The following is a 121,896-nucleotide window of genomic DNA, read 5'->3' as shown; positions in this document are numbered from 1 at the left end:
CGAAGCCTTTGCGAGATCCGTTGAGTTTCTGATAGAACTTCCGTGTGTCGTGAAACCGGTACAGCTGTTCGAGTTCTTCGCACTCCTTCTCCTCTTGGTGGCGCTTCTTTTCCTTGAAGAGTCGTGTTTGCTGCCTCCGCTTCTGTTTGTATCGCTCCACATTCTGACGGGTGGCTCTACGCCGCATTTGTACCCGCGCTGCGTTCTTCTCTTCCAATATCCGCTGGCATTCCTCGTCAAACCATTCGTTACGTCGATTCGGTGCCACACTGCCTAGGACGTTCTCCGCTACGCTGTTAATGGCTGTTTTCACGGCATTCCAACAGTCTTCAAGAGGGGCTTCATCCAGCTCTCCCTCTTCCGGCAGCGCGGTTTCGAGAGATAACGCGTAGTTTTCGGCGACCTCTGGTTGCTTCAGTCGCGCTAGATTATACCGTGGCGGGCGGCGGTATCGTATGTTGTTCACAACATAGTTTTTGACGTATCCTTACCATCACTAGGTAGTGATCCGAATCAATGTTAGCGCCCGGATAGGTTCTGACGTCGATAATGTCTGAAAAGTGCCGACCATCTATCAGAACGTGGTCGATTTGTGATTCTGTCTGGTTGGGTGATCTCCAGGTGTACCGATGGTAGAGGTTATGCTGGAAGAAGGTACTACGTATGGCCATGTTCTTGGAGGCGGCGAAGTCGACAAGCCTTAGGCCGTTTTCGTTCGTTTGCGGGTGAGCGCTGAACCGTCCAATCACCGGTTTGAATTCCTCCTCCTGACCAACCTGAGCATTACAGTCCCCGATGATAATTTTGACATCATGTCTTGGGCAGCGGTCGTATTCACGCTCCAACTGCGCGTAGAATTCGTCTTTGTCATCATTGGTACTTCCGAGGTGAGGGCTGTGCACGTTAATTATGCTTATATTGAAGAATCGGCCCTTGATTCTTAATCTGCACATTCGGGGGTTGATCGGCCACCACCCGATCACCCGCTTCTGTATCTCGCCCATTACTATAAAAGCTGTGCCCAGCTCGTGTGTATTGCCGCAGCTCTGGTAGATGGTATGACCATCTCTATACGTACGTACCATCGTACCATCCTGCAGCGCTACGATGTCGAACTTGCGGCTCTTCACTTCTTTAGAAAGCACGTGGGTACTTCCGAGGAAATTTAGAGACCGACAGTTCCATGTTCCTAATTTCCAATCGTTAGTCCGTTTTCGTCGTCTGGGTCTTTGCCGATTGTTCCGATTAGAGTTATTATTATTACTTACGGAGTCCATTGCTTTGGTTTTTTTAGTGGTTCAGGCTTGCAAAGCCCGCAACCAACCCCACAGTATCGCCGGAGGGCCAACGTAGCTCGAAGGAGTCCTCCTCCCCTGTCAGCATACGACCTTTGTTTCCACCGGGGTTGGTTACCTGATCTCCACCCGAGGTTGCTCGTATCCCGGCTGGTACCACGAGGAGGTTGGGGTAGGAGTTGCTAGGTAAGAGGCTGTGAAGCACTGTGGGGTCTATTTTATGCCCAGTGCACAAGGCACCGATGGTACGCATTACCAAGCCATTTACCAGCCAAATTGCTCCACCAGCAAAATTGTCCAACGTTGTAGATAAATACATTGTTGAAAATGTGCTTATCGTGATTAACATGATCGTTTTATTTTGCAATAAACACCGCGGGAGATGATGGGGCGAATCACTTTAAATTTATTAAATATATTTATGTATATTTACATACTTTTACACGGGTGGTAAATATATTTACCGGTATTAAATATTTTTCAATACGATCTTAAGCTGTCAAGTCCCATAACAGCCATAACAGTAAGTGGTAAGAGTTGTTATGATGAAGTGAACACTATTTAAAATAGTAAAAATTTTAAATAAATTATTATCACATATTGAATATTTATGCAGGGAGTGATTTACTCCTGTGTGGGACCTATTCTCACATAGGCCCCGTACAGAGTAAACGCGACAGCGACGCGACACGACTTCGCTCTCATGTTGCTAAATGCACAGTCCTGCTTCGGGCGAAAAAGGGCTGCGCGTATAACTACACTCTTAAATGATTCTACCTGTAAATTGGTCGGATTTAGTTAAAGTTAGGTTGAAACTACTCAAAATGCCCTTAAAGTGTACAAACTCAGATTTTGAGTAGTTTTTCAACTAAAAAATTGGTAGTAGGAACTTAAAATTGCGTTATTTGTCATAGAGAATAATTCAATTATCGGTAGCAAGTAGCCAAAATTGGTTGAAATTTTTACCCAAAGTTTGAGTTTGTACACTTTAAGGGCATTTTGAGTAGTTTCAACCTAGCTTTAACTAAATCCGACCTATTTACAGGTAGAATCATTTAAGAGTGTACAGCAAGAAATGTCGCGTCGCGTCGCATGTCGCTTGCACTCTGGCGGTACCCATAGTCAACTCATCAACATTTTTCGGGTGAAAGCACTGGGTGCTGAGGTGAGGATGAAAGTAAGAATAAGGCCCGGCCGTGAGAGAAGTGTGCTGACTGAGAATAGGGTCAAATGTGTTTTCGTCTAGGCTGTTCTATAAAGGCATTGTTATTCGGGTATACTCTCAATATGTGCCACTCAAAATATTCTGCACATAATTAATAGCAAATTTCCATAAGAAATTGCCTATGATTTTGTTGTGCCACATATAAATAAAATCCGTCCAGAACACATGAAAATTATAGTTGAAAATCTATTATAGGCACATAAACTTCCTTTATCCGGCGGGCCGATGGCAAAAATCTATGTGTATAACACATAGAAACTATCCGAAAATTATTCTCAGTGGGGGTTGCTGTCAGTTGCAGTAAAAGAACGAATAGGGTTGTCAGTGTCCTGCTTATACCACCCGTACCACCCATAATAATCAATCACGCTTAACATCCAGATTTACTTCAGCCTTTCGTTATACTAAACGTACAACGTACTAAATTAATCAAACAAAATTGAAGTCACTTAAATAACACTATTAAATATAATAAAACAATACAAAAGTAGTAAAAAATTCGCTGAATCTGCATTTGGCATCGAAAGATAAATGTTTCTTTAGAATATTATTCGTCTCAGAATATATAAAATTGTGTGTAATGGCCGAAGAAGCAATATTCGAATATCTACATTCCGAGATTGTAAACTATATCTTGTCTAAGGAGAGCAGCAAGGTAATTTTCTGCACAGGCATTCCCAAAATATTCTAGCATTTCACTGTTGTAGGAAAATGATCTTTCTGCCTTGGAGTACATAGGCTATTCCACGGGCTATCGGATCATCGAGCGACTAACCCGCGAGTGGCCTCGTTTTAAGGATGAACTAGATACGATGAAGTTTATCTGTACAGATTTCTGGAGTTCAATTTATCGGAAGCAGATCGACAATCTGCGCACCAACCACCAGGGTGTGTACGTGCTGCAGGATAATGCGTTTCGCTTCCTGACCCGATTGTCGGCTAGTTCGCAATATCTGGAGCATGCTCCAAAGGTAAGCTCGTTCGACAATTTTCGTTTTATTGAATTGTGACTATTTTTTATTATTATGTCCGCGTTTAAAATTTAGTTTGTAGCTTTCACCTGCGGTCTAGTTCGAGGCAGTTTAGCTAATCTGGGCATTACTAGTACCGTCACAGCGGAAGTACAAACTATGCCCTCTTGCAAATTTCATATTCAGGTAAATCGAACATAGTTTGTGTATTATTATGGCAACAATAAAATTAACAAACTGTCAGGGGTTATTTGACGTTTTCTTTTTCGCTGTTTTGTTTTATGAGAAAGAACTGTCATGACAAAAGGTTAGTTTGTAAAATATAGTAAATAATCCTATCACATGGAAAGCGTTTGAAAAACTAATGATGTCCTCTCAATGGAAAAAGTATGTTTTGTGGTTTGCTCAAGAGCACGTCGATTTTCGGCAAGCTGTAAGTATATTGTTAGCTTTAATGTGAAATAGAATAAAAATTGAATGAAAAAATCGTTTTATATAGGAAATCGCTTCGCTGCTTCGGTTATGGAATCTACCGATGAAAACCGCTGCTGATCATAAGCCCGAAGCCCCGTTTTGGATTGTGGAACTGGAAAATGATGAATCCGCCAAGAAGCTAGCTTCTCGATCGATGTCGTTGCGGTGCATTTTCGAGTTGTGGTCTCACTCGAAATCAGTTTGTGCTTCCCACGAACAGCTGAGCGGTTTTATTCGAAACAACATGTCCACCTTAAGTCCGTTATTTGATAAAAATCGCAGCTTTAAGGTGACTGTTGAGACATACAATAAGCATTTTACTCAAGCGGAAAAAGTAGCGAAAATGGAAACGATGCATTATTTACCAGCTGAGGGCCCAGTTAATTTAAAACAGCCCGATGTTCATTATTGGTATTTGGAATTCTGGGGATTAGATCCGATGGATGTCCCCGAGCAGCCGCTCGATATCGTGTTCGGTAAATGGGTTGCTGATGGGAGTCGGGAAACCATTAATGAATTATCGCTGAAAAAGCGAAAGTTCATCGGCAATACATCGATGGATCCACAGTTGTCACTGCTGATGGCTAACCAAGCGCTTGCAAAGCGGGGAGATATAGTGTTTGATCCATTCGTTGGATCGGGTTCACTACTGGTCGCAGCAGCTAAGTTTGGTGCCTATGTTATCGGTTCAGATATAGATTATATGACGGTTCATGGAAAGTCGAAGCCAACCAGGGCGAATCAAAAGGTACGTGCGTGCGACGAAAGCATCTATGCTAACTTGCTGCAATACGGTTGCGAGGCGCTCTATCTGGATATTTTAATCTCGGACTTCAGCAGGAGTATTTGGAATAAGTGCCTTCAGCTCGATAGTATAATTACTGATCGTAAGTGAGTAAATCGTATGAAAATGCAATGTTGTTAATATCAAGTATATTTTAAGCTCCGTATGGTATTCGAGAAGCTACAGAACGGATTGAATTTAAGGTGCAAAGACGGGCCACTTGTCTGAATGAAGGAGTTGTGCACTATCCATCGACGTCACCGTATCAGTTCGACCAGTTGTATCGTGATTTGCTCAATTTTTCTGCTCATCATCTTAAAATGGGAGGCCGATTGGTTTGCTGGTTTCCGCTTTTGAGGTAAGCCACTTTTATGCTGGATTAGCACAAATTGTTAAATAAACTTTTTTGTGCAACAGAAAAGATTTCACACCGGAAATGGTGCCGCGACATAAGTGCCTTCAGTTGATAGCCAATTCAGAGCAACCACTGACGGTTTACAGTGCGCGCCGCTTATTGACTTATGAGAAGGTATCGGATCGACAGGAAGATATGCTTGCATACGAGCTGTCTCAAGTAACAGTGGATAGTTTTCGGCAACGTTTCATGAGTACCGTGTTGCAAACCAGTGGTACGCGAAAGGAACGTCGACTAGCACTACGGCAAGTGGGCGTCCAAGAGGCCATCAAGCGGGGGAAAAAACTTGCTGCAGACGGAAAGTGGAAATATGAATCACAACAGAATGGCAACAATAAGGAAAAAGACGGATAAGTAAAAGGACAGTTTATTTCGTTAAAAGAAATTCCGACACTTTTATTTTAAATTTACGTGGAATCGTTGCGATCAGGGAAATAGAATGTGCATAAGGTTCGCTTTTGGATTTTACATGCGAGCTACGGTGATTTTTTGCCGGGGAACCCTGAAATTTGAATTTTACTGGTAATCATATTCGTTATTTTTACAGTGTTGCCCTCGAACCTTATATGGATGACACGTCGTCGATCACTGGGATGAATAAGATCTAGCTTTTGACTCCACTCGTATTCTTTCCAATCTTCCTTTCGCTTTTTCCGATCGAAGTATGATATTATGCAGCTAACTGGGATCCAGAATAAGGCTGTCAACATAACGACTGCCACTAAAACAGAAAGTGATTTGATAATTGTTTAGTGTTAGTAATAATTGAAATTAGTACTGCATGCAAAGCCATAACTTACTGACTATATTGTCACGCAAGAAGCGTAACACTTTGTTAATGTTGATCTCCTCAATTATATCCCAGAATCGTTCTACCACATCCTGTATTGTTTTCTCGCACATACCCTTGTTGCAGAAACCCTGAATGCAGGGAGTTCCGTCCGGAAGGACATCGGGAGGCTCCACAGGAAAGCAAGTTTCGTTTATGCTCTGCCGGCAGCACCGCTTGCAGGCGTCCGCCATGGTATCACACATACAGCTTTGCAGCCCTTGCGTTTCGCAGTACGGCACGCACTTTCCATTACGACATTGACCTCTCTCCTGGCACATGGTTCCGTCACCCATCGGGGGACTCTTTGGACAGTCGGCGTGATTGCCGGTGCAGCGTGCTTCCTGTTCGCACGTCGCATATTGCGCCTCTCGGCATTTTACTCCGGCCATCATGTATTGACAATTTTGACAACAGGGCGAATTTTTGTCGCTGCAAACCGCTCCTTGATTCCTACGAAGTTTGCAGTTCTTGTCGCAGCAAGCATCATTATCTTCCGTGCCCAGTAAACCAGCATCGCATTGTTCATCACCCTCTACACGTAAGTTCCCACAGAATGATTCTTCTGGTTCGGAAAAACACCGGCCCGACTTGGCCTGTAATACCTTGCGGATCGAGCGTAACGAACAGGGCGAGAACTTTTTGTTATTTACATCGTATCCGCTAACCGAATAAGTATACATTAGAAAACTACCGCCCTGCGAAGCACTTGGTGAGCATTCCGGAATGTCTGGATCGTGCTCCGATCCCCAATTATGACCAAATTCATGAGCTGTCACTAGATCCGCTTCACGAGTGATAACACGCTGTCCATAGTGATTGCGCGAACTGCTCAGACCAGAGTTTAGATACAGCGTATAGCCATTTTTGAAGTATTCTAGGCAAATTAGATAAATATAAACAAAAGGTTAGTAACTGAAAGTCACTTTAGAATTGGGCGAGAAATGGACAGATAAAACACCTGGTGTGCAGATGCCACCAACGGAGTTCCGTCGAGGCGAACCAACATACGCTAGTCCTAAAATACCACCCTCGAATTTGAGATCAGTAAAAAGATGAGCCAGACAAAAATCTTTATGGCTGTATTCGCGAGAAAATACCTTAGATTTTGAAGCACCAAAATATCCCCGCAGCGTGTTAGAATAATACATATATGGATAAGATTGTTATGCTGGAGCAATATTTCTGGGGCGAAAAAATAACAGAACTAAAAACTTACCTCCAGAAGATTGCGAACATCCCACTTTTCTCTAACCATGTTGTAGTGCGCTTCGCCTCCGCGAACCCTTGTCGGTTCCGAATGAACCACTATCTTCTTAATAACAAAACCCATACCCTTGAAACCCTCCTGATCCGAGCGATCTTGCCAAATCGTATCGTTATAAATTTTGTGAACACGATCTATTAAGCTGATCTAAAATTAAAATCAATTTTTTTCTATTTGAGTCGACTTAGAACATAGAAGAACTTACCAAATAATTGATGGTAGTCTTTGTGTTGCTTCCTCCCATTTCCTGGAAAAACCGATAGTCCGCCACCAGTAGTAACGGGCAACGCGTTTTAGTAGGAGTGTATTCATACTGATCCGCCTGACGTTTTGTTCTTGTCGACCGCTCTTCGGTGTCTGTCGGTTTTGGCATTATCCAAACTGATGGCGTTTCTCCAATTTCTACCAGGTCAGGTTTCACCGAGCTAGTACTTTCCTCTGCACTTCCCTCGTCATCCCATTCAAGTTCCAATCCTTCCTTTACGTAACCACATGTTCTCGGAACGCCACCCATATCGCCGACCCCAACGGCTTCTACGTCATCCCAGCTAAACTTTATATCGGATGACTTGTACGCTATCATATGCTTGGCATCCAGATGGTCAAGGTGTCTCCATGATGGCTCAATATGGTAAGTTTCATCAGGCAGGATGACTGACGCTGTCAAAATCCCGTTCTCTATGTGCGCGTTAACGTGCGAATTTGTTTCCCCGAAAACTCGGCCCTTGAAAAAACTGTCACGATCCAAATGGACAACCGATTCCGTTCCGCTGCCGTCAACCGAATAAGCTCTAAAATTGCTATGCAGCACCTCCCGGTGGGGGTGAAGTATCAGACGAAAGTCGCGCCCCAGCACTCGAAACTCCACTTCTTTGATGGTGTTAAATGGATGACTACTGTGCGTGGCTCCTCGTTTAGTAATCCGATGCCGCAGCTCGTCGACATGCAACGTTTCGTAGTGCTTCAAATTTTTGTGCAGCTGAGCTGAAATTATATCCGTAAATGTATAGTGCTTGCAGTTTCTTCCTGCATTCGGGGACTACAAATTTTTTTTACCTTCTGTGACCGGCACCCAGCAAAATGTTAAAAGCAACATGCCGAATATCATAAAATTTCTTGCTAAAATACGATTGCAACAATTTTCATTCATCTTGAAGAGATTACACCCACTAAATTCAACGAATTAGTTGCTTGTTGATGAAAATTTTTCACTAATCCGCCATCTTTACTCTTTTTCTAATGCTTTTCGCAGAAAAAAAATTGTAGAACTGTCAAGAGAACCGAGAGATTTCAATCAGCTGTTTTGGGCGTTTTGGGCTGATTGTGACGTTTGTGATTGTCAGAATCAGCTGTTGGTTGCCGCTGTTGCTGTTTTACTTTTGGCTGTTTTATTTTGATCGTATATTCGTGGCTGATGGCTGACCGCTGTAAAGAAATTAGACATTATTTATAACGGAATATTTTGACGTAGGAGTACGTCTTGTGACAGTAATATAGGCAATGATTTTGTTTTAAAACTATTGTTATTTGTGCAACTTTTTACAAGCTAAAAATGTTATAACAAAAACATAAGTTACAAAAAATCGCTTGATATCGATATTATAAAACTTATGAAATGCAAATATAACTTTTATAACAATAACACAGGTTAACCGACGTACTTTGGACCCCATCACTGATGTACACATGTACCTATACATAATGTATGTATTTATAATTTAGAGACACTTACAGCAAAATCAAAAGAAGGTGTCCATATTATGTACAGCTGCTGATGAGGTCCGAAATACGTTGGTTACCCTATTCGTCGTAAGACGGGTAAGACAGTAACATGTAGTAAATAACGATTTAAGCAAGATGATTCTCTATTTGCTGATTGCTGATATTTGTTTGGTTTTTGTGTGAGAAAAATAAAGAAGGAAGTATTTTTGCTTTTGTTTTCACGCAAGTTTTGACAATTCGGCTTGGGATTTCTTGCGAACAGACATAAAAATATCTTTTAGTTTCGTAGTCGTGAATAAAATTTATTTAATAACAGCTTTATATACGTAGTCCTACGTTGAAAGTGCGGCAACATCTCTGATGCAACGGATGCAACCTTCCACTTTTTTGTTTTGCCTTCTACTGTCAGGCAGCAGGCTTGGCTGAGGGTGCTGAGGCCGATGATTCCGACTACTGCACGTCTCTCCAACATAATATTTATTACAGACGTATGAGATTTTCTGACCAGGTTTTGCGCGGAGCGCGTAGTGTTCGATATGGTGCAGAATTTAATCCAGTTGAGAAGATATTGTCTTAAATCTAAGCCGTTTTCTTTTGTGACCACGCCAATTTTTTACGTTAATGCTGGTAAAGAGCCTGCGGACTGCGTGTGTTTTATATATGTTTTAATTTGCCGATGCACATGGCTATGTGACTATACGTTATCTTCTGGATCATGTTAAAAATTCAAAATTGATAATTCTGATATGTTTCAGCTCCTCACATCGGTCACCTATACTCGGCAGTAATCACAGACGCTATCCATCGATTTACCAATCTCGTAAATGGTTCCACAATACAACGTAATGCTATTTTCAGTACCGGTACCGACGAGCATGGAACGAAGATACAGCAAGCTGCCTTGAAGCATTCAATTCCGGTGAAGAGCTACTGCCATCAGATTTCCGACCAATATCGAGAATTATTCCGCAACTTTAACATCGATTATACTCGATTCATTCGGACTACTGACACCGATCATGCGGAGGCGGTGCGTAGTTTTTGGAATGCACTGCAAGTAAGCGGAAGCATTTATTCAGCACAATACTCCGGGTGGTATTGTGTACCGGATGAAACATTTCTGACGGATAGTCAATTGAAAGAAAACGATCAAGGAGTAAAAGTGTCAGCTGAATCGGGGCATCCAGTCGAATGGACCGAAGAAACTAATTACATGTTCCGACTAAACCGTTACCAGAAGGATGTTCTGTATTGGGTCAAAACCATTGAAGATCGAGTAGTACCTGTAAAGTTTAGGAAAATATTATTGGATTTTTTAGAAGAACCTCTCCCAGATATATCTATTTCTCGTCCAAAATTACGTGTACCATGGGGAATTGAGGTTCCAAATGATCCTACTCAATCTGTGTATGTTTGGTTGGATGCATTGGTAAATTATTTAACCGTAGCAGGTTATCCTGATCAGTTTGATCAAGCTTGGCCTCCGACGGTACAGGTGCTGGGAAAAGATATTCTCAAATTCCACGGAATTTATTGGCCTGCATTTTTGCTAGCTGTTGGTCTCGAACCTCCACGACAGCTGTTGGTACATTCTCATTGGACAGTGGACAACCAGAAAATGTCCAAGAGTAAGTTTAACGTAATCGATCCTAACGAGAGGGCCAAATTGTATACTCACGAAGGTATCCGGTATTTTCTGTTAAGGGAAGGTGTGGCACACAGCGACGGAAGTAAGAGTTTCGATGAGTTAACATTTGGAAAATGGACTACAATTTGTTGGCTTATTTTCAGATTATAGTGATACAAAGATCATGCGAATTCTGAATGCTGAATTGGCAGATTCATTCGGTAATCTTCTGTCACGGTGCTGCGGTAAAGCTCTTAATCCTGACGCCATTAATCCTGTTGTTGATCCCAATATATTGGATGCCTTGTCCTCAACTGAGAGTACAATGAAAATGCTAAATATGTTGCACGAGTTGCCGGGTTAGTTATTTTCGAGGTAATGAAGAATTGTTAATTAATTTAGTTTTTTTTTGTAGACAAATGTCTGGCTCATTATCAACAGTACAACTTTTATCTAGTGGTAGATTGTGTAGTGCAGCTTCTTCATGCGACGAATAGCTTCTTTGAGACTAGTGCACCCTGGAAGCTGAAAGATCGACAACAGCGACCACAGTTGCATACCATTTTGGGGCTAACGATGGAGGTGTTGCGCCAGGTTGGTATTATCCTGCAACCGATTGTTCCGAACTTGAGCCGGAGAGTGTTAGATAAGCTTAATGTAAAAAATGATCAAAGACTGTGGAAAGATTTGCATGTACAGTTTAACCGGGTCGAGCGACCGTTAGCAATGAAGGAAGATACAATTCTTTTTCGTCGGATAGTACATCCTAAAACGGTAGTGTCTGGAGAGGAAACAAAGGCCAACAGAGCAAAAAAGAGAAATTGAAGAAATAAATTTCTTTTTCTTTTCGAAGACCATGAGAGGAAAGTTTTTATACCTGTTAGTATATAGGAAAACGACGAATCTAGGTTTATGCGTTGCGGTATGTGCAGGAAAAGTCGTGGTCTGAGTGAAATAATATCAGTGTCTAGTAGGAGCGTATATTTTCAAAAACTGCTTTTACTGTATTTTCGGGGAGTCGATTTCGCTAATTAATATTTAGTTTTCCGATGAACACAGCTTGGGCATCGAATCTTCTTCGTTCCAGTGTTTGCATACCCAAAAGTTCAACTCCGCCTGCAAATGACGGATCTTGATAGAAGCATGTTCAGTAAACCTGAAAATACCGAGAACCTGAGCAGTGGGTCCAAAGGAGGATGATTTTAATAGCTGTTAGCCATGGCTAAAGTAAAAAAGTGAATGGATAAACCCCCAATCCAAGGTGTCATGCGACCCGTACTGAAGGATGAATGGTGAGGGGAGTGGGGGGTGGGGTATATAAATACTCAGCCTCAAACGGAGCCTGTGGAGTACTAGAGCGCCCTCCATAGTAATCAGCCTTTACCGCATCATGAGAGGCTCTGATGCGGCGGACTCTTCTTTCCCCTCAACTCGTGGGATTCTATATGAATAATCTATATCTATAAAAATGGATTTCTGTCTGTCTGTCCGTATGTTCCTTGTAGAATCGAAAACTACTGATTTTTTCTATAGTGAATTGAGACTCTTAATCTCTTTAGGAAGGGAATTATGACTCCTTCCTCTTTTAAGACGGGGGGCTTCTAAACAAATAAAATACAAATTTCCTCATAATTCGAGAACTAATCTATCAAATAGAACCAAATTTGGCATGTGGGGGTTTTTAGAGGCATGAATTTATTTTATGTTGGTTTGAGACCCCTCACCCCAGTGGTAGTAAAGACGGACTCTCATACAAATGAAACAGAAATTTTTGCGTAACTTAAAAACTAATCGAGCTCGAGAAATTTTAGACTCTTCCATAAAACATTAGTCAATAACAAGACCACCAAAAACTATCAATAGTAACACTAGATGATTCAGGGCGAGAAGGCCTCAGGCCGCGAGTGTTGCCGGCGACCCGCCGTCGGAAGCACCGGCCACTGCGGGGGCTAGCCCCCAGGATTTATGTATAGCACAGTTTAGTTTCATTTTTGGCAATACGAAGTTTGCCGGGTCAGCTAGTAATAAAATAAACTTAACTTTAGTGAGCGTGGACGGATTAGATAATCCCTTCGCAAGAGGTGGTATCCAGAGATCTCCGTCGATGGATACGAGTATAAGCGCCAGCTTAAGCCAAAAGGGAAGCGGCACATCTGTCGCTACAACTGCATCTACGCCGAACGCAGCGATGAACGGCCCGTCGCTAAAAAAATCAGTGTAAGGAAAGGGAGATATGCTACCAAGAGTGGCAGCGGCGTCTCAGCTCAATGACATTATCGAGTTCGTGGCAGGTCGCAGCCGTCGCAGCACATTAGCGAAGAACCCAAAACAAAGTCTGCTCATGCTTCGGAGCACCATGCGTGCTGCGACGAAGGAGCACAGTGAACTCGAAGCGCGAATGAAAGTGGCAGAGAAAAAGATCAAGAAGGCGTTTGAATCGAGGTCTGCACAATCCGATGCCTGCCCGTCAACGACTGACCACACTGTGGCCCTTGCGACTACGGAGCAGTCCAATGACAACAATGTATTCACCAAACGTGCAAGGTGGTCCCCAAGAAAAGAAACCTCCACGGGCACGAAGGATTGCTTGATCGCAAAGGGTCGCAAGCCAACTGAAGAACCCACCGAGGATAACAGACGAAACCTGAAAACCTGGACGAGATCACTGAAGCGGTCGAACTAGCATGAGCTCTCAAGGAGCAGTGTAACGTGGTGGTGACTACCGAAGCAGTTCGTCTGCGCAAGGGACCGTCGAGAACCCAGGTAGCTACTATAAGACTTTCACTGGTAGACAGAAATGCAGCCCTGACAGTGGTTAAGCTGAAGGTGGGATAGTCCGTATGCCCATTGAGCATGTTCTAGCAGCGGAGGCCTGCTTCCGGTGTTTTCAGCGAGGGCACAAGTCCTGGAGCTGTAAGGGGCCTGACAGAAGCCACCTGTGTAGGAGATGTGGTGGTGCGGGTCATATAGCGAAGGACTGTACCGCGCCGCCCAAGTGCCTGATATGTACCGGCCAACGGGACGCTAAGCACACAACAGCTGACCCAAAGTGCCCGGGAGGCGCGCCGGCGACTAAAACACGGGCGTAGTGCAGGTAACGCAACTAAACTTGAATCACTGCTACGCGGCCCAGCAGCTATTGCACTAGGCAGTTACTGAGTCGTTGACAGACATTGCCATCATCTCAGACCCATACCGCATCCCTGCTGGAAACGGTAACTGGATATCGGATAAATCCGGGACGGCGGCTATATGGACGGCAAGCAGGTTCCCGCTTCAAGACGTTGTGTCAACCGCATACGAGGAATTTGCGGTTGCCAAAGTGGGTGGAGTGTTCTACTGCAGTTGTTATGCTCCGCCGAGTTTGTCTATCGAGCAGTTTACGCGGATGGTAGACCGAGTATCAGTTATGCTGACTGGTATAAGGCCGGTGGTTGTGGCTGGCGCCTTTACCGCTTGGGTAGTTGAGTGGGGAAGTCGTCGCACGAATCATAGGAGTCGGATTCTGCTTGGGGTGAGCAAGGCACCGGGGCCAGACTAGAGGCTCCCGAATTATTCGGGGCAGTAATGAGTAGATCTTATCTTATCTTATTATCTTATTAATACCAACACCGCCTCAATGAAGGATTCCTGGAAATAATTTTATTTATTTCTAATCATAGAAATATTTCAAATTATTTTCTTGTCTGTATTAACATTTGCAAAATATCAGAGATATATTGCAAATGTTTAATCGGCCAGGCCAACTGTGAAGTATTGCCGCAAAGACGATTGTAAGACATAAATCTTGTGTGAATAAGTTATTCATACATAGATGCATTTCAAAATCAACAGGGGAAGAAGAAACGGGGACGTCTCGTACCAACCGTTTCAGATTAACTGTAAATTTGTTTCGTTGGAAGTATCTTTGCTAATAAAGGTTAAGTGATACTCCGGACCCTCGGGGATGAACTTATGGTATTTAGACCACAAGCCCGGCTGCTATTGACCAAGGTTATAGCGCCTTTTTTCGCTCACTGAAAATATATAAAATACACCAGCAACCCAAAAGTAGATAATTAAGTATTTTGGAATATATAAAAAATTAATGTAACAATAACTGTGGGCATAACTTGATGTTACTGCACAAAATCGCCGTCACCGTCACATAAAAATTGTCGTAGAATAACTGGTTCAAGAATCTTCGAAACAAGATGTCCGAAGAATTGAAAACTCTCCACTCCGGGAAAATAGAAGACTCCAAACTTGCCATGCATTACCGTTTGATTGCACAGTAGAGTATATAAAGAATAAATAAATATAAGGAACGTCCTCACCCGATTTCAAATCTGGTACTCAGGTTATATTGCCAATCGATGTCAGTTGAATCGGTCATGTCCCTAAATATTTCCGGAATACTATGGATAATACGACGAATCTCGATTCAGTGGGTAATATTGACCGGTATTCAATTCTTCTGGAAGTTCACGACGGCACATTCTTTGAGAAATATCGGGAACAGATCCTCAAAATGTTAGTTCCAGATAGCTACTTCGAGTATGGAGAAGGTGTTTCACTATAATTTTCACTTCTGTCCGGTTTCGCATAAGCCGCTGAATATTCGAAAGTTTTACAGCATAGACATTCACATCGTAATTCACTTGAATTTAATATTTCTTAAGCACAACCCTATTCAAAAAAATTCAGCCGCAAATTTTTTTTCGAAAATCTGAAAAACGCCACAGTAAATTTTTTCGCTTTCATCCGTACGCGTAGTTTGCTACGATCTCTCTCAGGGCAGTAATGAGTAGATGCTTGGAAAATGGCCACTTTCCGGACAGATGGAAGCGACAGGACCTGGTCCTATTGCCGAAGCCGGGAAAAGCTCCGGGTGTCCCCTCGTCATATAGGCCGATTTGTCTGCTCGAAACTGCCGGTAAGGTGCTGGAGAGGGTTATCTTTAACAGATTTGTACAGTACACTTTGGGTACAAACGGTCTGTCATGGAACCAATCGGCTTCTGAAAAGGCAAATCTACGCTGGATGCCATCTTGTAATGGTCGACGACAAGCTCAAGTTCGGGAGTCACAAGAAGAAAGAAGGCTTCCACAGCTATTTCGGCATTGTCAAGCGAAGGCTATAAGCCAACGTGGTCCAGTCATTGGCGGAACTAGCGCTCATTTCTAGGGGGGCTATAGCTCCGGCATTTTTATCGACCATTTTATTGGTCGGGCAAGTTAGTTTTTCTAGGGGCCTAAATCTCTCCTAGGGGGGGCTAAATCCCTCCCAGGGCGCGAGGCGATGCACGCGGGCAGCTGCTAGTAATAAATATACTGAAGTCACGTTTCACGCACTTTGTTTTGAAGGCGAATTTTGGAATTCACGAGGATTTTTACGCGAATTTCGAAATTTACGCGAAACGTATCCTTTACGTAAAAAGCGACTTGAGTGTAGTCATCTAATGTTTGGAGGGTTCCAGGGGAATGGGAAAAGTTCAGCTCTGTCATTTCTTCTAACTCATCACTTCCCTCTTTCATCCATTATCATTAACTCCTTCTATCAAGTTTCGACAGACTTGGCTCTAACTGCCCTACCTCGACCTGCAAACAAAAACGGAAACGGTTTGAGATTGCATGCTGACCTGTTTGCCATTTTCGGATATAATGATTAATGCGTAGAATGTATTCATTAGATTTTATTTTTTATAAGTACACTGACACTTATTAGAGTACAGTCAGACAAAACTTTTCTATTCTAATTTAGACATGTTTGTATGTTGCATACCTGTACGTTTGGCTGTCAGTAATACATAATAAATAGTATAGTATTTTCGATTCTGTTCCTGTTGATTTGTGCCCTGTCGTATGCTTATGGTTTCCTTTAGGCAAGACAATAACGTCTAAAAAAATCTCAAAATGTTTCTAAAAAAAAGATTCATGTCTTTGAACAATGCAAATAATACCCCTAACCTTAGATTATTAAAGGAAGTAGATACGCCAGTCTTTGATTTCCTCATACTTGAGTAAAAAGTATGTCATCACCACTATCTACTGGCGGTAGGGTGAACTAGACTGTAATAGTCTTTGTATCACCTTCTCAGTTTACACAAGTGCTAGTGACAGATGATATAGTCAAACGTGTAGCTATGAAAACGCTCTATGAACACTATGGCAGGTTAGTACACCCTGTTGCCGTCAGGAGCCACTTTACTGACGATTGAATCTGCGAAGAGTGGCGTATCTACTTCCTTTAATAATCGAAGCTCTAACACATATAAATGCTACTGGTCTCCACGGAAAATTCGATCCTAAAAATAATTGGGATCAAAAAATGAAACCTCAAGCGCGCTGTCTATGGACCGTGTTTCGGTTTCAATGATGCACGTTTTTCTCGTCCACAATGCTAGTTTGCATATCAGACATTTCCCGATCGTTTTTCCGATCGTGATGACAATCGACAAAGGCTGCATTGAAGAGGATCTGACAGCCCCGTTCGATCATTGCCATCAGAGAATTTCGCGATCTTTTATTTTTACTGTTCCATACGACGCAAACGTAGTAAACTGGCACTCCGGAAAGGGTAATTCCGAGACCGATGATCAGGTTCAATGGTTCGGAAAACGACGGCAACAGAACCAGCACTAGACAGCAGGTCAGGAAAATAATCGGTAATGCCAGGTTTACGCGAATCGGGCGGGGCATGTTGGGTCTGTAAAAAAGAGTATTTTCATTATTAATGATGTGTTATTAACCAGTTAACTTACTTAGTAACTCGTAGCCACAGTAGTCCAGCTACACATGCTGCCACCGAGAGCCAAAGAATCTGGCTGAAGTAGTTGATTAAGGCAACTACATCTGCGCAAAACAGTGTAAGTATCGATGTAGCACACTAGAGAAACAAATTCGATGAAAAGAAAAATCATTGAAGAGAAATTTTGTCTTACCGTGAAAATCAGTGCCGGAATAGGCGTTTGACGCCGTACGTGTACTAGTGAAAACCAGGCCGGCAGATGTCCTTCCTGAGCACCGGTTGAAAATAGCCTAGCGGAAGTAAACAAAATACCATTGACGCCACCGAAGCAACTCAGTGCTACAAAGATTGGCACTAGCCAAGCTACAACACCAAACATCCGGTTGCCGAAGTTTACCGCAACGGCAATTGATGCAAGCATGTCGTGCCTTGGAACAACGGCAAAATAGGCCATGTTGACGAACACATAGATTCCAGTAACCATTGGCATGGCGATCCAAATAGCGCGAGGAAGGTTTCTTAAATAAAAACAAACACGAATTAAATTGCACTATGTAGTGCAAGCACACGATGATAGTGGTCTTGATATGTATGAATCTTCATACTAAAAACTATCACTGTGAATTTTTTAGATTAGAACTACTTACTTGTACGGGTTCTCCAGCTCTTCGGTGACAAAGTTTAAGTAGTTCCATCCACCGAACGCAAATAGTCCAGAGTAGAAGGCATAGGCCAGACTGGAAAGTGCGTAATCCCCTTCCCATGCATTTTCAAAGTTCTCCGATTCTTCGGTTGCTATGAAAACGATACCGGCGAGGATGATGGATACTAGTGCCGTCAATTTAGCCAATGTGAATACGTTTTGCACCTTCATGGCCCATTTGGTTGAGATGCAATTGATGGCGGTCAGAAAGCACAGACAGACCGCAGCTAGCAACCGGACCGCGTTGTCTGGAGGTTCGCACTCCGGGAAGAAGGGTTTTACGGCATACTGAGCGAAGGTCAATGCTACGATGGCCTGAAAGTAACGAATAAAGCGTGAACACGAGTAACGTCTACCATTGATGAAAATATGTTTATTTAGTAGAACCAATCATGCGTCAATATAAATAACCGAGGGCCTGTTCGCCAACTGTTAATAAATTAATAAATTGCTATTAATTGATGCCGTACTCATCGGTCACACGGCATGGCATGGAGGCTTGGCATGAAAACTGCGTTTGCTGTGGGCGGTATTATAGTTGTCTGTCTACTTTTCTATACCCACATATTATAGTTTCCTTGAAGTTCACGGGTTACACTGGTCGCTTCGACTAGGATAAATTGATTATTTATTTGCATTCTGCGAGTGGTTTTGCAGGCAGGTTTTTTGTAACGTGACAACAACAAGTTTCACGTTGGTAGTTCAACGCCGGGGGAATGCGATACTCGTATCAATAGTTGCTTATTCATAATATAAGACCTGCAGATTGAATTCAATTTCAATAGCAAATTTGATTTGCTAGCTGTTACTAGCGGGATCAAAATAAACGCTGAGCTGACTGTAAATTTGTCCGTCAACAGCATCTGACTGCTGATATACAATACCAAAGTACAAAGATGTGAAAGTTGATCAAATACGATGTAATATGTTTTATATTAAAAACGTAAAAAACGCTACCGTGAAATTAACATCACGAACAGACAAGCAATTAACGAGCAAGAAGAAAAAATAAGTTTTCTAAAGTCACGTTAAGTTTTGTCTATGGATAACCTTTCCAAATTATTTGTTTTGGATTGCTGAAGAAATTAGTTTGTTTTGATTTGAGACCCCGAGCCTCCCAGTTGGCCTCGATGTATAATGCTGGCCTAATACGCCAGTCGTCGTATGTTCGAATCTCGACTAGGAGAGGCTGTTAGAGTCAATAGGATCGTAGCAACTGGCCCTGCAATTGTCCTGTACTCAAACATCTGACTGGGAAGTCTGTCGTATAACACATAAGGTCAAGCTTCAATAACGGAATGTAGCACCTAGGCTTTGCTTTGGTTTTAGGAGACCCCGAATTCTTAAATTACCTAAAATAATCTACAAAATTTTATAAATTTTTGGGACCTTTCGATCTAATTTGTACGATAATTTTGAGAAATAGCTAAATGCTTGTTGATCAACGATCGGCATGCTATCTGACTCAAAAAATTTCCTTTTATTCGCTGAAAAATAACCTGTAAAACCAGAAAAACCCATACTTACCGTTGTTAGAACCTGTAAAACCAGAATAAATTATACTTACCATTGTTAAAACCTATGAACCTGTAAAGAATATTATACTTACCATAGTTTAAAAACTTACTCGTAGATTTGCCTTACGTTTGTCCGTGGCTGACCGTGAATTGTTCGGATGGTTCAGAACTACGGGAAAAGACTAAAAGTAAGTTAAGCGATTTTCAAAACATATAGAGGCTAAAATTGTAAATAAATATTTCTAGCTTTGAGCATCAGTAAAAAGTGCTACAGAGAATCTGTGTACCAAATCAAACTGTCCGAACACTGAGAATAATCTCAGGAATATTAGGTAGTTAAATGTTGCTGGAGCTATTATGCAAAAAAAAACTTTTGTGGATAAGGTGTGCAATTTTTGACATTGAGGCAGAAGTCTGAAAACGTAACTAGCCGGGGCAAAATGCACCCATGCATGTTTTGGATCAATTTATGGAAATGTATTTAATAAATTCAATATTGTGCTTTACAGCAATTTTATGAGTCTTTCACAAATTCATATATTAATAATAGTTATCCTGTACTTAACAAATACATTGAAAATATGCTTGTCAAGCGAGGAGTTATGCAATGGGGAGGCAATTACAAAAAACTAATGATTCAAATTGCTAAATTGGAAGCATGTATGGGACACGCAGAAAATAATCACGCTAGCTGACAATGTCGTTTCTGGTTTTCACCATATGCTGTGATTACACTTTCTCAGCGAGGAAGATGAATTATTGGAGGTGGGTTTTGTTTGATATTTCGTGTACCCATATAACATAATTTTTTAAACACAGTATTTAACCAGTGTATTTAATCCAGTGCTGACTGCATTTGTTTAACAGTACCTGAAAACACGTTCGAAATTCGGACGTAATTACATATCATTTTTGAACAGAAGCAAGGTGAATAAAGCATATTTGCTGAGGATGCATTAACCGCCCAGTTAGCTTCGAGGTACGATATTGGTTTAATAAGCCGATTGCCGTATGTTCGAATCTCGGCTAGGCGGTGTTGCTAGATAGAGTCAGTAGGATTTTTGCACTAGCCCCGTAACTATCCTGTACTCTAATTTTTTTTACATAAAAGCGCTGCCGGTCAGCGGGCGATGGATTGTATCACACACACACACACACACACACACACACACACACACACACACACACACACACACACACACACACACACACACACACACACACACACACACACACACACACACACACACACACACACACACACACACACACACACACACACACGCACACACACGCACGCACGCACGCACACACACACACACACACACACACACACACACACACACACACACACCGCCCCGTAACTGTTCTGTACTCTAACAGCCAGCTGTGGAGGGCTCCGTAGCCGCAAGGTTATCGAGTCTGCTTTGACAATACCAACTGCTTTGACAATGCTAACTGCTGAATGTTCGCATACTAGGTCAATGTTGAATTTGCGCATACCAGGTAGATCTCTTCGGAATACGACGTTATTACAACCAATTTTCCATCGAACGGTGTTTGGATACCACGAACCAGTCGCAGCATGCATCCGTGCATTTAAGACCGTTGAAGAGCATTTCGAATTTGACGAACCGACTGAGCGTTTCAAAAGTAGAATTAAGTCATTGTTAGTTTAGAGTAGTTTTATTCGTTAAGACGCCATCATTGTCAGATGAATTCATTTCAAATAATTTCAAACAAGCGAGTGGTCGTGGGTTCGTGTCCCCTCCGTTTACCCTTTCTTTATGCTGAATTCTATATTTACCCTCTGAAGCCTCATGACAGTGCAAATATTCCTTCTATAGTTTTAGTGTACTGGTCAGAGATACGAATGAGTCCTCACCAGGGACGACTATAATATAGGAAGGTACTGGTAGCGAGGAATAAGTGGGTAAAGTAGATCAAGCTTTGAAGGAAGGGTAAACCCCAATACACACAAGCACGCATCAAATATAATAAGCATATCGCTCATTTAATAGCGATTATAGCGAAAAGAAATGCAGTGCAGGTCATACAGCAAACACCCGGGCGATATCACAATAGATCAACTATACTGGTCGCAGTGACGAGTCCACACATGAAAAAAAAAACAGCCAACTGTGAAGCCAAAAATTTCCTGGTTAGAATAAAATTATTAAATATTAAAACTTGTGATGTTTTAACAGGATTGAGTAGCTCGAACCATAATTAATCGAATTGTAACATTTACCAGCGCAGCGATTAATAGCAGTTAAAAAGTTACAGGTGATTCACAGAAAACGTATTTTTGTTATTATTCATGTTTCCTTGTTTAGATAGAACTACCAAACTGACACAGTAGCCAAAGCAAACATCGATTTAACTGCCAGAATTACTTTTTTGTTTTTAAAATGTGTTTTAGCTTAGAAATGAAAGGGCTGCGTTTTGCCACGAAGGTGCTTTATTACCACAGATACCCCTTCCACCTCGTCGCACTAATTACACATCCACGGTGCTTTCGGCGGTCTTCCGTGGGTTTTTAATCAAGTACTCAGAAGATTCGCTTGCTTTTTTCTGGCGCGGTAAACCGCAAAAGATATGCATTTATCTTAAAATTTGTTTGTACACGTTTGTAGCATTTCACTTATTTGACTGTTTATGTGAGGCAAAATTGAGCTTTTTGATTTATGAACAATAATAATTTCAAAAGAAAGTATGTAAAGAATTCTGTTGCTAGTCTTTGAATGCATCTACCCGGAAAATTGCTGCATCACCTCACAGGCATATTTACACGTTTTCATAGAAGACCTCAGTTTCGAATAAGTTCTTACAGTTAATCGCTATAATATCGCTATAAGTTGAAAGAAGGGGATGGTTGCGCTTTTTCTAAACGCTTAATTTTAGGACATCAACTTGCTCTAGGTTTTATCGAAATAAATAATTCATGACCTGTTGGGATGGAAAGGACAGACTCAGTAGGATTGTTGCACTAGCCCCGTAATTGTCCTGTACTCTAATAGCCGGCTGTGAAGTCTGTCGACAAAGAAAAGTCAAGTCTTAGAAAGACGTTTAAGCCCAAGGCTTTGCTTTTCTTGGGACGGTAAGATTCGGTTACTTTTTTCTAGAACGGAAGGAAACGAAATTGCAGATGTGTATAGAATTGTCGTACCGGGTCTGGGAAGCAAAAGCGTGCTTACATGTGATTGACTGATAGCAAAGCAAAGCCTAGGTTCGAACATACGACGACTGCCTTATTAGGTCAGCGTCATACCTCGAAGCCAATCAACTGATTGACTGATATTTATGCTTATTTCAATAGTCAATCAGTGCTTGATATTTATACTTATTTCAATAGTGACTCGATAAATTTTTAGCATATTCTCTATATCAATCAGGGCATAGAAAATTTTTGATCGATTGATGCAAAAATCTCTAAAATCCATTGAAAAATGTTAATTTTTCGGGTTCTGTTATCTTGTGAGCAGATAAAAATGACTTTACGTTATTTCGTAGGCTATAGGCGCAATTTATTGTGATTTATAGATAAGTCAGCACAGCTTTATTGAGCGAAAAGTGGATTCTTTTCTACATGTTAAGTTCAATGCAATGAACAATTCAGCCAGCTTACTAATGTAAATGAACTCCCTAGTCTAGCAGACGTATCGAAAGGCTAATGTAATTGTAACAAGTTTCTCGCAAGGCAATAAAATCGCCTGACTCTAGTTATTGGCAAAACGGCATGGATTGCTGTATGTAAGTATCTAGTTTCATGTTTACACTTCTAGCTTGTAATATCTTCTCGATGAAACGCTATTTTCAGATTTACCCTTCGGAAATGGCGATGGGCGGAGCGTGGGTGGTCTGCGCTGGTCAGTGCAATCACTAACTGTAAGCACAGTAGCAACAAACGAACGATTGAGGTATGATACGACCCACGATCTTTTGTCTATTCGAAAACCACCTCAGTATCAAGCTTATTGATTTGTTTGTTGTCATTGTCTCTGATACCCCGGCAAGATTTACACGATTTTGCTATGTAGAAAGTGAACTGTATGTGGCAAGAATGACGGAATGAATTAAGCTGAATTAAGAATGAATCAACATTTCCCACGCCAATCAAGGTTTATTCTGTTCTCTAAAGCCTAAGTCAAGTGTTTTAATGGGCAGCGGCAGATGTCCGCTGGGCACCCCGCCTACAGCAACATAGTTTCATTCTATCGTCATGCATACACAAAGCAGCTTTCAGATTGTTTGTCTTTCTTGTATTGTTTCATTACAGTTTCCACACCCTCGTAACCTACCGAAACCATGCCGTCCGCAATTTTCTTCTGAAATGGCGCAGGAAAAAATAGATACGTGCAACAAACGAAGAGACGCCCATCAAAGCATTGTCGTAACTTGTCAATCACTGATTGAATATGTAGTGGAAAGGGGGCTCCTCTGTTTGTCGTAGACTATGCTGCTCCATCATTGGTGTCTACTGGCACTGACGTCGTCGTTCCATTATATCTGTAATGGTTGTTGGCCAAAGCGAACCGCACCCAAGTAGTATTCAATATCTCAGGCAAGGTAGCAAGCAGCGCACACCCAATTTTATTTACGTACTACAGTCTTGATTTGGTACTTATTTTCAAAAGTTTTGCGTAGAAGATCTGAAAATAGATATTCCATACAGGCATGCAAGGTTGAAACAAATCATTCACCACGACGTAAGTTTGTTGGTTAAAATGTACCGTAAATGCGAGCGAATTTTCATAGGCGGGTGAAATTGGTCAGTAATGAAGAAGTTAAACTGTACTTTATGTTATAAATTTTATAAAACAATTATCGTTCGGTATGTCGTCCTTTGTCCTTTATCAAATTTCAGTTCTGTGTTTACCAGCATTCTCAGTTTGATTCAAAAAATGAACTAACCGCATGAATCAATACACATTTTGAATTCATATGCAAAACAACTGTTACAGCACAGGCTAACCTATACCTATAAAAATGGATTTCTGTCTGTCTGTCCGTATGTTCCTTATAGAATCGAAAACTACTGAACCGATCGGAGTGAAAATTTGCATGTAGGGGTTCTTGGGACAGAACTAATCAAGCAAATGGAACAAAATTTGGCATGTGGGCGCTTTAGGAGACAAGAATTTTTTCTATAGTGAATTTGAACCCCTTCCCTTTTTAGGAGGGGGGGCTCGCATACAAATGAATTACAAATTTTTTCATAGCTCCAGAACTTATCAAGCAAATGGAACCAAATTCGGCATGTGGGTGTTTTTGGTGACAATTTTTTTTTCTATGGTGAATTAAGACCCCTCCCCTCTTTAGGAGAGGATGAATTAGGACCCCTCCCTCCTAAAGGAGGGGGCTCCCATACAAATGAAATACAAACTTCCACATAACTAGAGAACTAATCAAGCAAATGGAACAAAATTTGGCATGTGGGTGTTTTAGGAGACAAGAATTTTTTCTATGGTGAATTTAGACCAGGATTTAGGCAGGAAATTTTTTTATGTTGGTTTCCGACCCCTCACCCTTGTGGTAGGGGGTTAAGGACTCTCATACAAATAAAACAGAAATTTTTGCATAACTTAAAAACTAATCGTACTCGAAAAATTTTAGACCCTTCCATAAAACATTAGTCAATAACAAGACCACCAAGATCCCTTAATTAGTAACATAAGGGCGTCGCGAGACAAGTCGGCGAGTAAACTATGCGGCGATGCAAAATACATGTTCGATATTTAATATTCTATTTATTAGTTTGATTTTCTTACTAGTCTCTTGCGATGCAAGTAGAGCAAAGCTTTGGGTATAACCGTCTTTAAGACAATCCCCTTCTTTAACGACAGACTTCGCAGCCGGTTATTAGAGTACAGGACAATTACAGGGCGGGTGTAATGATCCTATTAAACTCTAGCAGTACCGTACAGCCGAGATTAGCACACACGATGACTGGCTTGCTACATTAGCATTATGTACGAAATATGGCTAATTTTTACCTAAATCGTTCATTAACTCGCTCTGTATAGAAGATACGTGTTCACGTTCTTCTGCAAAAGTGTGTGATAATAGATGCAAATGTTTGCAGAACATTATTTTTCCCTAAATCAAAATCATATAGTCATGAAAGACGCCTAATATCTCAAAAACTGTGATACTTAGAGAAATAATGTTTTCAGCAAAAAGCTTCATAATAAGATTATCCAAAACTTTTTAGAACATACTATAGCTTTATATCATCAAATTAGAAAGTTAATTTTTGCAGCGACACCTGTGTTTGAGTTCCGAACTAATACTAACCACCAGTCGTTGCGTCTATTGATATACAGAAATTCTTCCGAATATTGAAAAAAACACTATGAAAAGAATTAGTAAAAAAGTTCACGATTCCAGAGCAATCTGTGGGAGAGGCCCCCCGCAGAGATTACCTCTATCTAGATTTATTTATTTTTCTAGGTCTACTGACCTCTGTCACTTTCCTTAAGGAGAGGATAATCCCTGCGAAATGGTACTTTCCACGAAAGCATTTTCCGTGAATGGTACATCCCGCGTAAGGTTTTTCGCGAAATGGTATTTCGCGAAACTCTATATTCCGCGTTATGGTCAACCGAGAAGTGGTGTTCCGCAAAAATGGTATTCGGCGAAATGTTATATAATCATGGCTATATTTTAATGCATTCGTATTTTACTACGTTGCGGCAATTTGACAGTTTTTCCATGGGTTTTTCGTCAAATTTACGCAACGTAGTAAAATCCGTATGCATTGTGTCTGGCCCTTAACGGAGGCTACAACGAAGAAGAGGCTGGACAGAGCAAAACTGATATTTTCGCGGCACGCTGGTCAGGTGTTCTTGTTTTGTGATGAGAAACTTTTCATCTTGCAACAGCTGCACAATGTCCAAAATGATCGGCTGTGGGCGCCGACGTTGACCAGCATCCCCCCGTCCCTCATAAACATCCCGCGGTTCCAGAGCGCCCCATCGGTAATGGTTTGGGGGCCGTATCCAAGCGTGAGAAGCTTCCACTTGTGTTTATCGAGAAAAACGTGAAAATCAACGCCGCGTACTATAAGACCGAGGTTCTGGAGAAGGTTGTGGGCCCGGCACTTCGTGACCTCTACGGGAAAGATCATTACGTCTTTCAACAGGCGTGACTTTGGATACTTCGCTCACATTTAAGCCACACCGTAACGAAATAATTGCTAAGGCGAATTGACAGCTTGGATTTATATTCAAAATTGCTGAAGAATTTCGTGACCCCAGGTGCCTTCGATCACTTTACTAGCGCTGCCAACTTCTTGAAATGCAGACTTTAGAGCGAAGGCGGTTCGAAGCTCAAGCTGTCTTTGTGGGAAAAGTTTTGGCTGGCGAGATCGATGCTCCTGTTATTCTACAGCAGCTTAATATGTATGCACCCGAAAGGACTCTAAGGCCCAGAGATCTGTTGTACTTATCTCAGCGAAATGCAACGTACGGGCAACATGACCCTATCTGCTTCATGTCGACAAGCTTCAATGCTGTATAGCTGATTTGTTTGATTTTAATATTACCGCAACAACATTTAAACAACGGCTTCGAAGATGAATATGTTTTTTGTGTATATCTATACTGCTTGTTTTGTGCTGCTTATTAATCATTAAGACTACTATTGTCAGATGATGTATTTTATAACAAATAACTAAATAAACAGGACGGCGCCACCGGCCCACACGGCGAATATCGTCCAAGCGTGGTGTCGGGAGAATTTGACGGATTTTCTCGATAAGACTTTGTGGCCTCCCAGCTCTCCGGATCTTAATCCCCTGGACTTTTATGTATGGTCGTACAGGCTGGCCAAGCAGAGCAAACATAAAGTGAGCATTATGGATCAATTTAAGAAGCTCATTTCTAAGATCTGGGACGAGATGCCAATGGACGATGGACCAGGTGCGTGCCGAGTGTGATTCTTTTGAGAAACGTCTCAAGCTCGTCATAAAGCACAAAGGGAGGGGGGGGGGTGCTTCCACCAAATGTGTCGTAAAGGTTCTCAATAAACACTGCTTCAATAAAAATTGACTCACACCCCTATTCTGTATTTCGAACGAATCTTTATTTCGTTCGACTTGTTTCGAACGAGATGTTTTGCCCATTTGATTTTGCTGGCAGAATTTTCTTTCGAAATAACTTTCGTTCGAAATACCAATCCGTTCGAAATATAGAATAGCGGTGTAGGAAAAGAATATCTTGTATTTTCAAATCTTAAACACATTTTTAAAGTGTATTCGAACTTATTGAACACCCTGTAGATGGGCCTCATCAAGTTTGGTTAAATCCCCCCTAGATCGGCCTTCCGTCCAGTACCTACTCAAAATATAAGATGTATTTTAGGGGCAATGTAGTACTCAGCGTGAAGGAAGGGTATTTGAAAAGTGAAAAGTACAGCTAACACCTTCGATAGTACGCAACTAAGATAATTGTAGATGCAGACGCGAAGCTTCACTACAGTTATCTTTTTAATAATATCACAGTGGGAGATAGAAAAAATAAACCACTAATGCAGTTGTCTTTAGTAGTATGACCTAAACATATGTCTAATGGTATCCGAGTTCATATCAGTGGTTATAACATGCTGAAGTGCATTAAAGGTTTTCATAACACGGGAAGTTGGTTAATACTGTGAACAATCTCTGGAACGAAACGGTGGGTCGAAGGTCTTACCAGCGATGTCAGATATACTGATTTTTGTGCATGCTTAAATTTGGGACCCACTTTTTTACTCGAGATCAGAGAAACTATCCAGTCTGAACATGTACATAATATGAAGATTATATGAAGTATTCTTTGTTTGAAGCCTGCTGCTCTATTCTAAATTCACAGAAATTGAGAAAATTGAAGGGTCCCAAATTTAAGCATCCACAAAATTCGTAGATCTGACATCGCTGAGTCCTACATCGTCGAAGCCATGGCCAATCTCCTGACAAGCGTAAAAAGTTTCAAGAATCAAGCTATCGCTAATCACGTTGTCAATATAAACCAAGCAAAGAGACCTATCGAGTGTTACTTCTAGGTCACATTCCGCGCGGTACGATACTATCCCGGTGAATGGACTCAAAGATTACAGGGCTAACTTTCCTAGTAAATTCATCCCTGAACACTTATTCGTATTAACTTTTAATCCACAGTTTTTACAGAACCCTCCAAAATTCTCTAAATCGAGTTGCAACTTTAGGCAATCATGCCTGGTCTTAGTGGGAGAAAAGATTTTCACGTCGTCATCAATTGTTTCGACAGACTACCGTGCGTGTTGTAATTGCGATGAGCTGTTGCATCATTTTTTGCATTCAGCCTTCTTCAATTGAAACAATTGACTCGAGGGGGGAAATTAAGTTACAAGGACTCTCTATAAATAACATTGTTGATGAAAGCTTAACGATAGAACTAGATGGCATATTACTGCCATTCATAACAGCAATCTCTAAAGAGAAATCCACGGTGGCGTTAGTAACAACAATGACACTAGGGTTAGAGCTGAAGCAGTTTGTGTAGGGCTGAGGGAGAAGTAAAGAATGGAAGAAAGGATGCAGGATGAAGGTGTTTGGTGTTTGATATTCTTTGGTATTATTCCTACTGCAAACTACCGCTTCGGCGCTGCCACCCTGTTATGCCAAAATTTTTCGTCGTGTATGTGGTGTGGTTCACACCATTCTCATTAAATTAAAAGATTAAAAGGTTATTAACTTTTACCACCCCTGATGATAAATTCTATTGGTGATAGCGTCTGTTTCGATAAATATTGTTAATCTTGGTCTTGATCTCTGAAAATAACGTAGGGTATGTTGCTGCTTCGTCGTAATTGCCTATTCCCGTCCTATCCAACACAAATTATTAAAAATATCAGCATTTTCATGACACACAATGCAAAACTAGTTATTCCCTAATATTTTAGTTTGCTGCCTATCATACGCGATCAATCAAAGTGAGCTGAGATCTATTTAAATGCTTGTTATCAAGAAAAAAGTCCTACCAGCCAAATTTCCGACGTTTCTTCGTGCGACGAAGAAGAAAATGTCGACTAATCGTTTTAATTTCCGTCATTCATAAATGAAAATAACTCACGCAAGGCATTGTCGTTATTCTACAGCCAGGAAAACTTGCCTGACCTGCAGAAATTTTGCAGAATAACATTTGTCATGCCGTCCTACACAAATGCATGCGCGTTAGCTTCCTAAACATTGTTGTTATTTTTAGTTCGGACGATGAACAATTTTGATGGACGGATTTTAAAACGGTACGACGAATTTAAGAAATAAAGTCAGTTGCGTAATTTCAATAATATGCTTTAATAATCGCTTTTCAGTAATTTCAAAGTTTACGGATCGGAAGGTAAGTGTGTTTCAGTCAAATCAGCACAAGAACTTTTGGAGTATTCATTAAATCCATCCAACAAATGATGAAAATTAGAATGGCTTTACTTACTACGACGGGAATTAGAAAGAAACCCTACATTAACGTTATAAGGATTGCTGATGTGAGAGTGTTGTTGGTGGTTTGTAACCGCCACGCATTTTTAGTGACTAACTAGTCTTGAACTAGAGATCTGCACAGCTTCCAGTGCTTTGCATAAGTAGTCAACATTCAAAAAATAACATAGGGATACGTGTTCATTAACGAACAACATACGCGCGCGCTACTGGTTAATGAAGTTAACAAAAAAAACCTACCTAACTAAACGTTGTTATTCTATAACTTAAACGAAATTTGTATGTTTTTAGAGCACATATACAAACTAACTTCTCTTTCTACCTTTTAACAAAGCAAATAACAAACGTTCTTAGGTGAACCCGCTGTTTTTCTGATCGTTATAACCGAACACTAGCTGTAGTGCCCTTGTTCAACACAGATATCCAATTCGCCTAGGTTTAATCGCCACGCTGTAAAGAATTTCTGGCACACGGACATCAAATTGGTCTAGGTTTGGGGCGAGGAGACTTTGTCTTTCATTCTGGCGTACTTCCCAAGCAAAGACATCAAATTGGTCTACGTTTAATCACGGTGTTAAGAAATCTTGTTGAGACGAGAAGACTTTGCCATTTATTCTGGCTTACTTCCCAAGCACAGACAGTTTTTGACAGTTGTCGACTTAACGAAGAGTGCTGTTTCAGAAAATTTAATAACGGCCGCCTGACAGACAAATCGGCTGCCAACAGTGTCAAGTGAAACGTATGCAGTACTTGCTGTCAGTGGCGACTCGTCCGCATGTTCAACCTGTTCATAGGACAGGCAACAAAATTCAACCCGACAAAATTTTTTTTCATCACTAGTTCATGATTTCGTTTGAACCGACGCATATGCAATACGAATAATTCGGTAAATTATTAGTTTAGTTTACGAAGCTGCTGAGCAAACCGTTCAACACGACGTTTGAACGTTGCTTTGATCTCAATGCACAAGCATATACCAACACATTATTCCTGGTGTTGATTCTGGGTACGAAGGAGATAAAAAGAGAATGTGAAACAGCTTTTACTCGAAAGCGCGGGCGCATTATTGTTTCATTACTCGTTCATCTTCAGCATTGAACAACTTACTACCACATATCCCTATGGCCTGCGCTTTGATTCCAATTTATCTAGTCACGAAGCTAATAAGCAAAACGTTCAATACGACGCTTGAACGTTGCTTTAGAGATTAGCACCAGGAACAATGTATTGGTACGAAGGAGATGGCATGCATTATTCGCAAAATTTTCTCATTAACTCGTTCATCTTTAGCATTGAACAACTTACGCATATTGCTTGTGGTGCGTGTGGTGGTTATTCTTGAATTTGGTTCAATAGGTAAATTGAACGGAAAGTCTTAGGTTCGTAGTTAAAATTCAGAGACGAGTTTGCTGGTAAAGTAAACCGCCGTATTCCGTTGTTATTTAAATAATAGGGGTATTCACGTAGCGCTTGTTATGTTGCGTATGCGGAGTATTGCGTATTTATGCTGCCGCTACTCTGCCGCTTCCATAGAAACCGGAACTGCTATGCGAATTGCGGCAGCATATACACGAAGTACACCGTTTACGCAACATAGCAAGCGCTATGTAAATACCCCTAATGTTTGTGTTATGAATAAAATATAGAATTTCGATAATAAAAAAAACTGCGTATTAATTTGTATTTTTCGCTGGTTGAACAGGTAAGCTAAATCACCACGAGTCGCCACTGCTTGCTGTTTCTTTTTCGGAAGTGCTAAGATGCCGGCGACATAAACATATCGTTTACGCTAACACTAACATGTTGGCATCGACAACGTGGCTGTCTGCCAGCTACTTGGACCTAATTTGCCAAGTAAGTTGCAATATGCCGGATTTCTGATGCTCGGTTCGCTCTCGAGTTGCTTTAACAGTCTATTGTTTCAGCTGACAAATCCTGATACGATATCAGCGTGGTCCGTTTTCTTTCGTTCTTTTAGTAGTTTTTATTTTAGAAAGGGATAATTAAAAGAGTGTGTGCTTTTTATGTTCAATAGTAGTGAACGCGTGAATGAAATCATTTGTTTGATCTTCGAGTGATATGTTATCTAACACATATAGTGTCGCTTGGCTTGTTGAATTAATCTACGCATTGGAAAGGAAAATATATTCTGAGAATGTTTGCTTGAGTGACAACTACAAACTCGATAACGTGAGTTGTTTTTCTTTTTATTAGATTTTTTCAATATTGAATCAGTCTGACACACTGGAAGTACATTTGAGCCGTATTACTGATTCCTTCGCTTCCCAAGATACGATTAAAGTGTTGAGAAAGATAACAGCTAATCATATTAGGAAATGCAGTGCGCGTTTCGCCCATACCCGGAAATTAACTCTATAGGAGAGATAATGCGAAGAGCATATTATTGACAGGTCTTAAGCATGAAAATTATTGAGGAGGAGAGGAATGTATAGTGGCATTTCTGGAGGTATTTCATATTGAGATTGTGGTTATTCAAAACAACGCTTTGATTCGATTTGGAGGGTTTTTGTGATGAATCTTGCTGTGCGTTTTATCATCAAAGCGGAATTTTTGCCAATAGGCGGTTTTGGACACCTACGTAAAACTTTTTTTTCAATGGTACCAGCCATTAAAACAGAAAATTTTCTGTTTTCTTGGTAAACGTTTCAAGAACACTTTTATCATTTTTGAGCTTTATAAACAAAACACTGTGATATCCTGCGATTCACCATCTCTACGACTATAACTCCCGACTTCCTTTACGTCAACTTCCCCTGTCAACCGACTCCCACACTTTCTCACTTTGTCAGTTGTACACCACCGGCAAATACTCAAATAGAGTGTAAACAACACATTACACATTCCAGGTAAACTCTCTAGTATGTTTAGCTGCTATCAATATACGTGCGGTCTTTCGGAGATGAAAAGATGTGCACCGGTTGAATTGCAAGCAGCGATGCCAAATTTCCAGACATTAGTGCATGCATAAATTTGGGACCCTACCGTTTTCTTGGCAGTATTTTATTTTCTCAGTCTAATTTTTGTATAACAAAAATAGTTAGTGGAGTACTTTAAGCTTAAGCAACATTAGTAAAACCAGAATTCACAGGAACTGAAATAATTGGTGGGTCCCAAATTTATGCATGCTCAAATGTCTGGAAGGTTGACATCGCTGATTGCAAGCTAAGACTACAGATTTTATTCTATTCAACATCGATATAATTAATTTTGTCGAGTATGTAATAACAATAGGTTATAGAAATAATAGACTTTGGATTGGTATACTATAACAATAGATTTGATTTCGTGTGTAGTTTCGATATATCAATTTTTGTTGATATCGGGCTTAGGGTTGTCCCACCAGCCGATGTTGCGTTAATAGCGAAGATGAGGATGCTGCTACATATGGTATAAAGACTAGGATGCCACATCCTCCCCTTGCGTAGAATGAACAAGTCAATATACGATATTATTCCTGGTCAATTATAGATTATTTTCATTATTAGTGAAGTCGTCAAAATATTCTTCATATTAAAATTCATTAACTTTCATACTTGGCCTGTAGAGAAATCGCTGTCCGTTTTGTGATGTGTCAAAATGCTACATGTCCGATAATATTTAATTCGTCTTCGGGCATATACTATATCTTGCCTTTGGCATTGTACGTTTACGAACCTTGCTGCAGTGGATTTCCATAGTCTTCTTCCGATTGAAAGTCTTGCGTGTCTATTTCCGACTCATTCGTTTTAAGCGTAACCGCCCAGTTAGCTTCTATGTACGCTGCTGATCTAACAAGCCGGTCGTCATATGTTCGAATCTCGGTTGGGTGGTGCTGCTAGAGGTAGTAGGATCGTTGCACTAGTCTCGTAATTGTCCTGTACTCGAATAACCGGCTGCGAAGTCTGTCGATAAAAAAGGGTCAAGTCTTAAAGTCGTTTGTAACTCAAGGTTTTGCTTTGCTTTTTTCTTTTCAAGCGTCGTAGGACCTTTCGACATTTGAATATCGCACTCCTGTTGCTGCAAATTTGACATTTTTTGTTTATCCATAAGCAAAACTTGGCGCAACATATCTTATTTAGATGAACATGAGCTCAACTCGAAGCATCCGTTTCTGATGGTCATCGGTCGCAAGTCTGTCATTTGCTTGGTTTTGGCTCAACCTTGCGCAAGTATTCTCGTTTGGTTTGGGGGCTTAGCCCTGCTCAAGCTTTCTCGCTTGGCTTGGTCTTAACTTGGCTTTGTATGTACTGCCATACGCTTGGACAGTTCTTCATTAAAATTGGTTGTTGCGTTTCCAGATCCACTGGATTGGGTACAGGCTTGCTCTAAAGCAGTGGTGCCCAGACATAGGCGTGGTGCGGGCCAAATCAGATCGCCCTATGAGTCCGCGGGCCGCAATGACCTCTGGCGATTTCTGCGCATAATAAAATGTAACATAGGCGGCAGCAAAAGCCGATTTTTAGGAATCACCACAAGATTTTAACTGGAAAGCAATCAGATCTACAATATGCACGAGGTATTACGACTGATCTGAGTGACCTCTGTGTCACCAAAAAAATTATTCATAAGTTCGCCATCCCTCAAACCAGTCCGCGGGCCGCACGAATCATCACGAAGGGCCGCATGCGGCCCGCGGGCCGCAGTTTGGCCATCACTGCTCTAAAGATTGGTTTACAATTGAACGATGCTGTTTAAAGAGTACCTATAATACAGAGTTAGAGTGACAATAATATACATGCGTCTACGTTTGGTCTCAGTCTAGAGCCTTGTCGTTCGCAGTATTCTGTAGTGGATGACGTTGATAAAACATCTAATTATGTTAGTCACAGCTGCTGCTCAACCAACATGTCAGAATACATTTTGTTTATCGTTACGTGCACCACAATACCCAGCATAATTAAATTTGGTTAAACTTTTTCGTTTTAGACAGACTAATTCGGTGAAAGTAACCATCGGATTGAATTCAAGTTGAATTCGGAATCTATCGCAAATAGAACTCTTGATATAGAAAAGGAAACTTTTTCTGCTTCTCGTCCTCCGTCTACCGCTCTTCAAACTAAATCCAATTAATATCAGCCTACGAAAATCTCTCTCGACAAAATGGGGGTAGCCCATTCCAATCGACTGATAGGAGCAACAAGTTATTCTTCAGCATCGTGTGAATGACTTTTCCACGCTAATGCTGGTGGCAAGATAACGAAGGAAGCTTTTAGTCCGTCGTCAGATTTCATTCCGCAGATGAACTTCGAGCTGTTAGTTCAGAGCTAAATTATCAACTCTACAGATGAAACTCGCTTTCATAATTTACTGCCAAAGCCGCTCGTTCATTGCAAATGTGCTGACATGATGTAATTTGCGATGTTTTGCGCTGGATTAACAAGAAAGAAAAATATTCCAGAGTGAAAAGCAGGACGCAAAACAGAAACAGATACCGTAACGAATGGAAAAACGGAAGCTGTTCTGCGCATATGCCATGGGTCCGACGAACTGGGGATTCTATCAAGCATTTAAAAGTGGGGTAACTGAGGTGGCGCATGGGTTTCCGTCTTGTCTATGACCAAGGAACAAAGCAGAAATTTTATCTTGTACGGCTTTTTGCAGAGTGAAACTACATTATCGTGGGAGTCAAAGCTGGATTCAGACGATAACAACACGAATGAAGGCTTTGATTGCCGCAGTGGGGGCGTATCACTCTTGAAGTGATTCTTAAGGATGGAATAAACTTTTTTTTATTGATTCCATCGCAGAATGGAATGCTATGAGCGAATACGAAAAGGATGCGATGATAAGCGAAAGTGCTAGAGTGGTTCGATTTTTGTTCCAGTGGAATATTAAATGAGTTACTAGTTCTTGACTAGATTGGATTCTAACTAAACACAGTTTAGCATTTCCCTGAAACTCCGAATCGATGCATTAATAGGACATAATGTTCTAAAAGCTCTAACCACCCTAAAGCACAACAGTAAGAAAGGAAGAAAGCTACGAACCTGGGTGGTGGGTCGGATGATGAGCAGTGCCATCCAGAGCCGCAGGAATCCAACAAGTGGTCCGAATGCAACAAGTAGGTAAGCATAGTCGCCCCCGGACCGTGTGATGCAGGTACCAAGCTCGGCATAGCACAACGCTCCTAGCGTCGACAGGATACCGCTCAGTGTCCAAATGACCAACGATGAACCGACGGACCTGTGCAAGGTAAAAGGAAATAATTTTAGTTTAGGACTTAACATCATGAAATCCTCCCTGTGCTGCATCGATACAGGTTCTAGGAATAAAAATGCATGCACAAACCCGTCAGACCAGTTTCAAATATATAAGATCTGTGATGCGTAAGCCACACATTGATTGTTCCGGAGAGTGTGGAGGGAATAAGTTGAAGGGATAAATTTGAATTATTCATTTTTGGTCGTGTTTCGTATGCTCATCCGTTGCCGTTGCCAAGCAACGGTCGACTGGCAAGTCGCGTTAAACGAAGATTTTCAGTTAAAATATGTACTTGAAGAAAATAAATGAATTTCAAACCGTAGAAATTTTAGATAGAAGGAAAGAATTCTAGGTCGGTATCAGTGAAGTCGAATCGAGTGACATTCAAGAGATTTTCAAAATACTTTTGTCTTCTTTGCTGATTTGTAATCTTTCTGTGGTGAAAATTTCACGATAGTATTAATTTGCTCCTCTGTTATATCGATCGCTAGTTTCTTGACCATAACATAAAACTCTACTCTACGATGGTTGGTTTATGAGACGTGAATTTTTGGAGTTGGTAAATCATTAGAAAAACTTGCGTTTTCTGGCCATAACCACAAAAATCTCTGGAACGTGAAATTTTTATCACCAAAAGTTTAGGAATCAACAAATAAAAGCAAAAAACAACATTTTGTAAATTTTCCACTATTTAAACAGAACTTTTTTCGGATTTTGTTCGAAGTTTTCTACTGCTGTGGAAAATTTCATGGAAAACATTTTCCAGCTAATATTGTTCCAAGATTAGGTAGTCAAAAAATTTGCTTAAATTTTAATCCAAAAATATTTGTTATGTGATACATTGGTTCAAGAACTTTAAATGTTTGAACTAAGCAGTATCTAAGAAAATTGTTTTTTTTTTGTTTTTCGAGAAAATGGAAGACTGAATTTTTTAAATACTGTTTTCGTTTATAAGTGCATTAATTATGAATGTGTACACAATTTCATAGAATTCTGGAACCATTCGACACAAACCTTTACGACAATTGAACAATAATAGTTTTTTAACCAACAAGCTTTGTAAATGTTTTGAATAATGAGGTTGTAATCCAGAGGGACCTGGATATTATAAACGTAATACTTCGGCATCGGCGGCATGTGTATTTTAGACTATAGAATATTGATGCAAATGACCGACCGTAAAAGATGGGTGCGAACTTTTTCGAACATATTTTACTGTACATCAAATTGGTTTAGGTTGAAATGGAAATACATAAAATCGTAGCTCTTTATATAGCTGCCGTCACTGGCCTGAAAAGCAAAAGCGTACCGATATGAGATTAGCTGATAAATCAATTATGACAATGCTTGACGTTTATGTTACTTTAATTAGTGAATTTCCAAATATAAATTAATATGTTCTTTAATTTGCAAAAAAAAATTGTTTAATCGACTGATATAAATATCTTTTGAATTGGCTGAGAAATGAACGAGTCGTGTTATAAACGTTCTAAACCTGATAGATTTTTACAGCTATATCTTCTCGTAAAACAAAACACAGCAGAGCATTCTAATCATGGACCGGTTATTATATACCAAGTCACTTCGTAGAACTCTTTGGTTTATTTGTTTTATCCTTAGTTTTTTAGGGCTGTGCTAGATTTATCCACAACAATCATAAACTTGCAAAATATATGGTTGTCTACGCTTATAGATCTTAAAGTTTCCGGAAGCGTATAGTACAGTGCAACTTTTCTATTTCGTCAATTGATCCGAAGTTTTGCAGAGTTATTGTAGAAGTCCAAAAAATTGGGCCAGTCAATAGAAATAGTTCAAAGCTTTTACTTAATAGTGGAAAGTGACACATTTGATCATTTGATTAAAAAGTCGTCAAATACACTGGATGCGGTAAGGTAAGGCGGCAAGGCGAAAGGCTATACAAACAATTATTGTAAAAGCCACTGGTGAAGTCTGGGTGGGGTCACCATAACTTTGAGCGCAGAAGCGCAATACTCGCTACAAAACGTCAGTCACGTTAAATGTGACGAAATAAAGCAAAATTAATACGATAAAAACCTGGGTTATCGCTGTTTTTTCATTGTAGTAGTACATGTAATAGTACAGTAGTACAGTACAGTGTAGTACAGTAGTACTACATGTACAGTACATGTAGTTGTACAAAATGCGATTATAGTCATATTATAGTAATATGTATTGACGTCAAAATTTCACAAAAATGTAGTTGAAAAAAAGATAGTTTAAATCATATGGGCTGTTTTTTACTGAATTAATTTTTTCATGTCTATATAAAGAATTTTAATACATATGTTTACGATTTTCAACGGCGGCCGAACCCTTACGATATAGCTCGACTTTAACAACTTTTTTTTTGACTTAACGTATATGCCTATGACTTTGAGTCTTTCCAGAAATATATCTTATTCTTAGGCCTTTGCAACAATACCTATACATTTAAATGCCTTTAGAAACGCAAGTCATTGGCGAATGCCTAAAGGTGGTCAGCCATGGCGATATTCCGCTATATGTCTTCGAAATAATGCGGTACCTATTTCCTTACAAGTTCAGTATCTAAAAAAATTATATTAGACTTCTTTGACTTGTAATGATTATTTTATTAACGTAGAAAAAGGTTTTGTTTTCTATATTGGGGTGCATTTTAGAAGTACCAGAAATGAACATGTAACGAAAAGGGAATACATTTTGCACGTTTATAACTCAGCCATTTTTCAATAGATTTTAGAGATATTTGCATCAATCAATTGAAAAATTTTCTAACCATTGATTGATATAGCAAATATAATAGAAATTTGTGAAATCACTATTGAAATAAGCATAAATATCAATCACTGTCAAGAATCACGAATCAACCAAAAAGATGCAAACGTGATTTTGCTTCCCAAGCCCGCAACGGCAAGTTTATACATTTGCGAATTCAACTCCTTCGACATTAGAAAAAGAGTGACAATGTCTTCCAGTACAACAGTTAAAACATTATTTGTTTTGATTAAGGAGGGATCCTACTAAAATCGGAAAAATCGAATTTTATTTTTTGCATTGTCAAGAGGCTTATACCTACCTTCAGAAATGGCATGCTATAATAAGGATTTTTTGATATCTGACCTCGTTGAAACGCTACAGCAAAAACTGTGGTCACCTCAAGGGAAGGGCATCGATCGCTATACAAAACTTGAAACACGTTTTTCTCGAAACTAAGTATTTATTTACAGCTAGCGGTACGTGATCTAAGCATCTAGTAGTCCGATTTGGCTGAAAATTTTTTCAGCATGTGAAAATGAATTATCTAAATTGCTACGTTTTATGAGTTCTCAATTGACGATGTTTCTTACGAAAAAATACTTATCTTTTGGATTGTTTGGATTAAATTGTCGCTATTTTGGTAATATTTCAAATTTTAACCCTTGAAATCCGTGCTCCTATGCTTAATTGGTTTCTGGCACGTACCGCCAGCAAGGGATTGTTTTCTAACCGCCCATGGTTTCATAGTGGACGTAACGACCAATCCCATCCCATGATTATTGTTGAGAAAATATATTTTGATCGTGAAATACATTCAAAGCCATATAATCTTAGCTGTACACTTTTTCAATCAAATAATCTGTCAATTTAGGAGAGATTATTAGTCAAAACAAGGCGGATGGGGTTTTGATTCATTTATTGTTTATTGTGATTGAAAAATGCATACCTATGCATATTCTCATAGTTTGGCGTACAACTGTTGAAAAAGAGGTTACTGTGTTGGTTGATTATGCAGGGAGTTAATTCAACTATGAAACCATTGGCCGAGCAGCTCTATTTTCCCAATGTTTTCGAGTATTTTCCATCAAAAAAAAGTTGTTTGTGTATTGTGCATGATACTTATTAAGTATTTAAGTATTACTATTAAGTATTACTTATTAAGTATTACTTATTAAGCATTACTAACAATTAAGTAACTTTTAAGTGTTCATTTAGACCCAAATTGTCCGATGAATCATACGAATAAATTATACAAATTATACAACATAGTTAAGAATGCGTAGGACCGAAAAAATACATTTTGGTCGGTTTGGGTTTCACGTCAACTATGAAACCATGGGCAGTCTAGAGTGCATCCACGCGCTCAGCTGCCACCAGCATAGTAATTACCAAGGTTAGTCAAGAGAGGTTTTCTGGTGTTCAAATTTGTTTTTCACCCCCGCTGGGCTTCACCTGATGATCACCGAAATTGTCGAAGCGGAAACTGTTGAATGCATAAACAACGTCGATGGTTACTAACCAATCGTTCCGCGCACTTATGTTCTACAAACTGTGAAAACTAGATAACCTATTTTAACTCACCTTGGTAATTACTATGTTGGCATCCAAAAAATACAAAAGACATTTTCAAATATACCTTAATCAATAACCAAAGTATCCCAACGCTTAACTTTAATTCCAGCTTCCGAAAAAATATTACGAAAATCCTTTAATTTTCGACCTTTAAGAATAGGGTCCTCCCTTAATGTTTTGTATTCAAAAAACTGCATAGAGAAGGCGAGGTAGGTTTTCTTGTGTGCCTCAGTCTAGGCACGCTAGAGATTGTAGCAAATCTGGTTTGTAAAGTATTGGGATTTTTCGCAGTTAGATACTCACTTCGTATACAAGAAGACACCAGCAGGCGAAACAAAGATTCCCGATCCTATAATCGTCCCGACGATGATTGTAATTCCATTTACCAGCGTAATTTTGCGTTTCAGAACTACCTTGTTACCGCCTTCTGTACTCGTAATGACAGAATCTTTTTCTGCTGGCAGATTTTCCGCCTCGTTAGCCATAGTTATAGTGCTACTTCTATAGCAGCAATCTAGTGTTATAATTTTCACGCAAAATTAACCAAATCACACTCACAACACGTTTCACACGGCGATTTTTCCTGGTAAACTTAAAACACTCCCACACGCACAGTGCCGGTCTAGTCACTCAACGAAATTGTAATTTGTGAACCAAACTGAAAATTTAAACGTGGCACCGCTTATAAATAAATTGCAATAACAAATCGACAATAACAATCACTCTAATTGGAAATGCTTGCAATTGCAGGAACTTCGATTTCTTCGTATATCGGAGACACGCGTAAATACAACCAATCGCAGCGATGTTTCACTTATCACTAGCACTACACAAGACAACACATACCGAACTGGCAATAGCAACAGAGCGATTTGGTATTTGGCGAACCACAAGCAACAGTCAGACAGACACGGCAGTGAAAATGGAAGAGGGTGGCATTTCCCCCCTATAGCTTTTCCTATACGCTATCGCTCTCTGTAGGTCTTAGTTAACCTTCGATAGAGTGATTGCACGCTAGTGATGCCGGTTGTACAAGAACTCACGTCGAGAGTTCCGTGCCATCTGCACGTCCCCTTGTATTTATCTTTACAACCTGAGCGGACGGAGTGGTAAAAAATGACGCAAAAATTTTGTTTCGATAGTCAGCAGTCAATGCGGAAACGGAATATTGTGACCTGTTCTTACTTAGAAAACTGCCTCCAAGTTTTTGACGTTTTTAACATGAGCAATAAAAATGGAATTCTGTTATAACGAGGCTTTATGATGAGAACAAACTTTTTGTTTCAGGTTACACTGATTAGTTTAATTAATTTAATATTAATGATAACTGCCTTTTTTGGATAAACAAAAAACAATGTTGGATATTGGATTCGCCAAACGGAAGCATTGAATGTAAATGAATAAAATACACACTATTTTCACATTTTAGCTCAAAATACGCTCTGAACCAGTCAAACGAGCCTCTGAGTTTATAATATAAACTTATAAATATAAACTAATTATAATATAATATAATTATATTAACTTCGACAGCGTTTGTTTAATTTTAAGTAGCAAGTAGGTCCACATTTGAAGCTAACACTAATACACTATCGCAATGCAATTCCAATGATTCCAATGATGCATCTGTCAATCAATGAGGTATATACAGGTGTGGCAAAGTAGTATTAGTGCAATTCGTGTTGACGGCATTAAACGATCTCTTGCACACTCATAGAAATTCCCGTATGTACGTGTGGGTGAAAATCTGCCAAAATGTTTCGATCTCTTGCGCTCTTTCAGATATTTCTATTCCGCTTCACCCCTACAGTAAACTTTTGGAGGTGGCAGCAGCTTACGTTCGTCAACGCGAATGAAGACATTAAATGAAATTTTCATCCTTATACGATTCACCCCATCGACCTTTTCGCGTGCGTAATGGCGGCTAGTGGATACAACTTTCGGAGAACGTTAGCATGCCTTTGGCAACTTTATTCACGTCGAGTTGATATTTCCAGCCTTAATTGTTGTTGTAGAACTTTCAAGCATACATGAGCGGAGTTCCCAAAAGAAAATAAACATTGTCGAAAACTGTACCCACTAGCCGCCATTAAGCGCGCGAAAAGGTGAATAGGAGAGGACGTGACACGTGGCTTCTTATTCTTCTGAACTATAGTTATAGAATTAACAAAAGGGTGAATGTTGCAAACGTCGCAAATGTAAACAAACCGGGTGAGAGTTACTTTTTGCTGGACCAGCATAGAAAAATCAACTGTCACTCGGTTTGTTTACGCTTGCGACATTCGCCCTTTTGTTAGTTCTATCTTCATATATATAGAATACCAGTGTCGCTGTTTTTCTGCAGGACCCATTCGCTATGACGGCGTTGCTGATATTGTTCAGGGTTTTGCGTGAGAAAAAAAGAAAGGGAAGTATTTTTGCTTTTGTCATCACGCACACGTTCACAGTTCGGCATGAGATTTTCTGTAAGTGCGAGCAGCCTACGAAATCTTTTTCAATGCCGTCATCGCGAATTATGGTAAACATGATGCTAAAAAACTGTACCAAGTCTGTCAATCGGGAACTTCATTGTCAAAGCTGCTCATTGTTATCTGGTTGGTGCTGTCATCAGTGCGCTCAGCGCATCGCTGTGTTTTCGTGCCAGTGAAATATTTTTAAACGTTCTTTTTCTTTTCGCCCGGTTGAATTGAATCCCACAACTGCGCCCTTTTGCACCGATTTTTTCAGAAATTTGAAGCAAGCGAAGTTTCCAATCACATTACTTGGCAGACATATTTTAAGTTTTAAACTGGTTGTCAAAGTTTGACAATGAGATTCCCCTTTTGATGAATCTCAGGCACACACACATATGCATATATATTTAATGTAAATACATTATCTGAACATGTGTGATGTTTATCACACGCACTGCAGCGACACTAGCATTAAACAGTAGAATCAATATATTATAGAATGCCAGTGTCGCTGCAGTGCTCATGGTAACCATCACACATTTCAAAATTATGTATTTACATTGTATGCGCATATGTCGACTAGAGTGAAAATTGGAATGATAATTATCTGTCAGTGTCATTCCAATCCAGCAGACGGCCTATCCAACGCGTTTGCAGGAAAGAGGAAGAAAAACCGCGTTGCATACATTTGGAATGACTTGTCGCCACTCTGTATTATAGTTACTATATATATAGTTCGGCGGACAGAAAACCAGGTGAATTGGCATCCCTGATTTATGAAATTAAATTTGAAATTATGGTGAAATGTGCAGGTTTTTACGAAAAATAATCACTGGCGGGTGTTGAAAATGACTAGTTCTATGAAAATAAAGTGTATTTTTTTACCATTACTCCTGCATTTTGGATTTTGAAAAGCTTTTGGCTCCGCTTTTGACGTTTATTTGGCTCCCGATTTTCTATCCGCCGAACTATATATATAGTAACTATACTCTGTATATAGTCACTCTAATGTCGACCAACATTTGAAAGAGGCGGATAATTAAGTAGATTTCTAGTTTTATTTCATCTGCTACTTATGACGTCAAAAAAAATCCCACCGCGATCTGGAATATCTCCGGAAATAGAACCATAATTTACCAGCATATGTTTTCATCAAAGGCCAATCTAACGTGGTTCTTTTAAGACTAGATGCATAAACATTTGATTGAAAATCAGTGGTGATAGAGCCACGAGTGTAACTGAAAGTACCTTCTTTTTTGATGTCAGAGACGTAAAGGTTAATAATCTAAATATATGGAGTATTTTGCACGATAAAATTTTGATATAAGCTAGGGCCCTCGCTGAAGCTGTTTGCAGTATAGGAATAATAACAATTTCAAATTCCAAACTCCCGGGTACTCTCCTCCACTCTTTGCTTCCCTCTTAACCCTATACATATACGAGCCTCAGTTAATGTCATTCTTGTTTAGTGACGAAACCGCAAATTACTTCATATATGGGTGTCATACTGTCATCACTTATAGTCATAAGGAGCTGGAAACAAACGACATACGCTGATTATGCATCCAATATTAAGCGGCATTCATATATTAGTCGCCGTACTGCTACATTTAGGCCTGTATTGGCACACAGATAAAATTCGGTCGTAAAATGACGAAAATCTACAAAATTTTCAGTTTACAACTAACACGAGAATATATAAATTAGGTATTTTGATATTCGTTTCGAATAGATTCAAGGCATCTGGTCTGATGTTTAGTTTGCGTTGCAATTTTGTTCGCTGGTTATTTCTTGAGATTCGACAAAATACGAGGTAAAAGAATGCTTTTGGTTTGCATAAATGTTGGTATAAATATCCCGAAAAATTCCAATGCACGACGAAATACAGCGACGATACACTAGTGTCAGAATTACACATCAGACCTAAGTTATGAAGATTTATAATCTGGAATCTAGCATTTTGTTATATTTAGGCTTGGCCAATGAGAGCCAAGAGTGCTCTTTTGTAGTCGCCTGACGTTTCGTCCTATAACGAATACAAAATGAATTATCGAGTATGAGTAACTATAGCATTGCAAACATACCTTAACAACACTGTGAAGCGACTTGTTGTACATTTGCTCAAATTCGTCCTTGATGTTTTGCAAATCTATCTCCGATCGACTGACAATGATACGAATGAGCGTTGCATCGTCGGTTCCTACGCCGTCCATAGCTTTATGCAATCGTTTAGCAAAAAAATGAGGTGCCATTTGTACGCATTCTACAATGGCACTAAGAGCCTCATACAATTCACCGCTCAACTCTGCCTTCAGAGCCTGCTCAATGGTGCGTCCTGTCAGGCTTTTGTACTCTTCGAACACCATTTCGAGTTGATCGAAACTAGCATGAGCTAAAATTTTGTAGAACACTTCTTCATCTGTGCCAAGTTTACCTTCACCGGCGGTGTACAATTGGTTAGCCTGCTCGATGGCTAAGTCGGGATCTACCGTTCCCTGGGGATCGCGAGATCCCACAATAATCATAGTAAGCAATCGTCGAAAACTTCCGGATGTCTCGCTGCACAAATGCTCAGCTAATGGGCGATCGTAAAGCTCTTCGTAGGTGTTAACAACTTCCTTAATTTGCTCATTGTTCAACGAGCACAAAATTTCAATCAGAGTTTTTTCGTTGGTACCGATTCCATCCATCGCCTTATGCAGTTGTTTGCAGAGATACTTTGCCGGGGGTAACATAAGTCCCACTATTACGTCCTCAAACTTGCCACCCAACTCCGATTTCAAATCGTCAATTAGATCCTAGGATGATCAATATTTGGGAAATCAACATTCAACGATGGTAAGGCACGGTAAGGTATGTACTCACCCGCCCTAACTCGCGAGTAAACGCTTCGGAAATCTCCTGTCTCTGTTGATTATTTCTAGCGCAAAGGATATCGATTATGGCCTGCTCATCAGTGCCGAAACCTTTCATTGCTTTTCGTAAAGCAGCCGCGTCGGTGGAGGCATCAAATTCGTCAGCCGCAACTACGGTAGGGCGAGGCTGTCGCATAGGAAAATTGCGTTTCAAAAAACAGTTAATTGAAGAATGGAATATAATCTACTTACGGTATAATACCAGGACATTTTCGAACGGTTACAATAGGCACAAATTAAGTAAGATAGGGTTACGATTAAGGATTTGAAAACAAATTAATGTGAAGTCTGAAGTACAACAATCTTATAGGCGAAAGTCAGCTAACTGTGGTAAATATGTATAGTATATATTAGCAAATGAACGTGTCGCTTTCCTCCTATTCACGAGTACATTAAAAATAGAGCGTATTTACTCACTGTGATTGCATACACATATACCCTCATTGGTATTTACCCATATTTATACTTACACACTTATACGAAACGTATAGTCGTTATAACGAAAACAAGCAAAGTAAAGTCCTATAAATGTATATAAAGTGTGACCGACCCAATGGGGTTTAAAAAGGTGTGTAAGAAGAAGACATTTGATCAAGGGCCTGGCAACCCTAAAGCGGGATACGCTGCTGAAAAGAAAACAGGTCAAGAAAAAATCTTTCTATTTACCGAAGAAATTTTGACACCTCCAATACAAGCAACCACCTGTTATTTTTTCTTGTGGTAATAATTGTGCCGGATGTTATTCCGTTCGGAAAAGTGACGTTTTAATTCACTTGCGTGTAATCCTGTGCCATCTGGACGTGAAATAATATTTCTTATGAGGTGCGTACAGCTTGAGAAATAGTAAAAGAAATCGATTTCTTGAGCATTTCTTGTCCTATCTTTTTACCCATTACTTTTCAGCAGCGTACCCCGCTTAACACTGTACTCTATCCACCTTTTCGCCATGCTTAATGGCGGATAGTTGGCGCAACTTTTGGAAAATATTTAAATGCTTTTGGCAACTTTGCTAACGTATACGCTTGACAGTTTTGCAAGGGGGAAAATCTAGATAGAATTAACAAAAGGGCGAATGTCGCAAATGTAAACAAAACGGGTGAGAGATATTTTTTGCTGGACCAGCATAGGAAAATCAACCCTCACTCGGTTTGTTTACGCTTGCGACATTCGCCCTTTTGTTAATTCTATCTTCAAATGTCAACTTGACGTGAGCAGAGTTGCCAAAAGCATGTTATTTTTTCCGATAGTTGGACCCAGTAGTCGGAAAACCCTATAAATGTATATCTTTATAGGGCTTTAACTTGCCGCAGACACGCGAAAAGGTCGATATGTTTGACAGTAGCCAACATCTACTGCCGGCGTGGGTATTATTTGCAAAAATCTGGCTAAGATTTGAAAATACTAATACTACCGGCTTTACAGAGTGAAAGGAACAGAACGTATAGCGGTGTCATGCTGTTTCATTTACGCAAATGGTTATAGATGTTGACTGCAAAAACATGGCTGTTTAGCCAGGACCCTGCATTGGCAGATTAGTAGCGAAAATTCAGAAAACGACGTCAAACTACAAAAACAAACAGCGTCGGACAATAGAGCTTTCTGACAGCTCAAGCACCCACACTAGCGAACACAAAAAACGCGTGTATATACATGATGTTTACCTCATTTTGGGGAACAGCTGATGCTGGTGGAACAAACCGAAAAATAGCGATTACTAGTTGTGTTTTCCGTTTGCCACACTGCAGAGCACATATTTCGGTCAAATGTTCCACCCTGTTCCAAATTCAAGCACATATTTTGAAAATTTGTTGGTACAGCAAAGATTCGTTAATTGGTGGTTCGCTAACTGCGCGGTTCGTTAATTGGGTGTTCGCTAATTGGGCTATGTGACAACTTGAATGTCAAAATTGTATGGAATTTTCGAGTTTAGAAATTTCTAACAACTGTCAGTCGGCCCAATTAGCGAATCAGCTGGAGTGCATTCGTGGCCCAATTAACGAATTCTGGCTGTATTTAAGCCAGCGGAAGACGAAATTCATTCTGTACCTTAGTGACGAAGGAATGCATCTCTTTTGTTTACTGTTGTTGTTTGCCTCATTTTCAAGCACCAATACACACACACATAACTGGAAAGCTCCCTGCACTGAAACAAGAATCATGGTAATTGTTACCATATTAGAGGGTAAAATTAAGAGGACACACCAGTGAATTTTTGCAGAAAAGATTTCTGTTTAGCTTAAGCAGTGTTGTGGTCAAAATTACTATGCGTTACTTTCGGCGTTATCCCGATACATAACAAAAATAACAGAATCGTAGTCAAAATTACTAGACATTGTCGTTTCCGAATCCAAAACACATCCTTGGTTCTCGAAAATAGCACACAGAATGATTTCGCTCGTTATTCTCGCGTTCCTCGACCTTACGGGAAACGTTGTCCCACTCAATAGGCTCAATTATATACATGGCTGCCAGAAAACAATATCGACTCAAAGTTTGGGCAGTGCTAACATTTTGAAAGTGACATTATTGTTTTATATTTAAGTTCATAACTAAGCTAGCTTTGGTTACTCTTGATTTGATCATAAACATTTGCTTACATTCAACCATGTCATTGCTATTCACTACAGACATGACCATGAAAGGTGGTAAAATTATCTGAGAACATATTACTTGTACAAGAATCATGGTAAATTTGAATAGCTTTTTCATGCTACTGACAAAAAGCATGCGTTTTCTGCAAAATTGTGCAAGATACTATGGTTTTTGTTTCAGAGTGGGGTTTGTTAGAGTGACTATAGGCTAATTTAAAGAATATTTTCCAGCAGATGTCTCTGGTGTCAAAAAAGTATACAAACACAAAAAAGCTGTCAAATCGTTCGTACATTTTCGCAGACGGAAAATAATTGTTATTTTATTCAAAAATCGAATGTAATTGAATGTGATAAATAAGCGCAAACGGTAATAAAAAATATTTGGTCTTAATTGATCTATGGTGTCGAGATCGGTAGTGAATATTGCACAGACTATTCCTGTATTATTTGCTTCAGCATTCAGAACGTTTGTTTACATAAGGCATTCGAAATATGTCGCACTCCTGCATGGTCAAGACATGCCGAAAACAAAATTGTTTGCTATTTCCCGTCCCTCGCAAAGGTAGTAAAGTGTATAACAAGTGGAATAAGCTTTTAAAACTGGAAGGAATGTCGAAGCAGCGAATTTGCGCAGATCAATTCACTGCAAGAGATTTTATAAATGGTAAGTAGAGAATCAGGTGTAACTGCTGGAAAATATTTTTTAAAAAATGGTGTTCTAATTTTATTTTCAGTAACGTCACGTCAGCTTAAACATCAAGCAGTACCGTCGATCATTCCTACGCAGCGCCCACCCATAGATATTACCGCACTTGACAAAGAAGGATGTTCAATTGCTGGTTGTCGAACCCGTAAGCAAAAATTTTTAAAACGTCTTCCTCCAATTACTCGTCGTAAGATCCGGCTTCAGTGGATAATGGTTCTTCGATTGAATGATGTCAGTGATAAAAGTTTGCGCAAAATAAGAGTGTGCCGGCGACATTTTCTGGCTGCTGACCTAATAAAAAGTAAGTTAGAAAAATGTGAAAAAATTATTCTAAATAACTAAACTATATTATTTTTTAAAGAAACTTCACGCTACTTGAAGCCATATGCTGTACCAACCATCGGAGTGATGTCAAAAACTTTTTACAAACGAAGGCTTTATATATCTAATATTTCTACCCCGGTTTCGGATCACAATTATTGTACACCGTTTCATATTCCACGTAGTGACGTCATGTGCTCTGTTGTGGGTTGTACAGCTCAAGCAGGAAATGGAATCGTGCTTCATAAATTTCCTCCACCAAATACCACAATCTACCAGAAGTGGCTTCCAGTGTTAAAAACGGTCGAGCGCCCCACGCAGCACACTAGAATTTGCAGCAGGCATTTCTTGAAAACGGATTATACAGCAAGTAGGTTTTTCATTACATATTCAATTCTTTCTGAATACTAAACAATACTTTATTTTAGGTGGCAAACGGCTCAAGAAGGATGCATTCCCTACACGGCGCCTCATATATTCACAAACAGAACAAACAAATGTTTACACCCGCTTTTTACCCACATATGGTAGGCGCACATTTCAATTGAATACCTCAATATCAAGTGAAAGTCTTACAGAGAGTGAAATATCGAGTAATGATAATGAGCTCAATAGTACAGTTATTGAATCATTGAAACGTCAAAGTGATGAATCGATCGGCACATCCTCCTTGACAAACTTGGAGCAAGGAAGAGCAAGGGAATCTTATGCCAGTGACGAAGTTTTTCCTGTCCGAGGTCAGGAACCAAACTCTAGCTCTGATATCTTAACTAAATGTTTTCCTTCAATTGATTCTTTCGCCGATGATACGTGCCATGTATTTGAGCTACAGCAGAAACATGCTGATAACGTAAAGTGTACGAATACAACTGAATCACCATCCAGAAGTAGTTTAACGCTACCACACTTGATTCAAAGTGATAGAGATGCTATAGTCTGGACAGGGGTTGCTTCGTTGAAGCAACTCGACGCTATATGTATATCCGTCAAAATCTTTGAAGATCAAATTATTCAGAAAAGATTTCGTATACACGCCGCTCACCGCGTGATTCTAGCTCTTACAAAATTAAAACAAAATCTGTCTTTCGCAGCGTTAGCAACGCTGTTCAAATTATCTCCCGCAACAGTTGCGTATTATTTTACTAACATGATACATGTATTAGCCGTGGTTCTTGGTAAATTTATATACTGGCCAGAACGTGATGAGATTCAGCGCAATATTCCTTTATGTTTTAGAGAAAAATTTCACAACGTGAGATGTGTGTTGGATTGCACAGAAATCCCGATGGCAACGCCAAAATGCCTAAATTGTTGTATTGCATGTTATTCAAACTATAAAGGTAGAAGAACAGCCAAGTTTCTTATCGGTGTAACACCAGCGGGTTTAATTAGTTTTGTAAGCCAAGCATTCGGAGGGAAAGCATCTGATAAATTGATTTTTAACCACCAAAATGTGTTGACACTTTTCGATCCATACTGTGATGAATTAATGGTAGACAAAGGCTTCAATATTGAACAAGAATGCTCGCAGCATGGAATTCGTGTACATATACCGCCATTCTTACGTGGTGATCAGCATAATCCGGAAGATGCAGCACTAAACGAGAAAGTGGCTAAGGCTCGGATACACGTCGAAAGGGTTATACAAAGAATCAAGATTTTTGGAATTCTTAAGTCTACGTTGGATGCCTCTTCTCTTGGGATAATCGACGAAATAATGACTGTAATTTGTGCACTTGTAAATTTATCCCCTCCGATACTACGCAATGACAAGTTTTAAATTGTTGTTTTATTTTATCATACTGATGCAGTTACTGTAATATAAATGATAGTTACATTGTTTTAAAACTAAATTGAACATCTTTTTCATTAATAATCCGAATCTATCATTGTGTTGCCATTGTTATTGGTCGGTTCATTACCATTAGCTTTTCCAACGATATGTCCAAGCACTTGATTAAAATAAATGTTTTTTAATCTGTTCAGAAGTTGAATGGTATACTCAGCATCATATTCGATTTCAATCAAAATAAAGTCATCTTCAAATTTAGAGTATACAATGAAATCACAACTATTACAATTTAGAACATACATGTTAAGTTGAACCTGTGCAAAATATTTATGCTTTCGATTCAAAGAATAGATTGATCCTTGATTGCGTATATAGTTTTTAGTAGCTCTACAGTTACCAAGAATCTGGTCCAAGTTCAAACTCTCTCCTGCTATTGGACATTTAATCTCTAATATAAGCTTTGCAGCAGCATCCACGCCATCTGGACTCGCCCCAATCCACGGGTTACTTAAGCTCACTGCAAATCCACATTTTTTAATTAAAGGGTTGCGCTTTAATCGATAGCAGTTGAATGCTAGATCTTCTGTCAGCTTTCCATATTTCATCGCTTTTGTCATAGTAGTTTTAGGTGAAAGGTATTTTTGAACTTTTTTTGCCCAGTCTGGGGAAGCATTGAAACTATAAGTGTACAGATCGTAGCTGGTGCTTGCAGTTATTCGAACCGAACGGTGAAGTTTCCAAGCGTTGTTTGACTGATTTTTGGTATCATCACAAATATCGATTATTGAATTAATATCTTTAAACACATGCTGCTTATAGAATTCCTTCTGTCTTTCGTTCAAACAATCAAAAGATTCCAAGATATGTGTATGCTGGTTTTCAGTAAATAATTGCTTTAGTTGACTTCGTGTTAAGAATATCGAAACACTGCAATTAGCCTCGAGTCTATCAGCAGGACTTATCTCCGGTTTTGGCATACTGAGTTCGCGTCCTTCAGTATGTCTATTAACAGATGATCCTGGAGAAGCTATAAAAATACAATAAATTTTGAATATTTTACATTTCTACTGCAATTGTTACCTTCTAGAATACGGGCAAATGCTTCTTCAAGAATTTGTACTCTTTTAGAATTATTACATTCGGGTAAACTTGCATGTTTACGCACACAGCAAAGTTGAGAAAGCGGTTTAGCACCCCAGAGATTTGTTTTTTCTGCTTTACTCACTCCCCATGCTTGCCGAGAGTCGGTGCATGTAATGTACTCCGCAAATCCGAAGCTAAAATTAAAAAAGTTGATTTAGTTTTAATACTTACTATGTATTAAAATATTTGTACTAACTGACTGAGATGAAGCAAACAGGCAACAATGTGTTTACATCTGGCAGTTCCTGCTTTACAAGTACAGTTTAAAGTCCATTGTCGATAGTTGGATCCAATTTTAAGAATTATTTCGTGCGGAATATCACCCGGATGTGAGCTTTGCAAAACGTAAGCTAAAATTTCCAGTATGGTTCCTTGCTGCTTTGTGTATCCTAGGCACACAATGTGTCCAGATGAGAACACTCGCTGTCCCTCACGTAAAGGTCTCATGGATCCACCGATGTAATCCATAATTTCACCAAGAGTAATAAACACTGCTTTCAATTCCGGATCTTGCGCTTCTGCAAAACATTAAAACTTTAATTTAATAATGCGAATACAAGAAAACAATGTTAAAAACATAAAAACTGATAGTGGATAAGTTTTATTACCTGCCATTTTCCTGTTGCGGTAATCTTTACCGAGAAAAGGTATATTTTTATTGATTTATCGCGCCCGTGAAATGAATCTGCACCAAGGCTACGTTTTATTTCCAATGTTTATACTTTTTATTGAGTAACTAAATTTACCACCAGGTAGCGCACATGGTCTTGCAGTTTGATTTAAATTCGCCTATAGGCGAATTCGAGCAAAACTAAGAGCAACCGTTCGCTACCTGGTTGTGATTATTGGAAATACAAAAAAAGTGCAATTCCCAAAATGCTTGCTGGCACCTATATAGAACTCGACTTTAAATGTAATATTTTATTGAACTACCAATACCAACAGTGGGAATGATGAAAATGGATAATAAAGGTAAGAAAAAGCATTACCTTTCATTTGATATATATTGTTTCTGCTTCGGGAGATTATTAGAGCTTCGCAAGTGTATTTATGGTTACGAACTGATAGGTTATATGTTTGGTTCTTGGCGCAGATGATGCTAATCAAGAAAATAAATCCGTTAGCATTTGAAAACACATTGGAAAACGCTGAAGACTGAAAATAATTGGTGATTCTCTATCCAGCAGCCGAATTCCGGACAAAAAGAAAAAGAAATTTCCTAAGAGATTTTTACAATTTTCTTATTTCGGAATTCCGGTGAAATTTTTCAAGACAATTTTTGACGTTTAAAAAAGAAAAAGAGATTTTTAATCTCTTTGAGATTTTGCCGCCTAGAAATCTAAAAGAAAATTTTTGCTTGCTATTAATATCGGCAAAATTATCATATAAAACACTAAAAGTTTATATTTCGGGACATGGAGACACTAATTTTATCATATTATAATGCGAGTAGAAAGTGGTACCTACGCCAGGAAAAAATTAAATTGATTCGGCAGCGTCGGTATCTTAGAGATATTAGTAATCCGTTCGAAATATCGGATGGTAATTTCCATAAACTGTTTCGACTCCCAAAATGTTTGGCGGAAAGACTTATCGAGCTTATGGATCATCCTTTAAATGTAACGCCTTTGAAGGATGAGAGGACCACGACGATCCCGGTACATTTACAAGTCTTAACAACGTTGAGATATCTTGGTTCAGGTATTACTGGGCAAATTTAACAATCTAAAATAACTACGTTGATCGAGATACCCTTTATCACCACAATTTAGGTTCCCATCAAGTGACAGTTGGCCAAGATAACCTATTGGCAGTTTCACAAGCAACATGCCACCGTATTCTTAAAAACGTGATAATTGCAATGGATAAATATCTCTTGGAAGAATTTGTCGTTTTCCCGACAAGTGATGCTGAGCTAGCTCGGATAAAACAAAAATTCTTCCAGCAGTTCAATATTCCCGGTGTTGTTGGGGCTATTGACTGCACACATGTTGCAATCTTGAGTCCCCCAAAACATGTTGAGCACGTTTACTTAAACAGAAAGGGATACCATTCTAAAAATGTGCAGCTAATTTGCGATACAGACCTTCGCATATTCAACGTGAATGCTAGATTCGGGGGTTCCACTCATGATGCATTCATTTGGAAACGCAGCCAAGTGCGTCGATATTTGAAACAACGTTATGATAACGGAAGCAGAAATACGTATTTACTAGGTGATGGAGGTTACCCTACTGAACCATGGCTTCTTGTGCCATACCCTAGGCCTACACGAAGAGCACAAATTGATTTCAACACAGCCCATTGCAAGGCACGCAATCCTATTGAAAGATGTAACGGCTGTTTGAAATCGAGATTTAGGTGCATTTCTGGGGACTCATTGTTACGGTACGAAAAGTCCTTCTGTGGTCAAATAATCAATTGCTGTGTAATTATTCATAATTTTCTGGTTTTCAACAAGTACCCAGCAGAAGACATTTTAGATGAAAATTTAATTAACGAAGGCAATAATATCGTTGATGAAACGGATAATAATCTCGATGACGACAGTGATCGAATTTTGGACGTTGGAAGAAGAGAACGGGATAACATAGCCAATAATTATTTCCTATAATGTAAAACTATACTGCAATATATTACGCAGTTAAAGAATTAGTAAATACCATCAATCTACTCCAAAACCTGTCGTTCCATCTATTGGAACCAGTTTACAGCAAATAATTAAAATTCATACAAAATGTATTGGAATACATGTGTTTCAATAGGATACTTTTTTAATTGAATTACTTAATTAAAGGCTGCAATAAACCATAGAGAACAAACACCCACGCTGCAATAAGTTCATCATAATTTACTGCATAAATTTTCAAGCAAAAGCCTTAGCAATTACAACAATTATAAGGACCAAATAGTTTGGGTTTCACTAAACCGAAATAGATAGACTTCAGTAAAAAACGTTAATTAACTCTAATCAATACAATTTAATATGTATCGCGATCAATACTGACGATATTCCAATATACATTGGCACAAGTCACAAGTATTTCCATATAATAAAATAAGAGACCCATCATTTTCTCCTTATTTAACATTACACTTGCTACTGTCATAGATAAATAGTAAGAATTTCACAATATTTCTCACGATTCATGATTTGGTTTCTTACGCATTCAATTTCTTGTTATAAAGCTTCTTCTGGTTAAGCACCTCTCGAGAACGGCATGTACTTAAGAACGACATGTACTTAGCTGCATGTCGAAATCGAATATCCGCTATTGCTCATTTAATTGTTTATGAAGGTGCTGTGAAAAACAAAGAAAAAAAGAAATCCTACGAGTAGCAGTTTGCGACGATTCTATATTGCTAAACGCGAGCCACTAGATTGTGCAGTGTATTTCCCAAGATTTCCTCGCTTTTGAGAATCTGCTTATCCGTTACATGACTGACCATATTAATCGTATCCGGAATTTCCTACTCAAAGTTGGACATTTCTGGGATAAATCTTGGGATAAATACAATTTCTGGATTGGCCGTGCGCTATCAAAGAAATCAGAATTTACTTTTCTCATCGTTGATAATGATGGATGCCAATTTCGACGTTGAAACCGCTATCTCGAAAAAATACGGTGTCCATTGGTAATACTTACGGCCGTTTACAGTATGTTACCATAGAAGCAATACAGCAGGAAATACTTGGTACCTTAGATGATATTCATAAAAGCGATAGCTGTGAGGTCCATATCCAAGTCCATATTCCAATACCGTGCTGGACACTATTGCGCTTTGCGCACAAACATAGCTGCCGGATCCGAATCAAATAACGAACTTCACTGCCAACGGAAACACATGAATGCGGTAGATTGTATATTATTTACTGCTTTACCACGGCTAAAGCAAATTGGTGGCATTCACATCCACTACATCTCGAACTTCTTTCTCACATAAAAGCAAAACAAAATATTTTATTTATCATGTGTCAAAACCACGACCAAGACGTTTTGATGATGGTAGCGGTACACATTAAAGAGATAATACAAATCGAATAATTTAGAATGGTTGTTGGGCTCAGGACAAGATGAGAAATGCAAATGAGAAATGAAAACAGTTTGCTGTCATGACAGGACCAATTTAAATTGGTCAATCTTTATCCATGTTATATGGTTAATTACAGCCGTAAGTATAATCCCACGTAATAAAAAACAACACATTATCAATTTGTGATTATGATTAACCTTGGTTGCAAAGGTTTGTATTGTTGTTGCAGTTGAAAACAACAATGATCGACGTGCGACTTTCGGTTTTTTTCTTGTTCTATGTGTCGCCACTGTGTCGTAGGTGGTGCCCTGTATAGCGTATCTATGTGCAAACACAGCGCACCACGTGCGACGTAGTTCCGAAACACAACAAGAATAAAACCGAATGTCGCAGATCGATTATAACGATTTTCAACTGCAACAACAATAAGCAATTTTACTAAGAACATTTAAAATATTATACTCTGCGTTTCCTGCTGTTAAAGTATTTCACACCTGGGTTCACACAAAAAGTCGACAGTCACTGGCAATATTCAATTGCGTTGCAACAGGTTACTTAGGTTCTCGTTAATTGCGTTCAATACGCTAACCTTGTTTTGTATAGTTGCAAGCTTTCTCTCTTTGATGTTCAGTAATTTTTCCTGCATTTCCAGTTTGCGTTTCCTATATTCCTGTGTTTCCTCTTGCATTTTTTCAAGCACACCAAAGATCTTGGATTCCATTTTTTGCATCGATGTTTCACTGTAGCGGTGACCTCTTCCAATTTGCCTTCCTTTTGGAAGCATTGCTGTTACTCCTGAGTTAGTAGCAGAATCTGCAGCATGGTTGTCATTAGTACACTCTCTCGATGACACCGGTGCAAAGCTACCAGTTAGTCCATCTAATTCAGCAGAAGTTTCTATACCGGCTTGTACATTCTGAAGTTCGACATCCAAGAATTCGATGTCACACTCTGTTCCTACCTCATCACTTGTTATTTCGAGCGGAAGAGTCTAAACACAATAAAATACTTAATAGCAAAGAGACGAAATTGTAAAAATATTTGTCTTACCGATTCACCGAATCCTGCTTCTTGGGTGTTTCCGTCTCCGTCTAGGGTATCCTTTTGCATAATAGCCAGGACCATTTTTTCTATTTCTGAAAGAACATCGCGCTTTTTTTTTAGCATCCCATTCTCCCCACTTTGGCGATTATGTATGTTCAACCATTTCGTTTTGGTTTTTTGCTTCAAGTCCCGCCATGACAGTTCCCACTGTTCGGATGATTTTGTAGCACCTCCTAGAGCATTTAGCGAGGTGCTTAAATCGCTCCATTTTTTTACCTGCAATTCTTTGCCTCGCAGTGACTGGAATCGATTGTTAGCAAAATCTATGTTGTTTGCCATGTAATCTACGATGTATTGTTTTTGATCCATCGACATGTACTTTTTTAATCTGCAAATAATGATATTTTGATTAATCATTTGCTTTGTTTTTCTAATTGTTTACTTACGCTGGTTTAGATGCCATTTTAAATAATTTACGCCGAGATTTCAAACGCTAAGAAAACTTTTCACCGTGGCCGATAGCTGAAATCGATCGTTTACGCAGAACTGTCACTTTTCTAGAATGAATCTTCAAAAAGTCTCAAAAAGTTATGAAACAATTTTGCAAATGGCATTCACATCCTTTAATAAGCAAAAAAATAGGTGCAAAAATCAATGCCATTATGTGGTTAGGCTTTTTGGTTATTATAAATAAATTCGTGAGCTAGAAGAAAATAAATTCAATGTATTACGTGACGTTTAATGAGGGGTGATTTTATTACTAATGTCATTTTGAAAAATCAACCTTGAAAAGCCACCTAGCGGAAAACAAAAAAGCTTCATTTTTTCTTCACTTAGAAATTGTTTTTTCTCTTTCTCTTTAGTTTTTCGGAATGTCGTTGAAAGAGAAGAAAATGTTTGGAAGAGAAAGAGATTTCGAGATTTTCTTTTCTTAAAGAGATTTATGTAAAATTTCTTAATGCACCGGAATTCGGCTGCAGGATATGTAAACTTTACAGCTGACTCTATGTACTTTAGTTTCATGCGGTACAAAATCAAACATTAACATTTTTCTGCCATAAAGTTAATTAATTCGAATATTTTCACTTACCTTAGCGTAGATAAACAAATTTCTTCCAATATTTCGCTATCTAAAATCCTGACAATTGAAAGGGTTAATCAAAAACTGGGTTAAAGGAAAGGGTTAAACAAAAATATATGTTGTACAGAACTGTTATCATTTTCCTGCCTCGGAAAGGTCGGGTATTTCCGGTTTCCGCAAACAAGTGGTACGAATTACAAGTAGTAAACCCACTAACAATAAAATTAGGTTACAAAGGGAATCAAAACAAAACACACAAAAACGTCAAACCAGAGTTGAGGTTAGGCACCGTGAAAAGGTTTATTGAATGACCGATTGCTTATTAAATTATATGCGTGTTTGTGTGTAGTGGGTTTACCCTTCTTTCAATGCCAGCACATACATTTAAGATTTAACGTGATTTAACTAATGTCAAATTTGTTTATACAATCCGGGTTGAAACTGGATGAATTTTATCTGTCAGATAGAAGCAAATGAACACAAAAAGTTCATCCAGTTCCAATCCGGATTGAATAAACAAATTCGACATAAGAGTGACTTTTTGCACTGTCAAAAGTGCGCAGACAACTGCTCGAATTTTACACGTAAAACCTGCTTTATTTTCGAAAAGTTGCAAAATTATACCCAGAAAATTAATTGGCATCTCTGTATTTACAAGCCATTGAAGATTTTCGAGCTCTTTCTCACGTACACGAAATTCAATAACGAACTGTCAGAATATAGAAATATCTTTATCTCTTGTTTTCTCACAAAAAAAGTAAAATATCAGGGAAGCGTGTGGAGCCGATTGTTTCAAAGACGATTTGACTTCGTGAATAAAGTAGTGAAAAAGACGATTTTTGGACTTTAAATCAATTACTGTACGGTACAGTATTTAGTCATAATGCTTGAGTTAAAAAATATTGAACTTCCTAAGCTAGAGAATGATCAGAAGTCGTACGCAGGGATACCAGAAGCCGTATTTGTGGTGAGTAGAGAAAAAAGTCTTCATTTGGTCATGTTTGTAATTCTCGGCCATGCAAACATTTTCTATATTACAGGAGGATGTAGAAGCATTTATGAAGCAGTCCGGTAATGAAGAAAACGTAGAAAAAGTATTGAAAAGCCTCGATGAGCAGCACAGCAAGTATAAATTTATGGAGTTTAACATCATTTCTCGGAAGCGCCGCCTACGACAGCAAATCCCTGATCTAGCCAAAAGTCTTGAAATGATTAAAATTTTAAAAAATCAAACTGAGGAACAGGAAACACAATTTCTTCTAAGTGAGGGAGTCTTCGTAAAGACTCGTGTTCCACCTACAAAAACAGTTTGCCTCTGGCTAGGGGCAAATGTGATGCTCGAATACCCGCTGGATGAGGCCGAAGAGCTTCTAAAGCAAAATAAAACCTCCGCCGAGGTAAACCTTAAGTGCCTGGAGCACGATCAGGAATTTTTGAGGGATCAGATAACGACCACGGAGGTTAACATGGCTCGGGTGCACAACTATGACGTAAAAAAGCGACAAGCGAAAAAAGCCGCCGAGGACAAGTGAGGTAATCGACAAAGAATGAACGCATTTAATCTTACAGCCCCACGTGTGGTATATCTTTGGGTTTATTTATATCATGCCGAATAATTGATTAAAAGCACAGAAATTAACCTAAACTGCTGTTATTTTTCCTTTATATTTAATCTGCATGAAAGTAATTAATTTGCAGAAAAATATTCCTTGAAGTATGAATACTTTTCTTTATTAGGCATTAGGAACAATTTTGGTAGGTACGTTGCTACTGCTTGGAGAGAAAGCAATTGAATTCTGTGCATTTGAAGGTAGCGATTTTCACAATAATTTAAAGTACGGTGCTGTAAAACAGTTTTAACAAAATCGAAAATTTTAAAAAAATTGGTCACTGCTCGACGCCGCCAATAAAACCCCGTTAAATGCAATATTCTCTCTAATAGGATGCCTAGCTCTGATGAATATTGAAATTTAGTTCAAAGATGTCTTTTCCGTGACTTGTCTTGCCTTTTCCCGCGAAACTATTAATCAAAATATCATCGATCTTAATAGTAATCGAGTCATTCAATTAGCTTCCGCAAAACACTGTCACAACACCAACGATAAATATTCGCACAGCTTAATTTAATGCTGAACGAGCACGGTAGTAGAGTAGTGTATTCTTATCTTTGCTCAAGAGTGGCGATTACTTTTACGTAAAGAAAATTTATATGACTGGTGAAGGTGCAGTCTTTAGTCGAGTTCAATCAGCTGAGCAGCACAGGCACAGTAAGGATTGTAAACGCCAACATGCGTTTACTTCGGTATCTGTTGATTTTGCAAGTCTTTGGAAATATTTTTTGTATCGCAACTGGAAATCACACTAACCAGGTCAGACTCTGGTTCGATCCGCAGGATTATACATCTACCTTAGGAGAGGGAGTGATTTTGATTCTATGGGCGGAGTACGTTTTGTAATAGAATGTTTTGTTTATATCAATATTACCTTTTTTATCTCTAGTGGCTCAGCGACTTCCAATTTATCAGTGAGATTCAGCGTCATTAGCGCCAGTTATGTGCGCGTTGTTCCTGAGATTATGGAAATTTACGAGTATGACAGTTTTCACTGTAATGCTACAAAGTTAGAAGCCACGGGCTTACGAGCTGGTAGATTTATTGTTAAAGGATATGTCGCCCCCGATGACGCTGCTGACAATCGTAGATTATTTGCGCAAATGAAGATTGCACTGAATGGCTATATGATTTATGCTTCACTATTGGTTGGATGGGCATATACAGCTTGTTGGTCTATAGGGGACTATCCGCAGATTATTCTAAATCATCGAAAGAGGAGTGTTGTTGGTTTAAGTTTTGATTATCTGTATATGAATATTGTAGGAAATTTGTGCTATGCAACGTTTAATGCATGTATGTACTGGAGCAAATACGTAGAGGTAACTTGCTGTTTTGCATATTTTATTTCCATTGATCAATCGCATCTACTTCGCAAGGACAGCAAGAATACTTTGACCGTCATCCTTTTGGATTAAATCCAGTAATTGGCAATGATGTAGGCTACTCTATACATGCGCTATTGGCTACAGCAATGACATTGCTGCAGTGTTACATCTTCGATAATGGTGGAAACTCCATTTCTATTCCTGCAAAAGGAATGATTGCAACATACGTACTAATAATTTTAATAGCATTCGTGCTAGTCACTTTCAGAGTCTTGCACTGGTTGGACTTTCTTTACGTACTTAGCTATATTAAACTATCGACCAATTTGGTCAAGTACTTCCCGCAGGTCTATATTAACTACAAGCGTCAGAGTACGGCTGGCTTTGCCATTATGAATCGTTTGCTAGATCTTGTAGGAGGTTTATTATCAATTTTGCAGATGATAATCAACGCTTGGAACTTTGGTGAGTACATGGAAAATAGGGGAAAAAAAATTCAAAAGTAGCATCAATCTGATGATTTTAGACGATTGGGACTCCATATTCGGTAGTCCAGTGAAATTTGCGCTTGGACTAGTTTCGATTATTTTCGATGTGATTTTTATTATCCAGCATTTCTATTTATATAGGTAGTATGAATTAGTTGAAAGAAACGAAGTGGATGTTTAATACTCAAGATTATTTTTAGGAAACCTGCAGAAATCTCCGTTTTCCAAAGTGAAGTCACAAAAATTAGTCTGCCTTCAAACACTTGAGCCCATTTTTTTAATAATTTTCTTTCTCTGATAAAACTGCTGTTTTGTTCGATTATTGTCTTATAACCAATAAAAGTTACATAAATTTTACTTAATCCATCGGTTTTACTTCACCATTAATAAACCATTTCGAAACTATCGTAGATGTCTTCGACACCATCCACTGTTTTCAGCTTTTCTCGTAGTTTTTCATAAACCACCGTAGCGTCTGGATTTAGTTTTGTGGTACTTTTTGGAAAAAACGCATGCTCGCTGTGCTCGATGGAGTATCCTAGCTTTCCGAGCTGAGTTTTCACTTTTTCAATATCAAGTGGATCACAGAGAAACTGCACAAAAAACAAACGGAAAAACTGTCATGGTATACAAGATTTACTATTTAAACTTACCCGCACTAGCCTGCTTTCATCACTCATAATTTCAACATCTTCGGCGCCTGCATCAATTGCATGGTCCGTGCAACATGACAATAGATTATCACTAGAAATATTAGCAGGCGGAATGGCCTCGAGGTATCCCCTTTCATCGAAATGGTGCTTAACATCTGAGAATGTAGAACTAGAAATACAGTATATTTTGCACGTGTAGCTCAAGCCCTAATCATATAGAAATGTAGCAGCAACCTACCAATTCTTTTTGAGGATGGTGGCCATTTCCATTTTTGTTTGCGTAAACCGATCTGTGTATAGAACACAGATCATATTTATTTGATCCAGTACTTTGATTTCTAAAGTATATTTTTTAAGCTGGGAAGCGTTTTGTGCAGATTTTTTCAAAATTCCTTGAACCGTCGAATTGGGCATGTTTTTCTTCAAGGCTTCATCAATTGCGGCACGTAAGGTTGAATTTACTGCCGGATTGGGACCTCCGGCTAAAAACGACTATAGTGTAAATTCAATCACGATAGTCCGTGAGAGAGAAATTAAACTTACCCTGGATAGCTAAACGAATCTGGCGTGCGAGTTTAATGAACAAAACCGACTTTCGACCATCGTTAAGGGCTTTGATATGTCGTATATTTTGCCATTTGGAATGGCCCGCTTCAGTAATTGAACTAACGTGAATATTCCGTAATCTAACAATCGGTGCCCGAAGTTGGGATCCAGCTGTGCACAACGATATCCTCAACAAGTGCAACATACCTAACAATTTATAGCTCTATTTTGCTAAGATTATTGAATGTTCGGAATATTTAAATGATTATAAATATTAGTTATAACCAAATTCCGAATACGGCACGAGCTCTGTAACAACCAATGTGGTTGTATAGTCAGTTCAAGAAATTACTTATTAAATAATATTGAACATTATTAAATTTTATTTTGCTTCGATTTTGACGTTTGTCAAAGACATGACAGACCAGAGCTGCATCACATCACAAACAGGGATGCCACCCCACATATAATTCTGTGTTTTTTGTTGCAAAAATCTGACAATCTGTACAGCGAGGAAAAATATCTGTGCAAAAATCTGTCCAATGCAAAACAATGAGAGTGAAAGTGATAGACAGTTATTTTTTCTGACTATTTCCGTCTCTTTCACTCACATGTAAAAGCTCAAAAATCTGTTTAATCTGTGTAATTTGGTGAAAATCTGTATTCTATGCATACAGATTCTGTACAGGTGATTTCTTTCAAATATCTGTTAAACACAGAATAATCCGTGCATGTGGCAACCCTGATCACAAATACAGATATATTTGTGCATGCATAAATTTGGGACCCATCAATTATTTGACATTTGGGATGGCATGTCGCCACTCTGTATATGAAGATAGAATTAACAAAAGGGCGAATGTCGCAAGCGTAAACAAACCGAGTGAGGGTTGATTTTCCTTTGCTGGTCCAGCAAAAAATAACTCTCACTCGTTTTGTTTACGTTTGCGGCATTCGCTCTTTTGTTAATTCTATCTAGATATAGTCACTCTATAAGTTGAAAGTCTCTCATCAGAATCTTTAGAACACAGAGAACAGACCTCACCAGACACCCAAGCCTATATCACGGAGAAAAATGTATGGCAAAAACAATCATATTTTAGGTTGCTTCAACCAGCTTTTCGCATTGAAATTTGCGTAAATATATACTTGGTTACTTTGACAAACCGCGATGCTTGAAATTAACTAAAATATTAGGTTGTTTTTGCTTTAGGAATTAACTTCAATTCAACAAATATTTGCTTGAAATAACCAGAATCTTGGTTGTTTGGTTTTGACAGTTGATATCTTTTAGGTAATATTAACCAAACTTTATAGTTTGATCTAAACAGATTTTACTTTAAAACAAACTGATTAAATCTGTTAAGTCAAACATTGAAACGTTTGAAACAAACTACTGTTGTTTTTTTAAAATAAACCAGAAATGAACGTTAAATGTAACCAAAAATGTTGTTTGCAACAACCAAGAAATTTATTGAAACAATTTTTGCGGTTTTAAACATATACGTACGCATTGCCGTTGCAGTTCAAAACCGGCAGTCTACCAACGGCATTCGGTTTTATTGTTGTTCTGTACGTCGCAAGTTGTGTGCTATATAGCGCAGCACTGTGCGATTCAGCTCACCGGTTCCGACTTAATTGCGACACACAGACAAGTCAAGAATAAAACCGAATATCGCAGGTCGATTACCACGGTGTTCAACTGCATCAGTAATATCTTATAAGTGTATTTTCGGAAGACGAGACAATTTCATGAAAATAGAAAGTTATAAATTATCACTAGTATTAAATTTATGTCAGCAACCTGTCGCTGATGACCCAAATCGACTGCTTCGGCTTCCGGTCCACCTCGAAATCATTCGGGTACGTCAGCTTGTACGGGTTCGCAACAGCCAGATTGTTACGATTTCGCCAGATCTCATCAAATAACGCCGCTCTGCTAGACCAAAGAGATAAACTGAAACTGAACTGTCGTTTTTGCCACCTCGAAAGTAGACGAATGACCACTCTTGTATCGGCTTCCGATCAGTTTAAAGGTTTTATCAGGCCAAAGTCTCGTCAGATTGTTTCTTTTTCTAGTACCGGCGCTGGGACTTCGAACGCCGTAAAACTAGACATCGACTGATAAAAAAACATACGATAACCATCACGATGAACTGGCGAAAGGGAAATCCCAAATAATCCATCCAATCAATGGAAGTTCAAGTCCAAATAGTTCAATCGCTGGCCAAAGGATTTTGAAATTGTATGAACAGATGCTAATACTCTGGCGTTTGAACTCACACAAACTAAAAACGATGATGCCGAAACGCGACACGTCGGCCACATAGGCAAAGGCATCGTTACACTGACCATGCTGGATATCCACCACCAGATTCATATCCAACGAGTCCTGCCTGACTTGATCCGGTAGCAGAATGTACGTCAACAGCACCTTGTCGGTGTGCAGGTCGAAGGTCAAGCACTTTGAGAGTACAAATTTGCTGCAGAATTGTTAGTGGGTCGATAACTCCGGCGTAGAACCCACAGCCGATCGCATTTTATCGACGTAAATTCGGTACAATGAAACCAACTTGCTACACTCCGGATTCCCAGAATCCAATTGTGGGGAGTGGTGTAGAAGCTCCAGTCCGGATGCGGACTGCAGGGAGCGCTGGGATTTTCTATCGGTGACGGCATATAGGATAAACTCGCAGGAACACCAAGATTCCAGCGGGGAGTAGCGATTGATATATCGTTCCATGACGGAATATACCATCTGCATGACACCGAAAGGTCGTATGGCAAATCATGTAAAAAACGTGAGAAAACGGAATGAATAAATCTTTAATGAATGTTACATATTTCGGAACTTACCTCCGAGTATTCATACACGATCCAGGACAAACCATATTTCCAAGAGGTTTATTGTTTCAGTTTTCCTCTTGTGACAACGAACAGACCGCGAAAAAGCGAGCGACGCGACGACCTACACGGCAAAAAATAATGACATCATCGCAATTGAAATTCTGTTTGGAATAAACATGTTTATGGTTGAAAATAAATAAACTTTTAGTTTGGATCAACTGATATTTAATTTGAAACAATGCGAGTTAATCAAGTTGAAATAATGTGTAAAAGTCGTTACTTTCAACTAGATTTCTGGGTTTAATGCAAACAAATTTCGATGTTAACGTAATCTAAACTTTAGTTTGGCTCCAACCGAATTTTTGGTTGTTTTAAACTAGCCGCATTTGTAAACGCAAACTAAGAACAAGTTTGTTTTGAACTATTTTTAAGGTTGGTATTTGCGTAACCATAAATTTAGTTTATTTATGCCAATGGTTTAGGTTGATTTAAACTAACATCTCAATTTGAATTCAGGTAACATTCACTGTATTTTGCAACCTAAATTTTGGTTGAAATAAACAAGATTATGGTTGAAAAAAGCAAACTTTTAGTTTGGATCAACTGATACTTAATTTGAAACAATGCGAGTTAATAAAGTTGAAATAATGTGGAAAAGTCGTTTCTTTCAACTAGATTAGTGAATTTAATTTAAACAAATTCCGATGTTAACGTAATCAAAAATTTAGTTTGGGCTTCAACCAAATTTATGCCCAAGTAACCAAGAGTTCGAATAATGATGTCTAACAAGGGTTAAACAGCTTTATGTATATCAATCTATAACTTGCTAAGCAGCGTCACTTTTAAGTAATTAACCGAACTTTCAAGCTGTCTTGGGTTCACTGCATACACGCAGAAAAATGATGATAGTTTGAAACAACAATCCCCTGTTGTTGAGTTCAACTCGTATCATATTTTTGAATCAAAAAAATATTGTTTAAACTGAATTCGTACTCCTTTTGCTTCTACTAGATCGTTTATAAACCCAAAAGTACTTATTTTTGATTTTACAATTTTTTCTTTGATAGAAACTAGCAATTATTCGAAATAACAAACCTTATTGTTGAACTAAAAAGTCAAACAGTTAGAATCAAAAAAATATCTGGGTTAGCCTTCAGTCAACAATATTTTCTTGTTGAATTGATACAGAATTTTTTTGCATTTACAATTTTTTTTTCTGCGTGTAGAACGCTAAGCAGCTTCGAAATAAACTGTCAAAAACTAAGAAAAAACAAATTTAGCAGCACTTCTATGTTCTATTTTTATACTTCTACCTAACTTCTATATTCGTTGCATTTGCCTGCTGTTGGGTTTGAACCCGGGTGCTCCGCGTTGTAAACCTATACCGATCCACTGCGTCACCTTTGTCGTATACAAGCGATGTGAATTTTGCCAATGAGTTGTTAAGTAAAAGTTCGATTTAGAACTTGCAGCAGCTTTAGGCAGCGCGAGTTAATTATAGAACATAAAGTTTGGAACCAGGCAATTAACTGTAGTAGTGAGATACCGACAGCATATGCTACACAACACAATAATGAAGAGCATTACATTCTAATTTATATTTGTAATTAGAAATTTGCGAGGATTAAATTTATTCAAGTGAAATAAAAATTAATCTCCAATAGTTTCAGGTTCTGCTGGTTTGATCACCAGAAATATAAACAAAAAAGCAACACGCAGAACTTGTTAGCAACTAAAGTTACTTCAGAACTTCATGTAGCATCCTAATAGCTTTGAAGTATCTATGAAGTACTCGCAGCACTTCTTAAAGCATTTAGTTCCACATATACTTGATATACACTACTAATCAGCGTGAAAGTTCCACGGAACTGAATCTGAACTAATTATGAACTTTCGAGTTCGCGTGTCAAGTAATATTCGAACTTTTGGTTGCTTGGGTATACAACAAAAATGTTTCTTGGGATGTATTCCCAAGTAACCAAGAGTTCGAATAATGGTGTCTAACAAGGGCTAAACAGCTTTATGTATATCAATCTATAACTTGCTAAGCAGCGTCACTTTTAAGTAATTAACCGAACTTTCAAGCTGTCTTGGGTTCACTGCATAGAACGCTAAGCAGCTTCGAAATAAACTGTCAAAAACTAAGAAAAAACAAATTTAGCAGCACTTCTATGTTCTATTTTTATACTTCTACCTAACTTCTATATTCGTTGCATTTGCCTGCTGTTGGGTTTGAACCCGGGTGCTCCGCGTTGTAAACCTATACCGATCCACTGCGTCACCTTTGTCGTATACAAGCGATGTGAATTTTGCCAATGAGTTGTTAAGTAAAAGTTCGATTTAGAACTTGCAGCAGCTTTATGCAGCGCGAGTTAATTATAGAACATAAAGTTTGGAACCAGGCAATTAACTGTAGTAGTGAGATACCGACAGCGTATGCTACACAACACAATAATGAAGAGCTTTACATTCTAATTTATATTTGTAATTAGAAATGTGCGAGGATTAAATTTATTCAAGTGAAATAAAAATTAATCTCCAATAGTTTCAGGTTCTGCTGGTTTGATCACCAGAAATATAAACAAAAAAGCAACACGCAGAACTTGTTAGCAACTAAAGTTACTTCAGAACTTCATGTAGCATCCTAATAGCTTTGAAGTATCTATGAAGTACTCGCAGCACTTCTTAAAGCATTTAGTTCCACATATACTTGATATACACTACTAATCAGCGTGAAAGTTCCACGGAACTGAATCTGAACTAATTATGAACTTTCGAGTTCGCGTGTCAAGTAATATTCGAACTTTTGGTTGCTTGGGTTGTTCTTCTGTTCCCAAAGATCTCTTGCCTGCCGCATGTGACCAGAATGGGCTCGGTATTTTGCGTAAAGGACACCGCGGATGGTCATTACTGATCCGTACATTAGATGCAACGCTGTACCAATTCTAACTTAAGACCATGTCGCGTGCCATCTAGAAGAGGCAAAGAAGTTCTTTGTACGCTACTTGACGAGGACACGTGTTCAGACGATTTCGAGTGGATCAATGCGAATCAAGTGAACGCTAGTGAATTTCTGAGCATACATCAACATTTATTGTCAACCTCAATGCTGAAACACGTTCTGTTTGTGAGTGGGCCATAAAGGGATTTACAACAGATAATTGATATTATTTGTTTTTTTATGAATTTGTTTGAACTTTGGTTTTTATGAACTTGTTTGAACTTTATTGACCTGTTACAATGTTGTTTCTGTTGCCACCGGCAAATAGGAAAAGTCGCCGTTCTGTCAGCTAAATGGTTAATTCCATAACGAGCTTTAAAGAATTTTAGTGACTTTCTTTGTCCTACGGTGCTCCTAACCTCACTTGCTAGGTCTGCCTACTCCGTGCAGCCGCGTATTAATAATGTTGGAACTAAATTCGTTACACTATTTTAATAATGTTGAAAATTATAAGAAAATTAATTAGCACTTATCCAGAGATGACAATCTATTAACGGACTGAATGCAAAAAAATCTTGTCATTATGACTGTGTGCTGATCCCGGTCCCAGTTCTCATTTTACCAGCGTGGCCTTCGGTAACATACGACGCTAGCGTATTGGTCGTAACGCCTGCCGTAACAGTTTCAATGTCTAACTTTTTAAGTAAAACCTGAATTTTGATGTTTCAAAAAATCTTACTAAGAATTTTTACGGGGGGGAGGGGGGATTGGCCAAAATCTTATATAGGGGGGAGGAGGGGTTCAAAAATGAGGAAAAAGCCCTTACGTACTTATTGCACGGTCTCTAAACAAAACCAGTATGGCATTAGCTGGGGACTACAGAGACTATAGATTACAGAGGCGCCGAGACACTCAAAAACCACTAAATTTTGAACGAAAGCAGAGTTACCTTTATTTGTAATGGTACTCTCCGTTTTGTTTCAAAATTAAGCGCATTTTGAGTGTCTCGGCGCCTTTGTAATCTATAGTCTTTGTATTGGGGACATATGTATATAGGGTTGAGAGGGGAGTAGAGGATCTGGGAGTTTGGTATTGTTATTATTCCTACTGCAAACAACTTCAGCGAGGGCCCCAGCAAGGTGAGTTAATCTTGGGCCCCAGCTTATCCCCATTCTGTAAATATTTCGAACGGATTTTTATTTCGTTCGACTTATTTCGAACGAGCAAAACTCATTCGATTTTGCCGATTGAAGAATACCATATTAAACTTACAGAAAATCATGAAACCCTTTTGACCAATTTCATTTTCATGTCTTAGTTCATCAGAGTGTCTGAGGGCACCAAGTCGTCACTAAGAAATAGCTATGCCTTCCATGCTGCGCTAAGATAGACACACTTGGCATCCCAGAGCCAAAATAAATCATGCTGATCAAATGAATTCTGATACCTGGTAACCGATATCGGAACAGGGAGTTAAGAGATCGGAAATTTGTGGATAGTTGAGATAAAGTTGTGATTAGGGTCGAGCATAAAACAGAACGAATTCTCATATAGCGTAGTAGTAATGGGTAAACTCATTCCCGAGAAGCGATGGTTGATGGAGACACCCAAATTTATTGAGAACCATTAGAATTTGATGTAGGTATTGTGTACTTTGAAATTTAGCTCAAAACAAACCCTTTTATTTGCGAGTTATGCAGAAACAACGAATTTGTTGTGCGGTCACTAAACGACATGATTCCTATATTCGGCAGATTACTCAGCGCAATTGTAATTGTAACAATAATTGTCCTCGTGTAATTTGCGAATCGCTCCTAAGTGTTACGGTTCTTAATGTTCTTAATAATCGAAAACATAAATCATATGAAAAAGGAATTGAGTGTACGGTTATTTAGCTAAAAACAATATAAACGCCTTTTCCTAACAACGATGGTGATGGTTGTTCCGTCGACTAGAAAATAGGTAGATCATTAAACCTAAGAGTGAGGGTGGTGTTCTCGAATGTACTAAATAGACCAAACTACTAATTTTCGTGTAATGTTATCACTTAGATCAGCGGTTCCCAAATGGGGGTTCGCGAACCCCCAGGGGTTCGCCAAAATTTTAGTTCGCTGCAGAATAGTATAGGGAAATCCGTCAGGGGGTACGCGAACCGAAAAAAGGTTGGGAACCGCTGACTTAGATGGTAAGAAGTTATGATTTGCAAATACGTAATTATTTCAGAGGTTAAACGGTTGTCTTGGATCTTTCACTACTTTTAAACGCCAAGAGAACGATTAGCTTCACATATAGCGTCATTCACGTATGTAAATACGCCAGATACAGTTTATGGGCATCTATTGTCTGGCGTTGACAATTTGAACAAACTCTGGCTTTAGAGAAGCACCACCAACCAGAAATCCATCGATGTCGGGTTTGGCAGCAAGTTCACGGCAGTTGGCAGCGGTAACTGAACCTCCGTATTGAATGCGGATTGAACCAGCCACATCGGCAGAAACATTTTCGGTAAACCACTTCCTCAAAGCTGCATGTACTTCTTGTGCCTGCTCTGGAGTGGCTGTTTTGCCTGTACCGATGGCCCATACCGGTTCATAAGCAATCACAACATTGCTCCAGTCTTTGACCTTGTCGGCAATGGCTTTGGTTTGACGGAAGCAAACGGCTTCCGTTTGTCCGGCCTCACGTTCCTGCAAGGTCTCCCCGATGCAAGCAATAACCTTCAGACCTTCAGCCAAAGCGTGGACAACCTTATCAGCGATTAGTTCGTCCGATTCACCGAAGATAGCACGTCGCTCCGAGTGGCCCAGAATGACCCAACCGATGTTCAAATCCTTCAGCATGGCCGGTGAGATTTCACCGGTGAAGGCTCCTTTGGCTACTTTGTAGCAGTTCTGAAAAAAGGGCGAAAAATTTAAAACTGTCGATAAAGATAGTTTCTCTTAAAACGGAATCTAAAAAAAAAACGCCAGCACTAGCACCGCATTTATCTTATAGTCTACTACTGTGATGATAAGGATGAGTAGTGCTAGGCATGGATGAGTAGTGATTTTTCTCAAGCCGAATAGATTTGATTTGAACTTGCTTTAAATATTAACAAATGCAGAAATTAACGAGGTATATGGGCAATTGGCATTAGAAAGGCAAATACTGCGGCATCATTTTGCATCCAGAAAATGTTATCAGATCTAATCGGCGCTCTTCTGGTATCATAAATCGTTTCTATTCGTATCATTAGGTTTATACTTTTATCCTATCCTATCATTTTACTTTCGTGTTATTCACGCCTTCAAATTGACCTTGGGTACACTTACCTGAGCGGCAATATTCACACTATCCGGTAGTAAGGAACGGGTTAGCGATAAATATGGTGCTGGGCAACCGATTACCACCTCAGTGTCAGCGTTCAATGGCCCTGTGCTGAGCACCTTCGCCAGTTCTGTAATGCTGGCCTTATCGCCGTTCATCTTCCAGTTGCCACCGACACAAAATTTGCGACCCATTTTTGCTGACTAGCTTAGTTGTTGAATTGTGTAATCACGGTTCTACGTTCTTTAAGAAGGAAAAGATTTACTTATTAGCTACAGTGGCACTATGTAGATTGCACATTTCAATTAAAAGAAAGTAAAAGTTTTCAATTGAATTGGAAATGAAAGCAAAATTATAGAAAACAACTTCACCTCCTACCGGCACTACAGTTCCTGCTGCAATGGAGAAATTTTAACCTCCAGGTGACCTTTAGACCATGAAAATGGCTCTCGCATTCGCATAGAAGATAGGACTATGCTCGTTCTCATTTGGTTTCTCGCGCAAAGATAGGAACCAAATGTACGGTTTGAGTCTTGGATAACGAAAGCATGTTGCCAGTTGCGTCAGGTGGGTAATTATTCGTTCAGAAATGTCGACTAACATTTGAAAGGGGCGGATAAGCCAACTGTCAAACAGAACGAGTGAGAGTTCATTTTCCTATGCTGCTCCAGCAAAAAATAACTCTCACTCGTTCTGTTTGACAGTTGGCTTATCCGCCCCTTTCAAATGTTGGTCGACAAATGTTTTCAGCGTTTTCATTCTGATGCAGAGATGAATAGGGTAACGAATAAATTTTCGCCACGCATATATATCCGCCATCTGTCTGTAGAACGTTTTGTTTACTCAAAATAAGCAACAATAAACTAATTTATTCGGGATTAATAGGGCTAAACATTAACTACACAATTTTTAGATGCTATAATTTGCTTGTAAGCCTATAGAGCTCTCTGACAGCTCAAGCACCCACACTATCAAACAAGAAATACGCGTGAATATACATGATATTTTTTTGAAACGATGATTCTACAATTGATGAAGGGACGGTAAGGGAAAGTAATGAAGAAGGATTTTTTCCGGGAATGAAGGGGAAGGGTGGAAAGGAAGGGGGGGGTAATAGGTAGCTATGCTTAACAAGTTGTCATTGTGACTCCTATCTTTTGTCCAATGCTGGAAGGTGCATGGGTCGAACCAAGCTGTAATCAGAGATTATAACCGGATTTGAACCCACAACACCTGCCAGGGCGTGTCGCTCACTGGTACCCGTGTACCTTTGAACCACCAGTGAGCGACACGCCCTGGCAAGTGAGCGACACGCCCTGGCAGGTGATGTGGGTTCAAATCCGGTTATAATCTCTGATTACAGCTTGGTTCGACCCATGCACCTTCCAGCATTGGACAAAAGGTAGGAGTCACAACGACAACTTGTTAAGCATAGCTATCTATTACCCCCCCTTCCTTTCCATCCTTCCCCTTCATTCCCGGAAAAAATCCTTCTTCATTACTTTCCCTTACCGTCCCTTCATCAATAGAGGTTTTCCGTCAGATCATACCCCTCCTTTTCTTATTTTTTCTCAAAAGTACTCCCAATACGAGTGACAATGGTGCAAAAATATATTTTTTTCGTTGACTCTAGAATTTACTACGATTTTTTAAACAATGCAAATTGCAAGAATGTTGAGTTTCTTTTCACCAAATCACGAATGTTGAGTTTTAAAAAATTCGTTTCGGCTGCACTGTTTATCAAAATTTTCAGATTTTCTGGCAGCATTGCATAATAGTTTTTGACATATGTGTATCAGCGGTAGAGTGAAAAGGATAAAACGAATGAAAAGCTAATGATTACCTTCTTTTTCATTTCGTTTGTTGCTTGCCACAAGAGTAAAGAGTGGCACAAATGGTTTCGAAGTGGTGAAAATAGAGGACACTGGTACAAAAAGGCATGTAAGACATCCGAGAAGTGACCGGTTGAAATATACGTATTTTAGTTTTTCATTTTTACAGTAGTTAGAGGCTTTAATAAAGAAAGTTTTATATGGGTATCATTTCTAAGAGTCAAAACCGAACATTTAGTGAAAAAAAAATTTTTGACGGAAAACCTCTATTGTAGAATCATCGTTTCAAAAAAATATTAATATATGCCTGACCGCATTTCAAGGTCATGACTAAAGTCACGAGTTTGGTCAATATACATGATGTTTACCTCATTTTGGGGAACAGCTGATGCTGGAGGAACAAACCGAAAAATAGCGATTAAAAGTTGTGTTTCTCCGTTTGCCACACTGCAGAGCACATATTTCGGTTAAATTTTCCATCCTGTTCCAAATTCAAGCTCATATTTTGAAAATTTGCTGGTATTTAAGCCAGCGGAAGACGAAATTCATCCTGTACCTTGGTGACAAAGGAATGCATCTCTTTTGTTTATTGTTGTCGTTTGCCTCATTTTCAAGCACCAATACACACATAACTGGAAAGCTCTATAGCGTTTGATAAATAAAAATATATAGAGCTTTCTAATTTGTGGTTGTGTTAGTGGTTTGTTTTCCCCCAGTTTGAAAACACGTACAACAGCGTCATACAAAAACCAAGAACAGCAGCAACAAAGCGGGTGTATTTATACGCGACAAAGTATGCACGTACGGTAAATCCTCCTTTTCGCGCGCTTAATGGCGGCTAGAGAGTAGAGTTAGAAATATTGTCCGTTTCTTTGGTAACAAAACGCGCTGCACACTTTTTAGTGGCTTGAAATCGTCGCAGAAAGAATCTGCTTGGCTGTATGTAAGTTATAAGTATATATTATGCTTGTCTAGCACGTAAGCTTTTGATTTACTTGACAAAATAAACGATATTTGCCCCCGCGACGATTCCGGCGATGGTTTCGCCCGCGACGGTTATAATTCATCGCGTACGAAAAGGTGGGAAATCGATAATACTCACAGTAAGAGATACGCGGAAACTAAAGCCAACGATTTGGCATCAGTGTACAAAAACTGCCTGCACTTGATTGTTTTCAACATGATCCGCTTCTGTTTTGTTTACATCTATTTTGCACAATAGAGCGATATATCTTTCAACTTAATCAGTGTAAAATGCATTGCAAAGCTTTATACACACTGTGTCCGAGTATAATATTCAAGGTGCGTGACAATAGCTTAAGTTGATTTCATAACTATTTCAATACTTGTTAATCAAACATTTAAGCAAAAAGTAGGGTAACCAACCTATTTTGGACCCCATCAGCAGCTGTGCATAATTTGGACAGTTGCATTTGATTTTGCTGTAAGTGTCCAAATTATGTACAGTTGCTGAGGGGGTCCAAAATACGTTGGTTGCCCTATGCGTGTTCGATTGGCTCCCTTTTGACAACTCTCGCTGCTCGATTGGCTCCCAAGATAGCCAGGGGTGTGAAATTGTTAAAATTTTGCGGATTAAACATCCATGGGCGGCGACAACTTGGAACCAGCCAGAATACCGAAAATAACAGCCAATATTAGTTAAATTTTAGCTAAAAGGCTGTGTTTAACTGCTTTCTAATTAGTTTTAGTAGTCTTGAATTGAATAAACCTTTAAGTAAGCACAAGAACCAAAAGTACTAAAATCAATGAGTGGGACATGGACAATGTATGTAGTTTGACAGCCACACCACCCCGCTGATATTAGCCGACCTCTCGTCAGTAAGCCTGCCACCCGTCAAATATGCTTTAATTTGAAATTTTTAATATAGGAGATGCAAAATTTCCATTCTAACTAACATCTCTAACCCTCTCTGTCCCATGGTAGCACAGGTGATCCATGACTTCCTATACAATAATCAGCCGATTAAATTTTTAAGTCATTTAAATACTTATGGATATTTTTATTTCAGAATGTAGTAAAAACACTGTTTTAAAAGCTGTATAGTTGTACTTGACGAATTGCTTATTAATAGCCTTTTCAGATGACCAGAAACTGTAAACCATCCAAACACCCTTGGAACAGAGTGGGTTAATAGTTCAAAGAAACTTTGTTTAACGATATACAGCAATGATTCGCTAGTTGAGGGTTTTTTAATTGGGCGCTTCGTTAGTTGGGTGTTCGCAAGTAAGGCCATGCTCGATTTAATAACCAAAATCGCATTTTTGAGCTTAGAAAAAATCTGTCAACTGTCAGTTGCACCAGATAGCGAATCGCGATTCTAACTTGGAGTGCAGTCGTGACTCAATTGACGAATTCAGGCTGTATTTGATTCCCTTCTATTAAAACATGAAATAACAATAAATAAAAGGCTAGGGCACTTTACTTTTCGTTCTTAGAAATAAGTATAAATTACCTGAAACCGGTCGGCTAGAAGGTAATTTATATTAAGTTATGTGTAAAACTTTGGTCTTCGGAATGATTGTTATTCCTCTTCAGGAGTTTGTGATTTCGATGAATCCTTCCACAACATTTTTGTCCAATTGTCAATTGTTCAATTTTCAATGTATTTCATAAATACAGGCTAATTATTGTTGAAAAATGAATTTGCGTAGGACTCAACGAATTACCGCAAGGTACAGTATAAACTCATGTTTTTTACTACCGCCATCCGGGGTGACAATGGGTCATGGGGGTGAGATTGTGCCAAAAACCAACAATGTTTGTTTATAAAAATAAATTAGATCTGTTTATCTTTAACTTAAAATTATAATGTTCTTTATTAGTAGCCTACGTTTGATAACGTAAAACTTAAATTAAATGAACATCCCCACATTAAAACATCGATTACACCGAGAGACAATGATAATAGCGATATACGTGCGCACACAAACGATACAGTTCAGTAGCCAATCGATCATGGGGCAATCTATACTTTCCTTGTATATCTTAGAATAGATACGATCACAGATTAGAAATAAAGTTATATCTTTTCGTTCTATTAAATGAAGTGTAGTGTTTAATAAAAAATAGAAGGCGCTTTCTGTTATGCTTCCCAACCACCGAATCAAGGATTAAAAAGGGAACAAGATCTATGCAAACTGATGGCTCAAATTCAAGACGATTTGAAATATAACATACTAGCTGACTCGACAAACTTCGTATTGCCACAAATTAACCTGTGTTGTACATAAATCATGAATCTCGGATGATCTTTGTCACAATCTCGAGTTTTGCAAGTTTCTGAGAAGTTTAACCTTAGATGATTCATTTTGGCAGTTACGTAACTATGAAAGCATCCCAGGTAACCAATAAGCATCACCAATGCTATTCAAATATAGGCCAATAAGCATCTAAGTCGCCTTAAATGCTACTTAATGCATACTTAATGCTATTTTGGTAAAATATACAGCTACTTTACTGATAACCTTCTTATAGTGCTGACAATGCTAATTTACAGCTAATTACCGACACGAAGAATTTGAATACAATTTTGGATGCCAATTTACAACACCTATGCAGTCAAAAAGCTAACATACAATAACGTGCAGTATAAAATGCTAGATACGCTGATTTGCTGCTTACGTTAAGGCTTATTAGTTACCTGGAATGGGTAGTTTAATATACAAATTTGCAATTTTTCCTCATAGTAAAGTAGAAAACAACTCCCCTGTCCCCTCATTGCATAGCCAGAAAGCGGATAGTAATATTCGCCATGATTGTACAACATTACGCCGAATATCATTTTGCGAAAAACCTTAAGCGGAATGTACCGTTTGACGGAAAACTTTTTTTGTGGAAAGTATCATTTCGATTAGTTTTTTCGCAAAAATTTCTGTTTTATTTGTATGAGAGTCCATATCCCCCTACCACAGGGGTGAGAGGCCTCTAACTATCATAAAATAAATTCAAGACTCAAAAATCTCCTAAATGCTAACTTTGGTACTATTGGCTTGATTAGTACTCAAATTATAAGGAAATTTGTATTTCATTTGTATGGGAGCCCCCCCTCTTAAAGTGGGGAGGGGTCCTAATTCACCATAGAAAACGTTCTTGCTAAAGTGGGGAGGGGTCCCAATTTATCATAGAAAAAAATTTAGTCTCCAAAAACACACACATGCCAAATTTGGTTCCATTTGCTTGATTAGTTCTCGATGAGGAAATTTGTACTTCATTTGTACAGGAGCCCCCCCTCTTAAAGTGGGGAGGGGTCCTAATTCATCATAGAAAATTTTCTTGCCCTCGAAAACCTTCACATGCCAATTTTGGTTCCATTTGCTTGTTTAGTTCTCGAGTTATGAGGAAATTTGTATGGAAGCCCCCCCTCTTAAAGGGGAGAGGAGTTATAATTCCCCTTATAAAGAGGGGAGGGGTCTCAATTTACCATAGAATAAATTCTTGTCACCGAAAACACCCACATGCCAAATTTTGTTCTATTTGCTTGATTAGTTCTCGAGTTATGCAGAAATTTGTGTTTCATTTGTATGGGAGCCTCCCTCTTAGTGGGGAAGGGGTCTCTAACCATCACTAAAACCTTTCCTGGCCCCAAAAACCTCTACATGCACATTTTCACGCCGATTGGTACAGTAGTTTTCGATTCTATAAGGAACATACAGACAGACAGACAGACAGACAGACAGAAATCCTTTTTTATAGGTATAGATTTATTCATAACTTTTCTTTTTCTTTGGGTAGGGTTTCGCATAGAAGCAAATAACAGCAATATAAGCAGAACGCTCGCTGCCAATCACATAGCAGCTTTCACATGCTTTCGTGTGCATTCGTATGCGGTCGTGTGTTTTCCTGGAAAAAAGTGACTCGCTACCGCTAGGTTCGCTAGTATCTGTAGAAAGTAGCATGTACGTGTTTGGATTTCTACTTCCGCTTCTGTTCTGTTGTACGTGGTTCATGGCCGGCCCCATACGGACTAGTTCATATTATTCAGCATGTGTATTGTTCATAAATACACTACTGTTTATTGATTAGGTATTTAGCTTAACTTTATGGTTTTGGCACAATGTCACCTCCTTTAGAAGGGGCCAGGGCTGTCCTGCACTCAGTGCTCCTATTTTGCGTTTTTAACTGTAACACCTCAACCAAGCTAAATTCTAAAATGGTATGTATGGGGCATTTATAGAGTCTATTATTATCCACAAGATTGCTGAAGTAAGTATTGCTCTATCTTAAGTATTTACGGCGCACTCCCAGTTCACACTGAGTGGTACACCAAGAGCGCTCTCTGTGCACCGTATTCTTCTTTGACTCGGTATACACTCACTCGGCGAACGAGTTGAGTTGTTGTTTCTAAGCACGGTTATCACTCGGCAACCGATTCAAACTGTGTTGATCGTTATTTTTTTCATTTTCGGCTTTCTGCGTGTGTGCCACCGTAGCACAGAATTCTATGATGTTTTTTTCAAATTCGGACCCAAATGCATTGAACGAAGCACGTGGTTAAATTAAATTTTCCTATGTATAGGGGAACTGGGGGGAAAATGAACACCCTTAGCAATTTCGCCATTTGCTTACCCAGGAACCAACCAAATGCTGAACGCACTACATGAATTGAAAGCTGGATTCATATTCCACGTAGCAAAATATAAAGATGTTTGAAAAAGGACGATTTGTCATGAAAAATTCCTTATTTTCGAAAGCGTCACATTCGAGCCTGATTTTTTTCGTGTGGGTAAAATGAACATGCAGTGAGGGCAAAATGAACATGTCATAGAAAACTAAAGTTAGCATGCAGTTTGGATAAATTAAACATTATTTTACCTTATCATTGTTCTACATAAGCTGTATATATTCAACAAGGCTGCTGGAATTAAAATAGGACTCCACAAAGTTAACATAATGTATCTTCGCCACGTTCATACAATGCTTGACTTTCAACTCGCTTCATCGGTCATTTTCCGTCATTTTTCGAGAGACTCGATCATTTTTATTGATTGAATTGTAATTAGGTCCTGGCTGCTGATAAATGGAAAATAAAACATCATTATACACACTGTTCATTTTGCCCCCATAGTGAAGTGTTCATTTTGTCCCCAAAACACCAATTGTTTTCTAGTGTTTATTATAAACAAACAGTTGATAAAAATATTTGGAATTTTCGACAGATCCGCAGGACAGTGATAAGCAAACAACACACACATTAGAAAGCTTATGATCACCACATGTTGTCTCAAACAGCTTGAAATACTTCTAGGAGAAGATACCTATTGATCTGGAACAGATTGTAATCGGTTTACTGGGAATTTGGCTACCTGTTCATTTTACCCCCCCTGTTTATTTTACCCACAGTTCCCCTACCAAATGCATGTAGGGCTAAAAGTTACAGTTACAGTTAAAAAAGCAAAACAGGTGCACTGAGTGCAGGACAGCCCTGGAAGGGGCAGACGGCAGACCGTATGAAGTGATGTAATGCAAACAAAACTTCCATGAATTGTATTTATATTTATTATTTTGAAAAGGTTATCTTATTATAAACAAATATTTTAAGTCACCCTACAAGATTATTTACCCCTTCTCTAGACTTCACGGGCACATTAAACTAAGCATTGATAATTTGTTAAATTGTATTTCACACTGCGGTTATTGTTTCACGCTTCACTCTACTTTAGTTTGAATATTCCTGACTTCAGGCTAATGTGTGAACATATCGTGTTGTACAATGACAGGTGGCTTATTCTCTTTTTCACTCTAGAGTGCTAGTCAAACACGTAACACGCCAAAGTGGTGGATGTTAATCAAATTTTAATACGCATTGTGCATCTGGTTAACCCATACGGGTGCTCGTGATGACACCTTCCCCCAATAAAATCTATTCTCATGTGCTAGTGTGTAACCATAGGCTCGAAAATGTCTCGCTTTTCGTGGCGCTACTCGACGACAGACCGATATTGGTGTGTACTGTGTATATTATCGTACCATTGTCCAGTTGAGTGTCGACAGAGACCACCGCTTATTATGAACGAGTGAAGTGCAACAGCTGCTGCTGTATCCTAACGGCTGTCACCAGGAATGTAAGCAGCACCAAACGTTGACAGTCAGGCAACTGATGGGAATTTAAATTCACGGTAAAATTGGTCTCACCAGTTGCCCTCGTCGTTCTTGTCGCCGTAACCGATTCAGTAAAACCAATACAAATTGTCTGACGATGAAGTAAACATTTTCCGAAATGCTTATCAGCGACAGACCAGCCATTATGCCGCACATTCCACCAAAGTTGCTGAAGATTTCAAACCAGTAGGATGCGACGTCCTGTTTGTAGAGCCACGTTTCTGGCTGACCAAAGAATATACGCACTACACTGACGTCCGAAACATCATCGATTCCGTGGCTGCAAGTTATAAAGTGGAATTGAAAACAGGACAGGTAGGAGGGGTTGCAAATTTACTGCTTGGAAATACGTACGTGATACTGAAGCCTCTTCGTCTGGATTTGATCAGTGGTAGTGCGGACGACGATATTTGATACTTGCTGCCGGAACATGCCGGTAGGCACTCCGGACAGTACAGCGACTCTTCCATCTCTTTTTCCAGACCTGGTATCTTGGAAATTTCGGTAATTATGGTGGACCATTTTACTATCCAGTTTGGGAATACCAACGTTTACCAAGAAAACGAAAATGAAAAAAAAAAATAGATACAGTAGAACGGTAAAAATCACACCGGTTGATAAGGTTTTGGCAATCTGAACTGATTAATATGTAATTCGAGATTAGTGTAAACATTGTCAACGCTTGATTGGGGTCTGTGAATGATGATATTTTAAATCTTAGGTTTTGTATTTTAAAAATAACCATGCATCCTCTTGTTCCTATGAAACGATGGAGGCGCCTTATTTTCCATGATTGTGGCGAAAAGTTGAATGACTGTTAAATGCATAAGTTAAGTTCGTTGTGTGCAGACTCCTGCAGTTGCCCATTTTATCGCAGCAACGTGATCTACAGCAGTCCCCTGAATAAGGCGGTGGGTAATGATTTACGCCCACTGGCAACAATCTGATTGCTAATTTTTGTTTAAGAAAAGTATTTGAAAGGAGTTGGAATATGATCATGCGTTGTTTTCTTCCTTCGGAATAGGGGAATGCGCGTTGAGTTTTCAAATAATTTTCATGGTATAAGGGTAATTTTGTACAGTCTTCTAATGTGTGTCAATCAAGTTTGAAAATTTAATTTATATTACATTTTAACGTAATTGCAATGATATTCTATTGATTTGTTATTCAGTGTATTCTCTGCGGTTCTATGATGTGTATGTATCGTACGGTTACTTACATTTGTACTTGTTCAGGCAGGCAATGTGCTGCAGATTGCAGATCGTTACGGACTTGTCGCTGACTGTGTCACCCAGCGGCATGTAGAACGGAACGCATTCGCACAGTGCTATTACGCTTCGGATGCGGCAAGCGGCCACACAGTTACTTCTAGCATACAGGCCACCATATCGGAGCAGCTCATTTCGTAATACACATCGGCGCTTTCGGGGAGAGGAAATTCGAAAAAAGCTCAAGTCAGATGAACCGTAGCGTAAAAATATTGGTTTGAACTATACCTATATGAGAATTTTAAATTATGAAAACAGTGTGCAGTATTGATACAATGGTCAAGAGAACTAATTAGCATTTTGCTTTCGAATCAGCTGATAGGAAATATATCATAATGAATTCTCGCCATCTAACGGTTATTCACTATCATCCAAAATGGACAAGCTTTGTGGCCATGTTTTTCGTGTAATTATCTTTACCCCACCAGTAGAGTGCTGCTGGTGGGGTACGGTTACTGGTTCCATGGTTACTTTATGCTAATTTTAGAATACATGGCGATAGTAGGAAATGCTAGCACTGCATGTCTCCTACTACAGAGATGTTTCGGGGGTTTATTGGGCCGATAACTTGACCAAATCAAAACACGTGTAGTTTAGGTTAGGTGCAATAAGTACATAACACTCCAGGAGTATCGATGAATGTTAGAAACTGATACAGCTTACAGTTGCTCTGGAATATCGTTGCACATCCGGTTCACTGTGTATTGTAATTGCATCGATGCGGATGAAGGTTTCACTGCCGAGGTGCACAAATTGCTCGTTCACAGCGCCTGCTGATACATCCGGTGTTTCCGATGGATCAAATATTTGTAGCTGTAAAATAACCAATTAACTTCAAAATAAGAGCGATTGATTCAATGTTTTTGTATGTTTGTGAAGTAGGAGTAGGTTGTGTAGTTTTGAATTTGAACATAGTTAAGTTAAACGATATGCAAACAGTTATAGTTGTGTATGTTCTACTCACACTTAAGCCAATGTTATTGTATATATTGTAAAAGTAATCATTCGTGGAACCATTCAGCAATAGTACCAATCCCATCTCTGGACCGGTTATATCCAGGTAATACGATGATGGATGAATGCTTTATTGGGGATGACAACGAGAAAAAAAATTCAATTAAAATTCGAGTAAGTTAATATCACACACATTGCACTTGCTGTTGATGCGGTTGTTTAACTTGATCATCTGTTTTCCTATTTGGTGCATTTACTTTCCGCACAAATTGAGCTAAGATTATTTAGAATTTTAATATTTTCAATTTTAAAGTCTTTTGTGAACCATTCTGCCGCTGAACAATTCAATACATAGTAGGTACTTTAATTTGTAACCGTTGAAGTTGTTTTTTGTTGTGGAGGAATAAAAACGATTCTTTTGCAGGATTTTCCTAAAATTTATCCAGAATTTGTCTAATTTTCGTCTTAACGTCTTACGACAAGGCCTGCGCAATATAATTTCTCCATCTATTTCGGTCCACGGCAGCTGGTCTCTAGTTCCGCGGGCACCCAGTGCTCGCCAGATCTCGCTCCACCTGGACTTGCCACCTCGCTTGCTGTACCCCTCTTCGTCTTATTCCAACCGGATTCGATGCGAAACCGATTTTTGCAGGATAGTTGTCTGGCATTCTAGCAACATGTCCTGCCCAACGTATCCGTCTAGCTTTAACCACTTTCTGAATTCGCCGTAGAGACGCGCGAGCTCGTGATTCATTCTTCGCCTCCATACACCGTTCTCTTGCACTCCGCCAAAGATGGTTCTTAGCACCCGCCGTTCGAAAACTCCAAGTGCTCCTAGATCCTCTTCTAGCAGTGTCCACGTTCCGTGCCCGTAGAGGACAACCGGTCTAATTAGCGTTTTGTACAGTGTGCACTTTGTACGGGGGTTCAGATTGTTCGACCGCAAGTGTTTGTGTAGTCCGTAGTAGGCCCGACTTCCGCTGATAATACGCCTTTTAATCTCACGGCTGGTATTGTTGTCCTCTGTTGCCAGTGAGACAAGGTATACGAACTCGTCGACTAACTCGAACTCATCCCCGTCGATTACCATGGTACTGCCCAAGCGGGCCTTGTCGCGCTCGGTCCCGCCCGCCAGCATATACTTCGTTTTAGACGTATTTATCTTCAATCCAATCTTCTCTGCTTCGCGTTTTAGTCTGGTTTAGTACTGATCTTCCACCGCCTCAAATGTTCTGCCGACAGCATCCACGTCATCAGAAAAGCAAATAAATTGACTGGATTTATTTAAAATCGTGCTCCGCATTTCGATCGCCACTCGTCTTATAACACGTTCAAGCGCAATATTGAATAGCAGGCAGGAAAGACCATCTCCTTGTCGTAGTCCCCTGCGAGATTCGAATGGGTCCGGCAATCCACCCGAGATTCTCACTCAGCACTGGATCCCATCCATCGTAGCCAGGATAAGTATAGTAACCTTACCCGGAAAGCCGTTTTCGTCCAAAATTTTCCACAGCCCTTGTCGGTTTACGCTATCATATGCGGCTTTGAAATCGATGAACAGGTGATGCGTGGGGACTTGGAATTCGCGGCACTTCTGGAGGATCTGCCGCAGGGTGAAGATTTGGTCCATTGTAGACCGACCCTTCATTGAGCCGGCCTGGTAACTTCCAACAAATATATTGGCTATTGGTGATAGTCGATGGAAGATGAGTTGGGACAGCACTTTTTGGGCCGCATTCAGGATAGTGATCGCTCGGTAGTTCTCACAATCCAGCTTATCGCCTTTCTTGTAGATAGGGCAGATAACCCCGTGTTTTTTCTCCTCCGGTAGAGGCGCCGTATCCCAAATCTAGACAATCAGTTGATGCAGACAGCCGGCCAACTTGTCCGGGCTCATTTTAATAAGTTCTGCTCCAATGCCATCCTTTCCCGCTGCTTTGTTGTTCTTCAGCCGATGGATGGCTTCTTTAACTTCCCTTATCGGTGGCTTTGCTTGCTACACAAATGTGGTCACTTCCTCCGCTATCATGGTCTTCCGCCTGCACGCCATTCAGGTTCAGGTTCATCGTAGTGTTGCTTCCACCTTTCGATCACCGCACGGTCGTCTGTCAAAATACCTCCATCTATATCTCTGCACATTTCGGCCCGTGGCACAAAGCCTTTGCGAGATTCGTTGAGTTTCTGCTATAACTTCCGTGTGTCGTGAAAGCGGTACAGCTGATCGAGTTCTTCGCACTCCTTCTCCTTGAATAGTCGGGTTTGCTGTCTCCGCTTCTGTTTGTATCGTTCCATATTCTGACGGGTGGCTCTACGCAGCATTTGTACCCGCGCTGTATTCTTCTCAGCCAATATCTGCTGGCATTTCTCGTCAAACCATTCGTTACGTCGATTCGGTGGCACACGACCTAGGACATTCCCCACTAGAGATGGTCGGGTATGAAAATTTGAATACCCGAACCCGACCGGTACCCGATCAAGAAAAAAATTAAAAACCCGTACCCGACCCGAACCCGCAGGTTTATTATTTTTGGTACCCGAACCCGACCGCAACCTGACGGGCACGGGACGGGCCCGGGTACCCGACCATCTTTAGTGTTAAATGTGGTCAATAGAGATACCCGACCCGACCCGTACCCGGTTTCAAAAACAAAAATTAAGAACCCGTACCCGACCCGAACCCGCAAATTATTTTTTTTCAATACCCGAACCCGACCCGAACCCGGCGGGTACGGGTACGGGTGCGGGTTTCGGGAAAATTTTCTGCTACCCGACCATCTCTATTCCCCACTACGCTGTTAATGGCTGTTTTCACGGCTTTCCAACAGTCCTCAAGAAATACATCCGGTTGCTTCAGTCGCGCTAGATTATACCGTGGCGGGCGCCGGTATCGTATGTTGTTCACAATAGATAGTTTTTGACGTATTCTTACCATCACTAGGTAGTGATCCGAATCAATGTTAGCGTCCGGATAGTTTCTGACGTCAATAATGTCTGAAAAGTGCCGACCATCTATCAGAACGTCGTCGATTTGTGATTCTGTCTGGCTGGGTGATCTACAGGTGTACCGGTGGTAGAGGTTATGCTGGAAGAAGGTATTACGTATGGCCATGTTCTTGGAGGCGGCGAAGTCGACAAGTCTTAGGTCGTTTTCGTTCGTTTGCGGGTGTGAGCTGAACCGTTCAATCACCGGTTTGAATTCCTCCTCCTGACCAACCTGAGCATTACAGTTCCCGATGATAATTTTGACATCATGCCTTGGGCAGCGGTCGTGTTCATGCTTCAACTGCGCGTAAAATTCGTCTTTTTCATCATCGGTACTTCCGAGGTGAGGTACGAGCTGTGCACGTACCCGGGTCCTCGGCGTGCGAGGCGTGAATGCTAACCACTACGCCGGGACTGACCCCACTATCAGCATTCTGTTGAGTGTTTCCTCGGTAGAGAAGTGCTAACTGCGGGACCAGGACATTGGCACAGTAAGTCCATCGATTTGCTGGCCATCACTGGGTCGAGTTGTGCTTGACAATCCGGCCAACGAAACCTGCGATACGTTTCGGAAGTTCATGGCTCTCCGATTGAGGAACCGGCGTGTCGGATTGACCAATTCTGCGTGCAAAGCCATCTGAGACAAAGGTGTGTGAAACGGTCTTCATCAAACTTGGCACACATGTTCTTTGACATAAAAGAATCAAGAATCAGCGCGGAGGGGGGGGGGGGGTAGATAAAAGGGTAAGGTGGCCTCTTACAAAGGGGTGCAAGGTTCGAATGGGTAAAGGGGAGGGGATTTCTGAAAGTGAGAATAGGGTGGTCATTGACAAGATGGAGGTTCAAAAACATTAAAAAGGGTTTGTATCTTTTTATAGGAATTATCGAACAGAAGACAGATTTACAAGTTGCTGGGGGTCAGCAGAAAGGGGAAGCTGACAAAGGGTAGACACATTCAAATGAATAAAAAGATATTGTTTGTTACATTATGAGAATTTTCGTTACAATGTAAAAGTGGGTGAGATGCAAATGGGCCCCGAGAAAGTTCGGGCAAGCAGCTAGTACTAAATATAGTAGAACATTTATTTCTGTTACTCACTCATTATCCTCGTTGTGCCCAATAAAATTGAACGTACAGCAAAACCCATACTGCGTTCGTCTGACTTCAAACATGTCAGTTTTTGTCATACAAGGTAGTTCGATACTTTTCCAGAAGCAACGTAGCAGCATCTGTTCACAACGAGGTGAAAGCTGAAAGATGGGACCCAAATTATAGCACACCTAGTGTAATTTTTTCAAATAAAATTTACCTTCTCTAGTGTATCGTACATGTTATGAACACCGGTAATATTGTTTACGTCGTGCTGATCTAAAAAATCCTGGAACTGCGCCATTTGTAGCACGTTATCATATTCGTACTGATACAATCTTCCTAGCAGCCTAATGTTGTTCAGGAAAAAGCTTACGTTGCGACCGGCAGGGTCCTTGCGGCTAAGATCCTCGGCATATCGGACAGCGGCGTCGCGAGATATTCTGTTGTTGTTGCACAACGAAATCCCCGGAAAAGGCACATTTTTGATCGGGTACAATGTGTCGTGCAGGGTAGTTACCAGTGGACTAGCAGTGAAGCTGTTCCAGGCGGTAATCAGTATGATTATCAGGGCTGCTGTGGCCAACACCAGAATTAGGAACCACATCAATCTAAACAGTTTTACCAATTGATGTGAGTTATAGATTTAACAATTTTGAACATAAAAGGACTACGAACCGTTCCCAAAAGCTGCGATTTTCTTGCACTATCTGGCGGTAACAGTGAGTCACACAGTTGTTCAACAGTTGATAGAGTTCACGTTTGAAACTATATCTATCCTCGGAGCCACCGGGCCTCCAGCTAAAAGCGCTGTTTAAGGTATCACTTGATACAGTTGATAGAAAAATTCCGTTACGGTAGTATTCTTTTATTTCCCTAACCATCGTGGGCTATGAAGACGATATCTAAGTCTAGCTCTTGAAAATTCCTCTTGTTGGTTCTATTGCGAACGTTTGGAACGGTTCCAGCAGAACAGGGCGCTTGAAAAAAGGGAGAAAAAATGGATATTTGACGATATTTTCTCGCTCCAATGTTTCTCGTTGTAGAACAAAAAATACAAGATGAATGTCTGTGTGTTCCAGAGTGCACAGCAACATCAAAGACAGGTATGTACATCGATGATGGTAGTTTTTCTTACAATCAGTGGGCAAACCAGGCTCCGGATTGAGCATACAACCTCAACCGAAACCGGATGGAAAAGGTCTCGCACTGCAATCGGAGAGCTTGTTTGATTACGACTAAAGTCTGATAAAGTCGTCTTTTCTTCGTTTCGATGCCGGTGACATTTTTCCTCGTTTTTCCACTTCAGCCAGGAGCGTTGTTTGCTGTGGTTGGAAAATATCCTTTTTGTACTTGCCCTGTCTATCTGTGTGGCGTACCTGCGGGGGTGTATCGAAGGATAAAGGGCACGCCACCATGTTCATCATTAACTTCACTTGTGAACATTGAATCGCAGATGTTTGATCGTTAGTGCTGACAATCATCGTTTGCTTTATTTCACGAAACAAAACCGTTACTGCTTATTCTAAAAGGAAGGAAAAATGCTGATATCACGAGAAATGTTTTGTAGTGACACATTATTAGAGGTGAAATAATTGAAAAATGCTACCGAAACATATATTATTCAGGTCAATGAAAATTATTGAAATATGCCATAAAACAAATTTCAGATATGTTAAAGTTACTCTTACTCGCCAGCAAAAGTTTAATAACGCAATCCTTCGACGGTTTGACATTTGCTTGGGGTGCGCCAGGGCGATTTACCAGTGCTTATGTACGTAAAAAAGCATTCCAGTTATTACTAAGCTGATAATCGTTCCTAAGTTCGGCTAATGAAATATTGAGTGAGACATGACAACATAGAGAGAGAAAAAATGGCAGAAAAAACAAGGATAATCAAAGCTCCAACTAACGACGATGGAGTAGGGATTCATTTTCGAATAAACATTCTACTGTGGTGCAAGGGAGATTTAACCACAGACTATCAGAGGTTATTGTAAAATAAAAAATAAAAATAACAGAGAGGCAGTTTTGTTGATATACTTTTATTTGAAATTCGTATATTTAACAGTAACCAATATTTTCTTATGAATATAATTAACGACAATATATTATTTTTGGACGATTAAATAGCACCTAAAAATTGCGCACGGAAGGGAAACAAAAATACTATTTTAAACTGTAAATGATTATTTTAAATTCGAACTCCCAGTTTTTAATCTGGCAAGAAGCACGTTTACTCACTCCAGCCGTCACGTAATATTATCGAGGATATTGTTTGGGAGCGTTACGTCCATTGGCCTGGGGCTTTATCGGTACAGGAACTTAAACGAACTCCGCAAAGACTTGCTAGAAACCGACGAAATGGCGAGAGTGAGGGTATTAATATTCATTTTCTTCTTTGGAGTCACAAATACACAGCAAAGGGGAGCAACGGGAAAGCGGGAAAATCATTTGCCCTTCGGAGCTATGGGTGTCGAGTGTTTTTGTTCGTCTGTATTTGGTCGAAATTAAACTGTTCATAATTTATGAGCTAAATGTACTGGCGTCCATTTATGTCTGATGCTTGGTTTTAATTGATCTGAGTGATTGAACCAGGCGTCGTGGGCCGAAAACGGATTTGTCCAGAGCGTGTTCGTTCTGGAGCCTTTTGATTTGTTTGGTTTGCCTTCTTGAATAATGAATAACGGTATGTAATTAAGATGCTTAGAATTGTAATAATACCAAAAATGTATTTGAATGTATTGCCTTCAAAAGAGTCATTACGTCGATAAATAAATCCAGTTCAGTTGACTGATGTTATTGCTTAATTACAAACGAACGAAGTAATGTAACCACATTTAACAGATAAAATACACTATATGGGAAACACACAGAGTTCCGACATATGTATGTATATTATATGTACAAATTAAACCATGCATTTACATACATCATTCATCTGCCATACCTTTGCCTATGGCGCATAGACGATTTCTCATTGGCGTAATTTTCCAAAGAGAAGAGATTTATAAATTTCAGAATATCTCGCAAACGGCTAAGCTGTGGAGGTTTGACATTAAGAGCATTTTGGTTCAAAATGAATTGAAAACTGGTATAATATTGTCCTAAAGGAATGCTCATTTTATAAAGTGGACACTTGTTTTTCAATGGTTCAAGGTCAGGCTTGGAATGCACTTTTCGCTTCGATTTTTTAGAATTCGTTATTATTTGTAATATTGCTGAAGAAAGTAATGTTTTATCTTTTGTATTTACGGTGCTATAAGGTTGCTACCCTATTTGTAGCAAAAAGAGCTACCAACGGTGTTGCAGCCCTATAGCGCCGTAAATACAAAATAAAAACCATTACTTCCTTCAGCAATATTGTACACAATCACTTGTTCTACAAATACCCCTTACATCACCTTTTCAAATTTTGCTTGACTGAGGTGCAGTAATCAAAAGAGCAAAATCGAAGCGAAAAGTGCATGCCAAACCTGTTCAAGGTAAATTCTTAATGAAAAATTATGAATTAGTGTGTATATACTTACTTTACTTTAGTAAAGTAAGTTCAAGGTTAATTCTTAATGAAAAATTATGAATTAGTGTGGATATTAGGGCTGTCGGTATTGGGTGCTTTTGGTGAAAACCGGTATTTCGGTATTGGCGTAGAAAATACCGGTAGTACCGGTAAAATACCGGTATTGACAGATTATTCGGAATCAATAGAAATGTCGATGTTTTTCGGTAAATGTCTCTATTTTCAAACTCTAGTTTCAGTATTGTTGCTTAGCAAAGTAGAATTGCAGATATAATACGCTTACGGTTACGGTTATTATACGGTTTATTTCCTTTGCTAGATTTTATTGCCAGTGCTTCTAACGATTGAAAAAACTTCTGCTTTCATCGAAGTGTGATAAACAGCTCTAAGCACATCAGGAATTGTTCTTTCATTTCTTCAGATTTATAGTAGGGAAACCCGCTTTTAACTATTTTTAAATGTCTCGGTATTGTAGCTTTCAGCATATTAAATGCCCCGGTCTCCTATTGTCTCTTCACGAATTTTCCTGCATCCCCAGAGCAGAATCCTTGCATAGCGTTATCCTCTTCATCATCGTTCACAGATATTTTCTCTTGTCTATTATCAATCCCACTATTCGCAGAGCTTGGAATTTTATCTGCTTGTTTGATCAATGTATCACTCGAAATACTTGAAAAATATTCCAAAGTCTTTCCTTTAATCCTTCAGATCCTTTAATGGCAAGAATGCCCAAAAAGTGGAAATATTCCCGTATTCTGACTTGGGCTCGGCATCCTCGAAACAAATAAATGAAGCTGACTTTCTCTTACCTTCGCTTTATACATGAAGCGATTTGTTTCATTTAATGAACAGAACGTTTTAAACAAGCTTCAGCTGAAGTTAGTGACTATTTCAAATGACGACGATTGACAATAAGGCACGATTTGTCGATGCTGAGTAGGTTGATTATAATATGCGCTAAATTGTAGGAAATGTTACTTAAATTCAATTCAATTGCATTGAAAGTTGCTGGCCTTCTACTGAATATTTGATAGACAATGATTTAACAAATGAAACTTTAAAATCGGTCGACATGAAGAAGTGAAAACCGTTTTATTGAGGTTGATTGAAGCCAGTTTTAAAACAAAGTTGAAGCTTCATTACTTCATTGTTGAGTAGCGATTTACTTATAAGTGACGTTGCTGGGCCCTGATATTAGGCCGTATGAATAAAATAGTTTACTTTACTTTTCCCGTTTAAATCGTATGGGAGCATTTGCTCTAACTCTTTTATTCATACGGCCTATTGTTTCTCAAATTCGTTATTTGAGACCCTCGAATAATTTGGTGGCTTTTAAATATCAAGTTTTTCAAAAATAAATTGAAACGCGACGTCTAGCTCTTACTATGAAACTTTTTCACGGCAAAGATGCTCTACTGTGCCTTAAACAGGTTCAAGAGCTATAATTATTTGACCCACAATTTCACCTTCTTCATTATTAGTAATCGCAGAATCTCGTCAGCATTAACTCCAAGTTGTTTTTCTTTAAGTTTTACAATCTTCCATCAAACTTAGTTCTTCTTCGAATAAGGAGTTTGAAGAAACTAAGATATTAGAAAATACCGGAAATACCGGTTTTTTGCTTCGCCAAAACCGGTACTTCGGTATCCAAAAATTGGTCGGTATTACCGGTTTCGGTACTACCGGTACTACCGGTTAGACAGCCCTAGTGGATATACTTACTTTACTTTAGTGGCAACGGTCCGTAACCGATCCTGCGCCGGACGAATTATGGTCCTCCAGTACCGTCGGTCCTGGGCTGCCGTTCTCCAATCGCCACGAACACCAGATGAACGTGCATCGTCTTCGATAGCGCACACCCACCGGGTGCGGGGTCTGTCTCGGAGTCTACGGCCTCTTCCTGGTTCTCTGCTGAAAATAGTTTTGGCTACTCTTTCGTCGGGCATTCTGGCCACGTGTCCAGCGCACCGCAGCCTGCCACATTCCACTACCTTTACTATATCAGCATATTTGTATACAGCTCGTGATTCATAGCGTCTGCGCCACACTCCATTTTCTATTTCGCCACCAAGTATAGATCGCAGAATTTTACGCTCAAAAATCCGACGCACTCGCCTTTAGCGTCTATGATTCGTGTCCGTAAAGGACCACCGGGAGGATTAGTGTTCTATAGAGCGCCAGTTTCGTGCGAATTTGCAATTTGCGAATTGGGACTTCAGCTGGCTACGTAATCCGTAGAAAGCCCGATTCGCGGCTGCAACTCGTCATTTCACTTCGCGGCTTACATCGTTTACATCGTTGTCACCTGTCACGAGTGTACCAAGGTATATAAATTCCTCCACTACTTCATATCGTTCCTCATCTAACTCCACCTCGGCACCAACACCACTTGGACTCTCACGTTCCCTACCAACCAGCAACCATGTATTTTGTTTTGGCGGTGTTTTAAAAGACCTGAAGGCCCCTTCCACTGCTCCACGGTTGATTCCGATAATATCGACGTCATCCGCAAGACCAAGAAGCATGTGAGATATCGTGATGATAGTTCCATTCCTTTCCACGTTTGCCCTTCGTAAGGCAATGTCCATTGGCGTAGCTAGGTAATTTCCCTGGAGGGGGCCTAGGGGGTGCCTTCCAAACAAATTTTCATTATGATCCAGTTACGCCGGATGTCACCGATAGCACAGGGTTTTGTAGGGAAATACTAGACGGGCTTCATAAGAGCCCGCGAAATTACGGACCAGATGTTTACCATCCGACAGATCTTGCAGAAATATCGGGAGTACAACGAGCCCATGCACCACATCTTTATTAATTTCAAAGCAGCATACGATGCACTTAATCGAAGCTAGCTATGACAGATAATGCACGAACACGGTTTTCCGGATAAACTGAGACAAATGATCAGAGCTACATTGGATCGAGAGATGTATTTCGTGTGAACTCGGGGACACTTTCGAATCCTTCTTGCATACTATTCAACATCGCTCTTGATGGGGTGGTCCGACGAAAGCGGAGTCTAGGAGGATTGGGTTAAACATAAGTGCGTCGAAGCCCAAATACATGAAAAAAAAAGAAGCTTAATAAATCAAACACGTGCCTCACATGGACGGTAACTGTTCACGGCGACGAACTAGAAATGGCAGATAAGTTCGTGTATTTGAAGAACTTGAAGCCGTGATACTGCTCATGGAAGGAATAGGTGCCCTTGCCGGAAGCAGAAGGTACTGCGGACAATATTTTGCGGAGTACAAACTGAAAGCGCAGAGTGGCAGAGACGAATGAATTACGATCTACAGAAACTGTTTGAAGAGATTCCCATTGTCATCTGACGAAAGTCAGTAGGCTACCGTGTGCCGGACATGTCGTAAAGATATCGGACAGTGCGACGAAAACAGCTCTCTTCAACAACTATACCAGCACCAGGAACTGGCAGGCTTAACTCTAAACATACCGTGAAGGGGTCATTTGACCTCTTGCTTTTTTGGCTCATTTTTACAGCGTTATTACGCTGTTCCTCTTTACTACTTTTATTAGAAAATATATATAAAACATAATGCGAAGTTTGCTGCTCTACTATTCGTCTTTTTTCGAGAAAAATATTAAAGCTAATCTGTCGACAATCGCCGCAATCCCGGTCTGCTAGCGAAAAATATTCGTAGAGTGCAGTCGGTATGTCCAGTGTTAACGTGCGAAGATGACTCGACCAAGTCGAAAGTGATTTGCGACTTCTGAGACTGGGAAATTGGCGACGAGTGGCCCAAGATCGAGTTGAATGGAGACGACTGTTTAAAACAACATGAGCCGGGGTGGCTATTAGCCTACTGACGGCTACTGACGACGACGACAATTACGCGTTTGCGATACCTAGTAAAAAAAGAATACATCTACGCAGTGGGAATATATATACAATTTTTTCCGGTTTTTTAATTACAATGGGGAAAATTTCTGGAGGGGGCCTGCAGAATTCTGGAGGGGGCCTGGTACCCCAGGCACCCCTTCTAGCTACGCCAATGGCAATGTCACCTTCCAAGGCAATGTTGAATAGCAGGTTAGAGAGTGCATCCCCTTGCTTCAGTCCATCCAACGTCACAAAAGCAGCTGAGATCTCACCCGGTATATTAACGCATAATTTGGTTCCGTTTAGCGTCGTACGAATCAGCGTAATTAGTTTCGTCGGAAAACCATGTTCTAGCATTATCTGTCACAGCTCATTTCGTTTAACTGAATCGTACGCCGCTTTTAAGTCCACAAACAGATGGTGTATCTGCAAGTTGTACTCCCGGGACTTGTCCAGCAACTGACGCAGGGTAAACATCTCATCCGTCGTGGAGCGACCCTCACGAAAACCAGCTTGGTACTTGCCGACGAAGGACTCCGTTAACGGTCTCAGTCTGCAGAACAGGATACGGGAAAGCATCTTGTAGGCAGAATTGAGCTATGTAATTCCTCGAAAGTTTTTCAAACAAAAATAATCAAACAAAAACAAGTGCATAGGTCGGATTAGCATGTCGACACGCAAATCAACTCTGTACAAATGGTACTCCGAGAAGCTATCGTTGCTCGACTTAACAAAAATCGCGAAATATCAGGTGTTCAAAATCATTCAAACTAATACTGTAGATAGAAAATTAACCAGAAACCTTTGTCGAGAGACCAGTGGAGCGAAATAAGGAACTTAAAGTACTTCACGTCTTAACATCAAAGGTGTCGCATTTTGTTCGAATGTTCGTGATATTGCCAAAAAATTGAGAATAAGCATCGGAACTGTGCAAAATATCGAGAAGCGTCATAATAGCAGAGCCTACCAGAAATAACGCTGGTAAACGCCACCTATAGGCAAGGTACTCTCTCAGATTCTGTCATCTGTACAATACAGACCAAATGTTCACCATCCGACAGATCTTGCAGAAATGTCGGGAATACAACATGCCCACGCATCGCATCTTTATCGATTTTAAAGCAGCATCCGATACAGTCGATCACGACTAGCTATGGTAGATACTGCACGAATACGGTTTTTCGGGTAACCTGTCGCAACTGATCAGAGCTCATTGGATTGAGTGAGGTGTTTCGTGCGCATTTTGGCGGCACTCTCTTGTCCTCTTGAGACGCTGCGAGAAAGGAAAAGGCTCTAAGGAAACAAACGCACGTCTCCCACGGTCGGCAACTGTTGATGGCGACGAACGTTCGAAGTTCGCACGAAGTGGTGGATTAATTCGTATATTTGGGATCCGGCCTTTGGGCTGGTGACCGCAAACAATAGCACTAGCAACGAGATCGAGCGGCGAATTCAAGCGAGAAATCGGGTCTACAGTGCCCTTCGCAAAACGCTACGATCAGGAAGCATACGACACCTTACGAGCCCGGAAAAAATACAATAACACTAAGATAAAAATTATTGTAACAGTAGGATACAAAATAAAGTAAAAACATTTAAACTCATCATCAGAAAAGATAATCAAACCATCAAACTTATTGTAGTCCATCATAACTTTCATGGTTTTGAGAGATTCTACCATAAAAATGACGGATTGTTACGCATCTTAACATCAAAAAATCGTCCTTTTCTGGTAATTTTTTTAAGCGAAAAAATAATATATAATTGAAAAAGCAGTAAATTTGTGACGATATGTGGCCAATTCTATTCCATGAAATAAGAAACAAAAATATGAATAAAATTTGAATTTAAGACCCTTTTACAATAAATTTACCATAAGTTTCAATGTCCACAATAAAAACTGTTGTACGCGTTGTTTCTACAAAATGTAATGTAATTTTTTTTCGGGAAGCCGACAATATACAAAACCCTTAATATCAGACCGGTATTTCTTTGTGGACTTGAAGCTGTGACGCTGCTCACAGAGGACATACGCACCACGGCTGTGTTCAAGCGGAAGGTGCTGCGCACGATATTTGGCAGAGTACAAACTACAAGCGAAGAGTGGCGGAGACCTTTGAATCACGAGCTACAGGCACTGCTTGGAGAGATCCCTATCGTACATTAGGTGATAGTCGTGAGGATGCTGGACGACAGTGCGCGAAAACAGTTCTCTTCAACAGCCCCACCGGCACCAGGAACCACCAGATTGTTGTATGATGAATTTTAGCTAACGAGTGCAAGTCCCTACAAGTCATTTTAGTGCCTTCTACTTACGAGGATGTATACATTTTTGTATAGCGTAGCAACACCTACAAAGTTTACCTATCTAGGGTAAGGAAACTATTTTAAGCAGTCTCTTCGTATCACTGATTGTTTTTAACTTATTATAAGCGATCGGTTGACTAAACGGGGAAGATGAGCATACCAATCATTTTGTTAACTTTAATTCTTTAAACTGTTACCACTGAAAGTCATTGTTATTAAGCTAAAGTTTTAATATTTTAGACTACAAATTGATGCGCTAGAACTAATTTTAATCAGCCTGAACGTATTTTAATGACCAAGGTGCGCTCTTAAGCAATCCTGAACTTTACTGACCTGTCTCAAGTTATCACTGTTATAAGCTTGTGACCTTGGCATCAAATGACACAAGTGCTCAAATTTCTACTACAATATCTATACCTATAAAGAAGGATTTCTGTCTGTCTGTCTGTCTGTCTGTCTGTCTGTCTGTCTGTCCTGCGTTCCTTATAGAATCAAAAACTACTGAACCAATCGGCGTGAAAATTTGCATGTAGAGGTTTTTGGGGCCAGGAAAGGTTTTAGTGATGGTAAGAGACCCCTCCCCCCACTAAGAGGGGGGGCTCCCATACAAATGAAACACAAATTTCTGCATAACTCGAGAACTAATCAAGCAAATAGAACCAAATTTGGCATGTGGGTGTTTTCGGTGACAAGAATTTATTCTAGGGTAATTTGAGACCCCTCCCCTCTTTATAAGGGGAATTATAACTCCTCTTCCCTTTAAGAGGGGGGGTTTCCATACAAATTTCCTCATAACTCGAGAACTAATCAAGCAAATGGAACCAAATTTGGCATGTGAAGGTTTTCGAGGGCAAGAAAATTTTCTATGTTGAATTAGGATCCCTCCTCACTTTAAGAGGGGGGGCTCCTGTACAAATGAAATACTAATTTCCTCATAACTCGAGAACTAATCAAGCAAATGGAACCAAATTTGGCATGTAGGTGTTTTTGGAGGCAAGAATGTTTTCTATGATGAATAAGAGCCTCTCCCCACTTTAGGAGGGGGGGCTCCTATACAAATGAAATACAAATTTCCTCATAACTCGAGAACTAATCAAGCAAATAGAACCAAATTTGGCATGTGGGTGTTTTCGGTGACAAGAATTTATTCTATGGTAAATTGAGACCCCTCCCTCTTTATAAGGGGAATTGTAACTCCTCTCCCCTTTAAGAGGGGGGGCTTCCATACAAATTTCCTCATAACTCGAGAACTAATCAAGCAAATGGAACCAACTTTGGCATGTGAAGGTTTTCGAGGGCAAGAAAATTTTCTACGGTGAATTAGGACCCCTCCCCACTCTAAGAGGGGGGGCTCCTGTACAAATGAAATACAAATTTCCTCCTAACTCGAGAACTAATCAAGCAAATAGAACAACATTTGGCATGTGGGTGTTTTTTTTGGTGACAAGAATTTATTCTATGGTGAATTGAGACCCCTCCCCTCTTTATAAGAGGAATTATAACTCCTCTCCCCTTTAAGAGGGGGGGCTTCCATACAAATTTCCTCATAACTCGAGAACTAATCAAGCAAATGCAACCAAATTTGGCATGTGAAGGTTTTCGAGAGCAAGAAAATTTTCTATGGTGAATTAGGACCCCTCCCCACTTTAAGAGGAGGGGCTCCTGTACAAATGAAATACAAATTTCCTCATAACTCGAGAACTAATCAAGCGAATTGAACCAAATTTGGCATGTGTGTGTTTTTGGAGACAATTTTTTTTTCAATGATGAATTGGGACCCCTCCCCACTTTAGGAGGGGGGGTCCTATACAAACGAAATACAAATTTGCTCATAACTCGAGAACTAATCCAGCAAATGGAACCAAATTTGGCGTGTAGGTGTTTTTGGAGGCAAGAATTTTTTCTGTGATGAATTAGGACCTCTTCCCACATTAGGAGGGGGGGCTCCAATACAAATGAAATACCAATTTCCCCATAACTCGAGAACTAATCAAGCAAATAGAACCAAATTCGGCATGTGGAGGTTTTTGGAGGCCAAAATATTTTCTACGGTGAATTAGGATCCTTCCACACTTCAAGAGGGGGGGCTTTTACACAAATGAAATACAAATTTCCTCATAATTCGAGAACTAATCAAGCAAATGGAACCATATTTGGCATGTGGGTGTTTTTGGAGGCAACCATTTTTCCCATGATGAATTAGGACTTCTTACCTTTTTAGGAGGGGGGGGGGGCTCCCATTCAAACGAAATACAAATTTGCTCATAACTTTAGAACTAATCAAGCAAATGGAACCAAATTTGGCATGTGAGAGTTTTAGATGGCAGAATTTTTTTTCTGTGGTGTATTACGACCCCTTTCCCTTTTAAGAGGGTGGGCTCCCATACAAATGAAATACAAATTTCCTTATAATTTGAGTACTAATCAAGCAAATGGAACCAAATTTAGCATGTAGGAGATTTTTGAGTCTTGAATTTATTTTATGATAGTTAGAGACCTCTCACCCCTGTGGTAGGGGGATATGGACTCTCATACAAATAAAACAGAAATTTTTGCGAAACTCAAAAACTAATCCAACTCGAGAAATTCGAGACTCTTCCATAAAACATTAATCATTCTAGATCATTCAGGACGAGCCGGTCGCGAGTGTTGCCGGTGACTAGAGATGGTCGGGTATGAAAATTTGAATGCCCGGACCCGACCCGTACCCGATCAAGAAAAAAATTAAAAACCCGTACCCGACCCGAACCCGCAAATTTATTATTTTTGATACCCGAGCCCGACCGCAACCCGTCGGGTACGGGACGGGCCCGGGTACCCGACCATCTTTAGTGTTAAATGTGGGCAATAGAGATACCCGACCCGACCCATACCCGGTTTCAAAAACAAAATTAAGAACCCGTACCCGACCCGAGCCCGCAAATTATTTTTTTTCGATACCCGAACCCGACCCGAACCCGGCGGGTACGGGTACGGGTGCGGGTTTCGGGCAAATTTTCCGCTACCCGACCATCTCTACCGGTGACCCGCCGTCGGAAGCGCCGCCTACTGGGGGGCTTGCAAAACTCGAGAAGTGACAAAGATCATCCGAGATTCATGATTTATGTACAACACAAGTTAGTTTGTGGCAATACGAAGTTTGTCGGGTCAGCTAGTGTTATGATAAAATTGAGTGCTTCACTTTCAGAAATGCTGTAATCAAAGTAGCGAGGTGGGGATCATCTTCAGCTATGTAGTGCTAGTAGTTTATAGAAAACATAGATTTTTGTAATAAACATAAAACATCAAACTTCTTCCAAAAACCTGGAAATCAAAATAAAAGAAAACTTATCCTATTTAATTCTATTATCTTATTTTATTCTTTACAGATACGTATTTCGCCAACGACTTGTAGGCTTCCTCAGCGTCTGTTTTCGAACTTCGAAAACTCTTCTTTTTATTTAATTTCCAGGTTTCGTATTCTACTAAGACGCTCCATAAACTTCAGTCATATTCAAAAAAGTTAAACTTTCATTTTTCTAATTTTGGTTTAATAAGAAAAAATACAAAAATTCATTAAACTTGCAAGCTTTCAATCTATTTATAGTTAAGAAACAAATCCACCAACCTGTTTAGTGGAATTCTATTTATGCTAGATTTTCTTATAGCAATTTTAAGCAGGCGATAAATAATGATTACCGCATAAAATAGGTAATTTATGTCGCTTGGCGTCTGTTTCATAACTCGTCTAGTGCTGGCTGGCTTGAAAGAGGTGGAAAGTTTTTTGCTCAACCATAGATGGTTCTAGATTTGCAGATTGATTGTGATGTGAGCTTAGCTTTGGTTACCGGGGAACCCGACGACAGGAACGACATCATAGCTCCCCCTTTGCATATATCCCGTTGCCAGAACAGTACCCATGTGTAATATTTCTACCCGTACCTGCTGATGGAACGCAATGGCAAAAAGGAGCAAAATGCGTTGTCATGGGTATGACGCCAGGTGTTATGCAAATATAGCTCAGCCAGGTTAGCGCCCCTGTTTCTACAGTCGGTCGGCTGGAGGATTGGGCGAACAGGCGAATGAGACAGCATTATCGTAGGGTCACGTGCATCGACACATGACACTAGAGAATCTGAGAGATCCGTGTTTGAAAATGCGTTTATAAAACCATCCCCTTCCCGTTTGGATACCACCCAGTCACGCTGTATAGTAGCCGAGACTGAAGCTCTCCTGATGAAAATGTAAAATGTTTACAAATCTGTCATGTAGTGTGTTTCGAATTCCGTTTCAATGATGACAGGAGCAAACGGCTTTCATCACGTCTTCAACCGTCGCGTTGTATTGGAAGTTTGTATAAAAGAGGGTGAACATGTCTACCGATTTTCATGATTCTTTTATTGCATTGCCAATTTAAAGAGCGATATATCTGACCTGAAAATGATATGCCTAGCATCAGTTAATTTATAAAAAAAATGGAATATACATTTGAATGGCTGCTGTCGCATTGAAGGAAGATTTTGTAACATTTCGTTATTATCCGATTGCTTTTTGATGGGCTAAGAGCTCAATGTATGCGAACAAATTTCAACGGATTTCATTAATTCTGGCCTTTCATCGGAACGAATTCAATTTCGTTTCCTTTTATCCGACTGGCAAGAAGGGCACACTTCGGGATTGCAGTGGTCGTGGTTGGCGGAGATTGCCCGAGGAACGACCATTGATTGAACACTGCTAAAACCAACATACATTCTACAGGGATTGCTGTCAACTGCACTAGTAGTGAATCAATCCTAGGGGAATTTTAAAACAATGTACAACTTCATCATTTAAGCATCGGAACAGGAAAAGATGGTAAGCATTCCTGGCATCCGTGACAGGTTCTTGTGTTTTGTATTTCATCGACAAATACCAGCTTCCACCCGGTTAGTTTAAAATTCAATATGTCTCAATATTGTCCGTGCTACTGGATCATAAGTAGTGAAGTAAAGCTGCGCTACAAGGAGAGGCTGGTTAGGAATTCTTCGGTATCTGATCTGGATATCGAAGAGTGTTTTGTGGCATTAACCCGAGTAGGATGAAGACTTATACCGTATTCGTTTTTAACTTGGTTGCTCCAGATTAGCAAGAGTTTCAACTTCAATCGAAATTGAATTTGAAACAGTCATAAATTCATTGGTTGGAATGTTAATTTTGAACGCAGTTTTAAACCGTTGAGCGTTATCGTTAGCCTCGCAGTTAGCGTCGAGGTATGACGCTGGTCTGACAAGCCAGTCGACGAATGGTCGAATCTCGGTTGGGAGAGGCTTTTAGGGTCGATAGGGTCGTAACACTAGCCCTGCAATTGTCCTGTGCTCTTAACAGCTGGTTGCGAAGTCTGTCGAATAAAAACAGGTCAAGTTTCGAAAACAGAACCTAGCATTGAGGCTTTGGTTTTTGTAGCATTATGGTATTACGCTGATCTGTCCAAATTTAATTAATTCCAGGTTAGAGTACAAGAACCCAGATTGATAAATAAAATTCGCCATAAAATAACTTCTGCAACATTTGATATCAATTTTTACGATACATCCTCCTGCTCGGGTGCATATGTACTTGATAATTGATCTGATACATACGTACATACGTACTTGTGCATGTGCGTACTGATTGCAATGACGTCTTCGAGTGCGATTCTGAAACCATAGAGTCGACAAAACAATTTAGTATGCGATCTGTTTCTTTATGATACGAAATTGATTCGTTTTGTTCTCGTCTACCATTGACATTTGACAAGGACAGGCTCGAAGCAGTAAGAATTTTCCGACGGTGCATCGCCCAAAATGATTCCGGGCAAATATTTGGATTGTGAATAAGTTGAGCAGCTTCTCATGCTTCATTTTGGCACAGAAACCAGACTACCAGGTAATCAACAAAAAGTGTGTAAAAGGTTTTTATGTAATCTACGAGTAATCCTTCAATAGAGCACCCCTCGAGCAGTAAGTGGCAAACTAAATCCTGATGTCGCTGCCATCGCTGCTATGTAACTCCAGCACAAAGAAATATTGATAAAGGTACATGGATATTTTTTTATGCGTTTGCCAAACTATTCCTGGCGCCACCGACAGATTTTACACACAAAAATTCGATTAATTCCTTCGAGCCTGTTAATCTGTTCTCTGTGATTTTGGTTCATATGCACGCTGTTCTGTTTAGTTTTGTGTGATTAGTTTTAGTTTGTTTCAATTTTCTAAATTCAATATTCTCTAGTTTCTTCTCGTAATGCAAGGAAGGCAAATGTACACGATTTGTCGTTTGTTTTTTGTCGTATTCAAAATTATTCATATTTGAAAAAGAAAAATTTGAAAAAGATTTGGTGTCTAAATAGTGCATCCTATTATCGATCCGGTGCTGAACGAATTATGGTTCTCCAGTGCTGTCCAGGGCTACCGTTCTTCAATCCTTGTTAACGCCAGCTGAACGTGCATCGTCCTCGACAGCGCACATCCACCGGGTTCGGGGTCTGCCCCGAGGCCTACGGTCTCTTCCTGGTTCTCTGCTGAAAATTGGCTACTTTTTCGTCGGGCATTCTGACCACGTACCCAACGAGGAGGAGAAACTACCGGAGGAGTGACTGTAAAGAGTGGGTTTTCCCATCTAAAAAAAGGGCGATCCGCTCGATTGCTGTAATTATTGCGGCATTGCGTTAATAAATGCTCTCCAGATCGTCTAACCTTAATAGCAAGGGACAAATCCCCCTCCTGCAAAGCATCAGAAGTACAATGCGCCCATACATTATATTTTCGTGAATTTTGGGGTAGCATACGACACAATCAAACGCGAAGAGCTGTGGTAGATAATACTAATCAGAATTGTAGTTGACTTATGGGATCTCATCTTAGCACAATTTAAAAAAAAAACGTTTTTTAGTAGTTGATGATGATGATGATTTAGCTACCGAGAGCCGGGGTGGCTCTTGCTGTATCAACAATTTCTCTTCATTGTACTCGGTCCTGGGCTACTCGTCGCCAATTCGTTGCGCGTCTCGACACACGCAAGTCGGCTTGAACCTGGTTGAGCCATCTAGCATGTTGGGATCCTCTATTCCTGGTGCCGGTGGGGTTCTTGAAGAGAACGGATTTCTCTGCACAGTCGACCGGCATCCTTGCGATGTGGCCGGCCCACCGTAGTCTCCCAACTTTCGTCAGGTGCACGATGGGAATCTCTCTAAGCCAGTACCTGTAGCTCGTGATTCATACGCCTCTGCCACTCTCCGCTTTCCGTTTGTACTCCGCCAAAAATAGTTCGCAACACCAGGGATGATTCCTCCTCAGATTAAAAAATGAGAAGAGAAAAATTCATACTGTACTCAGTCGCGAATTATTGTGCTCCGTTTTGTTTTAACTTTTCTCTTTTTTACTGACTGCTTACTGATTACTCAGTAACCTGCACATTGATGTTCTACCTTCTACTCATTGAGGAGTGAACTGAGTAACAAAATATTAATACACTTTTTGGCTGTCCATCCCAAGTAACATTTTGGGTTTTATTGCACTCTTATGATGGCAATCAGACCAAAATTAGTCTTGAAGACCGCCGTAAGAGTACAATAAAACTCACATTGATACTTGGGATGATATGGAACACAAAAAAAACTGTTTAGACTTCTCACAGCGGCAGCAATGCAAAAAATATTGCATATGACGATAATGAATGATAGATATGGCAATATTGGAATTAACGTGCAGTTGCTTTTTCGCGCAGTGAGAAACTAAAGTTTGTTTATATTTCTCTTTATTTTTGGCCTGTTTCGCTGTGCGTGGATGGATTTCTCATTTGTGGCAGCAGCTCTGCTCATTGTAATGAACAAAAACAGGTGCACCTTTTGCACAATGAGTGAGGAAATGGCAAGCCTGCGCAACACCTTTCGTTCAAATACGGCAAATGCATGTATGTCTTCCGTAAGCAAAGTTACTGTCTCAAGTCCGTAGAGGACTACCGGTCTGATTGGCGTTGTGTACATCGTCAGCTTTGTGCGGCGTTGTATGCTCCTAGATCGAAGCGTCTTGCGGAGGGAAAAGTAGGCTCGAATTCCAGCTCGAATTCCAGCTCGAATCGTCGTTGGATCTCCTTACTCGTAATATTATCGGCGATGACCAGAGATGCCAAATATACGAATTTATCAACCACTTCCTGTTCATCTCCGTCAATAGTCACTGTCTGTGAGGGGCAAACGTCGCTTTTTCTGGAGTCTCTTCCTACCATATATTTGGTTTTCAACGCATTGATTTGTAACCCTATCCTCCTAGCCTCCGTTTTTAGTCTGGCATAGATTGCCTCCGCCGTCCCAAGGTTTCTCGTAATGATGTCGAGATCGTCTGCGAAGGCTAGGAGTTGGCTACTCTTGCTGAAGATCGTTCCTCTCGTTTCGATGCCCGCTCGTCGGATCATACCTTCAATAGCGATATTGAATAGCATACAGGACAGTCCATCTCCTTGCCGAAACCCTCTGCGCGATTCGAAAGGACTCGAAAGTGTCCCCGAAACGCGCACGTAGTACATCACCTGCTCCAGAGTAGCATTGATTAGCCGCGTCAGTTTGTTCGGAAACCCGTACTCGTGATTATCTGCCATAGCTATTCTCGTTCAACTGTATCGTTTGCTGCCCTAAAATCCACGAAAATATGATGCGTGGGCACGTTGTACTCTCGATATTTCTGGAGGATTTGTCGGAGAGTAAATATTTGATCTGTAGTAGCACGGACCCCCATAAAGCCCGCCTGATACTGCCCTACAAATTCTCTTGCTATTGGGAATAGACGACACAACAAAATCTGGGAGAGCACCTTGTAGGTGGCGTTGACCAACGTGATGCCGCGGTAATTACAGCAATCTAGCCGGTAACCCTTTTTGTAACTGGGACAGTCTACAATTTCCATCCAATCCTCCGGTAGTTTCTCCTCCTCCCAATTCTTAGAAATTATCCAATGAAGTGCCGTTGCTAGCGGTTCTTGGCCATTTTTGTAGAGCTCTGCTGGGAGTCGGTCCTTTCCGGCGGCTCTATTATTCTTCAGCTAACGAATTTCTTGCCGGATCTCTCCGAGATCGGGAGCCGGCACTCTGTTGTCGTTTGTATGCACTCCGAGTTTTTAGTACTTCCACTAATCAAATTTAAAAAGGTAGTCATGGTATAGTAACATCATAGCCTAAGACGCTACATTCCGGTTTCGAAATTTGACCTTCTATTACTGTTCAACAGACTTCACAGCCAGCTATTAAAGTATAGGACTATTGCGAGGCTTCTACTACGATACTTCATTAGCTCTAACAGCATCTCCCAAGCCCAACCGAGATTCGAACAACGACGATTGGCTTGTTGGACCAGCATCGTATCTCGAAGTCAACTGGGAGGCATAATGATACATTGCTCCAGTTCCTACTCAAGAATATATTGTTCTTAAGATTTAATGATTTTAAGAATGTTCTATGGTAACATTTTTAAGCTATACATCAGTTAGCTATATTGAAGAATCTCACAATAAGGCTTCAAAACTTTCATGAAGATTTCTTCAAATGAACTGGTAGGATAACTTAATAAAGTTATATCTTCTGCAAAAAAAAATTAAATGAATAATATCTTGCAGACTCTTTATTGCCCATGTAAAATTATCCTCGTTTGGACAATTAATTTGTAAATGCGATAAGCAAGGCAGTAGAGACTGTAACAGGTACCTACATAACTATGATAACTATTTCAATGCCAGACCAACCACAATCAAGTCGCTCTTTAGGCGAAGGATACGTTCCGTGTAAATCAAATTCATAAATCAAAGTCGCGTAAAAAACGGCGTAAATTTCGAAATTCACGTAAAAAAACCGCATAAATTCCGAAATTCGCGTAAAAATAATCGCGTAAAAAACGGCTTAACTGTATACTGATATGCACGCAAAATAATCCACACGTCCTTTTCACGTGAAAAATCACGTAAATTTTTCTATAGGGAGATACGTGACTTTCACTTGAACATTATTGGAAAATACAAAACCATTTATCTGATTTCCACGTAAATGCACGCATACTTATGCAAACTACGTGAAATTCACGTAAATAGTACAGGGATACCTCGATATAAGACAACCTCGTTATAAAACAACCTCGATATAGGACAATTTTTGTCTTATATCGAACAAATCCCTTTGACATAGGGTTTATTTCTAATTCCCGTCGTAGTTAGGAAATCCATTCTAAATTTTATCATTTCTTAGGTGAATTTAATGAATACTTGAAAAGTTCTGTTGCTGATTTGACTCAAACACACTTACCTTCCGATCCGTGCCCTTTGAATTCACTAAAAAGCGATTATTAAAGCATATTATTGAAATTACGCAACTGACTTTATATCTTAACTTCGTCGTACCGTTTTAAAATCCGTCCATCAATATTTTTCGTCGTCCGAACTAAAAATTACAATAATGTTTACGAAGCTAGTGCGCATATATTTGTGTAGAACGGCATGACAAATGCTATTCTGTAAAATTTTTGCAGGTCATGCAAGTTTTCCCGGTTGCAGAATAACGACAATGCGTTGCGTGAGTTATTTTCATTTTATGAATGACGGAAATTGAAACGGTTAGTCGACATTTTCTTCTTCGTCGCACGAAAAAACGTTGAAAATTTGGCTGCTAGAAATTCTTTAATGAAAAATGGCATTTAAATAAATCTCAGCTCACTTAGATTGATCGCGTATGATAGTCAACAAACTAAAATATTAGAGAATAACTAATTTTGCACTGTGTGTCATAAAAATCGCTGATACTTTCAATAATTTGTGTTGGATAGGACGGGAATAGGCAATTACGACGAAGCAGCAACATACCCTAGTTTGTAACGATACCAGAGCTAATTTTCCATTCCAAATTCGGCGCCATGAAGATGTTCATTATTTCAAAATAACACAGAAAACTGAAAAAACTAATAGTTCAAACAACGTAAACACACAACACAAAGCAAAATTGGCGACCGCAGATGCAATTTTTTTTGAAAAAAATCGTGTTTCGATGTAAGACAATTTTAATATAAGACAACATTTTGAAATTATAAATTGTCTTATATCGAGGTATCCCTGAAAAGAAAAGTTGGATGGAAAATATTCACATAACTTTTCCCGTAATTGCCACGTGAAAATTAATCTGAGTGTGAATCATCGAAACGCAGTCAATCCGAGTAAAGTTTTAGAGCAAATTGAAAACAATATTGGATATCTTGATGTCACGCATCTTGGTTACTTGGTGTGGTTTCATTTTGGTTGATTTAGTGGTTAAAATATCAAAATCGTTTTCAAAAACTCCACGCTGTGAAATTAATTTGCATACCTACTACTTTTGCTTTCAAAAATATCAAACGGAAGACAAATTCTGGTAAATCATATGTGCCTTTGGGTTTCAACAGCAGAATATGTAATGATTTTGTTGTCAAACCTTGCTCGGGAATGCGGCGTGATTAGTGAGTAAACTGCATTTTGGCCGAATGTTTGAAAAAGAATAACGATTTCAAATCAAATTGTGGATTGAATTGATTTCGCTTTGCAAATCCACATCCTTTTGTTTTAGAACGACCGTAAGGGAAAGTCGAAGGGGGACGATTTCAAACGTTTGCAATTTGTTGATAATGATGGCTTGCGACCAGGACGGGACGGGAATTCATAAATCATCGTTTAATCTGCAATACACTTCAGATCAATGGTGTAGCCGAATAAAATAACAGCATGCCCGGGGGCCCATTGTCGTCGGGAAAGGATGGAAATGAAAATTACCGAGGGCAACACAATTGATTGAATATACATTTATTGTTTTCATTCAGGAATCCTCCCGCACTGCAGACAGCAAAACATTTCGAATACGCAATATTTTTCTTTCAACTGCTAGCGATCCATAACCGGTTGCGCAGCAGTCAGGTTGTCTAGTAGGCAGGTTCTGGAGTTTTGAGGGAAAATATTCCGAGTTTCGGAATTTTGAGCTATGGTTTTAAGTACCTAACTATATTATGTGACATGACTATCAGAGAGCATATTCAACGGGAATGCTACAAATAAAAATTTTAACGTCTGACTATGCGTAGGATTTCCAATTTCGAACCACTCCAGCCACATTCGCTTTCACCAGCAAAGAGCTGTTATTTTTATTGACAGGTTCGGCAAAATGATGCTAGATCGGTATTCGGTATTCGGCATTTATAATGGTTTCAATATATTCGTCACAAACACAGGGAACGTTAGGGGGAGGAACGGCTAGAGGAAAACAAGCATAAAAGACTTTTTTTGGTTCATATTTTACGAATAATCCAACCCCACAACAGCTGTAATTTCCTACATGAATGAAAAATATGCTAGAAGAGCTTACGGGAGACCGGATTTCCATGAAGTTCGGCTCCATTTTGCGGAATGTCAATTGATTTGTATTTTTATCCCTAGTTCGAGGACCCAGCATTCCGCAGGTTTGACTGTTATTACACTGACAATTTGTAGCGGGTGGTGCGAAACGAGTTAGCAATTCAGGACTGGTGCTTTTTGTGTGCTGTTGTTATATGTCGTGTTTGGCTATGCAAACCCATTCTTTGAACAGTTTTTAACGAATGAGGGATAAATAGTGGAGATAATGGCTATCAGATCTGTTTGAAATACTTTTCATCGATTGCAATGTTAAGGCTATGATTTATTTTGAAGGGAAGTATTAAGATGTTGCTTTGTTGTTATTAATTCCGCATGATGTTGATGAGTATGTTGGCGAAGTAAAATTCAGATAAAGTTAGGGTTTATTTCTAATTCCCGTCGTAGTAAGTAAAGTCTTTTGTAATTTCCATCATTTGTTGGATAGATTTAATGAATACTCCAAAAGTTCTTGTCCTGATTTGACTAAAACACACTTACCTTCCGATCCGTGAACTTTGAAATCACTGAAAAACGATTATTAAAGCATATTATTGAAATTTCGCAACTGACTTTATTTCTCAAATTCGTCGAACCGTTTTAAAATCCGTCCGTCAAAATCAAAAAATTACAACAATTTTTACGAAGCTAACGCACATGTATTTGTGAAGGACGGCATGACAAATATTATTCTGCAAAATTTCTGCAGGTCAGGCAAGTTTTCCTGGCTGTAGAATAACGACAATGCCTTGCGTGAGTTATTTTCATTGAGGAATGACGGAAATTAAAACGATTAGTCGACATTTTCTTCTTCGTCGCATGTAAAAAAAAATGGGAAAATCGGCTGGTAGGACTTCTTTAATGATAAAAAGCATTTAAATAAATCTCAGCTCACTTTCATTGAGCGCGTATGAATGACAACAAACTAAAATATTAGGGAATAATTAGTTTTGCATTGTGTGTCATTAAAATTCTGATATTTTTAATAATTTGTGTTGGATAGGACAGGAATAGGCAATTACGACGAAGCAGCAACATACCCTTATAAAAAAATTAAGAAAAACAGCTAATTTTTCTGTTGCAATCTTAAGATTCATCATTAAGACTATTTATGAACAACTCATATCGTGTAAAAAACACGAGTCGAAGTCGGCTCCAAGATTGAAATATTATGGTTGACAAGCGTTACAAAATGGCGCTCATTAAATCTCGAAAGGTTGTCATTAAAAGCCAATTCACAGTCCATTTACACCTTCCGAAAGCCAATTCCCTCATTCATCATCCGAAGCTCCAATTAACAGCGACGATGTACCAATTAAAACAAAATATCATCCCTCCCGGTGACTTCGTATGCCAGGTGCGTGACAACGACCGAACCCTCCCCGATGGACTTGCTTACATGCGGGGCGTTTGAATCCGGTTCGAGCTGAGTTAAGCGAAAAAGGCGTGCTGTTCCGTTTTCGTAAATTTGCCAGACAAATTAGTTGATCGTATGCATACAGATGCGGGCCATCCTTTCGTTTACCCTGGGTGTCTTACCTGTCGATGTTCCACCAGTTAGAGCTCCTAAATGGAGTGAATGTTTTACGGATCATCGTTCATTTACGGTTCGGTACTAGACTTGGCGGAAATTTCGTCGAAATTTGTTCAATTGCTTTTTTCCATTTTTCTATTATGAGTTGCACAGATTGAAAACAGAGACGTTACACAAAACGAAGATTTTCAAAAAGAATAATGTACTTTACCCTGTAGTTGTAATTAGATAGTAACTAGCTGTGTTTACTGAACAAAATCTGAGAGAATAACGAAAGAATAACGAAACCACTTTTTGTGTTTTACGAATTCTGTCGTTGTTTTCTACAACGAAACAGATTAGTGCAAACACTAGGATCCTTTCATTGCTTTCATGTTAATAAATAATGCCATTCGTAAGAATTATTTCGTAGGTACACAATGAGAATGTAATTCGAGTATTTAATAAACATAGCGAAAATTACCCTCTTTTGAGAAACAGATGAAGATGACAGAAAACAGCGTCACGCAGATAAACACACACAAGCTAAACACGCATAGGGTGAACCAAATCGGACGTAGGCCAATCGTCATTGTAGGAGGTTTCAACCGTTGTGCTGTGGAGTGGGATAACAAATGTAGGGTAAAGTGGTGCAGAATGCACCGCTTAAGCAAAACATCATTTTGCAGAGCAGCGGCGAGTTTGTTCCACGTTTTTCAACTTCTAGAAGACTTTGGGATCTTTTTTACACTTACTCCTGGTGAAATTTCCTAACAAAAACCAGTGTTTTTTGTTATTTTTGGCAAGAGTCAAAGTCATTATGTGAGGCAGAACGCCAAAGCCCGTGGACAAAACGCATCAAGTTTGCCCAGCTAGGCGTTAAACGCAACCAAAAAATTTACATTCAATCACGTGTTGTATAAACTCCTAAAACTAGGCTGCCGAAATGGCGGAAGCGTTCGCTATAGCGTTTGTTACATGCGCTTGTTTGCTGGGATACAATGGGTTCATATCTCAACATAATTGGCAATAAAATTTAATCATCTACTTTTCTCCAACTGATGTGTGATGAAATATTGTAAGTTAAACAATGTACAATTAGGTTTAAGGCAAATTCTAAGTCCTATACAATACATAATATTGCTACATTTTTAATAAATAATTCGAAACAAAAGATGTTCTGCAAATTAAAAATATGTTATAACTGTTCGATCCCGCTGTGATGCATCCTACCCCTGTTTTGTATTTTGAAGTTTTTTGCAATATATGTGAAAAACATGCCTAGTTAATGCCGTTTTTGTGATGAATCATCGAGTATGACAGTATATCAATTAGATAGACTGTATTTATTATGAAATTTGCATACCGACTAGTGGTAAAAGCTTAAGAGAAAACCGTGATTTGTTACATATGGAATGAGATCGCGGATAATCGCTTGACTTTATTAGATGTGGCTATGTTTGAAGCTTTTACATTCTACACAATTATGAATTAGCTTGTTTTACACCAAAATAAAATGCGCATTTGTTATTTTACCAAATAGTTTCCGCGTTTTTAAACAATTAATAGCATGGGCAGCCACGTAGCCAGAGGTGGGGGCCAGAAGTCATATCTTGGCTCCTAATACATTATATACATATCTTATTGCTTATAACTATAATACATTATAATACATTTAATGTATTGTAGTTCTAAACGAAAAAATATGCATATAAAACAGTTAAAATCAAAATTGGGCCCCCGGGCCCCTCATTCTGGCTACGTGGCTGAGCATGGGCCATTCTACCCCCCGGTGCGTTCTGGACAGTCTTACCCTACTAATGTCAGAGGACAACGGTAAAGTGTGTTGGAAGCCCTAGCTTAGCTGGGAGTTAAGACGTTTCGCACTAACTGTCTAAGAACCAGAAAACGCGTCCAGAGAGTCAGAACAGTAGAAGATCGAGAACAGCTTTAGCGTGAGGTTAAAAGTGGTCAGAGACAGTTGTAAAACCAACTGTTACAAGGAGCTGCGCCGCGAAACTGACGCTTACGACAGCTGTAGAGTTGTACCCCGAAGAGTTGAAAACGTTTATGGAGGGACATGACCATATGACGGGGCCACCAATAGCGTACGGCGTAGAAGAAAGGTTCAACACTGATGGTCTGAAAGTTTCCAATGATAAAATAATGGCAGTGACTATCGACCTTTTCGCGTGCGTAATGGCGGCTTGTGGGTACAACTCTCGGAGTATGTTAGCATGCCTTTGGAAACTTTATTCACGTCAAGTTGATATTTCCAGCCTTAATTGTTGTTGTAGAACTTCCAAGCATACGTAAGCGGACTTCCCAAAAGCAAATAAACATTGTCGAAAGCTGTTCCCACTAGCCGCCATTAAGCGCGCAAAAAGGTGGATAGACGGCTGAACTAGCGAGACGACACTGCTCATCAGTTTATTGGTCCCGAACTGTTTCTGTGCACCTCCAAATCCGCTGTCAAAAGCGAAGTACTGATCTGGGAAAAGCTAGAAATAGCATCCAGTTGGTATCAAGCACAGGGCTGTAGACAAGTCAAACAGTTTATCTACCCAGACCATGCAGTAGTTAAAAAACTACTTAACTTAACGCGTAGTGAACTGCGTACAATCACGGGACTGCTCACCGGACATTGTCCCACTCTTTATCATTTAAAAAGAATTTGCCGCTTTTGCAATTTAGAACTAGAAAGTTCAGCGCACTTGCTTTGCTCCTGTGGAGCTCTTGCGTCTTCCAGCTTCCAGGTACAGCTTCTTCGGAAGCTACCTATTAACTCCATACTCTGTATGGAACCTCCATCCCATGAGGGTTATTGGTTTTATTACCCATGTAGTACCTAATTGGGACATAGTCTTCCAACCTAGCTCAACTCCAACAATGGTTAGAGCACTACGTGAACTGTGGCAGCAATCGGGGACAGCTACAAAAGACAATCTTAGTGACTGTCGCAGTGGTATTTTTGAACCCAGGCCCTTCTGGCATACAAAAAAACGGGCTGAAAGCTAAGAAGGCGCCCGTTTCGAGGCCCTCCCTGGAGTAGCCGATTCAAGTATTCCGGGACATGATCACGTCAATATTGGAAAAATGCATTGAAGATGATGGTTTACCGGACTGATGGAATATTCAGAAACTAGTGTTGTTGTTACCGAAGTCCGTAAGCCTCGGAGGAATCCAGCTATATATGGGCCGGAAAATCTGCTCTTGGAGAAGATTAGCCTTAATAGACTGGATCACGGAAAGTGAAAACGATCTGCAGTTCGATGGAGTTCGAATTCCAGAAAGGGATGTCCACGGTAGATCCACGGCTAAGTCGTCCAAACAGATGACCATTTTCGTCTATGATCTTTCATGAACGATGAACAGGCGCGTAGAGACTCTGTATTCAGAGCAGTTCAAGGGGATCTACCACAGCGTTTACAACACAGCCGGTTTGATAATTTCCAACATATCGGTTTGCACTTCGTGAGAGTCGGCAGATGATTTAATAAGAACATTTGTAGGCAACATGGAAGATAATCGTCGCACGATAGTTCTCACAGTTCAGCTTTTGATCATTCTTATAGATCGGGCAGGTGCCCGCCACGGTATAAGGAGGAGAAGGAGTGTGAACAACTCGAGCAGCTGTACCGCTTTCAAGACACACGGACGTTCTATCAGAGACTCAACGAATCTCGCATAGGCTTTGTATCGCAGGCCGAAATGTGCAGAGATAAAGATGCAGGTATCTTGACTGACGACAGTGCGGTGATCGAAAGGTAGAAGCAGAACTACGATGAACACCTGAATGGCGTGCAGGTGGAAGACCCTGATAGCGGAGGAAGGGACCACATTGGTGTAGTAAGCAACAAATATGTGACACCCCTAATCGATAGGGGAAGTTCAGCCATCCAGACTGAAGAACAACAAAGCAGCGAGAAAGGCATTGGCATTGGAGCGGAACTTATTAAAATGGGCCCGGACAAGTTGGCCGGCTGTCTGCATCAACTTATTGTCAAGATTTTGGATACGAAACGGCTACCGGAGGAGTGGAAAGACGGGGTTATCTGCCCTATCTACAAGAATCCAGCTTATCGCCTGGATTGTGAGAACTACCGAGCGATCATTATCCTGAATGCCGCCTACAAAGTGCTGTCCCAAGTCATTTTCCATCGGCTATCGCCAATATCCAATAGATTTGTGGAAAGTTATTAAGCCGGCTTCATGGATGGTCGGTCTACAACGGACCAAATCTTCACTCTGCGGCAGATTTCCAGAAGTCCCTACACATCTACTGTTCATCGATTTCAAGGCCCAATATGATAGTGTAAACCGACAAGAGCTATGGAAAATTTTGGATAAAAACGGCTTTCCGCATAAGCTTACTAGAAACTAGAAACTTATCATGGCTACGATGGATGGGATCCAGTGCTGTGTGAGAATCTCGGGTGGAATGTCGGACCCTTTCAAATCTTGCAGGGGACTTCGACAAGGAGATGGACTTTCCTGCCTACCTGCTTTCCTGACATTTGAGGTGGTGGAAGATTAGTACATCAGACTAAAACGCGCAGCAGAGAAGATTGGGTTGAAGATAAATTCGTCGTAGTAATGCTGACGGGCGGGATCGAGCGCGACAGGACCCGCTTAGGCAGTACCGTGGTAATCGACGGGGATGAGTTTGAGGTAGTTGACGAAGTTCGAATACCTTGGTTCACTGGCAACAGAGGACAACAATACCAGCCGTGAGATTAAGAGGCGTATTATCAGCGGAAGTCGGAGCTACTAGGGACTCCGGAGGACCTACTACGGATGCCGGAGACCAACTGCCATGGACCGAAATAGATGGAGAAATTATACTGCGTAGGCCGTATGCCTTGTCATAAGACGTTAGGCCGATTAAGTAAGCAAGTAAGCAAGTAAGTAATTAAGTAAGCAAGTAAGTATGGATCGGGCAGAAGACCCCATGTTTTCACTCCTTCGGTTGCTATTTTGTATCGCAAATTCATGCAATCAGCCGATCTTAGTAAAGTCTCACTAAATGTAAATTTGGACACCCCTTGTGCCTCACCCTGCTTGTTGTGGTAGAAACTGAAACTATCTGACATAACTTTGTTTACATGTTTATTAGAGTGACTATATACTGAGTGGCGACATGTCGTCCTAAAAGTATGCAAAGCTCCAGCAATGCTTATTTTCTTTCTCTTTCCTGCATACGCGTTGGATTGGTCGTCTGCTCGATCTAACAGATGATTATCATTCCAATTTTGACATTATCGCCACTCTATATATAGTCACTCTAATGTTTATAAAGAACAGTTGGTGCAAGTAGAGTGACTATATACAGAGTGGCGACAATGTCAAAATTGGAATGATAATTATCTGTCAGTGTCATTCCAATCGAGCAGACAACCAATCCAACGCGTATGCAGGAAAGAGAAAGAAAACCTTTCGATGAACCGCATTGCATACATTTGGGATGACTTGGCGCCACTCTGTATATAGTCACTCTAGGTGCAAGTTTCGCCAAAATATTCCATCACGCTGTGGAGCGGTACATAAAGGAAATGGAACGACGTAAAAAAATCTTGCATGAACACCTGGAAAATCCAGAGAGGTCTGGATCAAAGTTGGCTAAAGCGCTAAAAATGTCAATATCAACCTGGATGTGGAAGGGCGACAAAAGACTTTCAAGAAAACCGCAACTAGGGACTAAGAGCTGAGGAGGAAGATAATGAGGTGAGGTAGTTTGATAGTTGGCATATCCCGGATCGAGATACAAGGATTGGATTCAACGCACCTCATTATCTTCCTCCTCAGGTCTTAGTTCGAATCCGAATCGGCACTCGAAGCAGAATTTGGTAGCCAAGAAGCGTGCTAGGCGTTTGTACGAGCAAGTTTTGACGGATGTATTTAGATTGATGACGAAACCTACGCGAAAATTTCAAGCAACTTCCCGGTCAAAACATTTACATTGCAAGTGGGCGTGGCGATGTGCCAAGCCAGTATAAGTTCGTGTTTGCTGATACATTCGCAAAGAATGTCGTGGTCTGGTAACGAATCCAGCTTTCCACGAACGGCAATGGCGGCTGTCGCCGTAAATAACGGAAGAGAGGAGACACGAATAGAATCTCTCATCTGCGGATACGTCAGAATGAAAAAGTACCCGAGATTTCAGGAAAATTAAATTTAATGATAGCTACACAAAAGCACAAGAATTCGCTTCCGTTCGGCTAGACTCCATTTCGGCTGGTCCAAGGTGAATTAAAATAGGTGATCTAGTTTCCACAGTTTGTAGAACAGAAGTGCGCGGAACGATTGGTTAGCAACCATCGACGTTGTTTATACATTCAACAGTTTCCGCTTTGAAAATTTCGGTGAAAAACAAATTTGAACATCAGAAAACCTCTCTTGACTAACCTTGAGCTGGTCTGCGAAAGCTAAAGAATGTTTACATTTTTCCACTCAACCAGCGAACAACCGTAGTGGCTTCCACAGTAACCGCAGCTGCTTCAATCAACTGAAAAATTTTGACTCCGACAAAGCGGGGACAGTTAACAGCGCTAAAGAAATGTGTTTCAAGTGGGAGAAACATGCTTATCCAGTCGCATCTTCAACTGTGCAGGAAGTTCTATTACGAAAAAAGTTCGAGATTTTATCAGAACCATTAAGACGCAATGATGTCATACTGTGAAATCTAAAGCTGAATAAAAATACTACAATCCTCTCATTTATGGGGTTTTTGGGACACTTCAGTACCGAGTTATAAGTTGCTCTATGCGTCCTGATTAACTCCTGACCATTAAAATTCGCGTAAAAAAACCAAAATTTCGCATAAAAAAAACTTTGTGGATTTCAATACTACGCGAAAAAATAGACGTTTTGAGCAAAATTCCGAAAATCGCGTAAAAAACCGCGTAAATTCCGAAAATCGCGTAAAAAAACTGCGTAAATTCCGAAATTCGCGTAAAAAAACCCGCGTAAATTCCGAAAATCGCGTAAAAAAAGTCAGGCGCTGCTCCGCTTCGATGTCATTTTTCTCGGCCGATTTATGGTTCTTCAGTAGCTTGATTGCGTCCTTAACGGTTAATCCTTTGTCTATACCTTGAGGTCAATTTGATCCTAGGCCACTTTGAGAAGCTCCAACTTTCTTATTTTTTATTAAATTATTCTACTTTTTTCGCGACTAGGTGTGTCTACCGGAGATTTTTTAGTACAGAAGTTATTTGATCAAAAATGATTGAGTCCGCACACCGCCTGCAGCGCTGCGATGTCAAACTTCGAGTTATTTTTATTTATATCAACCTTTTTATAAAATCAGTGTGCGCAAGTAAGCGAGCTTTCGGGTAACATTGAAAGCAAGCTCAGTTATTTACGTGTCACAAACCGTCAGTTAGCTGTGAGCGAAGTTCAGGGAAATTCTATAAGAAAGTGTCGGATAATCTAGTGAATAAAAACCGCAACACGTGAGTTCGTAAATAATTGTTTATTTATTTTTCTTTCATTTCACAGTGTTGCAGAGTTTGCCAGAAAGTGGTTGTTTCGTAACTTAATTTGACATTCATTTACCGTGGAACTGCTAGCCGAAAGATTGACTCTAATGTTAAAAATACAGGTAATTTGCGCATGTCCAAGTGATGATTAATAGTTTGACTTTTTTTTATCAACACTGCGAGCTGCTGTCCAACTGGTTACATCCTGAAGTCCAATAAACAAGTACATATGAGCCCTATATATAATTAATCATAATGTACGGCAGTAACGGTTTATGAATACTACATATTTGTGTAAAACCTGCTAAAATTTAGTATTTGGTACGTAATTGCAATCGAAGACAGTAGTGTGATAGACAAGACGCATGTTTGTTAGCAAATTAATATTTGAGTACATTTAAAAATCTCTTAAAAGACCTAGAAACATCAAAAGAAGCATCCTGAATCCAGTGTTCTCATTTAAGAATGAACACCAAACATCTACGATACGATATTTTCTACCAATATACACATGTCGAAGGCTTAGAGTTTAAACACAACACTGGTTTTTGTTTTAAATCTTAGGCTATGATGTGAGTATTATACAGTTTATATATAGAGATAATAAAAACTCCTTCGTTGATTGACGATCATTTCTAGTTCTCAGGCAATGGGCGAATCAACTTCAGCTGGCGTTCCCGTGTGTTGTTGATTATCCGACCTCCATATGGTTCACAGTTCCGTACTCATTTCTCCCATGATTACTGTGCCCTGTAATGATAAGAATACAAACAGAGGAATTATTAAACATTTTAAAAAATATCAGCTTAGTTACTGTGGACCACATTTGATGGAGCAATTGATATATAAAATCATAAATTAATTTAATTGATCGCAAACGTTATGATATTCCTTACAAATATCGTGTTCAAATTCGTGTCAAGGGTCTTGGAGGGATTTTGTTAGCGCATCGAAATATCTGGATAACGACGAATTAGATAACCATTGACAGCGCTGGTATAATGTAACCGAAGTCAAATTTACGTTGATTTGCGACCACATATAACGTATAATTCGTGCCTAGGAATAATGTAAACGAACTGATTTGGATAAATACCACAAATAATCACAATTACGTTTAGTTTGCCTCGCTGAAGTGAGCCACGAGGACGTGGATAAATTGAATTAGCAACCAACGAAACAATAGAATGATGAATAGTACCCGTTAGTTGCACTTGGCGTCTATTGGAAAATCCAAAAGCATTGCTGACAAATTTAGTCCCCCAGGGCAACCTCTATACTTATATACATTTTCACCGAAAATGTGTTCAGCGAAGCGTTGATACATCAGGTATTTACTTTGAAACACTAATTAATTATTCAGTCGATGCCCAATCATCGTTATGTCATCATCAATGCTCGTTTTATTTCCCGAGGGAAACGCTTCCCGCGTAACTCGATCCGATTCGGTCCGTTCCGTCCGGCCATCTTTTGTTGGCTTTTCCCTATCAGCCGTCCCGATGGAAATGTTAAATACATATTGTTTTCGGATGATGGTCACTCGGTTAATTATCAATTTGCGGAATCCTGGCGTCATATGATTGAATCCAAGCCTCGACTGTTGACGTAATTCTTTACCGTCCTGTGGTTACTGCTTACCGTAGGTTGCAACCATGCAAACTATATTTAAGCGAATATCTGGGTTGGGTTGGGAGCCGAATCGAAAATAATCTCGTTCAGCACTGCCGCCGCCACGGAATCACAGTACAAGATGAACTGCATCATGCATTAATTGTCGGAAATGCAAATATGTTTCGAACAAAGAGCTCCGGTTAGTTACTGTGTACCCGTATCAATTATTGACGAATCGAAAGTCAGGAATAAACCACTAGTGAAGTCCGCATGAAAGAATGAATTACGTACCTTCATCTGAAAACGTAAATAAATCGTTGCGTTATTTTCCACACAGCTCTCTCGTAATTGTGTGACCTGCTTTCAGCACCATCTACTTTTGCTGACACCATCAACTGCAGAGCGCTATTTTGGCTTAATTTAAAGGTCGTCGAGTCCGGATTGTTTGGGTTTTGGGTGAACTACAAAATTCTGTTAAATGACCCAAAATAATTGATAAATTTTTTTATAACCGTAGTCTTTACAATAGATGGAAGAAATGGTAGAAGAAAGTTATGAAACAAAGCTGTTTATAGTATCTCCAAGGCAAGACAAGACGTGAAGGGGAAAGAGCGCAAAATTAGGTGAAGCAGGGTCATTGAAGCAACGCTTGCTAAGTTTGCATAACGTTCCTTTTTTCTCAAGCTGGGAGTTCCGTGGATTGAACCAAGCTATAATGGGAACCAGTTATAATCGGATTCAAACTCAACTTTTCTCCCGAGTTCTGTGGATCGTAGATATTGGTGAACCTTTTAATCGCAGCGTACTGGATAAAAAGAAAACTCTACAACCCAGAACGGGCGGTTTTGTTTATGGATTCTGTAATCTACACACAACACTGCACACTCCCTCGCTTGCATGATTGGAAAAATTGTGGATCATAAAACGATTTTGACGTCCGCAACAGCTTCGAGTTTGCAGAAAAAGTTATTTGAGTATAGATTCCAGGCAACACCAACTCGTATATTAATGTACGAACATTATCGAAAATATCTGTTAACAAACTCGGAATCGTAAATAAAAAACGTGCACAAGTTAATATTTAATCGTTTATAATGCTTTTCAGCACAAAGTTGCATAGCTGTATGAAGCTGATCGCGCTTAATCGGATCTTATCGTATAACAGTAACTATGGGTCATTCCACATCAAGTGACCGAGAAAAAGTCCAAACTAGTAATAAATCTTCTCGGATTTGAACTAATTTTTTTCAGATTGTGCGTTTCAGGTCAGCAAAAAAACCCCCACAGTTTTGCTGCCGATTGGACATTCCCTCGATTAATGGGAGTAGGGGAATGTCGTCGTGGTTGGGCCACCTTTTGGCAATCGACCATAACTTCCGTTTCAAACGGAATTTCGGAATTTCAAATGCATCGTTGCAAAGGTCGAACTGATTGCTTGATGAATAATAAAGTTACGCGATGACAAATTCTTTCATCAAAGTTGGGTTATGTTGTACAGGTTGGCGACCGCTGAAAATCCAAGAAATACATAGTGAAATTCTATATAGACATGTGAAAAGAATGAATTTCGTGAAAAATGGCCAATATGAGTACAAACACCTTATTTTTAATTACATTTTTGCGAAAGCTGAAATGTGTAGCGTAAAATCAAAC

At 39.7% G+C, this 121,896-nt stretch overlaps 13 protein-coding genes and 1 pseudogene across 14 annotated transcripts; 6 read left to right on the top strand and 8 right to left on the bottom strand.

Annotated features, from left to right (window-relative positions):
* Nucleotides 1-3,020: 3,020 nt before the first annotated feature.
* On the top strand, nt 3,021-3,731 carry LOC128745389 (trafficking protein particle complex subunit 6b). Its single transcript, XM_053842453.1, has 3 exons — nt 3,021-3,175; nt 3,228-3,491; nt 3,567-3,731. The coding sequence occupies exons 1-3, from the start codon at nt 3,101-3,103 to the stop codon at nt 3,690-3,692; spliced, it is 465 nt and encodes a 154-aa protein (XP_053698428.1). The 5' UTR covers nt 3,021-3,100; the 3' UTR covers nt 3,693-3,731.
* Nucleotides 3,732-3,831: 100 nt separating this feature from the next.
* Nucleotides 3,832-5,524, top strand: LOC128734069 (tRNA (guanine(10)-N2)-methyltransferase homolog). Its single transcript, XM_053828071.1, has 4 exons — nt 3,832-3,924; nt 3,991-4,852; nt 4,909-5,107; nt 5,167-5,524. Exons 1-4 carry the CDS (start codon nt 3,856-3,858, stop codon nt 5,516-5,518), a joined length of 1,482 nt encoding a protein of 493 aa, XP_053684046.1. The 5' UTR covers nt 3,832-3,855; the 3' UTR covers nt 5,519-5,524.
* Nucleotides 5,525-5,535: 11 nt separating this feature from the next.
* On the bottom strand, nt 5,536-8,435 carry LOC128734078 (ADAM 17-like protease). The gene is made up of 7 exons (XM_053828082.1): nt 8,317-8,435; nt 7,466-8,244; nt 7,213-7,407; nt 6,955-7,093; nt 5,965-6,870; nt 5,726-5,885; nt 5,536-5,666 (listed from the first exon to the last, which is right to left on the bottom strand). Exons 1-7 carry the CDS (start codon nt 8,408-8,410, stop codon nt 5,630-5,632), a joined length of 2,310 nt encoding a protein of 769 aa, XP_053684057.1. The 5' UTR covers nt 8,411-8,435; the 3' UTR covers nt 5,536-5,629.
* A 987-nt stretch (nt 8,436-9,422) lies between these two features.
* On the top strand, nt 9,423-11,453 carry LOC128744837 (methionine--tRNA ligase, mitochondrial). The gene is made up of 4 exons (XM_053842024.1): nt 9,423-9,609; nt 9,738-10,712; nt 10,774-10,968; nt 11,025-11,453. Exons 1-4 carry the CDS (start codon nt 9,519-9,521, stop codon nt 11,432-11,434), a joined length of 1,671 nt encoding a protein of 556 aa, XP_053697999.1. The 5' UTR covers nt 9,423-9,518; the 3' UTR covers nt 11,435-11,453.
* A 4,828-nt stretch (nt 11,454-16,281) lies between these two features.
* Nucleotides 16,282-42,116, bottom strand: LOC128739913 (Y+L amino acid transporter 2). The gene is made up of 7 exons (XM_053835417.1): nt 42,070-42,116; nt 40,848-41,202; nt 36,002-36,197; nt 17,986-18,356; nt 17,532-17,856; nt 17,352-17,476; nt 16,282-17,296 (listed from the first exon to the last, which is right to left on the bottom strand). Exons 2-7 carry the CDS (start codon nt 41,027-41,029, stop codon nt 16,960-16,962), a joined length of 1,536 nt encoding a protein of 511 aa, XP_053691392.1. The 5' UTR covers nt 41,030-41,202; nt 42,070-42,116; the 3' UTR covers nt 16,282-16,959.
* A 2,439-nt stretch (nt 42,117-44,555) lies between these two features.
* Nucleotides 44,556-46,241, bottom strand: LOC128734675 (annexin B10-like). Its single transcript, XM_053828977.1, has 4 exons — nt 46,105-46,241; nt 45,863-46,039; nt 45,082-45,795; nt 44,556-45,023 (listed from the first exon to the last, which is right to left on the bottom strand). Exons 1-4 carry the CDS (start codon nt 46,120-46,122, stop codon nt 44,967-44,969), a joined length of 966 nt encoding a protein of 321 aa, XP_053684952.1. The 5' UTR covers nt 46,123-46,241; the 3' UTR covers nt 44,556-44,966.
* A 7,825-nt stretch (nt 46,242-54,066) lies between these two features.
* LOC128745516 (putative nuclease HARBI1) lies at nt 54,067-55,079 on the top strand. The gene is made up of 2 exons (XM_053842591.1): nt 54,067-54,166; nt 54,238-55,079. Exons 1-2 carry the CDS (start codon nt 54,067-54,069, stop codon nt 55,077-55,079), a joined length of 942 nt encoding a protein of 313 aa, XP_053698566.1.
* A 1,953-nt stretch (nt 55,080-57,032) lies between these two features.
* On the bottom strand, nt 57,033-58,007 carry LOC128745515 (uncharacterized). The gene is made up of 3 exons (XM_053842590.1): nt 57,991-58,007; nt 57,551-57,932; nt 57,033-57,491 (listed from the first exon to the last, which is right to left on the bottom strand). The coding sequence occupies exons 1-3, from the start codon at nt 58,005-58,007 to the stop codon at nt 57,033-57,035; spliced, it is 858 nt and encodes a 285-aa protein (XP_053698565.1).
* A 1,387-nt stretch (nt 58,008-59,394) lies between these two features.
* On the top strand, nt 59,395-60,259 carry LOC128745286 (prefoldin subunit 3). Its single transcript, XM_053842318.1, has 2 exons — nt 59,395-59,592; nt 59,666-60,259. Exons 1-2 carry the CDS (start codon nt 59,509-59,511, stop codon nt 60,155-60,157), a joined length of 576 nt encoding a protein of 191 aa, XP_053698293.1. The 5' UTR covers nt 59,395-59,508; the 3' UTR covers nt 60,158-60,259.
* A 594-nt stretch (nt 60,260-60,853) lies between these two features.
* Nucleotides 60,854-62,383, top strand: LOC128741776 (cystinosin homolog). Its single transcript, XM_053837810.1, has 5 exons — nt 60,854-61,068; nt 61,125-61,557; nt 61,620-62,028; nt 62,090-62,192; nt 62,252-62,383. The coding sequence occupies exons 1-5, from the start codon at nt 60,914-60,916 to the stop codon at nt 62,316-62,318; spliced, it is 1,167 nt and encodes a 388-aa protein (XP_053693785.1). The 5' UTR covers nt 60,854-60,913; the 3' UTR covers nt 62,319-62,383.
* Nucleotides 62,285-63,600, bottom strand: LOC128741783 (probable transcriptional regulatory protein TTE1135). Its single transcript, XM_053837824.1, has 4 exons — nt 63,248-63,600; nt 62,943-63,186; nt 62,705-62,873; nt 62,285-62,644 (listed from the first exon to the last, which is right to left on the bottom strand). Exons 1-4 carry the CDS (start codon nt 63,453-63,455, stop codon nt 62,435-62,437), a joined length of 831 nt encoding a protein of 276 aa, XP_053693799.1. The 5' UTR covers nt 63,456-63,600; the 3' UTR covers nt 62,285-62,434.
* A 1,441-nt stretch (nt 63,601-65,041) lies between these two features.
* Nucleotides 65,042-66,141, bottom strand: LOC128745514 (protein yellow-like; annotated as a pseudogene).
* Nucleotides 66,142-70,006: 3,865 nt separating this feature from the next.
* On the bottom strand, nt 70,007-72,745 carry LOC128733145 (triosephosphate isomerase). Of its 2 annotated transcripts, XM_053826773.1 has the most exons (3): nt 72,716-72,745; nt 72,350-72,587; nt 70,007-71,929 (listed from the first exon to the last, which is right to left on the bottom strand). In XM_053826773.1, the coding sequence occupies exons 2-3, from the start codon at nt 72,536-72,538 to the stop codon at nt 71,375-71,377; spliced, it is 744 nt and encodes a 247-aa protein (XP_053682748.1). In that variant the 5' UTR covers nt 72,539-72,587; nt 72,716-72,745; the 3' UTR covers nt 70,007-71,374. The 2 variants fall into 2 exon arrangements, with proteins under 2 accessions (XP_053682748.1, XP_053682749.1); XM_053826774.1 differs by lacking the exon at nt 72,716-72,745 and having other exon boundaries at nt 72,350-72,697.
* An 8,563-nt stretch (nt 72,746-81,308) lies between these two features.
* On the bottom strand, nt 81,309-88,474 carry LOC128745513 (pickpocket protein 28). Its single transcript, XM_053842588.1, is given in 8 exon segments — nt 81,309-81,576; nt 81,651-81,822; nt 82,516-82,717; nt 83,228-83,396; nt 83,491-83,646; nt 87,600-87,751; nt 87,811-88,201; nt 88,269-88,474. Coding segments are annotated over 8 exon segments (1,716 nt in total).
* Between the last annotated feature and the right edge of the window lie 33,422 nt (nt 88,475-121,896).

Source organism: Sabethes cyaneus, chromosome 1, assembly GCF_943734655.1.
Source record: "Sabethes cyaneus chromosome 1, idSabCyanKW18_F2, whole genome shotgun sequence".
In the NCBI taxonomy this organism is placed as follows: Eukaryota; Metazoa; Arthropoda; class Insecta; order Diptera; family Culicidae; genus Sabethes; species Sabethes cyaneus.
This window is presented reverse-complemented; position numbering and strand designations above follow the sequence as displayed.

Excerpts from the sequence above, each read along its gene's own strand:
- LOC128734675 (XM_053828977.1), bottom strand. Across the intron at positions 45,796-45,862 it reads TTACTCGCGAGTTAGGGCGG|GATCTAATTGACGATTTGAA; the intron begins GTGAGTACATAC and ends TGATCATCCTAG. Across the intron at positions 45,024-45,081 it reads CGCTTCACAGTGTTGTTAAG|GACGAAACGTCAGGCGACTA; the intron begins GTATGTTTGCAA and ends TATTCGTTATAG.
- LOC128744837 (XM_053842024.1), top strand. The coding sequence starts at position 9,519 with ATGGTGCAGAATTTAATCCAGTTGAGAAGATATTGTCTTAAATCTAAG. Across the intron at positions 9,610-9,737 it reads AATTTTTTACGTTAATGCTG|CTCCTCACATCGGTCACCTA; the intron begins GTAAAGAGCCTG and ends GATATGTTTCAG. Across the intron at positions 10,713-10,773 it reads TGTGGCACACAGCGACGGAA|ATTATAGTGATACAAAGATC; the intron begins GTAAGAGTTTCG and ends GCTTATTTTCAG.
- LOC128745389 (XM_053842453.1), top strand. The coding sequence starts at position 3,101 with ATGGCCGAAGAAGCAATATTCGAATATCTACATTCCGAGATTGTAAAC. Across the intron at positions 3,176-3,227 it reads TGTCTAAGGAGAGCAGCAAG|GAAAATGATCTTTCTGCCTT; the intron begins GTAATTTTCTGC and ends TCACTGTTGTAG. Across the intron at positions 3,492-3,566 it reads ATCTGGAGCATGCTCCAAAG|TTTGTAGCTTTCACCTGCGG; the intron begins GTAAGCTCGTTC and ends TTTAAAATTTAG.
- LOC128741783 (XM_053837824.1), bottom strand. The coding sequence starts at position 63,455 with ATGTTGCACTTGTTGAGGATATCGTTGTGCACAGCTGGATCCCAACTT. Across the intron at positions 62,874-62,942 it reads ACCATCCTCAAAAAGAATTG|TTCTACATTCTCAGATGTTA; the intron begins GTAGGTTGCTGC and ends CTGTATTTCTAG. Across the intron at positions 62,645-62,704 it reads ATGAAAGCAGGCTAGTGCGG|TTTCTCTGTGATCCACTTGA; the intron begins GTAAGTTTAAAT and ends TTTTTTGTGCAG.
- LOC128734069 (XM_053828071.1), top strand. The coding sequence starts at position 3,856 with ATGATGTCCTCTCAATGGAAAAAGTATGTTTTGTGGTTTGCTCAAGAG. Across the intron at positions 3,925-3,990 it reads ACGTCGATTTTCGGCAAGCT|GAAATCGCTTCGCTGCTTCG; the intron begins GTAAGTATATTG and ends CGTTTTATATAG. Across the intron at positions 4,853-4,908 it reads CGATAGTATAATTACTGATC|CTCCGTATGGTATTCGAGAA; the intron begins GTAAGTGAGTAA and ends GTATATTTTAAG.
- LOC128734078 (XM_053828082.1), bottom strand. The coding sequence starts at position 8,410 with ATGAATGAAAATTGTTGCAATCGTATTTTAGCAAGAAATTTTATGATA. Across the intron at positions 8,245-8,316 it reads CTGGGTGCCGGTCACAGAAG|CTCAGCTGCACAAAAATTTG; the intron begins GTAAAAAAAATT and ends ATATAATTTCAG. Across the intron at positions 5,886-5,964 it reads CTTGCGTGACAATATAGTCA|TGGCAGTCGTTATGTTGACA; the intron begins GTAAGTTATGGC and ends TTTCTGTTTTAG.
- LOC128741776 (XM_053837810.1), top strand. The coding sequence starts at position 60,914 with ATGCGTTTACTTCGGTATCTGTTGATTTTGCAAGTCTTTGGAAATATT. Across the intron at positions 61,069-61,124 it reads ATTTTGATTCTATGGGCGGA|TGGCTCAGCGACTTCCAATT; the intron begins GTACGTTTTGTA and ends TTTTATCTCTAG. Across the intron at positions 62,029-62,089 it reads AATCAACGCTTGGAACTTTG|ACGATTGGGACTCCATATTC; the intron begins GTGAGTACATGG and ends TGATGATTTTAG.
- LOC128739913 (XM_053835417.1), bottom strand. The coding sequence starts at position 41,029 with ATGGCTAACGAGGCGGAAAATCTGCCAGCAGAAAAAGATTCTGTCATT. Across the intron at positions 18,357-36,001 it reads TCATCCGACCCACCACCCAG|GCCATCGTAGCATTGACCTT; the intron begins GTTCGTAGCTTT and ends CGTTACTTTCAG. Across the intron at positions 17,297-17,351 it reads CTGTGGCTACGAGTTACTAA|ACCCAACATGCCCCGCCCGA; the intron begins GTAAGTTAACTG and ends TCTTTTTTACAG.
- LOC128745286 (XM_053842318.1), top strand. The coding sequence starts at position 59,509 with ATGCTTGAGTTAAAAAATATTGAACTTCCTAAGCTAGAGAATGATCAG. Across the intron at positions 59,593-59,665 it reads TACCAGAAGCCGTATTTGTG|GAGGATGTAGAAGCATTTAT; the intron begins GTGAGTAGAGAA and ends TCTATATTACAG.
- LOC128733145 (XM_053826773.1), bottom strand. The coding sequence starts at position 72,538 with ATGGGTCGCAAATTTTGTGTCGGTGGCAACTGGAAGATGAACGGCGAT. Across the intron at positions 71,930-72,349 it reads GTGTGAATATTGCCGCTCAG|AACTGCTACAAAGTAGCCAA; the intron begins GTAAGTGTACCC and ends CCCTTTTTTCAG.
- LOC128745515 (XM_053842590.1), bottom strand. Across the intron at positions 57,492-57,550 it reads AAGCAGGATTCGGTGAATCG|ACTCTTCCGCTCGAAATAAC; the intron begins GTAAGACAAATA and ends TATTGTGTTTAG.
- LOC128745516 (XM_053842591.1), top strand. The coding sequence starts at position 54,067 with ATGGATCATCCTTTAAATGTAACGCCTTTGAAGGATGAGAGGACCACG. Across the intron at positions 54,167-54,237 it reads GTTGAGATATCTTGGTTCAG|GTTCCCATCAAGTGACAGTT; the intron begins GTATTACTGGGC and ends ACCACAATTTAG.